Genomic DNA, 118,217 nt, shown 5'->3' on the forward strand with positions numbered 1-118,217 from the left:
CTTGTTCCTGACGCCCCATTCGCTCTCAATGGAACGACCATCTCCGAATGCAACAGCTATGTGTACCTAGGTCGAGAGGTCAACATGACAAATGACCTGGCACCCGAGCTGCGCAGGAGGAAGAGAGCGGCTTGGAACGCCTTCAAGAACGTCGAAGAAATAGCTAAGAGGACGAAGAACCTCCGGCTCCGGGCACATCTCTTTGATTCCACTGTTCTTCCTGCATTAACATATGCCTCAGAGACCTGGGCCCTACGCAAACAAGATGAGAACGCTATTCAGGTCTCCCAAAGAAGAATAGAAAGAGCTATGCTTGGAATATCACGTTTCACTCAAATGAGAGAACGAATCCGGAGTTCTGACATCCGTCGACGATCAAGGATCAGGGACGCTGTCTCATTTGCCAAGTTGTCGAAAATCAGATGGGCTGGTCACGTAATGAGATTTAAAGACGACCGTTGGACTAGAGCTGTTACTGATTGGATTCCACGGGATGTCAAGAGACCGCGTGGCCGCCCACCTACCAGATGGTCAGACTTCTTTGTCAAGATCATGAACGATCGGTTTGAGGCCCTCCATGTTCCCGGAGCGAAGAGATGCCATTGGGCTACACTAGCACGCGACAGGGACAAATGGAGACGTTACTGGCGCCCGCTCGAGCAAATCGACGACTAACGGGAAGTTAAGTGATTAAGTGATTAAGTGAATCACCGTGAGAGCAGTTACAAAGCTTTTGGGTCTACGTCTCAGTCATACAATGAAACACCCGTACCTTCACCAGTGCCCATTCTCCACCACCAAAAACCCCAGTGTACCCCCATCCCACACCCTCCCCCTACCTGTGGGGCAGATGATTTCCACATTACTCTCTCTCTGCTTTGATCACATTCAATATTTCGACACCAGACCCACCATTATTTGAGATTTTACCCCAACACTCAGATCTGCTGAAAAGGCAACAATAGACAATTTGTGTTCTATTGCTGGTTATGAATAACATGATGTCATGTGGCTTCAGTAGGGCCATGTGGTTTTGAAATTCCGAAATTTTAACACTTAAATCTGGAGGGATTTTGGCCAAAAGCCACTGGGTTTCGAGATCTGCTCCTGAGTCTCTGGGATCATGGCCGTTGAGCAGCTTGATGAGGAGCCAGAGAGGCCGTTCGTGGGCGATGACTTGGGGTCTCGTTGGGGTGGGGAGGACAAGCCCGGCTCCACCCCCATCCCGTGAGGCCCTGTGTGTCTCATCACTGGGGGCCCAAATGTGACTATCCAGTGGCCTCAGACGAATGGCGGCCACTAGGCCGCCAGGGGGAGCAGGCTAAGGCACGAAATCTATTCCCACCTGGGTTGGCCCAGCACTGGTAGCCTACTGCAGAGACCAGACGCATTTCTACCTAAAGCCACTGGGTTCTGAGATTCGTTTCTGAGTCTCTGGGATCATGGCCATTAAGCAGTTCCATCAGGAACCAAAGAGGCCTTGCCTCCAATTATATAGCTGAGCCGGAGGTGGTTTGTGGGTGTGTTTCCCACATACCTAACTTTTGGCCGTTTACTTTCTTGGTAAACTTTGCCCCAAGTTTTTGGGGTCTAGCCAAAGGCACAGCAGCAATTTTGAGGTATCTGGAAGTCTGAAGGCGCCATGAGGCTGCTGATGCACTCGCCTCACAGGTATAGATTGACCTGCTGGCGGCACCATACCCCCGCCTTCCTTCCCTTTTTGTTTTTTGACCACACCCAGATGTGCTGCTGGTTTACTCCTGGCTCTACACTCAGGGATCACTTCTGGAGATGCTCAAAGGACCATATGGGGTGCCCGGGATCAAACCTGAGTCAGCCAAATGCAAGTGAAGCACTTAACCCCTGTACTATCACTACTTTATACCACTTGCCCCGGTCTATCCTTTATTTATTTATTTTTTTAAACTTTTATTAGTGAAACACCATGAGGTACAGTTGTAGACTTACAAATTTTTGTGCTTGGGTTTCAATTATACAATGATCTAATACCCATCCCTCCACCAGTGCCCATTTTCCACCACCACGGGTCCCAGTGTCCCTCCCACCCCCATCCCCCCCATCCCACCCTGCCTCTGTGGCAGGGCATTCCCTTTTGTTCTCTCTCTCCTTTTGGATGTTGTGGTTTGCAAAAGAGGCATTGAGTGGCAATCATCTTTGGTCTATAGTCTACTTTCAGCATGCTTCTCCCATCCTGGGAGGATCCTCCCAACACCCTTTATTTGGTGCTCCCTTCTCTATCTGAGCTCCCTTTCCCCCAGCATGTGTGGTTGGCCTCCAAGCCATGGAGCAAACCTCCTGGTACTAATCTCAGCTACTCTTGGGTGTTAGTCTCCTATTTTGTCACTTTATGTTCCCCAGATGAATGCAGTCTTTCTGTGTCTATCCCGCTCTTTCTGACTCATTTCGCTTAACATGATACTTTCCACTAGTACCACTTGTATGTAAATTTCATGACTTTTCTAACAGCTTTTCTAACAGCTACATAGTACTCCATAGTGTAGATGTACCAAAGTTTCTTTAACCAGTCATCTGTTCTCAGGCACTCACTATCCTTCTTTCTTGAGTAAGTTTTGGTAATTTTTCTAGGAATTAGTCTATTTAAATCGGCTAGCATTAATGTTCCCTCTTTGTTTTGGATTTTCATCCTTTACATCATCTCTTCTTTATTCTTAGTTAACCTAGCTAAAGACTTGTCAATTTTGTTGATGTAAAAAAACCATCTTTCATTCATTGTTTTCTCATTTTTCACATTTTATTTACCTTTACTCTAATACTTTTTGTTGTTGTTTCTGTTTGCTTTTTCTACTCTTACAAGGTGGAAAGTTACATTATGTGCAACAGAATCTTTCTGCTTCCTTTGTTTTTGATTTTGGGCCACAGCCGCTGTGTTGGGAGTTACTTCTGGTGCAGTGCACAGGGGAAGCACCCATTGACGCCCAGGTGGTTCTGGGGGTCAAAGCCAGGACTCCCAAATGCAGTGTTGCTCCAGCACTTTGGATATCTCCATGCCTGCTTTCTTCTTTTTTAATGAGTTACTTACTGCTATAAATCTCTATACCCAGCGCTTCTGCTGCATCCCTGAAGTCTTGGTATGTTGTGTTTTAATTTTCATCTCACTCAAAATATTCTCTAATTTCCCTTGTGATTTCTTCTCTAATTGGGTACTTAGGAACTATGGAAATTTTCCAAATTTCATTGCTTTTGACTTGTAGTTTACCCCTATGTGCTCAGAAAACAAATTTTGCATTATTTAACTCATTTTAAATGTATTGAATATTGTTTTATGACCTCTCTTAGAGAATGCCCTACGTCCACCTGAGATGTGTATTTGCTGTTGTTGATAGAATATGCAACAGATGTCTTTGTCTCTTGGTTTTTGTCTCGTCCAGTTGTGCTCGGGGCTTACAGCTGACTCTGGACCATGGGTCACTCCTGGTGGTCCTCAAGGGATCATGTGTGGTGCTGGGGATCAAACTGGGGCCAGCTGTTTACAAGGTTAACACCTTAACCCCTACACTATCTCTCTGGCCCCACATTCTACACATGTCTGTTAGATTATTTGGTTTATAGAACTCTTTTATTTCTGAAATGTTGAGCTATTCTGCTCATTATTGAAAGCAGGATACTAAAGACTATGACTTCTATTGCTGAACTATTCTCCCTTCATATACAATTGTGTCTGTTTTTTTGTTTTGTTTTGTTGCTTTTGGGGTCACACCCAGCGATGCTCAGGGGTTACTTCTAGCTCTGCACTCAGAAATTACTCCTGGTGGTGCTTGGGGGACCATATGGGATGCCAGGATTGAATGCAGGTCGGCCGCCTGCAAGGAAAATACTCTACCCACTGTACTATCTCTCCGGCCCCAATTGTGTCCATTTTGCTTCATATATTTTGAGGCCCTGTTGATAGGTATACTTATGTTGTTCAGTTCATGTATGTTTAGCATTGTTATATCTTTTAGATGGATTGACTCTTTCATTATTATATGATATCCTTCTCTGTCTCCATTGTCAGTGTTGATTTGGGGTCTACTCCCATGACAGTGCTCAGGGGGTGCTCTCTGTGGTGCTTGGGGGAATCAGACATTGAGGGGGCATCAAACCTAAAACAAAAACTGGGAATCAAAAAGTTCCCGTTCTCAGGCCTGTTTCACCCTATTCATACATTTGCTTCCCAGGTCTTGGAGACAAACATATCTGAGGGGGCCATCAGGCCAGGCCATCAGGGCTGGCCACAGGGGAGGTCTGAGCATTCATTAGGCGAGTGACATGGTGCTGCTCTGGCTGACCCATACTTGGTGGCAGGTGGTGCTGGGGGTGCGGGAAATATGGTGCCAGGGATCAGACTCAGGGGCTCATCGTGGCAGATGCTCCAGCACTCTGAGCTATTTTCTGATCCCAGACACACTTAAGCACACACTGTGCACAGATGCCTCTGAGCAGAGGCAAGTGCCTTCAGAAAGGAAGGATGAGTGATGGGTGGACACAGGGATCATTCCTGGCGGGGAGTGAGGCTGGTGGTGGCAGTGCTGTGATGTTTCTGTGATTCATACACTTTGCACAGTATTTCACGGGTTATCACATATTATCACCTTAGACACACACTCCCCAAGGAGAATACAGTTACCTGTCATGTAACTGTGAGGAATCATTCTGCGAAAGGTGTGCTGTGAATGTCCTGGAGGGAAGTTCTTACAGACATGGAGAGGAGGAACAGCAGCGACACACCAGCCCCTGAGGGGCCCCCCACTGTTTGTGACTGACCCAGAAGTCACAAGTGATGCCTGCAGCCGATCTTCAGTTTCATTGGTGACAGGACCCTGATGTGGGTGTTGGGAGTGGACCTTTGCTCGTGATAGGCTTGACTCCCTGAAAGAGGCTGACCCTGAGTCCTGGTCTCCCACCACCCCCAGGCCACAGGGAAAGGGCTTAGTGGGGTGAATGGGGTGCGGTAGGGCTTCCCTGGGACCACCTGTGCTTTCCCCCTGTGCCCGTCCGCCTGCTGATCCCTGCCTCATGCCCAGATCTCTGTCCTCTCCCTCCAGTCCCTGCCATGCCAGATGGGGTGCTCAGCCCACAGGGAGCTCAGCTTCTCCAGAGCCAGACCAGGGCGCAATATGGTGGGGAACACGTGGGATCTTCCTGGCGGGACCCTGCCCACCACCCCTGGCATAGGGACAGCAAAACACAACCAGGGCAGGCAGGGTTGGTCTGGGCATCTGGGCTGAGGCGGGAAAGAGACACACTGAGCCTTTCCGATAGGATACACAGGTGGCTGCAGAGTGAGGCCGGGGTGCCAGGCTGCGAGATGGTGCCCCTGAAGTTCTCAGCTGGGTTTCTAAGCTCCTGTTCTCAGGCCAGGTTTGCCTTACTCATGCATTTACTTCCCAGGTCTTAGAGACGAACAGCTATCAGAGGTGGCCCTCAGGGCAGGTCCTCAGGGGAGGCCTTCAAGGGAGGCATACCCTTGATGTCCCTTGAGGATTGCCCTATCCAGATTTTGTATGTTTTTTTTTTGTTGTTGTTGTTTGCTTTTTGGGTCACACCTGGCAGTGCACAGTGGTTAATCCTGGCTCATGCATTCAGGAATTTCTTCTGGCGGTGCTGGGGGACCATTTGGGATGCTGGGAATTGAACCTGGGTTGGCTGCATACAAGGCAAACTCCCTACCTACTATGCTATCGCTCCAGCCCCTTGTCAGTATGTTTCAACCAAATTATTGTGTGTGCTTGTGTGTGTGTTTGGAGGGTTCTCAGGGGTTAGTCCTGGTTCTGCTCTGAGAATTTACTCTCTGTGGGCTCAGGGGACCAGTGGGATGCTGGGGATGGAACCTGGGTAGGCAGTTTGCAGGGCAAGTGCTCTACCAGCTGCACTCTCTAGGTTTCCCTTTTTTCTTTTTTTAAAGTTTATTTAAATAAATATTTATCTATTTATTTGCTTTTTGGGTCATACCCGGCAATGCACAGGGGTTACTCCTGGCTCTGCACTCAGGAATTATTCCTGGCAGTGCTCAGGGGACCATATGGGATGCTGGGAATCCAACCTGGGTAGACCAGGTGCAAGGCAAATGCCCTACCCACTGTGCTATCACTCCAGCCCCCTCAGTTCCCCTTTTGACCACATTCTGTAGCACCTCTTATGTATTGCCTTTCTCTTCCTCCCCTCTCCCCCACCCCGGCATAAAAAGTAAAGCCTTTCCTTGGGGATGGGGCACAGACAGGGAAGGCTTTCTGATGGGAGCCACATATAAATCCTGGTTCTGAGGGAGCAGGATCAGCCCAGCCCCATGGGACTCTGAGCCCAGGCTTTGCAGAAGGGGGTGGGTGTGGTGTGGGGGCTGGAGAGGTGGGGACGTTGTGGGATGGGACAGCGGGATCCTTCTCAGGCCTGGGCTTAAGAGACTTGCTCTGACCCAGAGCTGGAGAAATAGGCCAGGTGGGGCGACCTGGGCCCAAGGGCAGATGTGGGGGTGGGATGTGCCACTGTCTAGGGTCACAAGGTGACCAGGCCAGTGGTGCCTTAGCAGCATGCGGGGAGATTAGAGAAGAGGAGGAGAGAGAAGCGACAGTGCAGGCCCCCAACCCCTTGATAGGTGTCAGTGCATCATCCCTGAGGTTGTGCAGCAGGACTGAAGCCTGGGTGTCGAAACCCAGCCAGCTGGCAGGAGAAGGGGAGTCCCTGAAGCCTCCGGAAGGGAGGGGGCATGTCTGTCCAAGGTGGCTAACCCCACCTGTCCCTTGTGACCCCCCCCGAGCCCCATGTGGGGTGAGGGAGTGAGCACCCAGGGGCTCAGAGGTCTGTCTCTCTGCCGGGTGCACCCGAAGCAGGGCCAGGCAGGAACCTGGGTCTGACCCCCTGAGAGCCAGGCCAGGCCCCCGGGGCACACGCAGATGCCGGCGGGTGCCACACCTGTCTGGGAGCTGAGAGCTACAGCCTGGACTGGTCAGAACCACCCTGGGCCGGCCATCCTGGGGCTGCTGACGCCAGGCCCAGGCGAGCAAGTTCATTACTAGGTAATGAGCTCATTAGGGCTCCGGCAAGGACCTGGCGGGCTAGCGCACTGCCCCCCGCAGAGCCACCTGGCCCAGGACAGTTCCCAGGGGCCACCTGAGCTGCCCGAACCCCAGGAGGCCAGGACACACTTCCAGGGTGAGCAGGACAGTGGTGTTAAGGAGCAAGGGGTGCCCTGGAAGTCCAGGGGTTTCTGGGTGCTGGTGGAAAGAGCCGGGCTCAGGGGTCTTGGAGACAGCTCTCCCAGTGGAGACAGGCTGTACTCTCTCCGCCAGGCCTGCCGGTCCCTGCTCCTGCCGGCCTTTCTCTCATGGGCAAACCCCATGGTCTTCCAGCCAGCAAGGACACCCTGGTGGGCAGGGAAATGGGCGAGGGAACGAGACGCCCATTGAGGCAGGACAAGGTGGCCCAGGGCAGACCTGCCTGGCACTGCCCATAGAGGCCCACTGTGCAGCCGGAACTTGGGGCGACAGACATGCCCTTCCCCACAGCCCAGCCAAGCTGGCCTGGCTTGCACTCCGGGGCCCGTGCCAGCTCCCCTGGTGGGCAGCGGTGTATGGGTGCTCTGTGGACGTCAGGGCCCACCTGGCTAGGTGCAGCATGCAGAACCCGTGGGCTGTGCAGAGCTCCTGACCCGCCTCAGGCTCCTGCCTGGCTTGTCCCTGCCCCAGATCTTTGGGGATCGCGCCCTGCCCCTCAGCAAAAGCCTCCTTCTCTGGGAACCAGGAAGGACTGGAGGTGATGTGCTAGAGGAGGCAAAGGCCTCTGCGCCCCCATGTCTCCCAAGGGGGCAGGGACTGTCCAGACAGACTCCTCGGAGATGGCGAAGCCAGTCATGCCTGCTGCTCCCTCCACAAGCCCCCAAAGTCCCACGCACAGGCAGCACCTGGCTGTGCTCACCCAGCTCTCCCAGGAGACAGGGCGGACTGAAGGGCAACAGTGAGGGCGCTGGTTGTGAGTTAATGAGGGGGCAGCATGTGCTGGTCTGAGCAGATCGGGCTGGACAGTCCCCAGAGCAGGAGGCTGCCCAGAGACCTCCGCACCCCGACAGCTTGTCCTTGTCCTTGCCCTGTCCCTCGGAGGGGTGCACACCCTCTCTGCTCTTCCCAGTCTCCCTGCAACCTAGTCTTTTTTTTTTTTTTTGCTTTTTTTGGGTCACACCCAGTGATGCTCAGGTTACTCCTGGCACTACACTCAGGAATTACACCTGGCGGTGCTCAGGGGACCATATGGGATGCTGGGAATCGAACCCGGGTCGGCGGTGTGCAAGGCAAATGCTCTACCCCCTATACTATCACTCCTTCCCCCGCAACCTACTGTGGATCCTCATGTGTGGGCTGAGGAGCCCGTTCTCTGTTGCCCGTCTCCAGCACCTCGGTGGCCCTTCTCAGGACCCTTGGAGCCCCACCCTGCACTAGCCTTCACTCTCTCCTTGTCCAGGGCTCCCACGCCCTCTGTGCCCCCACCGACTGTGACCCCCCATATCTACAGTCTCTTAACTGCAGGGACTTTCGCGTGAAGACACCCCTGCCCCCAGTGGCCTTGACAGCAAGACACAAACTTGCCACCTCAATCTCTTCCAGGCCCAGCCCTGCCTCACCCACAGCTGCTGGAAGCAAAAGTGGGCTATCTGCCGCCCACCTGGGCCCCTTCATTTCACCTGCAAACACGGGCAGGGCAGAGCCCCTGGCTCACAGCTCCGGCGGGCGGAAGGAATCCAAGGTTCTCTAGACAGCTTTCTTGCAATTACTGGGAGCGGGTCAGGGGCTAGTTAACGAGGCTCCAGGGATCAGTAGAGCCAGATGCTGGAGGTCCCAGAGGGGTAGGTGACTCAGCAGGAACCGAGGGGTCTGAGGCTTGACAGAGGACCAAGTTCTCACACCTCAGACAGGTGCAATGAATGAATGGAGGGTCTCATGTCTCGACAGTGGCCGGGGCCAGGGATGCAGGGAACTGGGTCAACAGCCACCCCCACCCCCAGCTCTCTCTCTCTCTCACACACACATACACAGACATGCACGCACAGGCGCACACACAGGCACCCACACACATGTGCAAAGGCATGCACACATGTGCTCACATACATGTACACACATGCTAGCAGTGCACGCACGTGCACTAGCATGCACACACCAGGCACACATAGATACACATATGTACACACATACACATGCGCATATGTGTGTACACACAGCTGCATAAGGTGAAGCCCCCAGGGGTCCAGGGGACATGGATCCCAGTGGCTGTCTTACCATCTCCCCTCCTGACCCAGCTTTGTGGGGAGGCCCCAAGGAACCCAGAGTCCTAACTAGCCTCTGGGGCACAGGGAGAACAACACGCTGGGTGAGGGGACACAGCCCTCCTCAAGGACCAGAGCACAGTGCCCCAGGGAAGCACTGAGACAAGATGGGTGGGTGAGGGGCTCCCACAGAAGGGGACAGCACAGACACCGAAGCTTAAACTGAGTCTGGGGGGCAGACTCAGACGGGGACCCCTACTGTGGATCCGGATGGACATAGAACAGAGACCATCTTATTGCCACTGTGGGGTGGGGGGGGGAGGGGGAGGGACCTGAATTCCCTGCTAAGGAGTGGAGTCGGTCAGGAAGTGGGTTTTGTAAAAATGGTGTGAGCGGGACTGGAGCAATAGTACAGCAGGTAAGGTGCTTGCCTTGCGCGCGACCGAGGTTCAATCCCCAGCATCCCACATGGTCCCTCAGTGTTCCTGAGTGCAGAGTCAGAAGTAACCCCTGAGCACCTGCAAAACAAGTGGGGTGAGTGGCAGTACTAGGCAGTGGGTGGGGAAGGTGTATTCTAGGTGGAAGGTATGGATGGCCTATGCCAAGCCCCAGGGCTGGGGGACCGGATTGGAGGTGGCTAAAGGCCTGGTCGGGGCTTCCACTGTCCCAGTCCGGGTCTCAGTAGCGGGCGCGCTGGGCAGTGAGGAAGGGTGGGGTTCATAGGCTGCCCAGTCCCCAGCCGGCGATGCGCAGACAGCTGTGACGGCGGCTCCTGACTGCTTTGAGCCTGGGTTTCTTCACCCCGTGGCCTCGGCCCGGAAGGCGCTCGGAGGCGGCTGCGACCCACTGGCTGCGAGGTCCCCGCGGGCAAGCGCCGTGCACCGAAACGTGTCGACTTCGCCCCCGAGGGCCCCATCCAGTCCCCAGCCCATCCCTGCAGGGCTTCCCCGGGTCCCAGGCCTCGTGCCCGGGAGGCCACGGCCGTTCCCACGGCGCGTCTCCCGGGCCCCCGCGGTCGCTAGGCTGCGGACGGCGGCAGCGGCGGCGGCGGCGGCCCTGCAGGTGGACGCGGCGGCGGCGGAGCGGATGGCGACGGAGCCCGGGCGCCAGTGGGTGCAGGCGCGCGGCGCCTACGGGGCGAGCGAGGCGCTGCGGCGCGCCGCGGGCCGCCGGCGGGAGCCCGGGCCGCAGAGCAACGGGCCGGGCCCGGAGGAGGCGCGCGCCCCGGGCCGCCTGGCTCGCCTGCGGGGCCAGCTGCGCGCCGAGGCGGCGGCGCGGGCCGACGCGCCCAAGCTGCTGCGCGTGGTGGAGCGCGCGGGCCAGGGGCCGGCGGAGCGGGCGGACGCGCGCAGCCGCGACTCGGTGTGCTCGGTGTGCGGGGAGCCGCGCGGCGGGGCCACCTACCCGGCGGGCGTGCTGGAGGTGAGCGAGCGGCGGCTGCAGGAGGGCCTGGCAGCCGTGCGCGCCGAGCTGAGCGCCGGGCTCGAGGCGCTGCGCGCCGAGCTGCGCGCCGAGCTGGACGCCCTGCGCGCGCTGCTGCCCTCGCCGCCCGCCCGCCGGGAGCCCCGCGCCGGCCCGCGCCCCGCGCCCCGCGGCCCCGCGCTGCTGCGGGCGCTCGGCACCGTGAACGCGCTGGCGGCCGCCCCGAGGCCCGCGGACGACGCGCCCGACGGCGCCCCCGACGGCGCCGCCGCCCGGGCTCCGGCGCGGAAGAACTTCAAGAAGACGCCGGTGCCCGCCGCGGCCCCGCAGGCCCAAGGCGGCGGGGACTGAGCTCGCGGCCACCGGCAGCACGGGCTCTCTCACGCTCGGTAAAGGACGAACGCCTTGTTCCGCGGCGGGGGCCTTGCCCTGGGGACTGGACTGGACGGTATGCATGCGCTCAGGGGGCGGGCGAACCGAGCCGCCTCTGGGCCTGGAGCTGGGCAAGGGTGCGAACTGCGCCGGGGAGGCAGCTGCAAGACCCCACGGCCTCCAGGGAGGGGTGGTCTCTAAAAAGGGTCAGCGTGGCCTCCTGCCACTGAAATGATGCACACTCCAGTCACACAGAGCTCGGAGCACATGTCCGCCTGGACACAGCGTCTCCCCAAGGGACAGCCACACTCTGCCCTAATGGACACAGCCCCACACGGCCTGTAGTGCTTGTGCCGGTCAGCCCTGGCCGCCAGGAACTGCACTTCCAGGACATGAACCTCCAGCCAGGGGCGCCTGGACTCACTCGACTTTGCTTTGACTGCAACCAAGGACACTTACCTCAAGGACAGTTAGGCTCACCGCAGTCACCTGCACCCCGTGTCTTTCCAGGATGTGTCACTGTCCACAGGTTCACTTCCCAGGGCCACCTGCTATGCTCCCTCCCTTCAGCTTTTCACCAGCCTGTCCTGTCCCCCACCACCTGCCTTCCCTGAGTCCTTGGGAGAAACTAGCTATAGTTCCTGTTGAATCCTGCGGACTCCTGGCCCTTGGGCACTTGCTTTTTAAATAAAATGTCATCTTTGGTGTTAACTTTTTGTTTTTTATGGGGGTCGGGCTTAGTCCTAGTTCTGTGCTCAGGGATCACTCCTGGCGGGCTTGGGGGACCATGTGGGGTGTCAGGGATGGAACCCCTAAGCTCTGCTAGCTGTTCTCTTCCTTCCGAACTAGGAATTTTCATGTAATATTTAGGGATCTTGACGGGGGTGGGTCGTCTGGAACTGGCTGTAGTGGGGAGGCAGAGGGGGACTCAGGGTCCCTCCCCCACTGGTATGGACGGACGTTGAGGCCCAGCCACGGAAGGCCAAGGTCACTGTACAGTTTATTGTGGGCAGGAAGTCAGTCTGGCCCCAAGGGGCCCTGCCAGAGCCCCAGGCTGAGCCCCAGGCCCAGCAAAGCTCTGCACACAAGGGCCTGGGCGGAGGCAGGGCTGGGCACTGTGGCTGGGATGTGAATTCCTGGGGAGGCAGAGACCCTGCGTCCCCCGAGCGGCTGCTGGGGGCGGAAGTTCTCTGTGAACCGTAAGGGGTGCGAACCCTTGCGGCCAGTCAGGCGCACACTCTGGAACTGGGCCACCTGAGAAGGGGCAAAGGTGGATTATGGGAGGGGCTGGGAGAGAGGGAGGAGGGCGGGGCAGCCCTGGGGTGAGGGGTCAGGCTCCCACCTGCAGGTGCCCAATGGGCACTGCATCCTCAAGCACTGTCCAGAGCACCGTCGGCTGGCAGCCAGGCGTGGTCAGGGACCCTGAGTAGCGGAAGTAACGCAAGTGATGCGAGGCACTAGGCAGCAGCGAGGCCAGCCGGAAGGTGGACACCAGATCCACAGAAGTCCCTGGGAGGGACAAGACAGGACTGACATCTGGGCCCTCCCCACCCCGGTGCCCAGGTGCTCCTGATCCATCTGGTGCCCACCCAGTGCCCTCAGTGGCCACCCTCGGGGGTCCCTCACCAGGCTCGGACACATTCTTCAGCTGGGACACCAGGGCCGAGAAGTTGGCATTGTCTGAAGCCTGCTCCTGGAGAGGGGGCAGCCGGGAAGGAGGGTGTGGAGTTGGGGCGAGGAGCCTAAGGAGGGGGTCTCTAGAGGGAGGCCTGCGAGGTATGCTGGGGCATGGTCATCCCAACCCCTGTAGGCCCATGGCCTCCCATAGAGCCCCTCTTTTTTTGGTTCTGGGGCCACACCTAGCAATTCTCAGGGGTTACTCCTGGCTCTGCCCTCAGGAATGACTCCTGGTGGTGCTCAGGGGACCATGTAGGATGCTGGAGATTGAATCCTGGCCGGCTGCATGCAAGGTAAGCACTTACCCACTGGACTATCTCTCCGTCCCCCCAGAGCCCTGCAAATCCACTAATCCCTATAGACCTCCTAACTGCCCCCAGCCCACTGGCTCACGTGTCCCTCCCACACCCCTATGGTCCCTTTCTAGGAGACACAGGCGTCACAGCCCTTCCCTTACCGCCAGTAGCACTGCCAGCACTGCCAGCCCATCAGGGTGACCCAGGGCCTCCCCCAGGCTCTGGTACCGCGTGTTCATATGCAACACATGCATCTGAGGAGGGACAGACCAAGGCAGGGTCCAGCCATGCCACCCAGGCTCCTTGGGCACCCATGCGGCCCTGGCACTCCACCCCACTGCCCAGCTCACCTCCATAGAGTGGCGCTGCCCGCCTAGGCTGTGTTCGGAGCCTGAGCGCCCGGGGCGCCCCCAGTGGAAGTGCAGCTGCAGAGTGCGGTAGGCTGGCCCTGGCAGCCCAGCGCCCCGCATGCCCAGGAGGCTCTGGGGGCCAGCATCCATGTGGAGAAGCACTGGAGGCGGGGAAGAGTGTGGGATGTGCTCTCGGCTCTGACCCGCCCCAGACCAGAGCAGAGGTTTCCCCCACTCCCATGCCCTTGCCAAACGCTCCCTGCCTGGTCCTCTGGGGTGGGCTTTCTGCGCCTGGGGCAGGCTGTCGGGCTCAGTGTGTGCAGAGGCCCGATCCCCAAGGTGCTGTCTACTGGGGGTTCAATCTCTCTGTTGGAGGTCAATGACTTCTCTCTTTGGAAGTCTCTGGCTCTGAAATGGTCCCATCTCCTGCGGGGGGCCTGACTCTGGGCAGACAGCAGCATCCCCTTCCCCATGAGGATTCCCTGCTTGGGTCTATTGGGGGGTTCCTGACCTGTGTGGCCGTTGTTCTCCAGGGTCCAGGGTCCTGGAGGTGCCGAGTCATAGCCCTGGAAGATGAGGGGCCCCAGGGTTGGGTCCCGCTGCACCAAGTGAAGGTCGATATTGATGGGGGACTGTGCTGGGCCCCCGCAGGCAGGGGCCACCTCCTTCCAGTGGGTGGGACCTGAGGGGACAGGTCTTGGGACATTAGGGGCATGGAGACACCTTGGGGGTGCAGAGGAATGGTTCTTTCCCCCAACAAACACACCCAGAGAAGCACCGGGCCTCAGAAAGCTCCTCCCTGCTGTCTCCACACACACACACGGTCACCCCACCCCCAACCTGGCCTGGCAGTTTTGGAAACATAGGCAGGCACTGCCCGTCCTCAGCACATGGTCACCCCCTTGGCAGACTGTCCCCAAGGAGGGCGGCAGGGTCTCTGGAGATATGGGGACATGCCCTCCCGGGGCCCTGCGACACCTGCTCACACCCAGGCCACCCCCCTCTCCCTGCAATTAGCAGTTGGAAACCACAGCAGACAGTGGCAGAGGGACAGTCACACAGAGTGCCTGGTTCCTCACCACTGCAATGACAGGCACTTATGTGGCAGCCACGGGAGTGACATACAGACACGGGAGGGGCCCCAGACACACGGACCCATGCCACCACCTCTCACCCCCGTCCTCACCACACTTTGGATCCTGGGCATCGTAGCACCAGACACCTGTGGACAGGAGACAGCAGGCAGCGGACTGAGTGAGAGCCACAGGGCTCCATCCCCGCCAGGGGCCGAGAATGCAAAGTGGGAGGCTATGCAGAGCCCACATGACTGTCTCCACAGCCCGCTACCTCCATCCCCCGAAACGACAGGATGTGAGAAGGGGAAGCAGCCAGGCAGGGCAGAGTGGAGATGGGATGGCAGAGCCCGAGCGCTCACCGTTGGAGTCCGTGCACACGGCCAGAGGCACCGTGAGGGCTAGTGCAAGCCCCGCACCCCACATGCTGCCGCCTTGGCCAGCTGCAACCAGCAGGCAAGTGGCAGAGGCCAGTGGCGTGAGGCGGCCGGCAAGGGCGCTTTTATTGGCCGGGGGCAGGGCTATATCCTATGGGCTTCCAGGCTGGCCAAGGGGGTGGCACCCAGGAAAGGCCATCCCGGGGTGGGAAATGAGAGCTGACTGGGGGGGGGGGGGGGCGGTACTGTGTGCCAGCTGCAGCCTTGGGCACTTCCCCCAAGCGCATGTGGAGTCTCCAATTGGTCACAAGGAGGCGGTGTGGAGGAGATCGTGTGTCACTGTGCTCATTTGAGGAGGAAACGGAAGCTGGGGACCCTGAGCAACTGCCAAGGCCACTTTTAAGGATGGAACTGCCAGAGGGGTGTCACCGTGACAGGTGGGGCTGGGGTAACCTTTCCCCTCTGCTGCCCACCTGGCAACCCAGAGAGCACAGCTTACCCTCCTGCCAGTGTGCTCACCACCACCCCCCGACCCAACTAGAGGTCAGGTGGAAGACCCTTCCTCTGTGCACGCTTCCCCCAGAGTGCCCACACAGGACCCTCTGCCCGAGCTGGTCTCTGCAGTAGCTCCAGGGCCTCTGGTGCCCAGTGAACCCAAGCGCTGGCCAGGGCCTTTGTGCCTCCGGAAAATGAACTTTGGTGGCCATTGTCAGGTGTCGGATCTGGAAAGCTCTGAGGTGTGTGTCTTTGGTCTGGCCAGTAGGTGGATTGACGTGGGGGTTCTGCAACTGCACCCCTGCAGTCTTGCCTCACACTGGGAGCAAGTGTGGGTGCTGTCCACGGTGCTGATGGCACCCAAAGGCCCCAAGCAAGTGTGATGCCTTGGATGTGCCTAGAGACTAAGGTGGCTACCCCCTGGAAGCATCTCCCCTGCCAATGGATCGCCAGCCCCTTCTTCATTTTGGGGCCTATCCGGCAATACTGAAGGGTTACTCCTGGCTCTGCACTCAGAGGTCACTCCTGGCAGTGCTCAGGGGGTCATAAGGGATGCCCAGGCTCATATCAGCAGTAAGGGCGAAACTGACGCCATGATAGGGGGCAAAAATCAGCAAACTCGCTAGGCTTCAGGTTCCTTTCCTGGAACTGAAACAGTTTCAGTTTCCCCTTGAATCAAACAATGTGTAACTAGCCAACTTGAACCCACCAGGAAAGTTCCTGGGCCCAGCAAGTGGGCTCAATCAATCACAACATGCCAGAAACCATAGAGAATATACCCAGCAACCACAAGCCTGAGTCCAACACAGACCCTGCTTGCCAAACACACTTATTTGGGAACTAAGTAAGAGTTTCCTGAAACAATAAGCCATGTATTGCTTATGTAATCAAACCCTATATAAGCTGCTTGCTGCTTGAGGTCGGGGTCGCTATTTGTGGGTTGACCCCAGTATACTAGAATAAAACTCCTGCTTTTGCATTATCGTGTTCATGTCTCTGGGCGTCTCGTCACTTGGGAACCCAGATTTCCGGGCCTAACAGCCAAATGCAAAAAAGCACCTTGCCTTCTGTGCTCTCTCCAGCCCCCACCATCCCATCCCCTTAACGGAATCCCTGCCCGGCAGCTGAGCAGCCGTGGGGAGAGCATGGCCAGGAGGCTTCGGTAGGGAGCATGTGGAGGCAGGAGGAGACTGAAAGGTCCACTGCAGAAGAGATTGTGTCCAGTCGTGTCTGCCCTGTATCTCTCCACTGAGCCCCCCAGCCTGGGTCCCACCAAGAACTGAGCACAAATTCCAGAACACAAATTTATTTGGCATTTGGATGAAATGGTTCTCACAGCATCTTAAGAATTAGTGTCAACCCAACCAAAAATAAACCCCAAACTAAAACCCCTCTAAGTGAAGGAAAACAGACAGAAAAGAACAGGCTTCGAGACAATGTACATTATCTGCCCCACCTCCCCGGCAGGGCCTGGGCTCTAGTGTTCCGGAGTCTGCCTCTCCCAGGAGCCAGGGTGGGCTTGGGCAGGGACTTGGCCAGACCATTGGAGTGTCACCACCTCACCAAGGGGGCTGGTGAGGATGGGGGCAAGGACTGGGTGGCAACACGCTCAGGCCCTAGCTCTCCCCTCAAAGCCCAGGCCCCAGGGCACACATGCCTGCAGAAGTCAGCCAGGATGGCAGCAGGCCCTCCTGCCACAGTCCCCTTCCTCGGTGCCTCTTTTGTGGCCCCTGGCCTCACAGTCCTTGGGTCCGGTCCCCAATTTTCCAGCCCCACAAGGCTGCCAGCTGCCTTGCCCTGTAATCACAGTTCTGGGCTGGGCCAGGGCCTCTGGGGCTGGCGCTATGTCAGACTCAGGCCCTCTGGGGCTCCGTGAAGCACACTCCGGGCCCCACCAGGCCCTTACTGCCGACCTAGGACTGCCCTCGCCCGTGTGTTCCGCTTCCTGCCTCATCCGCAGCTGCCTGTGTGACACTCGCACGCCCAGGGACACCATCCTCAAAGCAGTGTCAGCTCTGTGGGCAAGGGCAGTGCTGGTATCCTGGAGCAGACTGACGTCACACAGCAAACTGAAGCTGCCAAAGTCCGGGACACAGCCTGCCGCAGCAGCCCAGGTAAAGCTGGGGGCCTGCGCTCGGGGGATGGGGGGGGGGGCGCAGGCGTAGGTCCTGCCCTGCCATGGTGCTGCCCGGCAGCGGGCGCCTGCTTCAGTGCCGGCGCCTATGTTCCTGTGTACCGCCACCATCTGCAAACACTTGGACACACACACACAGACACACACACACACACACACGCACGCATACACACGCGCGTGTGTACACACACGCACAGGAGGCAGACATTCAACGTAGAAAAGATATGGATGTGCTCAAAATCGCACAGAACCCGCTTCGTCTCCTAACCTCAGAACCGCTCAGAGCCCTGTGTGCTGAGATAGTCCCACCGCCCCGAAGCGGGTGGTTGGGGTGCTCGGGCAAAAGGCCCCAAGCTGCAGAGAACCAGGAGGTGGCACATGGCTGTGGATATGCAAGTGGCCTTTCAGGGGTGGACAGGGCCTGGGATGTGGACCTCTCCATAAAGAATCGACCCTTTATGGCACAAATAAGGTGGGGGTTTGGGGGGGCAGGCCTGGGGACGCATTCAGCAGGAGGCGGGTTCCAAGGCCTCAGAGGGCAGCAGGCGGGAGCAGGCGGGTGCTCCAGGGCGGCCTCCGCGGAGCCATGCACAGCAATGCCGGGGAGGGAGGGGGCAGGCTGGGGCGGGGAGATGGCACAGCACCGGGCCTCAGAGCCCAGGAGGGAGATGACAGCGCATGGCCCCCCTTTCCAAGCGGCCCTTCTCAGGGGAGAGGCAGCGGGGGGACAGCTCAGCCCCCAACCCAGGGCAGGGTCGCCCCCCAGAGCAGCCAACCGAGCAGATCTTACTGCCCAAGACAATACTGACAGGCCCCTCAACCAGCTGGCACCCCCACAGGGCCAGCTCAGCCGCAGGTCTCTTAGGATGGCAAGCTGGCCCTGTCCCGCCCACAGCGCCCACTTTGTTCCCAGCGTCTGAGCGTATGGACAAACTGTCATTCTTCGGCCATTCAAGAAAGAAAAGGGCCGCAACCCAAAGCTGCGTGTGGTCCCCAGGCTCCCGGGGGAAGAGGGCCTGGCCGGGGTTCGCTGGCTGCACGCACACGCCGGGTCCAGGCTCCTGGGGAGCCACAGTCCCCAGACACGCCCGCCACAGCAGGCTGGGGCCAGGGTCCCTACACCACAGTATTGAGGGGGCTGCGGCTATGGCGGCCGCCGGCGGGCAGTGCCTCCACGGCCGAGTCGCTCCCACTGGGGGTGGAGTCAGGTGGCACGAGGAGGGCGCTGCTGCTGTCCACCGAGTCTTCCAGGTCTGTCAGTGATGTCCCCGGGGGCAGGGGCTGCTCCAGGAGCTGGGGCGCAGCCCCGTCCCCACTGCCATCCCCCGCGGGGGGCGGCCTGACCTCAGCTGGCTCGAAGGCATCGTCATCTGCAGGAGGAGGCAGAGGGGCGTCAGCAGAGGTGGGGAGTGCCGGCATGCTGGCCTGCAGAGCTTGCTGGCGGCTCACCACGGGGCTCCACTGCCTGCTGGGGCAGCTGTGAGTGGACACACCTGACACCTGAGTATCCCACCCCAAGAAGAGGGCAGAGGGTGGGGATGGACCCTCTCACACCGGCAGCACCCAGGCTGGGGCAGGGGGGCTGCTGCAACACAGGCCCCAGGCCCTGTGCTACCCGCCTTGGGGAGCATCAGCCCAAGGTCCCTGGAGGTGGCCGCCACCTGTTCCCAGAGACATCCCTAGCAGGATGCTCGAGCTCACTCAGGCTGGAACACCTAAGCCTCCAGGGCGGGGCCAAACCCAAGTCCCTTCTCCCCTCCCCGCCCCCGCGGCCTCCCCCATCCAGGTGTGTGTGACCCAGTGAAAGGGGACAGGTCAGCTGCGCAGCTTCCCTGGGGGCGCCCGCCTGCATCTGTGCTTCAGAGCCAGGCTCCAGTGGCAATACGCAAGCAGGAACCCCGAGTCCCCAGCCGCTGCTGGGCCTGCCCGCAGCAGGGGGTCCCATCCCAGGCTCTGGCACACCACCGCACCTGCGGGGTCGTAGAAGACGCTGTCTGGGTTGATGGAGGCCTCGTAGGGTGGCGGAGGGTCATCAGGCTGACCAAGATCCGGGTACTTGTAGGCGGTGTAGGGAGGCGGAGGATCGTGGAAGTGGAAAGTGCCACCTTCACCATCGTCAGAGAGGTGGAGTGGCGTGAGGCCTGTGCCAAATCCGTCTGGCCCATAGTCAAAGCCGGGGATCCTGCGGCCCAGGTTGAAGTGGTGCACTGCGGGCAGAGAGAGCGGGTCACTCCCAGCTGCTCAGCCCTCAGCTCCCCCGCTCAGCTTGAGCGCACGGCTGAGTGGCCAGCCCACAATGGCCTGGGCCTGCAGTTCTGGGGAGAGGCTTGTGGGTCAGTGAGTGGACGGGGCAGTGACGGGAGCCGAGCAGACCTGCCCCTTCCACCTTCCTGCCACCTTGATCCTGTGCCACATGGTCCTGCATGGACATGGGGTTCCCTACCCGAGCTCGGACAGGGGAGATTTCAGCAACTCGACTGGGGACATGGGCGTGGCAGAGGGGCCTTCTGCTGAGCCTGGGGCTCTGGGGAAGAAGTTAGCTAGGGAAGGGGTGTCCCTATCAGCCACCAGCGCCCGCTGCTCCTTTTCTGGCAGGCGGTCACAGCACCCAGGCAGACGGAAAGGCTGGTCGCCAGGTGCACATGGCCTGGGCTGGCGTGGGGCTGTCAGGCCCTGACAATGGGTGCACGCTCCTCGCCCACACCCGCGTGAAGGCCCCCATGGAGGGGCACAGCTGGCGCCACGGGGGCCACTCACGGTTTGCTCCGATCAGGGACTCAAGGCGCTCCCGGCGCCTCTGGCGAAGCCGGTGGACCATGAAGAGCAGCAGTGACAGGATGAGGAAGGAGGAGATGCAGCTGACAATGAGGCGCATCCCACTGGCCATGGAGTCAAAGAGGCTGTTGCCATCTGTCACAGGAAAACAGGACCCTGAGCCGTGAGCTGCTACCCGAGGCCCGGCCTAAGGGAAGCCCCGGAACCTGAAAGGGCACTCACCGCCAACCTCTCAATGGTGGGAAGCAAAGGGGAAGAGAGGCCACACACACACTCTCACACTCACACACACTTGTAGGATAACACTGGTTTGTCCTTTCTCCCTTGCTACAGGGAGCTTAGGTTTTTAGGGTGACACCTATCACAGTGCTCCTGAAGCACCTCCATTCCTCTGTGTTTACTGGAATGCAGTTCTGAAGTTTTAGGATGACATCGGTATGTCCTGTTTCCCTTGCCACAAGAAGCTCCGGTTTATCACAATGCTCCTGAGGTACTTCTATTCCATTGTGTGTTTTTTTTTGCTTTTTGGGTCACACCTGGGGATGCACAGGGGTTACTCCTGGCTCACGCACTCAGGAATTACTCCTGGCGGTGCTCGGGGGACCATATGGGATGCTGGGAATCGAACCTGTGTTGGCCATGTTGTCTGCGTGCAAGGCAAATGCCCTACCGCTGTGCTATCGCTCCAGCCCCTATTCCATTGTGTTTATCTGTCAACTCTTCCCTATGCTCTCCTCCCCAACCAGTTCATCAACTTTCCCCCCTAATCAGACTCTTAACTTGTAAGGTCAGATTCCTCAGAAACCTATGATTTTATATGTATAAGTGAAATATTGTCTTTCCCCTCTCCTTGTGTCTTTGAATATTTTACTTTAAAGCAATGCCCTTTTTGTATAGACACAGGAAGACAGTTAATATTATGCTTTTGTAACTTGGGATTTAATTGGCTTCGAATATTATTCACTCCTGGGCATCTGCTTTCTTGACTTAAGCCTCAGTTGCCCTTAGTTCCTAGCAACCCAAAAGCAGGGTCCCAACAAGGGACTGAATGGACCCAGGGCAATCTGTGAACAACCCTGGCATCGAAATGGGCCAGGCCAAAGTGCCATGATACTTAAGAGCTTGATCATGGACAAATGTTGTCATGATCCAAAAGTAATGACAAAATTAGGACCCTGCTAGGGATAGGAAAGACTAATCTGGCCTGAGCACTGTAGTCTGAGATCGAGATGACCCCAGGAGAGCGATTCTATGAGCTTAATGTATCTCTTACAAAATGATTAATATTATGAATGTTTATGTTTGTTGGACTAAGGAGAGGAGAAACACACCCATATTTGCCTTTTGGCCAGTTATCTTGCTGGATAAGAATCTGTCCTGGAAGTAACGTCCCCTGAGGGAAGGACCTTACATCTGCTGATGTGTGATGATACCTATGTGTAGTTGTTATCCCAACCCCTTATGCTGGGGGATTTAACTAGACTGTAAGAGTAGGCTGGGGGATCCAGATTCCAGAGCGAGGAGGAGAATGAAGGGGGATCGAGAAGGAGAATGAAGTAGCAGGGGGGAGTAAGAAGCAGGAGGAGAATCAGAGGAGAATGGAGAGCAGAGTGGAAGAAACTGCAACTGACACCAACCAACTTGGCCCTCGTTTCCTTCCTTCACCTGCCCATCACCATCGACCTCTCTGGGGCGGGGGGTGGGGGGAAGCAGCCTGAGACTACCGAACCTGGGCGGCGGGAGAGATAGAGCACCGCTGCAGTTGCTGTCCTTTTGTGTTTACACACACACTTGTACATATTCTCACACACTCACATACTGTCACAAACACATTCACATACACATATCCTCACACACAAATTCTCACACACTCAATATACCCTCACAAACATAAACACTCCCACACTCTCACACTCTTCTACACACACACAATCCCATGCACTCCCACTCCCACACAAAATCCCGTGTACATTCTCCCACACATACACACACACACACTTCTTCGCACACATAAATACACACACACTCTACCCCATTCTCATCTCACACACTTCCACATACTCGTACACACACACACACACACACACACACACACACACACACACACAAGGAGGGTGGGCAGCTCGAGTGGGACCTGGGTGCGCAGCAGCTTCAGCTGAGGTTTGGGGTCTGCCCTGCACTTGAATACTCTGGGTGGAGTCCGGAGGGTCCCAGGAAGGTCCTGTTGGATTCCCGTCCGTGTGTGTGGGATGGTTGTCCCACTCTCTGGCCATGCCCTGACACACACACCCAGGCTGTGTCAGGGGGCTGCTGCGCTGGCCTAGAGGCTCCCCTGGCCTGCCCTGGACACCGGTGAAGGGTACATTCCTGACCTGAACCCACGGTGCTGGAGCAACCCCCAAAGCTGCACTTACTGCTGACAGCGCAGGGGAGGTGGCTGCGTCGAGTGCCCGCCCATCCCTCATGGACTAGGGCGCCCTTCCAATCTCAAGAGAGTTCCTATCTGTGGGAGGTGCCCATTGCCCCAGGGGCTGTAACATGGCTAGCTCAGGATGGGGGCCGGCGGGGGCAGCAGCCCCTCACAGCCACTAACTTGTAATCAGCTCAAGGACATGGTCAAGGTTGTGGACCATCCTGCTGTGGCGCAAGCCTGGAGGAAACATCTCTCAGCACCCAGGGTCCCGCAGGGAATCGACACGGCCCGTCCTCCAGGCCCGTCTCCAGCTGGCTCCGGGCCCTGACAGAGGGCACCCCCTGCTGAGACAGACACAGCAGGAACTGGAAGTACCTTGAAGGCCACCAGGCGTGAAACCTGTCTGAGTCTCCCAGTGGCTGTCCAGCCTGTGCCTGACAGCACCAGTGCCAGGGAAGCGACATTTCAGAGAGCCTGCTTCCAGGCTGAGGGGCCCTGACGGCGGGAGGCATCTGCTGGGCGCCCCACCAACCACCCCAGCTGCTGCCATGTGGTGCAGCCCTTCCTCAAGGAGAGGTACCCATGTGGATTCAACGAGTCTTTCTTCAGGTGCCATCTGAGGGCCAAGTGCAACAAGGCTCTGCCCATTTTCCAACAGGGCAGGTTGTCTTTTTCATGACTGAGTTTTAAGAATTCTTTATGAACTCGAAATACAAGACTCTTCTGAACTGGGTTTTGCAAATATATTTTTCTCACTGGGGTGGCTTGTCTTGCATTTCAAGTATCATTCAAATAGCAGCTTTTGATTTGGAGGAGGCCCACCCTATCAGCTTATATTTTGCGGATCAAGCCTCTCCTGTTGATCTCCAAGTGGTTCACCCAAGGTTACAGAGATTTTTATATTTTTTATTAAAAGGACTTCCTCTGATGTGTGTGTGTGTGTGTATGTGTGTGTGTGTGTGTGTATGTGTGTGTGTGTATGTGTGTGTGTACACACACATATATAGATTCCTTGATTTTTGGGGGGGTGGGGGACTGGTGACCACACCCATGGATCACTCCTGGCAGGCTTGGGGGACCTTATGGGATTCTGGATATTGAACCTAGGTTGGTCACATGCAAGATGAGTGTTCTACCCACTCTACTACCGCTCTGGCTCCTTAAGAAAAAAATCCATGTAAATTTTTATGATCAGTTTACCAATGTCTGGAAAAAAAAGAAAAAAAGACTACTGGAATTCTGGTCAGGACTAACTTGAACTCATAGGTAACATGGGAGAGAATGACCCTCGCAGAGACACTGGGAGCCACTGGGTAGCACTGACCTGTGCTACTTCTCTGGAGTGGGGAGACCTGCCCTGCAGTCACTCAAGCATCAGCTTGTGGTGCAGGGACTGATGGAACGGAAGGTTTCATCTGGAAGCTGATCACTAACCTTTCATTTAAAGACTCTAGCGTAAAAGGAGGTAAAGGGACACACATGATAACCTTTTAGTACCTGTCCTGCAAACAGTAACACCAGAAAGAAAAGAGAGAGAGAAAGTCACGAGGCAGTTGGGGGGGAAGTGGCAGGAGGAAAACTGGGAACACTGGTGGTGAGAAATCTGCAATGGTGAAGAGACAGGTGTTGGAACACCTATAAAGCGTGAAGAAAATTGTAACTGTATCTTTTTTTTTCTTTTTGGGTCACAACCAGCGATGCTCACGTGTTACTCTGGCTTTGCGCTCAGAAATTACTCCTGATGGTGCTCAGGGGACCATATGGGATGCTGGGAATCGAACCCGGGTCGGCCGTGTGCAAGGCAAACGCCCTACTTGCTGTGCTATCACTCCAATCCCCTGTAACTATATCTTATGTTGACTCAACTAAAAAATAAAGAAGAAAAAACGATTCCAGAACCTAGGGCTGGAGTGATAGTACGGTGGGTATGATATAGGCAGATAGACAGGGAAAGGCTCTCAGCAATGAAACTTAGGTCAACAAAATTTCTGGGAAGGAAGTTCAAGGGTTGATCCACCCTGTGGATACTGGATACGGAAAACAAGACCTGATAATACCTTCAGCTGACCTAGGAGACTGGACTCCTCCCCATGAAGGGAATTCCACTAATACCCTGGGATCTCTCTCTTAATCCCTTAAACTTTAGTGATTCAGCCCAAAGAAGAAGACTTCAGAACATTCCAGACCAAGACGGCCTGAGAAGATACTCTATAAAAGCCATCTTGAACAAAGGAGGGGCACGCAAATGCTGCCCGAACCCATGTGATGCTTGCGCCCATGTGGCCGATCACATGTGTCTGAGCACATGCGATGCCCACATCTCCCCTCGAGATATGTACGTTCATGCTTTCCTGTCTGATGCTGGGATGTGTGTAGGGGCTCTCTTTGCCATTGGAGAAGCCCGGGTTCTCTCTTGAGCATGATCCTCTCCCTCTTTTACTTAAAAACCTCCCCAAAAAATCTGTTTTACTTCACTGCTTGTCTACTCCTGAAATTCCTTTCTGCAAGGTGAGACAAGAACCCAGTAACCCTGGGTCCTGGATGGCAGAGGCGGACCAGGAGAAAGTGACTGTCTTTTTCCTCCACGCTTCACATAAGTCACTCATGGGGCCCATCAGGTAAGGCATTTGCCTTGCATGTGGCTGACTTGGGTTCTATCCCCAGCACCCTATGCAACCCCCCAAGTACTACCACGAATAATTCCTAAGTGCAGAGCCAGGAGTAACCTGAGCATCACCAGGTGTGCCCCCCTCCCCTGCCCACCAAAAATGAGTTTCTACCATGTAGTGAGAACTGAGGTCAGCAAGCAATGCAAACAGGCCCTACCCCGCACAGGCCCTCCTGAGGAAGCGGGAGGGCTGGGGCAGGGCTGGGAGCTGGGAAATCATTACTTACAACCAGTCTGTGGGGGAAAGAGCAGAGAAGCTCTTTTGGGGAGTGACACACCTGAGAGCTGAAACAGGTCAGCGGAGGCTGGGCCACGAGAGGACAACACAGGCCACCAGTGCTTGCGGGCCAGGAGGTGCGGGATGGGATGGGGGGGGCCGCGAGCGCCCGACTCACCTGGGTCCAAGCACATGAACTTGCAGCACTCCTTGGGGTCCTTGCGGTACTGCTGGCAGCCCTGCGGCCGCTCGCACAGGGCGGCCACACACATCTCGGGCTCTCCGCCGTGGCACGTGCAGCTCAGGCAGGGGTCGTCTCCTTTGGGGGTGAAGTAGAACCCTTCATCCACCACGTTGTCCTTGATGTCAACACACGTCTGACCTGTGGTGGGCACACCCATGAGCACATGTTTGCGACTCTCCCGCAGGCTGTCCGAGACAGGCCACTCAGCCCACACGGGGTCCTGAACCTGGGACCTGGGTGGGCAGGCGTGTGGGAGAAGAGTGCCAGATCCCGGGCTGTGGTGTGGCTCCGAAAGAGAAAGCTGGCTTTCCCCTGTGTGTGCACGTGTGCACACACATGCATGCACGCACATGTACATGTGCGCCAGGTATCCCCAAAAGCCCGTGGAGAGGTGTTCGCTTTGAAATGGCTCCAGTGATGTGTGATGGCGCTGCTGCATACCTCAGACATTTTAAAATCAGAATGTAGCTCAGACAAAAGTGGCGCAGAGGAGCTGCTGGCTGAGCGTGGGAAGATGGTGGCTGTGCACATGCTGTGAGCGGGCAGGCCAAGGCCACTCAGTGCCAGGGCAGGGGCAACCGGAAGGAGCCGGTTCGGTCTCTAAGTGGGGCCAGAACACCCAGAAATCACTGTCTCAGAGGTTCGGTTCTCTTCTATAGGGGTCAAATCTATGTAATTCAGGGGCACAGGACCCTGCAGGGCATGTGACATGCGGTGAGTCAGTGAGAGGAAGGAGGATGAAGAGATGCATCCGAAGTCCGTGGACAGAGGCTGGACAGCACAAAGGGCTCCAACAAGTGAAGCGGGAGCAGATAAAAACAACTGAAATGAAAGCTGAAAGTTCCTCAAATTCACTTAAGAAATACAAAAAGCCTATTGAGGAAGCTTGACAAACTAACGAGGACCAAGTCAAAGAGGGTCACGGACACATGGCAGTGAAGCAAGTGAACGAACGAACTCTTCCTGAGCGGGGGCTCCTGGGGGCTCGATGGCCGACTTCTCAGCACAAACAAGGCACCACCAGCCAGTGATGCTGGTGTCATTCAGTGTCCAAAGAGAAAGCTGCAAAATTGCCGGTCAATAGCTCTGTAAGGAAATCTTATTTTAAAAAATGAGGACAAAGACAAAGACAGCTGCAGATGAATAGGAATTTGAAGAATTCACTACTTTCAGACTAGTGTACCAGACACCAAGCGATGGCCTGGGAGATAGTGCAGAGGTTAAGGCATGTGCCTTGCATGCAGCCGACCCTGGATTGATCCCTAGCAGAGCCACCCGACAAGTGGATATGGCCCTGGTGGCTCCTGAAACTGTAGGGCTCAAGTAACCCCTTCTGGTCCCCTCATGGAACTGCGGCTAAGGGGTATCCAGAGTGGCTCTCATGCCCCTGAAAACCTCCAGGGAGGCCAAAAAGAGAATAATAAAGGGGAAAAAAATAGTGAGGGACTATGGATGTGGCTGAGTGGTAGACACCTCCAAGCACTAAACTGGGAATAGCTCCTGAGCACTGCAGGGGTGGCCCCAAACCCAAACCAACAACAACAAAAACTACCAACCAGATAGGGGGCTGGGACATAGCCTGAGGGGCCGGGCACAAACGCTGCAATTCTCAGTCCCAAGTTTGCTTCCTAGCACCACATGGCCTGGGGATGGCTGTGTCCAAGCAGCACTGCACTGCTGGACCCTAACATTCTCCTGCCCGGCCCGGATGGCCGAGGATCCCCGAGAGCAGCCCCCAGGCTTCTGAGCACCACGTGGGAGGCCCTCACATCCCCAAACCCGCTGTGTGACAGCGCACTGTACTGACCAGAATGGCTCAGCAGGACGGAGAACAACTGACGCAGGTGCTGGAGTTCTCCCTGGCATGACCCCTTGACCACTAGAGGTCGCTGGGCCTGTAGGGAATGCCCTGGTCTTAACTCTGAAGCCGGGCGGTTGCCAGGGGAACCTGACATCTCTAAGAATAATAGAGATTAATTGGCCTTGATTTGCCGGCCGATGGCTTGAGATGTTGGAAACAAATATCTTTGGGTATCAGCAATACTTCAACCTTGCCTCTGCCTTAGAGCATCAAGGACAGTGCTTTAGCAGTTTTCTCCTAATCATAACAATACCCCGCCTCCTTCCGCCACCTGCTCATTGGTGCACGTAGGCACTGTCCCTCAGCCTCTGTTTAACTATGGCCTTTCTTAATAAAACCTGCCACATGACAAGCCCATGGCCCGTGCGGTGGCTGTGTTTTGGCTATGCTGATGCGCGAGTCTCTGACGGACTGTCTCCTTGTTCCTGGGGTCTCCGTAGTCAGGAGATAACTATGGCAGGGTGTGCAGAAAAGCGGCGGGGTACAAACCACTCTCAGGAAGAAAACTAAACACGCAAGTGCCCGTATGCAGCCCGGCCCCTGTAGTGCTGGGCACTCCTGCCAGAGAGAGGCAAAGACCTGTGTGCAAGCGCTCACAGCAGAACTACCGGCTACAGCCACGCAGCCTTCAGAAGCAGAGTCTACCTGTAAAGCAGCACCATGAACGTCTACTTGACAATAAGAAAAAAACAGATGACTGAGATGCGGACAATTCAAATGGCTTGCCAGGGAATCGTTAAACTGAGTAAAAAGCCAAAACCAATCCCCAAAGGTTACATAATACATCGTTCAATTTACATAACATAATTGAAATGGAAACATTTAGAGGAGTTTGGGCCTTGTGGGACTGTGCAGGGGCTGAGAGCACCGACTCAAGAGTCTCAAGTTCCTGGTGTCCCACATGCATCGAGAAAGACCCACACAGGGATCCAGATCCAACCACATAGGGATCCAAGATCCACCCATAAGGGGATCCAAAGCCCATATGGGGATCCAAGGCCCACAAAGGATCTCAGGTCCATGCAAGGATCACACACGGAACATGACAGCTCTACTGCCATGAGCCCTGGCGCTGGAAGTGATTTCCGGCCACAATGCAGCCGGGTGTCCATAAGGCCGCAGAGAGGGGCGTGACCCACGGTGAGTGCCCAACGAGAGTCCATGAGTGCCTGAGCCAGGAAGTGCGACCCTGGTGGGCACCATGATGGGCCCCAACTCAGGGAGCACAGATCTCAGCGGGCACCAAGACCAAGTGTGCCACTGATCACGGGCATGACATCCACAGCAGCAAAGGGATGGGGGTGAGCCAAATCAGCTAAACACAGAGGTGCTCCCAGCTGTAGGGCAGGGGACAGTAGACAGGATTCCTGGTGCTGAATTGTCCAGCCACAGTGTGGAGGGGGACACAGAAATCCACGGGAGTGATCAAGTTCTGGAAATGAACAAGCACGTGGGGGGGAGGGGCAAGTAGCACAGGACGTGAGGTCACAGGACTTCGTCAAGGCAACACCCAGCAACAGTCGTACACAGTGTTCCCATTTGGGGGACGCCAGAGAAAATGCATTCGGGATTTGCCTTCTTGTAGTGAACCTCAATCTACCCAAACATCTCTGGGAAGCCTCGTCCCTGGATCAATCAACAGAGACGGAGTGATGGTCCAAACAGGGGCTGAGATTCACCACCCCCTCCTGCCTGCACTGCCCCCTCCCCCAACACCCTCACAGAGAGGACAGGCTGCAGGGAGGGAGCTGGAACCCCAAGAAGGAGGGAGAGCAGACCCCAGAGAACAAGGGGCCTTGGAGGAACCCAAGGAGCAAGGTGAGGTGACCCAGGAAGCCAGAGGTTCCCAGACATGGTACACGGGCGGCAGGACAGTGCTCACGCCCTGGGAGAGAGGGAAAGGGTGCAGAGACACCCATCGCTGCCCGGGTCCCAGAGCTCCCAGCCCAGGACCTCTGCTGCACTGCCGTCAGTCAGGGCCCCCTCAGAGCCAAGCTCGACCCCAAGATGGTGCTGGCCAGGCCAGAAGCAAGAGAGGCACCTGCCCCAGGGACTTACTCCTTTTGCACAGGAACGAAGACTTCTCGTAGCAGTTCTCGGCATGCCAGCTGTGCAGGTCGTGGTGGCGGAGCGTGGGGAAGTGGAAGCACTGCAGCTGGGCGCAGAGCACACTGTCACTCTCCGACATGGCTGAGGCGAAGATGGGGTCTGGGGGCAGGAACACCTCCGAGGAGCCTGGACCGGGGAGCCAAGGTAACGGGTCAGCACCAGCACCGAGAGCCCCCTCCCACTGGGGGTGGTGGGGCGGCTGCTGGGCTCTCCAGTGGTCCCCCAAGCATGTGGGAGCTCTCGGGAGGCGGACCCGGCTCCCCAAGACACAGGGCGGCGAGCACAGACCAGGCAGAGTGCCAGAGTGGAGTGTGCTCAGCCAGGGATGTTGATTAGCCAAACAAACAGGAAGGAGGGGGAACAGTCTCCCTTGTAACGAGGTGTATCAAGGCTGGAGAGTGAGGCGGTGAGGATACAGGCCAAGCAGTGTCCAACCTGGGTTCGATTCCCAGCACTCCGAGGTGCAGTCCTAGAGGCCCCCAGTACTTCAGGGTGGCCCAAGTAACCTCCAGCATGAGCAGCACCACATCTTCAGGCCCTTGCACTGACCCTCTGGTGGGGCTGGCTGAGATTCTCCTGCATGGACCCTCCCGTGGGCATCCACTGGGACACATCTCCCTCCTCGTCACCCCTGCCCACCCAGTAAGGCAAATTCAAAATTCAAGATTATCAATCAAGGGGCTGGAGAGACAGTACAATGGCTAGGGCACTTGTTTTGCATGAGCCGACCAGAGTTCAACCCCTGGCATCCCATACAGTTGAAGTGATTCCCGAGTACAGAGCACAGTCAGGTGTGGCCAAAAAAAAAAAAAAAATCAACAGAGCAGGGCAAAAAAAGTTGCCACATACTGTACCTGCCCGGAATATACTGTGAGGTGGAGCTGGGTCTGGCGCCCAAGAGCAGGGACCGCCCTGCCCCCCAAAGGAGCATCAGCTGACCGAGCGTGTGCCACGAATGTGTGCAAGTATGCACTGAGAATGTGTGCCCAACAGCACCAGTGCACGCTCACACTGTGTCTGGGAAGCTGCAGGGACGCTACACCCATCTCTGTGGGCTCCGAGCTTCTCTCAGGACTAATGACAAGACTTAGAACCACTTCTCACTGCCTGAGTAACATCATCTTTGGGACAGCCTCTCAGGGCGGGTTAAGTCCCTGGTTGACAGTGAGCCCAGCGGGTTCCGGGAACAGGCACTACAATCCTCTGGTTGGCTTGCGGTGGTTATTTTTAGCCTTTTCTTCACTCCATGGTTTTTTCAGCAGAAAACCTTTTAAGTGCTTTAAGCACGGAAAATCTCAAAGGCTCAAAAGTAAAAAGGAGACAATAACGAAACCCTGTGTAGCCTTAGCACTGCCCTCCAGGCGCCCGTGACTCACCTCCCCACCCTACCTCACCTCCCCACCCTACCTCGCTGCCTCTGCGGGCGGGCGACCTCCTCCCTGTGCAGTTCCCCACCCCCGCCACACACACTACTGCTGTCTCCCTCAAAGGCACAGCCCCAAAACTACAGTCACACCCAGAAGGGACCTTACACATGCAAGGGCTCGATTGCTGCGCTGGCCCCAACGCAGCAGTATCTTCTCCAAGCTGAGACTCAGCTCCTGTCATGGACCCCAAATACGCACACAAACCCCCTCCCGTCCAGTATTCAAGTGCTTCTTTCGGTTCTGTTCTATGGACAGCGAAGGGATCTTTCTCAGGCACTCAGAGCAAACATCATCATTTCGCTGCCACCCCGGTGGACAGGTTTCATTCCACTGCTGCTGTGGAGGACGCACAATGCTCTTAGAGCACTAACCCTCCTGCAACAGGCCAACTCTGCACAGATGGCAACATTCCGTGCCCACCAAGCTGCTGGACAGCAAGGACACCACCCCCACCCCAGCTAGCAACGGCCACGACTGCCCGTGACTCCCAGAGGGAACCGGAACAGGCATGCACTGTGGGGTGAACTTCACTAGGGGTGTGGACACGCAAGAATTCAGAGACATCCTGGCCAGGAGTGGGTGGCCAGGGTGACCTGCCTCTCCTCAGGAAAGCCGGATGTCCCGGGGGCCCTGACGCCATCTAGCGCAGTGCCCCTCTGTGCAGACCCAGAGCTGCCCACCCCCCACGGCCAGCAGTGGAGGGATGGGGGTTCCAGTAGCCAGTGCTGCCTCACTCCTCCTGGTGGGCCGACAGCAAGACTCCCAGGGTTCCCGGAACCACCATTGTCTGTGCCAGTTCACACACCTACCGCAGGACTGAGAAGTGTTTGCAAAAGCAGGACAGGGCTTAACCTGGAGCTGGACAGGGCACTGAGGAGGGACTGAGAGAGGGTGGGTCGGACAGAGAATTGTTGGGGCCACAACTGGGTTCAGGTGACACCCCCAAGCCAGGGCTTATGGGACAACAGGGGAGGGAGTTAGGGAAGGAATGGCAGGGAGGCTCGTTTCCACGGCAGCCCCTTTCCTTCATATCACATTCACACACGCACATGTAAGTTCACACACACACACACACACACACACACTATCACAAGTAGCCTAGCTGAACTTGACTCTACAGGCTTTCCTTCATCCTTCTGCACTTTCTTTTTTGCTTTTATTGTTTGCATTCGACAGTGCCCAGGGGAGCACTGGGTGCCAGGGATGGAAGTGGGGTCAGCATCTATCTTACCCGCTGTACTTCCTAGCCTTTCCTTACGCCCCACTGCTAGTTGCTGGGCAAGGGAAGATGGATGGTCAGTCCAGAGACTGACATGTGAGCAAAGGCCCCAATCCACACTGGGCCTGGAAAGAGGACACCACCAGGGGACACAGCCCAGGGTGCCCACCCACCATTACAGCCCACCTCTCTCCAGGTTCCTGCCACCAGAAATGAAAGGGAGGAGGGGTGACGCCAGAAATACCCTAACTGCCCCTCAATTTCAAATTTAACAAACCTTCCAAAAACTATAGAGGCTTACCTTTGAATGCCACCTCCCAGCGGCCCTCTAAGGAGTGGTTCCGGCCGGTGATGACATACTGATAGCCAACCCACAACCTGCGGGAGGGCGGAAACACGGTGCTCAGCACAGGCAGAAGGGCAGGGGTGTGTGTGAATGTGCAGGAAAATAGGTAAGGACTTGTGAGAACTTAAAATACTGAACGTCCAAAGCACTGACTTTGGAAAAAAAAAATTGGGGGAGAGGGGCCACACCTGGCAATGCTCAGAGCTTACTCCTGGCTCTGTGCTCAGGGGACCATATAAAGGATGCCAGTGATCGAACTTGAGTCTGCCACATGCAAAGCAACACCTAAACCCCTGTACTGTCTCCAACCCTAATACTTTCAATAACATGTAATAGGGGGGCTGGAGCTATAGTACAGCAGGGAGGGCATTTGCTTTGCATGCAGCTGACCCAGGTTCGATCCCTGGCTTCTCATATGCTTCCCCAAGCACCACCGGGAGTAATTCCTGAGTTCAGAGCCAGGAGTGAGCCGTGAGTAGTGCCAGGTGTGGTTCAAAAACCAAAAATAGGGGCTGGAGCGATAGCACAGCGGGTAGGGTGTTTGCCTTGCATGTGGCCGACCTGGGTTCGATTCCCAGCATCCTATATGGTCCCCCCAAGCACCGCCAGGAGTAATTCCTGAGTGAAGGGCCAGGAGTAACCCCTGTGCATCGCTGGGTGTGACCCAAAAAGCAAAAAAAGAAAAAAAAAACCAAAATAATCAAAATGCAATAACAAAATTATTACATACATTTATATATTAAATAAATATAAAAATGTAAGAAGCAGAAAATGCCACACAATAAGACACATAGAAATAAGAGACAGTGAAATTCCAAACAATAAGCAGAGCCAGCAAACTGTCCCGGGGGCCTAGTCCTGCTCAGACTGTTCTGGGAAGGGCTCTGGGAAGGCTGCTGCCATCTAAGCAGTCCTGTCCCTGTCCCCGGTGTCAGACACACCTGTGGGCACAGCTCTGAGGACAGACCGGACCCGGGGTGGCAGCACCCCTGCACGCACGCAGAGGTGCAGTGGAGCATGTCCTCCTGCGGGGAGAGCGACCGCCCGGGGCCTGAGTGCCCACGTCAGCACTGAGCGGGCCGCAGACCTGGCCCACTGCCACGACCACCCGCTGAGCATGTCTCTCCCCCCCTCCCCCGTTCTTCAGGCATCCCAGGAGCTGCCCATGAGTGAGGCCACCGCAGGGGCCCTGGCGGAATGCCACACTGCCCCCTCGGCTGGGAGCTAAGCACACGCTCGCTGGGAGGGGACAGGGTAAGTCTCCGCCACTGGGTCGTACCCATCACCTCTCCAAGGACCCACAAGCACCATGGGAGGTGGGAGCTGCTCCTCTCGCTCTGTAGCAGGAGGAAACGACCATGTGAACATCGGGCTGCCATCTGCAGAGTCTACACCCAGCTCAGGGCTGGACTGGAGGCGCCTGCCCGCCACCAGCTGCGGGCCACACGTGCCACAGGGCACATGGCGGGGCCGGCTTCATCTCCATCTGGAGATCCCCAGATCACCTGCCCCTCCCCTGGGCAGTGGGGATGGGGCAGGGTGGCACAGGCCTCAGCACAGCCCTAAGCCCCCAAACGCTGGGCCTGGGAAATGTACCTTTTGACCTCTAGGCTGCTAATCCAGGAGGCACCAGCCAGACCCCCTGGGACTGAATCTAGGCATTCTGGCTCGCATGTGAAGGAGACTCTGCCTGTCTCAGGAAGCGACTGGCTGAGCCTCCTTCCTCAGGAGGAGCCCCTTGGCCAGCCCAAGAAGCCAGACCCTCCCTCCCTCACCCCAGCCCCACTGCCTCTCTGGGGCATGCCTCCCCCACTCCTCCACTCAGCAGCTGCAACTGAACTCACGAAGGGGAACCAATTCAACAGCTGCCTGTCCTGTCTCTCCAAAGGGCCGTGGGTCTGTTTCAGTGGCTCCCCCAAACCCGAGTGACGGGGAGAGGATCCGAGAAACGCATGGCTGGGGGGGACGAGCATGCCAGGGTGCCGTGTGCGAACCCGTCCAGCTCAGCCCTACTCGCAGGCACCCCGCCACTGCCCCCACCGGGAACCAAGTGCCGTCGGGACCATATGGGTGTCTGGTGGGCAGGGCATGTGTCACGTGGCAGCTGCCAGCCCCCCTTCCCCAGTGGCTCTCACTTGTGCTGGTCCTGCCAGGCGAAGCTCCGCTCTGGCTGCTCCCACTCTTGGGCCAGGACGAAGCGCAGCTCCTGGTCGGTGGTGAAGGTGGCCAGGGAGCCATTGACGCGCTGGCAGGTCTGTGCTGCGTCCCAGTAGTTCTCGCCACTCTGGTAGACCCGGTAGCAGCTGGCTGTGCCCTCGTAGTGGTGCCACCCTGTCGGGCATTTCCCTAGGAAACATGAAACACAGAAGGGGAGCCGTCCCCCAAATTAGGACCCTGGTTCCCCAAAGCAGCAGGTGCCTGCTCCAAATCAGGGACAGCCCCGCCCCGCCCCGCCCAGGCACTGCCAAGAGAAACAGCGATCGAGCTGGCGGAGATGGGGCTGGGTCTCAGACCAGGCTGTGTGAGAGTCCCAGGGGCCCCTCCCACACGGCCCCCGCCACACAGAGACAGCCAGGGACTTCCCCACCTTTGAGAGGCCTTCTGTTCCCCCACAGCAATGTCTGTAAGGTGAATTTCACTCTGGAAATTGGGTTGGAGTAAAAGCGCAGCAGGCAAGGCATTTGCCCTGCAAGTGGCCAACCTGCTTTCGATCCCCAGCGCCCCCTCTGAGCACTGCGATTCCCTGAGTGCAGAGACAGGAACGAGGCCTGACAACTGTCAAATGTGGGCACTCACCCACCAAAAAAAAAAGTCACTCTCAATTGAGTCTGGCTGACAGCAGCAACACGTCCCCGCAGCCTTGAGGCCCACCAGGCAACAGTGCGCAGCTGTGGGGACGGGTCTCCACACACACAGCCCCTGATGTCCCCATCAAGCCCATCTACTGCCCCATCCCTTCTTTCCTGTCCACAGGGATGCTGGTCAGCATGCCCTGAAATGGCAGCTTCAGAAGGTTGGCACTGAACAGGGCACTGGGGTTGTGAGACCAACCCGGCCTTCCACAGGCAAGACAGACTCAGGCTTCCCAGGGGACGAAGGCCCAGTGGTCAGCTGCAGCCAGTGGCGCCGGGGGGCAGGGAGTGGGGTGGGGATGGATCCAAAGTCTTTTCTCAGGCCACCTGGCCCCTCGGGTCAGGAAGGGCCCCACATCAATGGCCTTGGGTGCATGCTTGGCCATGCCTGACTGATAGGCTCTGTGACCTGCAAACCCTGGGGCCCTCCCATCTCAGAGTACGAGGGGAAAGGCTAATGATTTCTCAGTTTGGGTTTTATTTTATTTTATTTTCTGGTGAGGGGGTCATACCTAGTGATGCTCAGGGCACCATACGGGCCAGGGATCAAACCTGGGTCAGCAGCACGCAAGGCAAGCACCCTACCCTGCTGTACTATTGCTCCAGCCCGTCTAGGTTTTTGATGCCATATTTAGGTGCATCTTCTGGACAAGCAAAACTTAAGGACAGATGCATGTGTTTTGCATAAAGTGATAACTTTGTGCAACCTATGAACAAAAGTACAAAGATCACAGGATGGAAAGTGGCTGCTCCCCCTCCACCTCCCAGCTGCTGACCACCATACAGCATGCACAACAGCACCACCTAGAGGTCTGGAGGGCTCCTAGCATTCAGGGACCATATGGCTGGGAGAGAGGCCTGTGGGCCTCAGTTCACCAGCTGCACTCTACCGAAGCTTACAGCTGCTGCAGGTCAGGGGTGGGGACGCCACAGCTGGAAAAGGCCTCGCCAGCATCCTGGAAGAGATGGGTCTAGAGGTGGCCTTCTGGGGTTGCAAGTAACGAAGGGAAGACTGGCTTTCCTCTGACAGATGCGCTTTCTACTTTTGAAATCTCTGAAGCAGTGAAGTCACTGGGTCGGAGCGACAGTACAGTGGGCAGGGCCTTTGCCTTGCATGTGGCAGAGCAGGGTTTGATCACCGGCATCCCACATGGTCCCCCAGCTCCTGCCAGGAGTAATTCCTGAGCACAGAGTCAGGAGTAAGCCTGGAGCATTGCTGGGTGTGGCCCCAAAACAAAACATACAAGCAAAAACACAAACACTTCAGCTATTACCTAAAAGCATTAGTTGCTTAAAAGAAAACAGAGGCTGGACAGATGGCTCAAAGGGCTAGAGCGCTCCCTTGCATGTAGGAGCTCTGGGTTCGATTCCCAGTACCAAGCCAAGGGTACCCCCAAGCACTGCTGGGAGTGATCCCCAAATAGCAATCAAACATGTAAGAAACAGAGCGCCTTTTCCCCTCTTCAGCTGGACTCATCAGGTCTCAGGGCCAAAGTCTCCACTGAGCCTGGCACTGCGGTGGGAGCCTTAGGTCAGAACAGGGCAGGTCTGCAACTTACTGCTGAAACGGACGGGCTGGGCCATGTTCACCGCGTGGAAGTGTGTGGGGTCGCCACCCCGGGTCCGTGCCTGTCTCGGGTCCATGGCCTCCTTCCCATGGTACGTACGCGTCTCCCCGGTCACTTCTGCAAGCAAGAACAGAGGACGGCCATCAGCTCTGATGTGCTCTCAGGAGCTGACACCCGGGGCACAAGGTGTCACAGAGTCAACCTTCCACTCTCCACTCCAGGCAAGGCACATGCTCTGCCACAGAGCCATGGCCCAGGCCCAGATCAACTCTGGGGGCGGGTAGGAGGGCCGTCCAGAAGATGGCGCTGTGCCCATGACATGGGTTGTTGGCACTGCACCTTCCCAAAACGAAGCTGTGGGCAGTTTGCAGTTGCTGTCTGGAAGCTCTTGCCACTTCTGGTATACCAGGTCACTTCTGGTATATAGCCCAAGCCTGGTTGCCCTAGTCCTACCCCGAACGCCTTCCAGAATCCAGGCCGACCCTGCTCCAACCCTGTCCTAACACTGCCCAGGACTGCTGCGTGTGACTGCCTCTCTCTTGCTGGTTGCCGGGTTAGGGGGCACCATTTGTCCCCTTGAGGGTGAGGAAGCCCCCACCCTCAAGGCCTGTGGTGACTGGCGCCCAGCAGGTGGGATGCAGAGGCCAAGAGCGAGCTGCGGCTCCACGCCAGCGGGCTAACGAGCCTTGCAGCACTCCTGCAGCTCCTCTCTGGACTCTTTCAACCCAGTGAGAAGCACACTCCAGGGTCCTGCGGGCAAGGAGCAAATCCAGAAAAAAAACAATGAGGCGGTCCCAAGGCACAGCAGGGAGGGTCAGGAGGGAGCAGGGTCAGCGGGGACGCCCCTCTGGGGACACCTTTTTGCACAGGGTGTACCTAGGAGCAAGATAAGAGACACCTGGAACAGGGTAAGTGACACCAGAGACAAGTCCGGCTGCCCCCCCAAGGCTGACGGGGCAGGAGTGAAGGGGTGGGACGGGGTCTCCAGCCCTCCCCATTCCTTGCCCAGCATCTCCAGCATCTATTGCTGATTCACTGGCTCTGACATTGTATTGTTTTTGTGTTTAGAAGAGGAATTCTAGGGGCTGGAGACATAGTACAGTGGTAAGGCACTTGTCTTGCATGTGGCTGACCCAGGTTCAATCGATCCTGGGTACCATATGATCTGCCAAACCCCACCAGGAATGATCCTTGAGCACAGAGCCAGGAATAAGCTTTGAGCACAGCCAGGTATGGCCCAAACACCAGGGAAAAAATTAAAAAAGGCTCAGAATTCTAGGGCTGGGGATCTGGCTCAACTAAAGCACATGCAAGAAGTGGGTTTATCCAAGGTACTGTTTAAAAGAAAAACAAAACTGGACTTTTCCCCACTATGTGAAACAGTTGAAAACACACAAAAGTTTGAAATGATAAAACATATAAACCATTACATGGTTAGGGTCCCAGCCTGTCCTTCCAGTATTTTTCTACACAGATCCTTAATAACATTAGGAGCACACTTAACGTTATTTTCTGATCTGCTTCATAAGCTTAGGTGTTTTAAACAGTTTCCACAGTTATCTTTTGGGGGGCAATGAATGTGGTTTTGGGTCACACCTGGCACTGCTCAGGGCTTACTCCTGGCTCTGTGCTCAGGGACCATATGTTGTGCTGGGCATTGAGCTGGGGTCAGCCAGATGAGAGGCAAGTGCTCTACCCACTGTACTACCACTCTGTAGATCTAGTTTTAAATATCTTAAGTCTAGCCTGTGTATGGCCTCTTTTATTTTTTGGGGGGCAGTGCTCCGGACTTACTCTGTGTTCTGTGCTCAGGGACCACTCCCAGTGGTGCTCAGGGAACTATAGGGATACCAACAGGGATCAAACCTGGGCCAGCTGCATGCAAGGCTAGCACCTTCCCCGCTGTCCCACGGCCCCTGTTCTGCCTCTTGAGTTATGTCCCTTCTGAGCAGATCCCCTTTTAACAAGGGGCCTCCCTCGCAGTGCGGGGGGGGGGGGGGGGGCAGGATCACTCTGGGTGGCACTTGGCCCTCCTGGGTGAAGGTGCTCAGTCCAAGCCCGGCAGTGCTGGGGGTTAACAGGGCCATGTCTGGGAGTGCACAGCGGTCCCGTGCAGTGCCAGGGACCGGTTCTGGGGTCACACTGGCCTGTGCTGTGGCCCACCGAGCTGTCTCTGGCCACCCGCACACACTCCTCTGAACAGCTGCCGGTGCTCTGTGACTGGGTTCCCGGGATTCCCTGAGCCCAATGGCTGCATTTCAGCGTCCTAGAGGAGGATGGTGCCGAGCAGCCGGCATAGGGAGTTGTTTCTCACTCAGATCCCAGGAGCTCTGCTTCTGCCTCACAAGATCTCCATTAGTATGGGGTTCCAGTGTGAAAGTCACCCTAAAACTAGTGCCCGAGGGGCTGGAGCGATGGTGCAGCGGGTTGAGCGCTGGCCTTGCACGTGGAATCTGTATGGTCTCCCAAGTCCAGCCAGGAGTGATTCCTGAGTGCAGGGTCAGGAGTAAGCCCGGAGCATCGTGGACGTGGCCCCCCAAACAAACTGAAAATATTTGGAAATGTTGAGAATTCTGTAAATATATTACCTAAAAATTAAAAAACAACAACATGGACCGGAGCAATAGTGCAGCAGGAGTTTGCCTTGCAGATGGCTGACCCGGGCTCAATTTCCATCACCCCACGTGGTCCCTGAGCACCACAAGTAATTCCTGAGCGCAGAGCTAGGAGTAACCCCTGAGCATCGCCATGTGTGACCCAAAAAGGCAAAAAAAAAAACCCAAACCCCATTCCCCACCCAGCCCCCCAACAAAAACCCTCCCAAGTGTCTGAGACAAGCTCTCTCTCTCCACACTTGGCACTAGGGGGCAGGCTGCCTCTGCTCTGGCTCTTGTAGGCTGGACTCCAGGGTGGCGGGTTGGTTTCAGAGGCCAACTGGGAGGCCTTGCAGGCAGAGGGCAGCAGTGTGCGGGCAGTGCCTGCCTGTACACACCCTCCCAGGAGCAGGCCCAGCGTCTGGACTCAACAGAGGGCAATGGCGGGTAGAGGCGGGAGAGGGGAAAAGCCCTCCCGGAGCACATGGCTGGGCTACCTGAATGCCCGTGGCCCTAGACACTCTGCTGGGCCCGGAAGAAGAACCAGGCGCTCGAAGGGAGGATGGGTCTTCTGTGGTGTGGTGGCTACTGTGAGTCCATCTCTCTCCCATCATCTCTCCCAACATCCAACCAGCGCAGCCGCCATGCACACACCCTAATCCTGGAGCCCGTTACCCGGAAGCCACCAGTATAGCATGCACCTTGCCAGGGGGATGGCTCTGATGACAGGCTGAGCCCAGCCAGTGTTGGGGGCTGAGCACAGAGCGGGGTGGCCTAGGGAGGAGGCTGAGTTCAGGAGGACCCCACGGGACTCTCAGGTTCTTTCTGAACACAGTGAAGGGACACCCTGCCAGGCAGTCAGGAGTGGACAGCTCTCATCTGAGTGGATCCTCCGAACACCGGCTTCAGGGTACAGATATCCCAAAGCAATTCTCTGCACCCCCCTCCCCCCACACAATGTTCCAGATACTATCCTCAGCACAGGAAAGACTCTGAACAGAAACCAAGTGACAGGGGTCCTGGCCAGAGTGAGCTCACCCACTCCTTGAGGCTACTTCCCCAGCAATGGCTGACTCAGACAGGGACGAGTCTGAGAGTTGGAGCCAACCCCCAGTTCCCTGACAGATTGAGGAGTCTCCCTGTAGTATGGGCTTCAGAGCAGAAAAGAGCCCAAGGGGAGAGGGATGGCCCACGGGACCCAAACCTCCCACCTCTTCAGTTTCCCCACTTCATGATGGCTTGGGGAAGATGTGCACAGTCAGGTGGAAAACAGGCAGCAGAAAACCTTCCTGACCCCTCCACTCCCCCCGAACCCAGACGTGAAGTGAAAGAAGGGAACAAAAGAACTCATAGATACATGACCCATTTTATTGGTTTTTATTTTTTTTTTCTTTTTGGGTCACACCCAGCGATGCACGGTAGTTTACTCCTGGCTCATGCACTCAGGAATTATCCCCGGTGGTGCTCGGAGGACCAAATGGGATGCTGGGAATCAAACCTGGCTCGGCCACATGCAAGGCAAACGCCCTACCTGCTGTGCTATCACTCCAGCCCCCGGTTTTTAAATTTTTATCTTTTTTGTTTTAGGGGTCACACTCAGTGGGACTCAGGGCTTACTCCTGGCTCTGTGCTCAGAGATCACTCTTGGCGGGGCTAGGGGGACATGGCTAAAACCAGGGCCAGCCATGTGCAAGACAAGCGCATTAACGTCTGTGCGATCTCTCCTGCCCCTGCCAGATTCTTTTATTAGTTTTAAAAGTGCTCAATGCATGTGTGTATATACAGGTGTAATCTTAGGATTTCCTACATACAAATTCTATTACCTGAGGGTCAAAGCAATAGTACGATGGGGAGGGTGTTTGCTTTGCATGTGGAGGATCTGGGTTCGATTCCCAGTTTCCAATATTGTCCCCTGAGCCCACCAGGAGTGATTCCTTGCCCACTGAGCACTGCTGGGTATCACCCAATATAAATAAAATTAAAAGTGTAGACTTGAGCAAGGGTTAATTTTATTTTCTCCTTTTCAATTTTGACAAGTTTTTAAAATTGGTCCACTTGCTCTGAACTTGGGATACTTTGAATAAAACTGATGAAATACACATCTTGTTCCTAAATTTAGAGGAATCTTTTCATTTTTAACCATTGAGTATGTTAGCTATGGAGTTTCACATGTGGCCTTTATTATATCCTAAGGTATAATATTTCGACTCCACGCTTTAGCAAAGATTTTTAGTATGAAAGAATGTTTGATTTGGCTAAGTGCTTTTATGCGATAAACAACGAATACTACATTGTTAGTGTGCTGTCTTCTGGTGACTGGTCTTAGTATGGTGAACCATCTGCTCATTCCAAGAATGAATGTGGTCATAGTATATACACATTTTTACATGCTCTAAATTGTTTGCTAGGTCTTCTTCAGTGACTGCATTGGTGTTCGTGGGGATTCCAGTCCTTTCTTTCCTTAGCAGACCACAGATGTTTAGGAACTTGTGATAACTAGGTGTTGCACATCTGGCTGCATTACTCAGCCACAGTGCTCGCTGGGAATCACACGCTCCCAGTGGCGCTCAGGGGTCTAGATGCAGTGCTGGGCCTCGAAGCCAGGTTGGCCATGTGCAAGGCAAGCACTTTAACCATGTACTACTTCCTCAGCACCCCCTTTTTGTAAACTGAGGCACCAGTTTACAGTACCACTGAAGTCATTTATTTGCGCAGAGCAACCACAGGAATCCCTCCACCAGTGTCTCAGTTCCCAGTTCTACTGATCATGTCTCAGGGTTTGTTTGCATTAGGGACTAATCCCTGTCTGCGTGTTTATACTCTGCATATGAGCCAAATCATCTGGAGTTTGTCTCTTCTGACTCACTTCACTTAGCATGACACTGCAATTCGAGAATTTTGTCTTTGCTCATACCCAAACAGTGTTCCATGTGTCTGTACTGCACCCTCTTTATCCACTCATCTGCTGCTTGGCACCTGGCTATTTATTGTAAGTAGTGCTATAGTCAACAAAGGAAATGACTTTCACCTGCCTGTTGAAGCGCTCCGTCCCCAAGGCTATTTACCTTTGTTCATTCTTTTTGTTCCAAAGACTCTATAACTTCGGTGAGTTTGACAGACTCTACAGTAAGGTAGAGCCGACAGAGGGTTCTGTCCCAGGCACTGCGTATGTTCCCTGAACCTGACCAGGAGTGACCCCTGAGCACTACTGAGCCAGGAGTCAGCTCTGAGCACAGCTAGGTGTGGCCCCCCAAAACCAAACAACACCAACCCAAAAGTGTCCTATTTCAAATTCACTCATTCCTCCGGCTCCTCCTGCTTCCTATCCTACCCTTCCTTTTAGTGAAGTTGCCGGCTGAGCTGCTGTATTTCCATTTTGGTTCCTTTTTAAAATTTCTTTTATTTCATTCAAATACTGTTTTCCCATTTCTTTCAGTTATTTTCCTTTAGCTTTTGGAGCACATTTCAGTACATTTCAGCAAATGCAGAGCCTTTGTGTACCTGCTCTTTGTTGTTTCTTTAGAAATAATTTCTGCGGCTTACACTTTTTTCCCCCCAAACAAAGAGGGACAGAGGTTAAGCTCAGCATGCTCCACAGCCGAGAGTGTGGAGCTGAAGGGGCAGGGATGCGGCACAGGCAAGGGACCTAGGGTGCTGCCCAGAGCAAAGGCCAGAGGGTGCAGATTCCAGGCTTATCCAGCCGCCAGCATCCAAACACTGTTCCCCCTGCACTGTGGCAGCCCGGCACCGACACTGGGCCGGTGCTCCAGGAAATCTTGTAGGCCACGTGGAATGTGGGAAGCTGCTGAAAGGGCTCTCTGGCCTCTTCCTGAAGAAGGGGACAGGTCCGTGCAGCCCATGATTAGACCACAGGCAGCAGCACATCAGAGCTAAGAAGAATGAGACGGATCTCAAGGTTCCGCAGAACTCCCAGTTTTGGCTCTACAACAGCCCTCTCCCTGTCGCTTATAGCTTCCCTGTGCGTTGTGGCAATGAGTGGGGTAGGGGTGCGGGGGCGTGACACGCTAGCTTTGCTGCTTGGTCATGGTGCTTGAACGTGCCAGGTTGCTGTGCTGTGAGAATGCCTGCAGCACTCAGGGTGGGTGCTGGGGACCCAGCCATTACCAGCTAAGCCGTCCCCAGGCTGAGTTCCCACCTCTAACACAGAGATAGTACAGCAGGCAGGGCCGATGCCTCGCACATGGCCAATCAGAGGACCTGGGCTCTATCCTGGCCTCACATACAGTTCCCCAAGACCGCAAGGAGTGGTCCCAAATCAAGATAAATATATATTAAAGGCTAGAGTTGTTTTTTTTTCTTTTTTGGGTCACACCTGGCAATGCACAGGGGTTACTCCTGGCTCTGAACTCAGGAATTATCCCCAGCGGTGCTTACGGGACCATATGGGATGCTGGGAATCGAACCCAGTCGGCTGCGTGCAAGACAAACGCCCTACTGCTGAGCTATCGCTCCAGCACCAAGGCTAAGTTTGGTTACTCTGCATTCCTTGTGCTTTTGTTGTTGAAAATCAGGCACCTGGAAAAACAAGCCACCTCCCACAATCTTTTGCCAAAAGGCTCTACATTGGGGAGACTTTCATTAATGAGTCGACATTGCTCTGCATTTTGGGATGAGCCGGGATTAAATTTTTTCTGCATATCACCCACCTAGTCTATATGTGAACTTTGTTCATTTTGTTTTGAGGCCACACCGGGCTGTGTTCGAGGATCTCTCCTGGCAGGGATAAGGAGACCATATGAGGTCATCAAACAAAGGTCAGGCATGTGCAGGGCAAGCAACCTACCTGCCAAACTATCTTTCTGGCTCCCTTTCTGGATTTCTAAGCAGACACAGCTGCTCTGAATGTCTTGATTTCAGGTTAGAGTGTGACTCAGTGGTAGAGCATTTGCCTTGCAGGTGAGCCACTGGATTTGATCCTCAGCACCAGCAAAGTCTTGATTTTCCAGAGTGTCACATATCAGACATTCTACCTTAGTCCTCCCATCAGAGTGTGGTGCCCTGCCCTGGACATTCACAGGGCAGTCAGCAGGCTTCCCAAAGCTTTCCTGAGCACTCCAGCTGAGCCCAGTTTCACACACACACACACACACACACACACACACACACACACACACACATCAGTCCCGAGCAAGCTGGGCATCACACACACACACACACACACACACACACACACACACACAGATCAGTCCCGAGCAAGCTGGGCATCACACACACACACACACACACACACACACACACACACACACACACACACACAGAGATCAGTCCCGAGCAAGCTGGGCATCACACACACACACACACACAGAGATCAGTCCCGAGCAAGCTGGGCATCACACACACACACACACACACCCTCCCCCCTCCGCCGTGCTCAATCTTTCCGGACCCCCTCTTCCACCCAACCCCCTCGTGCTCAGTCTTTCGGGGGCCTATGATGCCACATCCAGCAATTCGCTGTGGTGAGAACTCAGGGCTTCTTACACACCACACACATGTCTTTGCCCCACACCCTAGATCATGTTTGAAGTTCTCTTTTACTTACCGAACCAACCCTGAATATTAGCAGTTTTGTTCAGCTAATACTCAGAGATATTTTTCCTCTTTTAATGGCTATGCAATTTATTATGCATTTGACAGTAAAAATCATAAACAAAATACTATTTTTAAATGTTTTATTATTTTATTATTATTTTAATATGAACAAGTTATAAATGATATTTTTGGTTCTGGTCTTGGGGTAATACCCTGCAGTACTCAGGAACCAGGTCTGTGCCTAGGAGTGACCTCTGGCAGTACTGAGGGGGCCATTATGTGGTGGTGGGGATTCAAACCAGGGTCACTGCTGTCACAGCCATGAACAAAGTGCTGTACCTCCCATTCTCTCTCCAGCCTTTCCAGCCTTTCCAGTATGACACATTTTAAGGCAGTAAGTCCGACATAAACCTGGCTGTGGACAGCAAGTTTTACAACAGTAAACAGTTTATCTTCTAGTCTTTTTCAACAGACAAGACTATTATTCTCCATTCAGACAATTCATTTATGAAGTGAAGTGAAGCTTTCCATTCAGACAAAGGGCATCTTCTGATATTGGGCCACAGATAGTTGGTGTGGAAAACTTCATACTAGCTGCATACTATAAGCTGCACACTTACTTTTTTTTTTTTTTTTTTTTTTGCTTTTTGGGTCACACCTGGCGATGCACAGGGGTTACTCCTGGCTCTGCACTCAGGAGTTACTCCTGGAGGTGCTCAGGGGACCATATGGGATGCTGGGAATCGAACCCAGGTGGCCGCGTGCAAGGCAAATGCTCTACCCGCTGTGCTATCTCTCCAGCCCCTGCATACTTACTTTTGAAAACATTTAAAGTGTGACACAGGCTTTTCCCCTTATGTCTCGTATATAACTTGTTAAAACATGCATTAGGGGCTGGAGCAACAGCGCAGCGATAGGGAGTTTGCCTTGCACGCGGCCGACCCGGGTTCGATTCCCAGCATCCCATATGGTCCCCTGAGCACCGCCAGGAGTAATTCCTGAGTGCAGAGCCAGAAGTAACCCCTGAGCATCCCTCGGTGTGACCCAAAAAGAAAGAAAAAAAACCACGTATTAACCACATTGTACCTGACAGGCACACACTGAGTAGAGGACAAACTTGGTCAGGGGAAGTAAGAAAGACTTAGAAAGCAAAGGGCTAATAAAATAAGAATAATCATTAAAAAGAGTTCAACAGGCTGGAGCACAAGACCTTCTTTTTCTTTCCAAGCAGAAGGCCTGGGTTCCAATTTTCTATCCTGGTACTATAGAAAGTCTCCCAAACACTGCCAGAAGTTGCCACTGAGCACTGCTGGGTGTGACTCCCAAATAAGTAATCACTAATGCAGACTGAGGGGTTCTTACGTCATGTTCTATCCAAAAACTTTCTATGTCTCATGCTATTAAAGCTTACGAGGTGGCACTGGGCCAGAGCGACAGGATGGCCGGTAGGGCTCTAGCTTTGCACACATCTGACCCGGGTTCAATCCTCAGCACCCCATGTGGTCCTCTGAGCCTGTCAAGAAAATTCCTGAGTGCAGAGCCAGGACTAAGTCCTGAGCACTGCAAGGTGTGACCCTCAAACCTCTGAGTGGGCACTATGAGTGTCCCTAGCAAACAGACAAGGACAGTAAATATGTGGCCCACAGGGCAGGTCTGTGAGGGAGTGGACACGGAGCACTGACCCAGCCACTCACCCTGAACCACAGTTTCACACACAGTCCAGTGACCACCTTGGGCCCCTTGTCCTGCTTCTTTAGTCTCAGAGGCTTTGTCTGGAGTCTGGCTTGTCCTTCCAGAGGCCAGAGGGTGCAGCGGCCTCTCTGGTTAAGAGGTTAACAGGTTGGAAGGGGTTCTGTGAACACCAGCAGACCAGACAGGGGCTAGCAAGGGTTCGGGGACCCACATAATTAGGGAGCACAGTGAGAGAGCTGGCCTTTGGGATGGGAACCCAAGATTCCTCCGGCCCCTGCATGGGGACACAGACATGGCTGCTGGCATTTGGGGACAAGGATATGGCTGAAGGTCTCACCTGTCCCCAAAGAGAATTTCTCTTAGTTCCTCTTTTCAATCTTGCTGGTACCCTTTTGTGTGTCGTACTCTGTAGTCTTACATCTAAGTGCTGCCTAGCAAATACTATTCAAGCCACAATTCAGTAAGGGATAAAAGTAATTTTCAGAATGCATCTTAACATAGAATACTATCATTTTTGGGCCTGAACAATAGCACAGCGGTCAGGGCATTTGCTTTGCATTAGGCAGACTGGGTACAATTCCCAGCATCCTATAAAGTCCTGCTAGGGGTAATTCCAGAATACAGAGCCAGGAGTAACCCTTGAGCACCACCAGGTGTGGCCCCAAAACCAACCAAAACAAACAAACAAAATATACTACCATCAACAGGTTGCCAATATAAGAAATATTACTGGTGTTTTACATTTTGTCAATACTAAGTCTTTGACATTCAATGTATTCTATGTGTGCATCGTATCTCAGCTGGAAGGAAGTATATGCTCAATGGCCACTTATGACTTGTAGCTACCACTCTGGAGAGTGCAGGTCCTGAAAATAAACCTCGTTTCTGTTGGTGGGAGAAAGTCAGTTAGCCAGGCAGAGTGGAAAAAGGAATGGGGCGGTGACAGATAACTATCCTCTGCATTCTGTTCCTCCAAGTGTTTCAGGGGCAACTGCCCGTGTCTTCTCATTCTTGCTTTTCAAGCAGGCGCCTGGGTAGTTTTCTGTGAGGTGAAGTCAGTTTTCTCTCCCTTTCTACTTACTACTCTTACTGGAAAACAAACTGTAGAATAGCTGAAATATTCTAAAGAATATATGTAACATTATATGAGATACAAAGCCAAATAAAATAGTTTTTTCTTGTTTTTGAGCCACACCTGGTGATGCTCAGGGCATACTCCTGGCTCTGCAGTTAGAAATTCCTCCTGGCGGTGCTCAGAGGACCTTATGGGATGCCAGGAATGGAACCCAGGCTGGTCACATGCAAGGCAAACGCCCTACCTGCGGCACCATTGCTCTGGTCCCTAAAATGCAGTCGTGAGCCACGAAGCCCATCCTAATATCAACTGTAGGGCGCAATGCGTTTACTTCTCCTGGTCTCAAGCTTCTGTTTCTGCTCCAGGGAGGAGGCGGCAGATCAACTCCTGGGAATCCCCTTTTTTTCCCTTGAAGTTCATCCTGTACAGCTAAACCAGTATATAAAATAAGGCTTGCTTTGACTTGTCATTGCTGTGTTGATACTTTTTGACTACTCGCCTTTGTCACCTACCTTTTGTTTTTAAGATTCATCCCTGACGCTGCATGAAGCTGACATTCGCTCACTGAATAGGCCCATAACTCTCCATCATGTGAACAGACACTTGGGTTGCTTCCAAGATGTGTATTAGAAGTACTAATGGAATGGAAATCTGTAAGTATGAAAATGTTGAGCTATGTGAGATGACACCTGTTTTCCAAAGTGAGTGGATCAATTCATCCCGCCTCCACCCGAGCAGAAGATGAGATTTTCAAGTCATCTAATCCTCTTAACCCCTGGCAGTATATGGGGTCCACGGTGGTATTCTGAGGGCCACAGTACCAGAACAAAAGTCAGGGTCTCGCCCATGCCAGGCAAGTGCTCTGACACTTGAATCATAACCTAAGTGTCAGACATCTGAATTTTCACCAGCCACATCACGGTGAATGGTATCTCACTGTAGTCTGAGAATACCAATAACGTGGAATCTCTTTTTATGTTTGCCATTCTTGTTCATTTTTGGGTGAAGTCCCTGCTTGTTTCTTTTTGATCGGGTATTTTTTTTTATTTTAACATACGCTGGATCATAGTCCTTACGATGCTGTTAAGTGTCCTAATCTGTGGTTTGTCTGGTTATGATCTCTATGAAAGCTTTCTGATAAAGAGATCTTACTAACTTTGCTTTTGTTTGGAGGCGGCCACTCCCAGTGATACTCAGCTAACCAGGCTGGGGCTTCAGTGCAAGGGCTGAAGGATGTGGTGCTGTTCAGGCCCTGGGGCCACCCCAGGACTGCTGGGGCCACCAGGACTGTACCCAGCAACACTCAAGGGAACATATGATGCCTAGGATCAGACTGCAGTTGCTGCAAGAAGAGATCTTAGTTTTCTATAGGAGTGTGTGTGTGTGTGTGTGTGTGTGTGCGCGCGCGCGCGCATGCACAATATTACATCCAGGGCTTTACTCAGCAAGGCCCTGCCAACGAGCTATATTCCTCAAAGGAGAATTTTATTTCCAATCTGTTAAAACTGGCTACTTTTGTTTCAAAGGGGAAAAGAGTGTCTTTATACTGAGAAGGCCTAGATATAAACACATGTTGATTTTTGGAGAGGGGGTTTGGACCACCCCCGATGGTGCTCAGGACTTACTCTTGGCTCTGCACTCTGGGATCACTCCTGATGGGACAAGGGGGACAATATGGGGTGCTGGGGTTCAAAGTCAGATCGGCCACACGCAAGGCGCACGTTCTACTATCTCTCTGGCCCCCACATGCTGATTCTCCATGGAACACATCTGAAACATATATGTTATAATGCAAAGATACACACACACACACACACACACACACACACACACACATACACACACGACTAACACTTTTATTTTATTTTGAATTTGGGCCACACCCAGTGATACTCAGAATATACTCCTAGTTCTCTGCTCAGGGATCACTCCTGGCAGTGCTCAGAGGACCACATATGTTATCGGGACCAACTCAGATCAGGTGCATGAAGGGCAAGGATCTTGTCCTCTGCAGCATCTCTCCAGTCCCAAGACTGAACACTTTTAGAGTTAACATTTTTGGGGGCTGGAGTGACAGCACACTGGATAAGGCAACTGCCTTACACATAGCTAAACTCGGTTTGATTCCAAGCATCCCATATGGTCCTCCGTGCACTGCCAGGAGTAATTTCTGAGTGCAGCATCAGGAATGGCCCCAAGTCACCACAACTGCCCCCACCCCCCAAAAAAAGTTAGCATATTTTGCTACTTAAAGAAAATAACCCTTGGGCTAGAAACAAAGAGCTCAAAACTGGGCTGGAGGCCTGGGTACTATGTTCTGGACCACATGGTATCCTGAACACTGCCAGAGGGGACCCCCACGCATCAAGTACCATCTTGAGTGGTTAAAAAAGAGAAAGTTCCCTATCAAGGTATAAAAGCATTTCCAGGTACTGTCTTCAGAAGTCTTCTTGATGACCCTGCAACAGACTTCCTATGTGCTGTGATGTGTGGTTGCCTGCCCTGGGTCCACAGAGATAGAATCCAGCTCTGTCACACACCAAGTTTCTCAGGGCCCTCTACCTTCACTCCCCTCTTTCCCCTCCTCCTCCCCATCTCTCCACCCCTCTCTACCCCCTCCCCCATGACACAGTGTATTTCCCTGAGTCGACTGCAGCAGAAGCCATGACACAAGAAGGCACGCGTCTGCTCCTTACACTTCCACTATGGGCTCTAAAAAGATTGCTTTTCTTGCAGTGCCAGGAGATCAATGCAGGGCCTCCTACACACAACACAAGCGTCCTACCACTGAGCCTCGGCCCCAGTCCAGGCCTTAATAACTACAGCACTTTGTCTAAACATTTTAGAAGCGATTCAGCAAAGTCCCCCGTACCGCTCCCCCCCGCCCCCCCGCAGAAAGAACAAATGTGAATGCTTCTACAGGATGCACACTGAATCCATATGTGTAAGATATAAGAATAAGTTTTTACCTTAATGGGTTGTCCCAGGCAAAAATCATCATGTCTCTATTAGTTGAAGTCTTTTCATATCATTTAATAAAACTGCAAATTGCTATAGGTTAGGTGCTGTAGAAAAAATGACTTTTCTAATCAGGATGCCCTTGGAGGGCATCACACAGAAGGTGCCATTTAGATGTGGGGGTTGCTGTAAAGGAAGGAGGGTTTGAGCACAGGAAGCAGACATGGTTTGATTGGGTGATTGTAAAGATGGTTCCCCACAAGGACCCTCTCCGAACCGAATCCTCCCCAGAACTGTCCCTGATTTACTGAGCACAGAGCTAGGAGTAGCCCTGAGTACCACCAAGTATGGTTTGAAAACCAAACCAAACCAAATCAAAACAATCAGTAAATGGACCACAGCATATACTCTGCATGGAACAGATCTGGATTTGATCCCTGGCACAACACAGTTCCCCAAGTACTGCCAGGAACAACCCTGGAGCACAGAGCTGGGAGTAATCACTTAGTTCCACCAGGTATGGTCCAAAAACAAAAACAAAAACAAAAAAACAAAACAAAAAAAATAAAGGAAGAGAGAGAAATAGCCAGAAATAGCCACTATAAAGCAAATTCAGAGCCATTCCTTCTTTGTTCAGAATACCCTCTAGGACAATTCAACCACTGATGCATGGGCTAGTACCAGCCTGCAGACATGTAAAGGCTGGGAGCCATAGGTCTTCTGCTATGGCTGCAGCTGCTGGGTGCAGAGTAAGGCTTCTGAGGGTATAGAGGTGTTGGAGAGCACTTTTCTAGTGGGTTATCCAAGAGGCTGCAGCCGTGAGTCAGAGGAGCAGATCCCAGTCACAGTGCAGTTAGATCCACCGAGTCTCCATATTCTTGCCAACCTTCCCCTCCTTTTAGGTTTGTGCGCAGGTGGGGGGCTATGTTGGGGTTTGAACCCAGTCTCTCACATGCAAGGTTAAGTACTCAACTGCCTGTACAAGCCCAGCTCTTAGGAGCACCCACAGTCCATGCCAGGGAGATGACTCCCAGGGCTGCAGCAGAGACCCAGGTTGCTCCACCACACCAGATAGCCCCAGAAGCACTGTTGGGAGTAACCCTTTAGCAGCACAAAGGCAGCTCCTTCCCAACTCTGCTAAATATACACTCTTGGGCTGGAACCAAAGGCATAACTGAGAGGGCTTCTAGACATCAAGCTGTCAGGTCTGGACCCACCTACCACCATTCACACCCCAAACTGGAGAGCCAGACACCTCCCTGGACATGCACAAGCCAATGACTCAGGGACAGCTCCAGGGAGGGTTCAGAGAGGGCCCCAGTGGGAGTCCATCATTACAGACAATGCACCCAACCATGTCTGCTTCCTGTGCTCCAACCCTCCTTCCTTCACAGCAATCAACCCCACGCAAAAATTCCACCTTCTGTGTGATGCCCTCCTAAGGCATCTGGTTAGAAGAACACAGTTACCAAGCTCCTTTCATTCACTGAGTGCTGAAAAAAAAACCCAGGCCAAGGCTTGCTCTTCTGCCCTCAGAAAGTTCAGAGTCTGGGAGGAGTGATCAGAGTTGCTCATGGACAAAGGAAATCTGAGAGCTGCTCGTTTCCAGATACTGGCCGAGGTGGGATAGGCAAGTGCAAGCATTAGCCAACCTCCAGCCAGGAGGTCCAGAGACACCCTCCGCTACCACTGGAACTATGACTGATGTACAGCTCACACAGACTCAGAACGAGGGGGCCAGGAGAAGAGAAAGGCACCAGTGTAGCAGCGGTCAGGAGCCCAAGCCCCTGTCAGAGCAACACAGCAAATCAGGTCAGCACAGAAAAGCCAAGCTGAACGTGAGGAGATGACTGCCAGGCCAAAGAGCTGGGTGGGGGGTTCTCAAGCAGGAGCAGAAGGCAGAAGGCACATTCTCCTCTGAGGGGCTTCAACACGCACCATGCTCATGTACATACACGAGGGCACGCTTTCTCCTGGGCCCGCGCGAAGCACCAGGAAGGCGGTGACCATCATCATCCACGGGTGCATTCTACACCTGTGGGTTCAGGGGCAGAAATGAGGCGGAGGGGCCTCCGCTGCGCGTCCTGAGGTGCCCACAGATGCTGGGAAGATGAGTGGGGAGCCCAGGCCCACTTCAAATACTAGCATGACAGGCCAACAGATCTCAAAAGGAACTCCTGAGAGTGGGCGGGGCAAGGAAGGGAAAGGCTGAGGAGTGTCCCCTACCGTCATGGCCAGCACTACCTCCCATCGTGGGAAGCAGTGGGCAGCACCTCTGCCCCCACTGCCCTGACACTGCTGTCCCACAGGTTCTGGGAGCCAGCACCGGGTCCATTCGAAATCAGCTCCCGGCATACGGACGCAGCGGATGACAGCCTCACCCCGCCTCACCCTCCCGCCCAGGGGAAGCACACACACAGAACAGCAGGGGCGGTGACCCTGGCGGGGTCCACAATGACCACGCACTCACCTGGACAGTTGGCTTCGTCGCTCTCATCTTCACATGTCACCCAGCCGTCACACTGCCAGGGCAGGGGGATGCACTGGATGGTGCCACTGCGACAGGCAAACTGGCCAGGGTTGCACCGCAGCTCTGTGGAACCAAAGGGTGAGAGGCCATTGAGGGAGCGGCAGGAGCAGTGTGCTATTGCCCTGACGGAGCCGCTGGGTGTGGGGGGCCGCACTAGTGGTCCCAGGAGCCGCTACGTGCGATGTGCAGGACTCATGCTGGCATGCAGGGTCCATCTCTCAGGTCGCCGCGCACACTCCTGGGCCCCTCCCTGCTCTATGCAGCTCTCGACACTGAACGCGGAGTTGGAGCAAGGGGGCCAGGGTGCCCCTCCTGAGTGAGGGGCTAGCGGGCGGCTGCCAGACATCACCCAGACACTCAGATTTCAGGCTCAGAGCAAACTGAAGCAGCTTCTAACACGCGGGAAACAGAAAGCAACTCCCCCTCTCTGGGGCTATAGGATGCTGTTTCGAGAAGGGGGCCGTGAAAGGGGCGCCCAAGGCACCGCCATGCTCTGGAGAGGCATCTGAGGGAGACAGGGAAGAGCATTCCAGAAAAGGCAGGGCCTGAAGAACATCCCGGCAGGTAAGCATGCCAAGTAGCTGTGTCCACTGACAGATGGGGAACCACTGAAGACTGAAAAATGTCAGTCAGATGGGAACCAGAAGAGAGAGAGTACAATGGATAAGGCACTTGCCGTGCACACAGCTGACCCAGGGTCAATCTTCAGGACGCCACTCAAACACCTGAGCAACGCCGAGAGTGATACCTGAGCGCAGAGCCAGGAGTAGGCCTGAAGCACCGCCAGGTATGGCCCCAAAGCAACAACCACAGAAAGATAATTCTGACTTTTATTTGGAATACTGTAGGAAGTCAGAAGTCATACGATCAGTATGGTGAGTGGCTTAAGCAGCACACAGTGGACAAGGTTTCTAAAGGCAATCAAAACAAGAGGAGCAGACAAAATATTCAATAACTCAGTGAAGGAGGGGTTCAACATGAGGCTGTCGCCAGCCCACCACAGCGCCCGAGTGAAATCCCGTCCCTCCCAGTGGTTTAAGTGAAGTTTTGCTGAAACAGACACAAATATGGACTGCCTGTGGATGCTTTCAAGCCACAGCTGTAGAGTGAGTGGATGAGGGGAGAAGAATGCCTGCAAAATGGCAATACTTTGTCTCTATTTCTTCAGGGAAAGTGTGCTGAGAACCGGATGGGCTGGCAGCCAACAAACGGCCACCCTGGAGCCCTGGGGAAACGCCCTGGAGTGAGGCATGAGCCCAGCTCACCAACCCACTGCACGCTTCTCCCTCCCAGCAGGAAGAAAGAGAAAGGGCTGACTACCCATGAGCGATGCTCTGCCTGTCTGCTCGGCAGTGATCACTGTCCAGGGGGAGAGAACCAGTCCTCTCTCTCCGTCCTATTTCACTGAGCTAAAGGAATCTCATCCCACCACCATTCTTTCTTCTTAATTTTTTTTTTGGGGGAAGGGTCTTCCCAAGCAGTGGACCTTGGGAAGGTCCACTGGGAGCCAAGCCCAGCAACATGGTTCAGTGGTTGGGTCACTTACGCAACCACAGTGGTGTTCAGGAAGCTCTGCAGCTACCAGGATAAGGCCCAGGGGCAGAGCATATGCCTTCACCACTAGCAGATGTGGTCCCCAAACCAAAATAATAGTAACAACAATAATAATAAAGGTTATAATAATCCTGATGTTTACGCATGCCTATCAGCATTTCAAAACAAAGGAAAAACTGCTAGACAAATTAGCAGTCAGAGAAATTTAAAATCCCTCTTTCAACCAATAGAACAAGTAGTCAGAAAATCAAAAAGAATAAAAGCAACCTGAACAATTTTCTCTCTCTCTCTCTCTCTCTCTCTCTCTCTCTCTCTCTCCTTTCCTTCCTTCTTTCTTTTTGGCTTCTAAGACCATACATGGTGATGCTCAGGAGTTACTCCTAGCTGTGCTCGGAGGACCATATGGGATGCCAGGGATCGAACCCAGGTCAGTCATGTGGAAGGCAAACACCCTACCCCCTCTGTACTATCACTCTGGTCCCTGAACAATATTTTAACCAGCTGAACCTAACCAACAATCACAGACCTACCTCACTAAGAAGAACACACAAGTATTCTTTTAAGGGGCCACAGAGATAGTACAGCAAGTGCACTGCACACAGCCAACCTGGTTCAATCTCCAGCACCACATATGGTCCCACCGAGCCCTGGCAGGAGTGACCTCTAAGCACAGTCAGCAGTGGCCTCTGAGTGCTGCTAGATGCAATCCAAGCCGCCCCCCCAAAATTCATAAGGAAACGCAAAGTACTTAGACTACCCAAGACAGCACTGAAAAAAGTTAAAGGTACCTTAACTTATGATAAAGATCAGTAATCAGAACTGGCACAAGCTTCAAGAGAAACAAGGATCTTGGTGGTGAAAAATAAGTACTGGTGAAGGGAAATGTGTTTGATGATTGCATGACCGAGACTTAGACCTGAAAGCTTTGTAACTTTTCCCACAGTGATTCAATAAATAAATAAATAAATAAATAAAAGAGAAACAAGGAGCACAATGGAACCAGAACAGAGTTCAAAAATAGTTCCACGCACAGAAAGTTAAAATGGCACAAATGTTTCCCTGGAGAAAGAACAGTCCATTCAACAAATAGTACTGAATACTAAAAGAAAAAAGAACTTTGATCCATTCCTTGTGCCAAAAATAAATCATAAACCTAAGTGTAATATCAAAAAACATAAAAACTTTGAGTGAGGGATTTGGGGTATTTGGGCCATATCCAATCATGCTCAGGGTCTGTGCTCAAGGATCATGCCTGGAGTTTCTCAGGGGACCATAAGGGGTGCCAGGGATCGAACCACTTGGCCACAGGCAAGGCCATGTGCAGTACTCTCTCCAGCCCCAGGATGAAATCGTAGTGACCTTAGATTAGGCAAAGATTCCCTCCCTCCCTCCCCTCTCCTTCCCTCCCTCCCTCCCTCCCTCCCTTCTTTAATACAGCTTAAGAGCGGACTTGTGGGGGCTGGAGAGATAGCACAGCGGGTAAGGAGTTTGCCTTGCATGCGGCTAACCTGGGTTCGATTCCCAGCATCCCATATGGTCCCCTGAGCACCGCCAGGAGTAATTCCTGAGTGCAGAGCCAGGAGTGACCCCTTTGCATTGCTGAGTGTGACCCAAAAAGAATAAAAAAGAGTGGACTTGTGGCTTTATTACACTGATATTATTCCAAGTTTCCAGCCTTGATCTTTTTTCTTTTTTTCTTTTTGGGTCACACCCAGCGATGCACAGGGGCTTTCCTGGCTCTGCACTCAGGAATTACTCCTGTTGGTGCTGGGGGGATGATATGGGATGCCGGGGATTGAACCCAGGTCGGCCACGTGCAAGGCAAACTCTCTACCTGCTGTACTATGGCTCTGGCCCTAGACAAACTTTTTTCTTAAAAGTATGCTCCTGGGGCTGGAGAGATAGCACAGCAGGTAGGGCATTTGCCTTGCACGTGGCCGACCCGGGTTCGATTCCCAGCATCCCATATGGTCCCCTGAGCACCGCCAGGAGTTAACTGAGTGCAGAGCCAGGAGTAACCCCTGTGCATCGCCAGGTATGACCCCGCCAAAAGTATGCTCCAGATAATAAGTTGAACTCCATCAAAATCCAGAACTTCCCTTCAAAAGAATGAAAAGGAAAGTCCATATACTGACAAAAACATCTGTAAAATACATTATCTGATAAAGAACTGGTATCAAGACTATTTAAAGAACTCTCAAATTCCAACAGGAAAATTACACCTAATTACTTTGTTTTCATTTTTGGGCCACACACCCAAGGTGTTCAGGGTATGTTCGTGGTTCTATGCTCAGTGATCACTCACCACAGGGCCCAGGGGACTACGTGTGGAGCCAAGGATCAAACCCAGGTCAGCCACATGCAAAGCAAGTTTGCTTTACCTCCCATACTATCTTTCTGACTCTCAATAAAGCCTAATTAAAATGAGCAAAAGATTTTAATGAGCATTTAAACAAACAAGGTACCTAGATGGCAAACAAGCAGACACACACAGATGGCATATAAGCACATAAAAAGGTGCTCAACATCATTAGTCATGAAGGAAATGCAAATTAAAACCATAATGAGGTATCATTACACACTTACTAGGATGGTTAAAATGAAAAGAACAATGATAGCTAAATGTTGGTAAGTATGTGATGTTAACTGGAAGTCTCCTACAACACTAGTAAGAATGTGAAATGGTCTGTTTTGAAAAACAATTGGGTAGTTTCCAAAAGAGCTGACTACATACCTACAGCACAAGCAGTCTATGCCTGGATATTTACTCAAGAGATAGGAAAGTACAAGTTCATACAAAGACTTCTACAGAGTGATTTTAGCCCCAGAGTAGAAAACCCAAATGTCTGTCACAGAGTAAATGGATAAACAAACTGCAGTGCAGCCATACAGGAGAATATTGTTCAACAATAAAAAAGAACAAACCACAAAGACAGTCACAAGTACAGAGAGAGAGAGTGAGAGAGAGGAGGAGGGAAGGATGGAAGGAAGGGGAGGGAAGGGGAGGGAGAGGAGGAAGGGAGGAAGGAAAGATGGATGGAAAGGAGGGAGGAAGGGAGAAAAGGAGGGAGGGAGGGAGGGATGTTAGTTAGGGAGTTAGTTGCTGGGGCAGGCTGCCAAACACTTCCTGGAGAATAAGTGAAGGGGTCAATTTTTTTTTTTTTTTTGCTTTTTGGGTCACACCTGGTGATGCACAGGGGTTACTCCTGGCTCATGTACTCAGGAATAACCCCTGGCAATGCTTGGGGGACCATATGGGATGCTGGGATTCGAATCGGGGTTGGCCACATGCAAGGCAAACATCCTACCCACCATGCTATCGCTCCAGCCCCTGAAGGGGTCAATCTTTACCCCTTCCCTCTACCTCATTCCCAAATCCCTTTCAGGTAACTGAGTCAATGATGAGCTCAACGACTCCAAGATCTTTCTGCATCTTTTCTTGCTGTGGGGGTGGGAGATCTCTATTGTGAGGGTCACATTGGCAGCACTCAAGGGCCACCAGGCTGCACTGTGTGGAGCTGAGGGTCGGGGCCTTCAGTGCCAGGGACAGATCCTAGGGCCTTGGACATGCCAGCATGTGCTTTACTACTTGAGTCACATCCCCACCCCGTTTCTTTCTACTTTACGTGTATAACAAAAATGTCAGCAGCTCTTTGACAGGGAAAAGCTCTATCCCTGATTCACTTCTATGTCGTCCAGGCAATCAAACCAGCAAACCAACAGGTGAGTCACTGGCTAACACATATGATTCACTCCAAAAATACTTCCCACCTCCCACTTGATCCCAGGCTCCAGTTCAGAAAGCAGGTGATCTGCAACTGGTGTGGCAGGGACCTCGGCATCACGTGAGTGGTATTTCATCAGGTTTGACTCTCTGCATCCAGTTGCCATCATTCTGGTTTCATTCTTAACAGTGCCTTGAGTGCCTTTGTAAAGTGTCCAAAAACTTCTGCCAAATCCGAAGCTGCCTCGGTCAGCCTCTCTCCCACTGCTGTGTCTGCTCAGGCACTGCCCAGGCCTCCTCCTGGCAGAGGCACAGGCAGGACTGTTCTGTTCCAAGCCAGGGGACTGCTGGTGACTTTTCAAACCACTCATGCCCTCCCTATGTCACTGAAAGGCCACAATGCCCAAGGAAGAGTTTCTATCACACTAGCAGATCTCAAATTTTTCATCCTAAGATTCCACGCCCATCCCCGATTTTTTTTTTGGTTTTGCTTTTTTGGAGCACACCCAGCAATGCTTGGGGGTTACTCCTTGCTCCACATTCAGGAATTACTCCTGGCAATGCAGTGTCTGGGGGATTATATTAGATGCCAGGGATCAAATCCAAATCTGCCAAATGAAAAGCAAATTGCTCCCACCCCTAAGATTCTGAGACTTTTTTGCCCTAAACATTTCTGAGAAATTTTATTTATTTTGCTTTTTGGGTCACACCGGTGGTGCATAGGGGTCACCCCTGGCTCTGCACTCAGGAATCACTCCTGGCGTGCTCGGGGATCATATGGGATGCTGGGAATTGAACTCGGATTGGCTTCGTGCAAGGTAAACACCCTACCTGCTGTGCTATCACTCCAGTCCCATAAAGAGCTTTTGTTTGTATGGAATATATCAAGCAGCATTCACTGTATTAAAATTTTTTTTCAGTTTTTTTTTTTAAATTTTATTGAATCACCATGAGATAGTTACATGCTTTCATGTTTGGGTTACAATCACACAATGATCAAACACCCATCCCTCCACCAGTGCACATTCCCCTCCACCAATATCCCCGGTATACCCCCACTTTCCCACCCTCCTCCTGCCTCCATGGCAAACATGATTCCCCATACTTTCTCTCTACTTTTGCGTATCATGGTTTGCAATACAGACCCTGAGAGGTTATCATGTTTGGTCCTTTATCTGCTTTCTGCGCACATCTCCCATCCCGACCATCTTTTTCTTAGTGATCCCTTCTCTATTCCAGCTGCCTTCTCCCCTTTACTCATGAGGTAGGCTTCAAGCTATGGAGCAATCTTCCTGGCCCATGTATCTACTATCCTTAAGAGTCACCCTCATGTTATGTTGTTTTATACTCCACAAATGAGTGCATTCCTTCTATGTCTTCCCCTCTCTTTCTGACTCATTTCACTTAGCATGATACTCTCCATGTCTATCCATTTATAAGCAAAACTCATGACTTCATCTCTCCTGGTGCCGCAAAGTATTCCATTGTGTAGATGGACCAAGGTTTATTTAACAGTCATCTGTTCTAGGGCACTTGGGTTGTTTCCAGATTTTGGCTATCGTGAATAGTGCTGCAATGAACATATAGGTACAGATGTCATTTCTACTGTGCTTTTTTGCATCCTCGGGATATATTCCCAGAAGTGGTAGTATGGGGTCATATGGAAGCTCAATTTCTAGTTTTTGAAGGATTGTCCATATTGTTTTCCAGAAAGGCTGGACTAGTGGGCATTCCCACCAACAGTGAAAGAGTGTCCCTTTTTCCCCATATCCACGCCAGCACTGGTTGCTTTTGTTCTTTTAAATGTGTGCCAGTCTCTGTGGTGTGAGATGATATCTCATTGTTGTTTTGATTTGAATCTCTCTCCTTGATGGCTATCAATGTGGAGCATTTTTTTCATGTGCCTTTTGGTCATTTGTATTTTTTTTTTTTATTAGTGAAGCACCATGGGGTGCAGTTGTAGATTTACAAATCTTTGTGCTTGGGTTTCGGTCATACAATGATCAAATACCCATCCCTCCACCAGTGCCCATTTTCCACCACCATGGATAATATCCTCCCCATCCCTTCAGTTTTTTTTTAAAGCAAATTAGACACTCTACCTCTGAGTCATGCCTAAACCAAACAACAACAACAAAAAAATTTTGTTCTTGTTTTGGCACCACACCCAGTGATGCTCAGGACTTATCCCTTGCTCTGTACTCAGCCATCAGTCCTGGCAGGCTCAGGGGTTCATATGGAGTGTCAGAGATTGAACACGGATTGGCCATGTGCAAGGCAAATGCCCTACCTTCTGTATGATTGCCCTGGTCCCAGAACAGAAAAAATTTTAAACCCAAGATTCTCAAGCAGCTATTCAAAAAGTTAAATGTAGCGCACCCAGGCCAGAGAGATAGGACAGCAGGTATGGCATTTACCTTGCATGCACCTGACCTGGTTCTATCCCCAGCACCAACTGGTCCCTAAACCCTGCCAGGAGTAATCCCTGCACACAGAGTCAGAAGCAAGCACCAAGTACCATTGGTTATGGCCCCAAAGCAAAAATGGTCAATCTTATGTCACGTGCATTTCACCACAATTAAAATACTTAGTGTCAGGACTGGAATGACAGTAAAGTGGGTAGGACATTTGCCCTGCATGTGGCTGACCCAGATTCAATCCCTGGCATCCCATATGGTCCCCTGAATACTGTCAGGAATAATTTCTGAATACAGAGTCAGGAGTAACTCCTGAGCAACACTGGGTGTGGCCAAAACACTCAGTGTGTAAGGCACTGCCTTCCCCCCCCACTCCCGTACTAAGGGTGTCCCTGGGGTCCCCAGCACCATGGGTTCCCGGAAATATTAAGGTTTTGGGATCTGAACACCAGATCATGAGGCTTGTAACATGGAGCAAGTATTTTTTTATAGGGTTCAGCACTGCTGCAGAGGCCCCAGTGGGGGTGGGGGGAACATCTGGGGTTCAAGAAAGAGCTCCAAGGGCTCAGTACACACCTCACATACAGGAGCCTGGGTTTATCCCCTGCAGCACATGGTCCCTAGAACTACCAGGAGCAGCCCAACACTTTAGTCACAGAAGCCCCACACCAGAAAAAAAAAAAGACAGATCCCTGAGAGAAAAGTTCATGCACACATCCCATGACCCATCGGTCTTTCTGAAAATATACTGTGAATTCTGAGATGACAAAGAGGTAAACGAGAACTTGGTTATTAAGAAAATACGTTTGACTGCGTGAAGCCCCAAGAAATGCCCATTCCCATCTGTAGAGCTACTGGTGGAAACCGTGCCATCCTGGGGCCCTAGAAACTTAGTCTCTGCAGCACATTCTCTCCCCGGCTCCCATCTCTTCTTCGTCCGCAAGGCTTGGGCTCCTTTCAAAGCACATAAACTGAGCCTGTCATAAGTCACTGTGAGATGGAGCTGCTGCCTAGACTGTCTGGAACTGGTTTCTCTACAACAAGGGAGAGGGGAAAGCGGGTGCTGTCATGGGGCTTGGGAAAGACGAAGCTCCCAGGGCCGGGGCTGGCCTGGGTGCTCACACATGCCAGTTCCCACACAGTGCTCCCTGCCTACTCAGAGGGCCATCTGCTTCCTGTGATCCCCGACACTGCCACAGCATTTCTGGCCACAGCACAGCCTTGAATGTGTCACCCTGGTCATCTCAACACGATCATCAACAGAGGGAAAGGCGGGGGAGATTTTCCAGGAAAAAAAAAGGCAGCAGGGAATTCTGCCCCTCTCTTCCCACAGCCCAAAGCCAACTCCAGGGTGTTTACCAGCAGACTGAGGGCTGGACAGGCCACCAAGCCCAAGCACGAGGGCCTCACTGCCCAGTGGGCTGACTTTTGGCAGACAGGGGCAGTGAGGACTGTGGATTCACTGAGATACTCCTCAGAAATGGCCAGCAGCGGTTTCCAGCACTTTCCCATGGGTCTTACTTGCCTCTACTCAAGGTAGTACTGGGGCCACAGTCATTAGAAGCAGCAGCAAGTGGAAGAGGCACTGGGAACCTGAGAGCTTGTGAGGCTCAGCACCCCTGAGGGCCCCTAAACATTGCAGAGTCATGGTCACCATCGATTCTCCGGACACCTTGGACAGGTGAGCGACCACTCATCAACACAGATGACCAAAGCATAAAACCGAGGGCCAAACTGGGCACGCTCACAGAGCCCCAAGGTAAGAGGCCAAGAAGAAGGGGCAGAAATGGGGAGAGACTGGGGGCTGCTTTTGTCGCCTGGCCGAAGCCCATGGGCCGGTAAGACCAAAGGGTAGCTCCACATGAGAAGGCTCCCAGAGAAGCCTTGTGCTTGGTCCTGCAGAGGCTTCATTACAGCACCCACAGGCAGGGGACCAGAGAGGTGCCTGGAGGCAGAATTAGGAAAAGCCTCAGCACCATCCAAGCATCCCAGATCTAACTATGGCCTCTCCACAGTGCTCTGAGCCACAGGGCAAAGGGCCTCCTCTGGCCTTCTGTGCCCCCTTCAGATTCAGGCTCTTGGGCTCCTGAGGCCTCTTTCCCAGTGGCTGGGAGGTGTGCCAGCAAGCTCCTGCCCTGCACCCCAGGCACTGAGTCTGAGACTGAGCTCTCAAAGAAGACCAGTTCTGGGACCCCAGTGACACCCCTCCCCCCAGGTCTGACACCTTCCTCTGTGGGAGGTGTAGGGGACCACCTTGTCCTGCTTCCAGGGCAGTCCTGAGGCCTCAAGGAGAAACCAACTCAAACAGTGCCAGGCTGTGCACATTTCCTGCATTCTGTGCCTTGGCACAAGTCCTGAGGCTCTGTGAAGAGGCAGGTGCTGTCAGAGTCCCATGCAGAGAAAGGGAAGCAGCATCCCATAAGGTCCCCAAGCACTGCCAAGAGTGATCCCTGAGCACAGAGCCAGGAGTAAGCCCTGAACATCACCAGTTGTGACCCCAAAACCAGAAAACAAAACAAATTTAAAGGAAACTCTAAACCCCAAAACCAGAAAACAAAACAAATTTAAAGGAAACTCTAAAAGAGGAGGGGAGGCCCAAGGAAAAGGATATGAGTGGAAGGGCTCAAGCAATAAGACAGCGGGTAGGTCACTTTCCTACCTGGGTTCAATCCCCAGCATCCCATATGGTACCCCGAGCCTACCAGGAATGAACCCGGAGTACCTGCAGGTGTGCCTCCCCCCACAAAAAAAATAAACCAACAAACAACAAAGAAGATCCTAGAAGAACAGAATGAAAGTCTAGCCAGGGTGTGGAAAGCCTTACTACCTACGCTACAAAGACAAGATTTGATTTTGGGTCATACCCGGTGATGCTCAGGGCTTACTCCTGACTCTGCGCTCAGGAATTCCTCCTGGTGTTGGTTGGGGAATTATATGGGATGCCGAGGATCGAACCCAGGTCAGCCACATGCAAGGCAAACTACCCTACCTGCAGTACTATTGCTCCTGCCCCAGCAAAGACTTAAGAGAAACGGAGGAAGCACAACTACTAAAGAAAGAAAAGCGGGGCTGGAGCAATAGCACAGCAGGTTGCCTTGCACGCGGCCAAACCAGGTTCGATTCCCAGCATCCCATATGGTCCCCTGAGCACCGCCAGGGGTAATTCTTGAGTGCAGAGCCAGGAGTAACCCCTGTGCATCGCCGGGTGTGACCCAAAAAGTCGAAAGAAAGAAAGAAAGAAAGAAAGAAAGAAAGAAAGAAAGAAAGAAAGAAAAGCAATGGTAGGGTGGAATCTTTCAAAAGTACAAGCCTCCTGGATCCAAAGCTCACTAAATATGTTTGTCACTGAAACACTGAAAGTGTCAGAAATCAGACCCACAACATACACTGGCTTTTACAAAGGTGCAAAGGTAGTTAAAGAGAACAAATGGACATTCCTCTCAGAACTCCAACTCTTCCCTCCAGTGCATATCAAAAGTAATTCAAAACAGACAGTTCAAAAATGACCACTCTGCATTCTGCACAGAAAACAAACTATAGGCAACTAAATATGAACTGTAAAGTGTAAGGAATATGAACCTGGGCTCAGCAAGAAGCACCTGCACACAGGAAGGAGCCTGTGAACAATGTACTTCTGATCCGCAGCCTGGTGTGAGGGAACGCAGGGTCAGGGAGGGGTTAACTACAGGTGACACTGTGGGGTGGTGACGCTGCTCAGTGTCTGGAATGTGCTGTTGGCTCTGTGAGTCCACATGCTGGTCAAAGCTCAAAGAAAGACAGATTACAGCATGAACCTTCCTTGCTTTTTGGGCCACACCAGGTGATGCTCAGGAGTTTCTCCTGGCTTTGCACTCAAAAAGTGCTCCTGCTGGTGTTCAGGGGACCATATGGGATGCTGAGGACTGAACCCGGGTTGACCATGTACAAGGCAAATTCCCTCCCTGCTGTACTAGTGCCCTGGCCCGCCTTCACTGCATTTAAAATGCGTCATGGACAGCCAGTACTCTGAGTATAGACCATGAGTGAAAAAAACAAAGCAAATGATTCAAACTCTCCAGGTGTGTTGCTGGGAAAAGAGCAGTCACAGCACACCTGAAACCAGGCTGTGGACCCTGTGGGATGAAGCAAGTGAAGCAGATGAGCAAACCTACCAATTCTGTACTGTAGAAGCCAGCACTCTCACCTCAGAAGTGAGATAATGAGAAAGTAGAGAAAGCAAGCAAAATCCTTTAACGCTGGGTTGGAACCAAAGAAACAGCATTAACTTACTCAAAAAAGAGACACCACACACACACACAGGCTAGGCTGAGGGACTAGTAGTTGGAGTAACAAAGAAACTGCTTAGCACCTGTCTGTTTCTTAAAGGTCTCTCAAACATTAAAAGGAAATCAGACTGGGGTAGAAAGAATACTAGACATGGGCAGGGGGAGGGGGAATGGACAGGACAGGGCAATAGTAGAGCAGGTAAGGATCTTGCCTTACAGATGGCTGACCTGGGTTCAATCCCCTGCACCCCAATATAGTCACCTGAGCCCACCAGGAGTGATCCGCAAGTGTAGAGTCAGGAGTTAGTCCTGAGCACTGTCGGTGTGGACCTCCCCCCCCAAAAAAAAACAAAGTAACAACAACAACAACAACAACAACAACAACAACAACAACGATGAGCCTGGCAATAAAAGCATTCAAACTGGGCCTGGGAGACAGAACAGCAGTCAGTGTGCACATGTCTGAGTGAGTTCAACCATGGCACCAGACTGGTCCCTTGGCATCGCTGGGATGGCCTGGGTTTCTAGTAACACTGGGCCTGAGTTGCGCCATTTCCTTGGAACCAAGCATCGAACCACTTGCCTAGATGACCGAATCTCTCCAGGGGTGGCCACCAGGGCCCCTTGAGCATCACTTGAGGGTCACCATGTTCAAATGGTCGGAGACATACCAGAAAAATGCAGAAATAAATCTAAAGGGATTTCACTGTCTAAATCCAATATAGGCATCAAAATGACCAATGGGAACAAGAGAGATAGGACAGTTGGTAGGGTGCTTGCTTTGCACATGGCTGACCCAGGTTCAACCTCTGGCACGCCATATGGCACCCCGAACCCTGCCAGGAGTGATCCCTGAACACAAAGCCAGGAGTAACCCCTGAGCACAGTTGGGTGTGCAACTCCCCCAAAAAATACAAAACAAAAACAATTCTTAAAAAGAATAGACATACAGAATAAGACCTCATGAGTGCCTACTTACACTAAAAATTATTTTTTCCCTTTTTTATAATTTTATTTATTGAATCACCATGAGAGCAGTTACAAAGCTTTCAGGTCTAATTCTCGTTCATACAATGAAACATCCATCCCTTCACTAGTGCCCATTTTCCATCACCAAAAACCCCAGTATACCCCCATTCCACACCCTCCCCCTACCTGTGGGGCAGATGATTTCCACATTACTCTATTTTGATTACATTCAATATTTCGACACCAGGTCCACCATTATTATTTGGGACTTTACCCCAATCCTCAGATCTGCCGAAAAGGCAACCGTAGACAATTAGTTTTCTATTGCTGGTTATGAATAATATATGATGTCATGCGGCCACAGTAGTGGCCGTGCAATTTTGGAATTCCAAAATTTTAACAATAAAATCTGGAGGGATTTCTGCCAAAACCTGCTGGATTCTGAGATTTGTTCCTGAGTCTTTTGGATCATGGCCATTGAGCAGCTTAATCAGGCGCAAGAGAAGCTGTTTGTAGGCAGCGACTCGAGGGTCTCCTTGGGGCAGGGAGGAAAGGGCTGGCTCCATCCGCATCCCGCAAGGCCCCATGTGTCTCATCACTGTGGGCCCAATCCTGACTGCCCAATGACCTCTAGAGGATGGCGGCCACCAAGCTGCCAAGGGGGAGCAGGTGAAGGGACAGCACCCTTTCCCCTCTGGGGTGGCCCGGCGCCAGTAAACCACTGCAGGGACCAGACGCATCTGTGCCAAAAGCCGCTGGGTTCCAAGATTTGTTTCTGAGTCTCTTAGATCATGGCCGTTAAGCACGTTGATCAGGAGCCTGAGAGGTTGTTTATGGGTGGCGACTTGCGGTCTTGTTGGGGTGGGGAGGAAAGGGCTGGCTCTACCCCCATCCCATGAGGCCCCGTGTGTCTCGTCACTGCGGGCCCAATCCTGACTGCCCAATGACCTCTAGAGGATGGCGGCCACCAAGCTGCCAAGGGGGAGCAGGTGAAGGGACAGCACCCTTTCCCCTCTGGGGTGGCCCGGCGCCAGTAACTTACTGCAGGGACCGGACGCATTTCTGCCAAAAGCCGCTGGGTTTCAAGATTTGTTTGAGTCTCTGAGATCAGGAGCGAGAGAGACCATTCGTGGGCGGCGACTTGGGGGTCTCATTGGGGTGGGGAGGAAAGGGCCGGCTCCACCCCCATCCCGTGAGACCACACGTGTCTCGTCACTGCGGGCCCAAACCTGACTGTCCAGTGGCCTCTGGAAGATGGCTGCCACGAAGCCAAGGGGGAGCAGGTGGAGGGACAACACCCTTTCCCCCCTGCTGTAGTCCGCCACCGGTAACCTACTGAGGGGACCAGACACACCTCTGCCAAAAGCCACTGGGTTCCAAGATTTGTCTCTGAGTCTCTGGGATCATGGCCATTAAGCAGTTCTATCAGAAACCAGAGAGGTCTTGCCTCCAATTATATAGCTGAGCCGGAGGTGGTTTATGGGTGTGTCTCCCACATACCTAACTTTTGGCCGTTTACTTTCTTGGTAAACTTTGCCCCAAGTTTTTGGGATCTGGCCAAAGGCACAGCAGCAATTTTGGGGTATCTGGACGTCTGAAGGCGCCATCAGGCTGCTGATACACTCGCCTCACTGGTACAGATGACCTGCTGGCGGCACGATACCCCCTTATGCTAAAAATTAAAACAGAAAGATAAAGATCTTTCTGGAGTAGATTATTAATAAAAATATAAAATCAGGGGCTAGAGAGATAGTAGAGTGGGTAGGGCATTTGCCTTATACATGGCCGAGCTGGATTTGATTCCTGGCATTCTTCATGGTCCCTTGAGCACCACTAGGAGTGATTCCTGAGTGCAGAGCCAGGAGTAAGCCTTGAGCATCACTGGATGTGGCCCAGAAACTCAAAAAAAATTTTTTTTTTCTTTTAAATAAAAGAATCAGTCAGCAGCCTCGTAGCAATAACTGGGACAGACATTTGCAGTGATCCCTGGCACTACATATGACCCCAAGTGTCACCAGGAATAAGTCCTGAGCACTTCCAGGTGTGGCCCAGAAACTAATTAAAAAAAAAAAGCAGCAGTAATGGGTGGGGTTTAGTGGTATGGTTGAATAGTACATACAGCACATGCCTGGTATGCAAGAGGCCCTGGGATCCATCTCTACACTTCTACCAAAAAGAGAAAAAAAGCAAAATTATATCCCTGAGAGAAGCGTCTATCTCCCTATCAAGTACGTGTACAGAGAATAAGGCACTTGCCTTGCACGTGACTGAGCTGGGTTTAATCCCCGGCACCCATATGGTACCCTGAGACCACCAGGAGTGATCCCTAAGTGCAGAACCAGTAGTAAGTCCTGAGCACCACCAGGTGTGGCCCAAAAACCAAAACAGCAAATGTAGCTGCGATATTGTTATTTGTAAGTAACACATATACACATTTGGTCACACATACAAGGTATTTCTTATATGTATATGGTCTTTCTTCATCCAGTTCTTGGCTCACAGCTCCCCCAGATTTTAATGTTGAGAGTTATAAAGGTCTCGTGCTAATGAGGTAACTTCAGGGGAATACCTTACAGATGAGAGGTGGAGGAAGTCAGGGGGAGTCAAAATTATATCAGAAGGCTAGAACTTCCAGTCCCAAATCCATCCAATACATGACCTTCAGGACGGGGATGAATTCAATGGCAAAGTTCAAAGAGCTACACCTATCCTGCCTACAGGCTGGAGACACAGTACAGCAGGTAAGGTGCATGCCACCTTCAATCCCCAGCACCCCATATGGTTCCCTGTGCCTCCCCAACCCCAGTGATCCCTGAGCAAAGAGCCAGGAGTAAGCCCTGAACACCTCTGGTTGTGGTCCCAAACCCAAAATAATTAAGTAAATAAATCTATCAAGCTTATGTGATGAAACTTTTACAGAAGATCAACAGCAGGAGCTTCCATGAGCTGGTCTGGTGCACACTGAAGACAGAGAGAAGGGAATATGTCTGGGCAGGGCACAGAAGCCCCAAGCCCGAGCCCGTGCATCTCACCCACCAGGCCATATTCCTTTGTACGTTAACTGAACCTGAGGAACAAGGTGTCCTGGGAGCCTGGTTTACAGACTGCTGGTCAGAAACAGATGATAACCTAGGCCTGGCTACAACTGCTTGAAGTCTGAAGGGGAGCAGGTGGAAAGCTTCAATCAGAAGCCTGTGCTGTGGGGGTCCGAGGTGGAGGGTGGAGGGTGGTTCTGGGAGTCTGAACTCAGCTTGGAATGTGAGTGATCTCCAACAGATAGTGTCAGAACTGGGCTGAAGCCTCCAGAAACCAGACTGGCTGGTTGTCGGTGGGGCGAGGCTCACCCATACCCCAGCTGCAGCTGGGCTCACGTTCTCACCACAAAGCACAGGTCCCAACCCCGGCCACAGGGCCAAGGCTAACCCTGGATGGGGTGAAACTGACCCATAGGGCCTCCTTATGGATGTGCACAGGACCAGATAGCCTAAGGAACACGTAAAGGAGATAACCTGGAGCTATCTATAGTATGACTGTTTGTATACCTGTTCGAAAGTCCACTGCATGTAAAGCCAGAAAGGTATCTCAGTGGGAGAGCACTTACAGTGCAGGGGAGGTCCTGGGTTCAATCCCTGGCACCAGAAAAAAAAACACTGCCTTGCACGTAGCCCACCCAGGTTCTATCCCCAGCATCCCATACGGTCCCCCAAGCACCACCAGGAGTGATTCCTGAGTACGGAGCGAGGGGAAACCGTGGGAATCACCAGGTGTGAATCCAAACCGAATACATGCAAGCAAACAAACAAAAATAAGTGTGGACAGAAATGTATTCAATGTATGGCACAGAGAGAATGAGCAGAGGTGCTGCACACATGCAGTCAAAAGTTAACCGCTGGGGAACTCCAGAGAACCGTTTACAGGCATTCGATCACAGAACATTTCCCAAGTAAGAGAGCTTCTTAGGGTTGGGGATTTGATTCAGTCAGGGGTAGGCACAAGCCTTGCATGTATGAGGCATATAAGGTCTTAGGTTCGATTTGGTTGGTTGTTTTGGGGAGTCACACCCAGCAGTGCTCAGGGAACCATGTGTGGTGTCTCAGACTGAAAAGCACTGCCTTAATCTCTCTACTGACTCTCCCATCCAATGGGAAACATCCTAGAAGGAATTTTCCTGCGTGTGGGGGATACTCTCCCTCTCCTTCCAACAGGCGTTCCCAGTGGTCACGTGTGCAGCCCACACACGGAGGCAGCCAAGGGTCTGAGAGGGTTGTCCTCCTGAAAACAGCCAGCCACTCTCTAGGGGCAGCAGCCACAGTCTGCATTGACTTCAAGGAATTTCAGCCCTGTTGGGTGCTTCCAGGCCTCCTGTTCCGCGCTGGGAGTCCTCTGAACTCTGCGGAACCATCGTGGGTCCATCAACCCAGGACCCCAGGAGATGGAAAAGGCGTCTGGGTGAGACCTGTAGTCAACTGAAACTGGGAAGTCCCCATCTGCCGGCAAGTTCCTACTTTGTCCTCTGTAGTGGCTCAGGTCCTTGTCCGAGGCACCTGCCAGGGGGGGGGTCCTCTCAGTCCTGTCCTCTCCCACACCAAGGGGTCCCAGCTGAGGGCACACAGATGACAAGCTGGTCTAGCCAATGGCTTGCTGCCAGGGCTCCGGAAGCCAGCTGACAGGGCCACCAGTGACAGGCACGGGAAACCCAGGCTGGCTGGAGTGAAGGCTCAAGGAGGCAGAGAAGGCCAAGGGCAGGTGTGTGCAGCCCCAGTCTTGCATCACAATTAAACCAGGCTGGAGCTGGGGGTGGGGGTGGTCAGGCTGCACCCCCAGGCAGGCAGCAGGTGCATGCTCAATCTCTGTGCTGGGCACGGCACGGGGGAGGCAGCCTCTCAGTCTCTCCCCACCCCCTCCTGCGCGCTTAGCGGGGACCCACAGTTGTGAGAGGCCCAACCTCGTGCGTGCCCCTCAGCCCGGCTCACATCCACGGAAGCAAGCTCACCCCAGCGTGAGGCCCCGGCCAGCTGGCTCTGCGGCACCGCCTCTCCGGTCCCCCTCCAAAGGGGTTTTGCAGGCAGCCACAGGCCCTCATCCTGGCTACCCCCACCAGGGGCAGCTGCAAGGCGCGCTGGCTAAGGGAGCTGTTGCTCTTTATGTCAAAATATAAATAGCCATTTGTGCATTTGCTCAGGAACTGATTTCTGAGTGCCCGCACTGTGCCAGACCAGGCCTAAGGGACACAGCATGAACGTGACGACGGGCAAAATATGTCGGTGCGAACAATCCCAGCCCTGTCCAAAGTGCTGCGGCTGTTTTGGGAGTTCTCACACACACCCCTCACACCACGGAACGGCTACTCATTCAGTACTCACTGTGGGTAAGACGCTGCGGAAAGCGCCACGAGCCACGGCCTCCAGGTGGGCCTCTGTGAGAAACGTGCCTTTATGAACCCTCTAACACATGCACAACACACACACACACACACACACACACACACACACACATACACACACACTGACAAGCACCTGGGACCTGCTTCCGCTCTTGTCCATTCAGGTAGAATGCGAACAGTCAATCGCTACGAAGCACACGTTTTACACCCATCACTTCATACATCTACTGCTCTAATTCCCACAACATACCTTCAAAGTCAGTTGCATTGTTACATTCACCTTACAGGTGAGGCAACAAGTCTCACCTGTGAGGTGCAGGGAAGTCTAAGAGCAGGACTGGAGCCAGCAGCAGGGTGAACAGGACTATATTCTGAAACCACCACCCAGACCTCTGCACAATCTACAGACAGCATGTGCAGGGCTGAGCCTGATCTTCACCCCTCCACACCCCTGTCCCTGGCAGCCTAGCAGACTCACACCTGCCACTGCCCCCGAGGCCGCTGGCCCTCCGACTGGGATCAGCCCTGCCAAGCCAAGCTTGGGCTCACAGATCACATGCAGCCCCACACAAAGAAATGCCTGGCTTTCTTACTTAACATCCCAGGCCCATCAAGCCAGACACAAAACGCATGTCACCTGACAACCATACTGCAAGCATCCCCATCTGCCAGAAAAAGGACCCCAACTCTGGGTGCTCAGGACCGCCCACCTGCTCTCTGGAGCATCTCAAAAACAGAAGCACAGCACAGAAGCAGCAACTGAGCAGTGAGCCCAGACAGGACGCGCATTAGCTGCCTGTTCACTCTCAGACTCCCAGTACTGTCACTTACAAAGCAGCGACGGGCTTCCCTATTCCTGGTGACCCCCAGCACCAAGAGAGACAGAGGGAGAGAGGGCAGGCACTACCCATGCGGAGAGGGCAACACCAACACCAACTCCCCCTGCCAGGAGGCCACGAGCACTCAGGACTGCAGGGCCCAGGCAGCGGGGACTCCCTGGGACGAGCCATCTGCACCAGCTCAGCAATAATGGCTCAGCCGAACAGAGGCCCTGGTGCAGGCGCATCTGCCTGCCAGAGCCCCCAGAGCAACACTTTCTTCATTCCAAACCACAAACCGAAACGCCAACCCCAACTGGTGACCGCCTGCGCCATCTGGAGCACCAACCACAGAGCTTCCTTTGCCCTTAAGATTATCCTTTGAGGACTACAGAGACAGACACAACAAGTCCAGCACTTGCCTTGCGTGCGGCCAGCCCAGGTCTGATCCCCAATATTCCATACGGTACCCTGAGCATCACCAGGAGTGATCCCTGAACAGACACCCAGGAGTAAGCCCTGAGCACCTCTGGGTGTGGTCGCAAAACCAAAATAAAGATTAATTAAAATAAGGAAGACAAGGATCATCCCTCAGAGCCAGGAACAAAAGGTGTTAATACTAAGAGTTTACAAGCAAAGTGGTGGAGTGGGAGACATCATCCATTCTTCTTGGAACATGATGTTCCAGGAGCTCCCGCATCTTCTGCACCCAGCCCCCTGAAACTCTTTCTTTCTTTTTTTTTTGCTTTTTGGGACACACCCGGCGATGCTCAGGGGTGGGTTACTCCTGGTTCATGCACTCAGGAACTACTCCTGGCCGTGCTCAGGGGACCATATGGGATGCTGAGGATTGAACCCGGGTCAGGCAAACGACCTACCCACTGTGCTATCACTCCAGCCCCTGAAACTCTCATTCTTTAAGAGAACAAATAGAAAGCACTCCCCAACTGCACCCAAGGCTACTCCAATTCTCCTGGATAGCTGCAGCTCTAATTCGTGTGAGGGGCCCTAGTGGCCCAGGGCTGTGACCAACTGGCCCACAGCAGCACTTTGCCAGCAGGCCCACTGGGGTTCCAAAGGGCAAAGGGTTAAAGGTCCTGCAGAGCGAGGGGCTGGCCAGCCTGGGTCTGGAAACAAGACAGGCTTACCCTCTGCCAGTCAACTCTTCCAACAGGACAAGGAGGACAAATTCCAGCCTGCTACCTCACCCAGCAAACCTGGCAGATCCCCGGGTCTGAAGGAGCCATCAACATATACCAGACTGTCGCTTCCGTATCGCTGCAGGGGACATGGAAAATCAGAGCTGATAGAACGAGAGCTTTCTGAAGGCCAGTGAGCAACAACTCGTTCAAAACTAACTGGGTAATGGACTAAAGGTGCTGCTAGAAATGTTCACCTGTGCTGCATTTCTTGGGCAAAGAGGGAGAAGTTGTGAATGGGTAGAGCTTAAGAAGTCCTAGGCTGGAGGGTCAGAGCGACAGTAAAGCAGGTAGGGCATTTACCTTGCACACAGCCAACCTGGGTTCGATTGCCAGCATCCCATATGGTACCCCGAGCCCCACGAGGAGTGATTCCTGAGTGCAGAGCCAGGATTAAACCCTGAGTATCTCAGAGTATGGCCCAACCCATCCAACCCTGCCAAAAAAAACAAAAGAAGTCCTGAACCAGAAAGCTCTCACTCACGGCAAACATGCTCTCAGCTGTTTATGGCAACTTCCCCCAAGATGGAGCCATAGCAGGAACCTGAACATTCGTAAGACCATTTCTTTCAGAACTCAGAGCTAGAAAGACTGTTCTACATGTTGCATTCCTGCACAGAGGAAGGGTCAAAGATACGCCCTTGTATTCAGTGGCACCCGTCCACGGTTGTCCTTCCTTTCTCATCAACACCAGCAGATGTAGCACATGTCATCAGAGGCCATTGTGAGTGACTAAGCACCAAGTGACCTGGAGGGAGGGTTGGTTCTTGCCATCAGGCCAGAGCTCTCAGAGGGAAAAAGGTTCTGAAGGCCCACCTGCAGACCTGCTGCATGAGTGTGGGGAGTGCGAGCCTGGGCTCCACAGCTGGTGTTGAGGACAGAAGAGCAGGCTGCCCCACAGCACGAGAGTCAGGGGCCTGGGATGACCGGCCCAGCAGCTGTCAGGACTGGAAACTCCATCAGAGTCACACAGTCTGATGAGCTCCCTATATTTCAGTTTCCTCACCTGTGAAATGGAGCCAATGAACAGCATCTCTCTCACTGGGACTACCTGAGAGCTGAACTGACGATTACACTTTAGACTCAACCAAGATTAAACACACATTTGAAAGAAACTCTGGTGGCGCTGGAGAGAGAGTGCAGCGAGTAAGGCACTTGTCTTGCAAATGGCAGACCTGGGCTTGATCCCTGGCACCACACATGGTCCCTTGAGCACAGAGCCAGGAGCACAGAGCACAGATGCCTGAGCACAACTGAATGTATGCCCCACTCCCTACCTCCCCTCAAAAAGAAACTCTGGTAAGAGTCAGAGATAGTCCAAGAGATGGCAGGAGGCCAGGGTTTTATGCCCCATGCTCCATGGTCCCCGAAGCACCATCTTACAAGGTCAATCTCCAAGAACGGAGCTGCAAGTAGTAGCGCCTGAGCACCTCCAGGTGTGCCCCCTCACCAAAAAACAAATTCCTTGCTAGGAAAAGTCAAGTCTGACTCATACTGGCCCCCACTATGTGAAAGGGGCTCAGTGTCTTGGCCTAGGTCTACAGGACTGCAGCAGGCAGATATCAGGACTTCTCTCAAAGTCGGTTCAGGCTGGTATCTTCCTTCTACCCTAGCCATGCCAGGACTTGGAGAGAAAGACAGCAGGCAGAGACCAGAGAACGGAGAAGCACGGGAAAGGCCAATCCCCGTGTAGCACACTCCAAAGGACACAGTACACACCAGAATATGACTCATGGTGAGACCCCTCCCTGCTGCCCAACCAAAATCGGAGTCATGGGGCTGGAGAGAGAGCACAGCAGGCAGGGTGCTTGCCTTCCACACGGCTGGCCTGGGTTCAACCCCCAGGAGCTATCCCTGAGTGCAGAAGCCCTGAACTCTACCGGATGTGGCCCAGAAACAAAAACCAAAAACCAATCAGGGAGCCAGCTGGAGTCACTAGGTTTTGATTTTTTTTTTTTTTTTTTTGTATTCCATGGTGCTCTGGGCTAGAGCAATAGCACAGCGGGTAGGGTGTTTGCCGTGCACGCAGCCGACCCGGGTTCAATTCCTCCGCCCCTCTCGGAGAGCCCGGAAAGCTACTGAGAGTATCCCACCCGCACGGCAAAACCTGGCAAGCTCCCCGTGATGTATTCAATATGCCAAAAACAGTTAACAAGTAGTCTCACAATGAAGATGTTACTGGTGCCCCCTCAAGCAAATTGATGAACAATGGGAGGACAGTGCTACAGTGCTCCATGGTGCTTAAGGGCTGCTCCAGCCCCAGAACCTCCAAATTCTGCAGGATACAACAGGATACTGCTGGTGATTTCTACAAGGTTCAGGGGCTTACAAGATAACTTTTCTCTCTCAGAATCAACCCCTTTAACTGAGAGCTAACTCTGAAGTCCAAAAAACCCTCTCCTGCCTCACGGGTCAAGTGACCTCCGGGTACCAGTCTTGGCTGCAGTGAGTGGAATGATCTAGACCTAACCTGTCTGCTCTCTTCCTTGGAGCACCCCTAGTGATGTGCAGGCAACAAGCTCTTGAAGATACTTGCTACCACGCTGTTAATTAGTCAGCAGAATATGAGGACAGAGTGTAAAGAAAGAGAAATTGGGGATGGGGGGAAAAGGCTCCAAGAACTGGAGCATATGCTCTTCTGGTAGGCCCAGGCCTGATTCCTGGCAGTGCAGGGTCCCGTGAGCACCTCTGGAGTTGGCTTCCAAGCACCTCTTGGTGTGCCCCTCCCACCCCCACATACACAAAAAATAGTAATAAAGGAATTAGGTAATTCCATCAGTTTCATCACTCAAACGGCAGAGGCTGGACCCGAAATCGGTGGCAACCACAGAAGACCGGCAAGACATGTGGTTTCACCCCAGTGACCAGGGACCCAAAGAAAATGGAGACCCAGGAGCGAGCAGAGGATGAAGCCTCACCTCTCTCCAAGTGGAAGACTGGTTTTCTAAACAACCTAACCTCCTGAGCCCGGAAATTCATGAGTGCTGGTCCTCAAGCATCCCTATACCACTTCAGTGACAGGTGTCACATTCCCTGGCTTCTGTTCCTATCAGCCTCCCCCCCCATCCCATCTCTCTGTCCAGAGAGAGCCTGGCAGGAGTGGTGAGCAATCCCAGGTGCTAGTGAGCACGGGGCTCTACACACACTCCAGGAGGAGCATGGCCCAGGCTCCGGACGTGCTGAAAGGAGGCCTGTGTCCTAGCAGATGGCAAAGGTACAGCGCCAAGAGCTCACATCTCCTGGGGTGGGAGCAGACTGAGGCACTGGAAGGCCGCATCACACCGTACCCTCACTGGGCCTGCAGATACCTCCCAGAGGCGACCCTGGATGGTACACACACTCACACACACACATACCCTGAGCTGAAAATACACATACACACACACACACACACCCTGAGCTGCAAACACACACACACACACACACCCTCTGAGCTGAAAATACACATACACACACGCACTGAGCTGGAAACACATACCAAACTGCACACACACACACACACACACACACACACACCCCCCTCTGAGCTGAAAACACACATACACACACGCACCGAGTTGGAAACACACACCGAGCTGGAAACACACACACACACACACACACACACACCCTTGAGCTGCAAACACACACGAGCTGGAAATATAGTACAGGACCCCACATGGTCCACAGAGCCCTGCCAGGAGAGATTCCTGAGCAGAGCTAGGAGTAAGCCCTGAGCACAGTTGGGTGCGACACCTAAGGAAATAAGGAAAACAGAACAAAACACGAGCTTCCGACTTCCCCACTGTGTCCAGATTCTAGGGAGTGTTTTTCATCATCAAGTTTTTCCTCGATCTAAAGGTTAGCTTTTGACTTTTAAAATTTTTTCACAAGCCAACAAAAGGTACTAAAAGTCCCTGGCACCTGGCCTCCTGCCTCCTGTGCCGGGCAGGTAAGTCTGCCCGGTCTGTGGCTGGGTTTTCTTACAACAGCTCAGCATGGAGGTAAAACCACCGGCGGCAGAAAACTGCCTAGGACCTGCCGGCCGCCACGGGTCTGAGTCCCCCGCGCCCCCAAGCTCATTCACAACAACACGAGCTCCGGGAGGAGCTGCCGATCATTTTAATCATCCAAGACCCGGCAGCGACAGGGCCCGGGACGAGCGCGTGGCCTCAGCTCCCCGAGCACGACGCCCGGCCAACTCCTAGCGCTTCCTGCGGCCGCTCCGAGGTGCACCGCGACAAGACGACCGAGTGACAATGGGCTTTCCCGGGCCGCGAGGCTGGGCGCCGGCCCGCCCACTTTGTCCCCGCACGCCCCGGACCCCGAGCGGCGAGGCTCGCGGCTGCTCCGACGCTCCGCGCCCCCAAAGTTCCGTGGAGCCCGCCCGGCTCGGAGCCACGCACGCGGGCGCGAGGCCAACACCACCCCCGGACCACGAAGTTCCACGACGTCCCGGGACACGCGCACGGGCGGCCCCGAGCAGGGGCGCGGCGGGGGGAGCGGTCCGCGGCGACGACCCCGGCCCAACTCAGCTTAGCTCGGCCGGGCCCGGCCCGGCCGGCGCCCCGCGCGCCCCGCCCCGCCCCGCCCCCACACGCCGCCCCGCCCCGCCCCGCGCCCACCGCGCCCACCGCGCCGCGCACCTGGCCGCAGCGGCTCGGTGACGGTGAGCACGAGCAGGAAGAGCAGCAGGAAGGCGCCGCTGTCTGCCTTGGGCACCATTTATCCTCCGTTCATCGTCCCCAGGGCGGCCGCGTGACCCCTCAGGGCGGCCGGAGCGGGCCGGGCGGAGCGCCGGGGGGGCGGCACCGGGCGCGGAGAGGCGGCGGGGAAGCGTCCCGGCTGCGCCGCGGCGGGGCTCGGGCCGCTGGCTCGGGCGCTCTCTCGGCCGCAGCCTCCGGCTCCGCGACTCCGGCTCGGCGCAAGATGGCGGCCGTCGTGCCCGGCTCTGCGCCCCGCCCCCCGCCCGCGACGCTGGCGCCGGCCGGAGAGCGCGGAGGCGAGGGGCAGGGCCTGCGCGCTCCCGGCCGCGCGCGGGCCATTGGCGGAGCAGGGGGCGGGGCCAGCCTGGGGCGGGGCCAGCGGGACTGCCTGCACGCCATTGGCTGGGCGGGGCGGGGGCGGGGCCGGGCCGCGGGACCCGCCGAGGGCCGAGGGTCCGCCTGGCGGGGTTCTGCTGGGGAGGGCGGCGGGCCGGGATGACGGACACAGAAAGGGGCGGAACGCAGAAGGCTCGCCCGCTTGGGCAATGGCGGGAGCGTGAAGAGCAGCAGGGGGAGTGTGCGGTGGGGCACCGAGGTGAGGCAGGGTCTCCTCCAGCCAAGCACACCTGTGGCCCCAGAGCGCGCGGCCAAGTGCAGCAGAAAAGCGACGACGCTGCCTGGAGGGAGCGCCCCGAACTGTTTGGAGGCGGCTCTGCGAGGGGGGGGAGGAGGCCCTGCAGAGGTGGCTTCACTGGCTCACCCAGCCGGAAAACTCCGTGAGGAAGCAGGATGCGCGGGAAACCAAGCCCCAGCCAGGCCCCTGAAGAAGGCGTACCTCATAGCCAGAATGGACAGTGGGCTCAGCTGCTGCCACGGCAGGCAGCGTGGGAGCAGAGCCACCGGGGACAGCAAGTGCTGACCTCGCAGCTTCCAAGAACCAGGTGACCCTGGGAGGGGAGAGAGAGCAAGTGGGGACCCTGGGCAGGACAGAGGAAGGACCACCAGCCAAGCACAAGGCCTGGCGCAAGGTATCAGAGCTGAGGGAGGGGCTGGAGAGAGGTGGAAAGGAGGGCTAAAGGGCCAAGTCATCCGGGCATGACTCAGTTCCAACCCCAGGCTCCCTCACCAGCAGCAGTTGTGCCACCATCCCGGACTCTGGCCGGCGATACTTGGGGTCATCGGAGAGGATATCCAAACCGGCCCAACCCAACCAGACTTGCCTGCCCCTTTCCAACCCTTGGGAAGTGGCTGGAGAAGGCATTAGACGGAGGGTCTGTCAAAGCAGAGGGCTCTTGTGCTAGAAGCTTTGGTCCCTGTCCAGTGCTGCCCTTACCATTTGCACCGTCCTCCAGGAACAGCTGCTGGCACTCAGTGGGTTCCCACCCAGCCTCCTGTGCCTTCACTCCAGCTCCCTGGGCACCAGGCCAGGACTAAGGCCTTATTCAAATCCCTGCCAGTTATTCCACCAGGCCTCCCCCCAAGAATCTGTGAGAAAAGCAGACACACCACCAAGGTTTCTGATGAGGGGAAAGGAGGGAAGTGGACAGCCCAGCCTGCCATGCTGGGAGCTGGCAGAGCCCAGGAGTCTCTCTCTACTTCTGTGCTCTTCCCCCCCCCCCCTTTCTGGTCTCTGTCCTGTGGCCCAAGGATGTCAGCATGCACATAATCAAGGGCAAACAATGCTGGAGGGGCAGGGAGAAGTCATCTATGTTCTTCCCAACACCCCTGGCCCCTGCTGAGGACACTGAGATGGCACTTTGGATGCCTCTTGGGTTCCAGGGATCAGCCCTCCCTTTTTCCTTCTTTTCGAATTTTGACCTATACTCAAAAAGATTGTTGGATTTTTTGTTTGTTGGGTTATACCCAGCAATGCTCAGGGGTTACTCCTGGTTCTGCACTCAGGAATCACTCCTGGCAGTGCTTGGGGGACCATGTGGGATGCAGGGATTGAACCCAGGTTGGCGACATGCAAGGCAAAGGCCTTCCCCACTGTACCATTGCTCCAACTCCAAGGTTGTTGTGGGGTTTCTTTGGATTTTTTTTTTAGGTTTGGAGCACATCCAGCTGTGCTCACAGAGATCACTCATGGTGATGCTTAGGGGACTGTATAGGTTTTCAAACCACGGATTCAAACCAGGGTCGGCCAGATGTCAGGTAGTCTTACCCCTTGTACAGTATCTCTGACCCATTCCTCCCTTCTTCCAGGTGTCAGCTGCTATCCCTGGAGGTCCCTAGACTAGTCTAACCCTTAGCATTAATTAAATCCTCTCTTGTCCTCACTTGAGAATGTATTGTTTTCTGCATCCCCCACAAACTCACCCTCACTACTTCTGGACCCCTTGGGCTACTGTCCATGGCCCACCACTTTCTGTTTGGGGGCCACATTTGACAGTGCAAAGGGGGTTATTCCTGGCTCTGTGCTCAGGAATTGCTCCTGGCAGTGTTTGGGCAACTATATGGAATGTCAGGGATCGAACTGGATCGGCTGCATGTAAAGCAAGTGCCTTATCTGCTGTACTATTAATCACTCCAGCCACTTCTTTTATTGGGGGTTTTGGGCCACATCCAGCTGTGCTCAGGGTTTACTCCTCACTTTGCACTCAAGGCTGGAGGTAAAACCACCGGTGGCAGAAAACTGCCAAGGACCTGCTGGCCGCCACTCTGGAGGTCTCAGAGGACTATAGGGGTGCTGGAGACTGAACCTGGGTTGGCTGCAAGCAAGGCAAATTCTTAACATGCTGTACTGTCTCTTGGACCCTGGCCTACCACTTCTCAAGCTGTCCTGAGTCTGGATTTGGAAGTAAGGGCAGACTAAAGTGTCCCCCTCAGTATGGCTCCCCCCCCCAACTCCTACCTCAGGTCCCAGTCAAGTGTGAAGCTGCTCTCTGCTTATTTTCAGTCTGCTACCTCCCCCTGGCCAGCCTTTGGGGATTCCAAGTTCAAGTGGCTGAAACCAAAGCCTCAATCCCCCAGAACCCTCCTTTGTGACTTCACCCACTGAAGTCACCTGGGAGATAATGCTCAATGTTCCAGCCCAGAGTCTTGGTCTCTGGAAAGCAGGGGCAACAGGCCCAGCCGACCCAGAAGACTCTCTGTCCAGACTGTAAATGGCCCATGTCCCGCAGGGATGTAGAGGGCTGTCTCAGAGGCACTGGGCTCTCCCGGCACCATGGATGACGCTGCCGTCCTCAAGCGACGAGGCTACATCGTGGGGATAAATTTGGGAGAGGGCTCGTACGCAAAAGTCAAATCCGCTTACTCTGAGCGCCTCAAGATCAACGTGGCGATCAAGATCATCGACCGCAAGAAAGCCCCCGCAGACTTCTTGGAGAAATTCCTTCCCCGGGAAATTGAGATTCTGGCCATGCTAAACCACAGCTCCATCATCAAGACCTATGAGATCTTCGAGACGTCTGATGGCAAGGTCTACATCGTCATGGAGCTCGGCGTCCAGGGTGACCTCCTCGAGTTCATCAAGACCCGGGGAGCCCTGCATGAAGATGATGCTCGCAAGAAGTTCCACCAGCTCTCCTCAGCCATCAAGTACTGCCATGACCTGGATGTCGTCCACCGAGACCTCAAGTGTGAGAACCTTCTCCTTGACAAGGACTTCAATATCAAGCTGTCCGACTTCGGCTTCTCCAAGCGCTGCCTGCGGGATGACAGTGGCCGACTGACACTGAGCAAGACCTTCTGCGGGTCGGCGGCCTATGCGGCCCCCGAGGTGCTGCAGGGCATCCCCTACCAGCCCAAGGTGTACGACATCTGGAGCCTGGGCGTGATTCTCTACATCATGGTCTGCGGCTCCATGCCCTACGATGACTCCAACATTAAGAAGATGCTGCGCATCCAGAAGGAGCACCGTGTCAATTTCCCCCGCTCCAAGCACCTGACGGGTGAGTGCAAGGACCTCATTTACCGCATGCTACAGCCCGATGTCAACCGGCGGCTGCAAATCGACGAGATTCTCAGCCACTGCTGGGTGCAGCCAAAGACACAGGGCCTGTCCTCTGCAAACAACAAGGAGGGAGAGACCTCCCGAGGTATTGAATCCTCATGGGCTGCTGAACAACTCAGCTCTAAAAAGGAATCTGCTGCCAAGCTAGAGACCGCGGAAGAGATAAAGCCCGAGGCACTTTCTGAAACCAAAGCCCAAGAGTCTTCGCCGGTGCAATTAGCAAGGCAGACAGATGTCTTAAGTCCTACTACTGCTGACCAGCAGGAGTCAGAGGAAGGGGCCATTCCCGTGCTGCCCTCAGAGACACACTCCTAGTGAGCCTCTCTCGGCCCAGGGGGCCAGCAGGCAATCAAAAAGAGCTCATGGCTTCCAGCTGGAGCTTCAGAGCCGCCATGGGGCCATCCAGAAAAGGCAGGCAGTCTAGGATGAGCCATATTTTCGTCAGTTTTCTCTTCTCCCGGTGAGCTGGGTAACCCACATGGCTAAAGCAGCAATAAATCACTATATTGATGTAGTCTCAAGGTAAATGGCCTTTGCCCTGGCTGGCTGCCTATGCTCCTGCGTCCATGGAAAGGGAACCTTTGCACTGCCAACCCCCGCTCCGCCCCCCCCCCCCAACACACACACCAGAGGGACCCTAGGGATCTGGGATGGAGGGCGTGGACCGGATGAGGCAGGCCCAAAAAGGATGGCTGCCTGCATAAAGAGTGGGGATCCCTCCCTCTGCCTTGGGGCTGCGACGGGCTCAGGGTACCTCCACACCTGCAGCGTCACTGTGATGGGGGGGAGGGTGCAGATCTGCAAAAGGGCACATGAACCCACCTCTCATGCCCCCTCAAGCTCCCACATGGGGAGCAAGTTGTTTACTCGGCTCCACTCAGGACTTGCCCGTGTTCAACCAGCACCCGCTCCATGGCATTCAGCGGGATGATGGTCATTCCCTGGCCTAGAGGACCTGGTACTCCACAGGGTATGGGACTCAGCTCTAGCCTGCATGTGTCCCCATTACTGTATGACCTCGGCCACATCCCATTCCCAGGGAGTCCTGATCTGCGCCTGGGGGTAACATTCCCTGTCGGGGTGGAAGAACTGACCCAGTCGAGTAGAGGTGACCCTTGCAGTGCAGGTCCATTTCACAGGGACACTGGCATGGGGCAAAGAGCTGGCAGCACGGGCCAGTCCTCACCTCTACTGTGGCACCTCTCTGCCTGTTCCATTCTCTGCTGTGCCTCTTGGAGACCTCGGGCTGCACACAGAGGAGAGGACAAGTCTGTAGGGCCCAACTTCCTGCCCAGGGAGCAGAAGACCCCAAACCTCAGCGCCCTGGGAGCAGTGCTGCCCTGTACCCTGCCAGCTCTCCCACCACCACCACGCTGCCTTCTCAGCCCTCCCATCGCCTCCTCCAGAGCCCTGCCCCATACTGTGGCCTCCGAGCTCCTGGGAAGAATCCCAGTGTCTGGCCTTTTGGTTTTGGAGACCAACCCAGTGGTGCTTGTGTGGACAAGGATTGAACCCAAGGTTCCCCCATGCAAAATGTGCACTCCAGACTTCAGAGCCATCTCCCCAGCCTAGTGCCTGGCGTTTCCACCCGTCTGGCTCCTTCTTACCCCAGCTCTGGAGTCTGCTGTGACTCTCGCCTGTGGCTATGTCCCTGCACTTCTGGCCCATCCCTCTAGGTCCAGATGAGGGGCCTTCAGAGAGTCGACGGTGGGCCCCTCATGGCACTTGGTAGTCTGTCGCAAGCACCAAAGTGAGCCTGTGAGTACACAGAACAGGCTCTGCGTCAGTTGGGGACCTACCAACTTCTCCAGTGGGCTGAAGCTCCCGAGGAGTTGAAGACTGACTGACTTCCCCGCCTTGATTCATTCTCACAGGGGCAGGACCACAGGTGTCTAGGAGCTGCTCACTGCTGGCCAGGCCAGGCCGGGGGAGCATGGGGTGTACTTGAAAGGGGGACAGACAACTCAGAGAAGGGGGTGATGCAGGTGATGTCCACCAGATGGTCTGGTGAGCTGGTTATCTTATAAACTGTAACATTTGGGGCAAGACCTTGGCTCCAGTCATTGCTGTTTCCCAGGTGGTATTGGGCTCCAGGCCCTCTGTGGGACCTGCCTGGCCCACAATACTCTGTGTGTGTTTACCCTACCCCCACCCCCACCACATGTGGCTGACTCCTCACCTGACAGCCTGCCCTGCCTCCCAGGGCCTGCCTCACGGTTCTTCCTCCAGTAACACAGGGCACAGCTACCCCTTGGAACCCTAGAGTTTGAGAAGGATGGCAGAAAAATGCAGGGGGCCCATGCTCTGGAGTCCAGCCCCTTTTCAGTAGTGACATCGCAGTCACTTTGACCAAGAGAGCTCCAGGAGCAAGGCCAGTCAGGCTCAAGTATTAACAAGGAGCCTCCAGCTAGAAGCAGGTTTGTGGGGTGCAGCGGCCCCAGGGCCCGCTCTGTGGATGCACCCTGCTGGGCCACCTCCCTCCAGGCCACTGCAGAGACTAAGAGAAGGTATATCCCAGTGTGTCAAGTGACATCTCTGCCATATGACATCTTCCTGGTGTCACTATGGGGGAGCCTGCATACTTCCCTGGCTTCACCTCCCTGGCCATCAACCTGGAACTGGGCCTCCCTCCCTCAGCCTTCACCCCAGAGCACAGCAAGAATCTTTGACCAACAGCAGGTTCCCAGGGAGTTCTGAGCAGACAGAGGCTGCTGAGTCCCCATACAAGGGGCCTGGAATGGAGTTTTCACCTTTCCAAGTACTAAAGAGAATCTAAGAGAGGCCAACAAGGTGTTGGTCCTGGGTTCCAACAGGCTGGTCCAGGCCACAAAGACCCAGAGTAAAAGAACTCCTCCTTCTCACCACCCAGATTCTGCCTGTAATCACAAGGGTTCAGAGTGCAGCCCATCCACCAGGACCCTAGTACCAGGGTTCGGCCTGGGTCCCGGTCTACTTGCTACTCCAGTCACTGTACCCTGTGTCTCCTGCTGCTGCTGGTCCCAGTCCAGTTGCCAGGCCAAATGCACAGGCCACTGCTCACCCTGAAGCCATCAGGCATCAGGCATTAGGCATCGTCCTTTGGGGGGAGGGGGGCAGGGAACCCAGTGATACCAGGGGCTATACCCAACTCAGGGGACTTTGCAGTGTTGGACATCAACCCCAGAGCTCTCTCTGCAGCTTATGCAGCGACCCCATCAAAATGAGCCACTACCTGTGGCTCTGCCCTGGATCCTGCCCTGACTGTCCCCCACTCCCTCCTGACCGGAACAAGGCCATTCTCGGAACCAATCAGGCTGTCCTCCTTGGAACACACATCTGCCCACCTGTCCAGACCCAGGCCCCCCCAACACCCGTAGCATTGCTGGCCCACGTGCCTGGCGACCCAGCTCACTAGTGCCTGGCCTGCCCCCCCACACTCCCAGCCCAGCCTGACTAGACCAGGGCAGTTCCTCTTAGGCCTCACAGGGTCCAAGCCCTAGAGGGAGGGGTGTCATCATGCCTCAAGGAGCTGCAAGACTGGACCTCCTGGAACCAAGACCAATGCAGGGCCAGTCCTCACTGCCAGGGAATGAACCTGGGAAACACTGATGGGAGCTGAGCAAACCCCCGACCACCCCGGGGCTTGCCCTGAGATGGGGAAATCACTGTGAGCAGAAGCAGCGGTGGGGGGAGGGGGAAGTTACCAGAGTCCTGGGCTGCTTCCTTCTTGTGGAGGGGGTGCAGGCACTCCTGCCAGGCCAGCCTGGCTCCCAGGGTTCTAGGGCCCTGTCCCCCCAGCCCAGTCCCCACTCCCAGCAGCCCGGCTTTATGACTTCATATGCTGAAGTCACGCAGGGACAATGCTGAGCGTTCCACCCCTCTGAGCCCGGGCCCAGCCAGGCACACCGCTCCCTACAGTGCACATGAGGACGATGCCCACTGGCACCTGTGGGGAGGGGATGTAGAAGGCGGCGGCGCCGGCCGCTCCTGGCACCATGGACGATGCCGCGGTCTTAAGGAAGAAGGGTTACATCGTGGGCATCAATCTTGGCAAGGGCTCCTATGCAAAAGTCAAATCTGCCTACTCCGAGCGCCTCAAGTTCAATGTGGCCGTCAAGATCATCGACCGCAAGAAAACGCCCACCGACTTTGTGGAGAGATTCCTTCCTCGGGAGATGGACATCCTGGCCACAGTGAACCACCGCTCCATCATCAAGACCTACGAGATCTTTGAGACGTCCGACGGGCGCATCTACATTGTCATGGAGCTGGGCGTCCAGGGTGACCTCCTCGAGTTCATCAAGTGCCGAGGGGCTCTGCATGAGGATGTGGCTCGCAAGATGTTCCGCCAGCTCTCTTCGGCCGTCAAGTACTGCCATGACCTGGATGTCGTCCACCGAGACCTCAAGTGTGAGAACCTTCTCCTTGACAAGGACTTCAATATCAAGCTGTCCGACTTCGGCTTCTCCAAGCGCTGCCTGCGGGACGGTACCGGGCGCATCATCCTCAGCAAGACCTTCTGCGGGTCAGCGGCCTACGCAGCCCCCGAGGTGCTGCAGGGCATCCCCTACCAGCCCAAGGTGTACGACATCTGGAGCCTGGGCGTGATTCTCTACATCATGGTCTGCGGCTCCATGCCCTACGACGACTCCGACATCAAGAAGATGCTGCGCATCCAGAAGGAGCACCGTGTGGACTTCCCCCGCTCCAAGAACCTGACAGGCGAGTGCAAGGACCTCATCTATCGCATCCTGCAGCCTGACGTCAACCGGCGGCTGCACATTGATGAGATCCTCAGTCACTCGTGGCTGCAGCTCCCGAAGCCCAAAGCTATGTCTTCCTCCTCCTTCAAGAGGGAGGGAGAGGGCAAATACCGAGCGGAGTGCAAACTGGATGCCCGGCCGGGTGCCAGGCCCGAGCACAGGCCTGAGCACCGGCCCGAGCACCGGCCTGATCACCGGCCTGAGCACCGGCCCGATCACCGGCCTGAGCACCGACCTGACCACAAGCTGGGGGCCAAAACCCAGCACCGGCTGCTGGTGATGCCCGAGAATGATGACAGGATGGAGGACCGGCTGGCCGAGACCTCCAGAACCAAAGACCATCATCACACCCCTGGAGCTGAGGCGGGGAAAGCGAGCACCTAGCATGTCAAGGGCCCTGGGCGCAGCGCACTGCTGCGCCCACATAAACGAAGTAGGCAAATAGGAGCTGAAGAAGGCACAGGTGCAAGGAACAAGTAAAATCCGTCAATTAAACCGCTATTTTGATTACGTTCTATTAGCTTTCTTCCACTTCGTAGCAAAGACGATCTTACTGACCACCAAATAAACCACAAAGTGAATACAAGCATCGAGAGTGCCCCCTGCGGAGTCTTTTTCTCTAGGACTCAGCCACCTGCCCTCCCTGCGACGTGGGGCCCCAGCCTAGGCTGACTCACAGTGAGGTCAGGTGGGCAACGGAGGACCATGGCTGAGGGCCCCTCACCTCTGGACTTGCCCCAGGCCTAGCACCCCAGGGCCTGCCAGGTGCCCACGGCTCACCTCCAGGGCAGTGCCTCTCCTCGGCCCTCCCACTCAGCAGATGGTCCCTTCTAAGATCCTCTTTGACCTCCATTTCCATAACTGGTACCTGTGTCTTCAACCCGCTCCCGTGAGGCTGCACCCACCAGCCCTTCCTTTCTCTCCGAACAGCAAACCTGCCCCCTTTCTCCTCCTGATCTGTCACTGGGGAACACATCGCCCCTGACTCTCGCCAGTACTGGGCCTTAGGAGGCTTGACCATACCTCATTCACACCCTTCTCAACCTGGCTCCCCACTTCGTGAGGAATTCCCTTGGCCCCCAAGTCCACCTTTCTCTACCAGAGAAAAGCACCTCGAAAGTGACCTCTCCTAACTGGGCAGTCCATCCCTGGGTCCACGTTCACTTGCCAACCCAGAAGTTGGCTGGAACATAGGTCATGGGGCCCAGGCAGGTGGCAGGTGCGATGCAATAGTGCAGGCCCTCAGACCCAGCCAGGAGAGGGCCGCGCTCCGGCCAGGCTGCTCCCAGCTCTGAGGACTGAGCCTCTGAGCAGGCTGGGCAGTGAGTACAAGCTTTGGCGGGACATAGCACAACCCACTGAGGTCTGGAGACCCTTGAGGGAGCCAGCAGCACCCCAAGAATGGGGCCCTTATCTGTGAATCAGATGGCTCAGTGAGCCTGCAAGTGGACACTAGGTTCTCAGCCCCAGACAAGTGCTGGCCGGCTGCTTGATGCCAGCAACAGCTTTCGACATGGTGTCCAGGGAGCTGTCATGTGGGGGCACCTGCTGGTGGAAGTGACATGGGGGAGCGGGTGGGGGTGAGACTCAGCAGCTTAAGGCAGGCTGGGCCTGGGGCAGAGGCAAGTGAGGGGCAGGTCGACACAGTGCTCCCCACCACAGCAGGCAGCAGGGCCTGGAGCAACAGTGGGGCCAGGGGAAGGACTGGTGGGGCCAACTGCCCTGCCACCGGGAGACCTGCAGTCCAGGCTGGTGTGTGGAGCTGCAGCCCAAGCCACCACGGGGCAGAAAGGCAGGGAGAAGCTCGGGCACTCCAGCTGTGTGTGGGAGAGGCTGTGCCTCCAGCTCAGACCTGAGTTTTGGGCCCCAGGGGCGGCCCCATGACTAAGGTGACAGGAAGGGTCCCCCACCCAGCTGTCTCCCTGGGCCCGGTTCTCCTGACCCTGAGGCGCCGTCCAGCGGGCAGCAGGAGAGATGGACAGCCCCACCAGACTGCCCCAGGTGGCCTTTAATGAGGGACTCACAGGAAAGTCTCTGCAAGGCCCGGCGAGGCGCCCGAGGCCTGGTGTGTCGGGTGCCAGACCGCGGCACAGCACCTTCCCAGAGCCCTCGTGAGAGTCAATGCTTTGGGACTGGGCCTGGGTCCCCCGAAGGCCAGAGTCCTCTGCTGGGTGGCTGCCCGCCCCGCAGGCTCCACGCCAATTCCATTTGCCCAGCTTGAGCTGGGTCCTAGAAGAAGTCCGAGGCTTTGCGCCGTGCTGGGAGCTGCAGCAAGTTGTCCGTGATAGAGGCCGGGTCCTGGCTGAGCGGGGTTCGAGCAGCCGAGCCAGGAGCGGGTGTGCTTGTGGGCGTCTGGGGCCCACTGGCTGGGGTCTTGAGGTGGGTGGAGCGAGCTGGAGACGGGGTGTAGCTGGCCCGCAGGGCCCGGTCTGTGTACTTGCTGGCTGTCCTGCTCACGAGGCGCTGCAGAGCTGGGGACATAGCCGGGCTCAGGCCTTTGGGGGTGAGGCTGGTAAGAAATGCAGGAGTAGGTTAGATCAGGGAAGAGGGAGAGGAGACGGTGGCTCTTTGGGGCTCAGGACCCTGCAGAGCACGAGCCCACTGCAGCAAGCCCAACCATGAGGGCGAGTGATGGAGTTGCCCACTATCTCCAGTGGGGGTTGAGGAACCGTGTTCCTAGGGCACGCCAGAGCTGCTGACGGCACAAGGGGCACACGATGAGCCTCCAAGGAATGAGCCCAACAGAAGAGGGAGAAGGAACACAGAATAGCCCTGTGTCCTCACATGGGACATACACCAGGCCCAATGCACTTGAACCCTGGGGCTGGCCGGAATCTGCCCTGCAGATTGGCGAGAGACCCACCTGGCCAGGTTCTCCGTGACTCTCCGAAGAGCCTCCTGCTTCTTAGCCCGGTTCTTGGCAGCAGCCTCGTTGGCCATCTTCAACCCCAGCCGCTCCCTGCGTCCCGGCTCCAGGATCTATAAGGCAGCAGGCATAGGTGGTTGTGACCTGGCCAGCAGCCCCCTTGCTCTTTGAGGTGTCCACCTCTGCCGGCCCCGAGAGTTCCTCAGAGCCCCCAACCTGCATGCTGGGGCTGCACCCCAACACACAAGCTCTATGCCCCCCACTAACCAGTCTCACCAACAAACTGGAGCCTCCAGTGGGGACCCAGCTGCCCACAGGTCACACTACCTCTGGAGAGCACCTGCCACCCAGCTGCCCGGCCTGCCCGACCCTGCCTACAAAGAGGCTGGGCGGAACTGCCCCTGGGGTCCCCAAGCCCTGCTCTGCAGACAGAACACACAGCGCCCTCCACACCCACAGCCAGGCCGAGGGGGCCCTGGCACCTGCCTCGGTGGCCTGCTCACCCCTCTCTAATGCTCCTTGCTGTACTCGGCTCCACTCCCCAACCTGTTGTCCTACCCGGGCCCCAACACATGATGTGCCTGCAGCTCTCCTGCCGGAGACCCTGCAAGGGCTCTGGCTGTGCCTCCCTCTGGCCCCACTGTGCACCGTCACCTCAACCTACCTTGAAGGCCGGCCCTGGTGTCCTGTCCACGTAGGGCGTGTCCGACCCTTCCACCCTCAAGGGGGTGTTCTCCACCTCACCCCAGGTCATCAGTGGGGACTCGCTGACCCCTGCAGAGAGAGAGTGCCCTCCTTAGTCATGCTGAGCGGCCCAGCTAACAAACACCGAGGCAGGCAGGCACAGAGAACTGCAGCTCAGGGCACCTGGCCGAGGGGCAGATGGTTCTTCTGAGGGCTAGGCTGGGGTGCCACTGAGCACACCCCCCCTCAGGGGCCCCAGGACTCCCACACTGCCCAGGACACTAGGCAAATTCGAGGTGCCTCCATATGCCCTGGCCTGTGTCACAGCAAACAGCACCCCAAAGTGCAGTTGCCAGTATGCGGAAGGAGAGGAACCCCGTGAGCACTCACATCTCACACCCCAATCTATGAAGAGCGGCAAGGCTGGGTCCAGACTCCCTTCTGGCAGCACGGGGCCAGAATGGGAGCACGCTAGGACTGACGGGACATCTAGCCCAACCGCAGCTGCAGTCACCTGGAGGAGGACACACGGCCCGAGAACCCCTCAGGACTAGCCCCTCATGGCGCCAGGTGCCTGTGCCCCTGCAAACTGGGTGAGTCTGGTGCATCTCCCACCTGGCAGCCCTCTAGCCCTCACTGCCCTTACCACTCTGCAGGCCCCACCTGCTCCCATGCTTCAGCCCTCAAGGCGGCCAGTCTGTCCAGCAGGAGCCCAGCACCCCTGGTTTGTCTATCCTGCTAGGTTTAGGGTGAGCCCTGGAAACTACCGCATTGCAGAGAGCAGATCCCACACATCAGATCAGGTCTGCTGGAGTCCAGCTGCACAAAGGCTGGAGCCGCCATCCTCTGCTCAGTTGGGAGCACAAGTCCCAGAGTCCCATGAGCAGGAAATAGCAGTGGGGAAGCGTCAGCAGTGGCAGGGCGGAGAGACAGCCCCGTTGGGGGGATGGGCGGTGCTGACTTCACAAGGGTTTGTTTCTCACCAGGAGCTGGAGAAGGGGTGGCAACAAATCCAAATCCACCCACTCGGGGGGATTCCTGAGGGATCAGCTCCTTGCCATCGGGACCCACCTTGCCCTGTTTGTGCTGGAACAAGCAGAGAGAGGTTAGTGTGGGGGAGGAGTGTGCTCTCTGGCCAACAGATGGCTATGGTACTCACACACTTGTGCTCACACACACAAAGACACACGCACGCGCACATATGCGCCCACACAAACACACATACACACATACACACACACCCCACTTCCCTGTGGACAGAGCTGTAGAAACAGCCCACAGGGAAAGAGCAGGGAGGATCTTACCCGCGCAGAGCCCAAAGCACCTGTCAGAACAAGCCTGCTAGCCAGACAAGCACTTCCTGCCATCCAGGGAAGAGCTTCCTGCCCTTCAGGGCAGCGCAGAGGCCCTCAGCTTGGGGCGCACATGGGCTACTTTTGGGTGCTCCTGACTTCAGGTTCTTGAGCGGGACTAAGCTGACCCGGGAGCCAGTGCCTGCCTGCTCCCATCCCTCCACCCCATGAGTGTAGAGCTACCGCCATACAGAACCATCCTCCTGCTCCCCGACTCTCAGTCTCTGCCCTCACGGGTGTGGGAATGGCAAGGTCGGGGCAGGGTGGAAGGGAAAGGAAAGTGCTGGGGATGCAGCCCAGGTCTCGGGCTCTGAGGCCTATGCCCTTCCACTGAGTCACACCCTCAGCCCCAAGGGTGCTGCTGGTATAGATCTGAGCCCCCAGGGTGAGCCTGATCAAGAAGGTGCCCACGAGAGCCACGTGGACTAAGACTTAAGACACTGGCAGTCCCCACAGGTCCCAATGAAGAGGAGCACCCAATAGGACCAAAGCGATACTATAGTGGGCAAGACACCTGCCTTGCACGTGGCTGACTAGGGTTTGCTCCCTGGCACCCTATGCCATCCCGAGCTTCACTAGGACTGAACCCGGAACACAGAGTCAGGAAAAAGTCCTGAGCAAACCAAGGTGTTACCCTCAAAAAAAAAAAAGAAGAAAAGAAAAAAGAGCCAACCCTCGAACAAAGAGGCAGCCAAGACTTCCTGCATCCAGCTTGCCCCTGCCGCCCCTGCCACTCACCTGCGCATTGAGGGCAGCGGCCTGCTGCAGCTGGGACCTGCTCAGGGCTTGGCTGAAGGGGTCCCTGAGGAAGCGGGTGTTTTTATGCACCACTTGTCGAGGCTTCTTGAACAGCTGCTCTTCGTCAGGGACACCTGTGCAACCGTGCAGAGACAGCAGTTGGTATCGGGGTGGGGTGGCAGGGAAATGCAGGACCAAGGGCAGGCATGACAGAACTGGGGACAGCTGAAGGGCTCCACTCCTTTCTGACTCCACACAGAGAACCACCCCACTCCAGAGCCTGAGGGCCTGGCTAGAAAGAAACAACCCACCCCCAGCCCCGGGGTCCCTGCCTCTGGCCCACTCACCCTCTGGGTAGTACATGAGGGAGTTCTTGGCCTTGTACTTCCAGGTCTCCACACCCGCCTGGCTGCTCTCAATGGCCTGGTGCTCTGCTGACGGGAGGGCAAGGTTATCTTTCTGCCTCTGTGTCACAGCGGGGAGAGAGAGGGTCAGAGCAGCGGAACCCAGGGTCCCCCCCCCCCCACAGCGTGGGCTGCGCCCCACCAACAACCAGAGCCCACACCACCACACCCCACAACACCTTCTCAAACTCCTCCTCAGCCTGGTAGAGCCAGGCATGGCGTGCCCGGCTCTTCTCCTTGGCCACTTCCATGATCTCCTGGAAGGAGGCGTTGTCCTCGCTCGTGTAACGGCTCAGGAAGACATCGAGGCTGGGCAGAGGCTCCTTCTCCTCCTCCTCCTCCTCAGCCGTCTCTCCTGCTCAAGGGGCGACACAGACCAGGACCTGAGTCCATACCTCCTTGGAGTCGCAATCCCGACCAGCAGGATGCCCACACTGTTCTCCTGGGCATGTCCTGAGAGCCCACATGGGCACACAACACCCCGCCTGGACAGAACCAACCATCCCAGCTGCCCAGAGAAGCTGGGGGATGCGTGGGGCCAGATTCAGACCAGAAGAGGGGGTGACCACAGTAGGGCTCCCCCACCTTAATAGTGCTGTCCAAGAGTCCCTCCTGCACAGTCTCCACACCGAGGCTTCCCTTCCTGACCTGCCGGCAGAACCACTGCCCAGCCACCACTGAAAGCAGCGCCCTGGGGAGGCGGTGCCATCATAGACACTCATCAAGGACACTAAGACAAGCCCTCTGTGTCCCTCCAGTAACAGTCTCCAAACATACAACCACTCCTGCGTGCAAAGTTCAAGTCCTGGTGTTGGAGGAGTGGGAAAGATGAGGCGTCATGCCTCATTCCGTTGCCACGAGATTACACAAATACGGCTGAAGGGGGAGTTCAGCAGGCAGGGTCCTTGCTTGCCTTGCACATAGCGGACCCAGGTTTAATCCCCAGTATCCCATATGGTCCCTCAAGCACTGCCAGGAACAATTCCTGAGCACAGAGTCAGGAGTAATCCTGAGTCCCACATGGTGTGGCTGCTCCAGAACAAACAAAACCAACCAAAAAACAAGACTGCAAGAAAGACACGTCCCTAGCTCGGTCTCTAGCCTGAGACTATGACTGGCAGTGGTTCCCTGCCACTTAGGCTACTTATCTGTTTTGTTTTGGGGCCACGCTCGGTAGTGCTCTGGGGCCGCATCTGGCAGTGCTCCTGGGACTGTGTGAGATGCTGGGATTTGAACTTGTGTTATGGTCACAGGCAGATGCTAAGCCAACTGCCTTAACTGGATTATTTCTCTAAAGTTACATAAATGAATTTTCTGAATATAGGTAAGGGAGGGCGTATTTCAAGAAAACAACCTGAACGCTGCCTCAGGATTCACTGCAATGGAGAACCAAACTTCACAAACATGACCGTTTGGAGAAGGGTTTTGAAACAGAACATGTCACATTTGTGGGAGCACAACAGCACGCAGCAGACTGGAATGGAACAGAGAGGAGCGCACTGTCCACCTGTTCATGTGTTGACAGAAGTCCTGACTGTGAGGAAATGCTGTGACACGTGGAACACTCATGCACAACAAGATTCATGACTCAAGGCTTCTCCTGGAACCACTCCCTGTAAAGCTGAGAGGTTATCAGGGACTCCTCCCCAATGTGCTGAAGACAATGTTATTCAACTCTCCACATGTTTGCGGAAGACCCACAGCACATCATGTGCTGCTCTAGAAAAGGTCACTGATAGGAACGAAAAAAGAACGTGCACTCAAGGGTTTGGAGCAATAGTACAGTGGGGAGGGCACTTGCCTTGTCTGTGGCCGACCGAGGTTCAACCCCCAGCAGCCCTTATGGTCCCCTGAGCATCACCAAGAGTGATCCCTGAGTGCAGAGTCAGGAGTAACCCCCGATTATCAATAGGTATGACCCAAAAAACAAACAAACGAAAAAAGAACCAGCACTCAGCCTGAGGCAACTGCACGCAGAAATGGTTCTATGAGATCAGTCCTGTAATGAACAAACCAAACCAGGCAGGAGGGGACAGCGTCCTCGAGGGGCTGCGACTTCACCCTGGGAGGCATGGAGAGGGTTCCCTAGCTGGATGATGACTGAGCAGACATGAAGGGAGAGGCATGAGCTGCGTAGTTACCTAGGGAATGGAGCCAACTCAGAAGACACTGGTGTAGAGGCCTGAGCCATCTTAAGGAGGAGACCTTAAGGACAGGAGGACCCACTGAGGCCCAGGAAACTCTGGATGGTGACTGGCAGTGAGCAGTCCGGTGAAAGCCAGCCACACTGATGCTCCATGGGAGGGCTCAGAGGATCACTCCACCTTGAGAAGCCAGACCCAGATCTCTCACTCCCTACACCAGGCCGCTCTGACCCCACAGGCTGCCAATCAAACTAAGAGATTATCTGCTCTGGACCACTCCTCTAGGGTCTCACAGAGGGGACTCACAGGCAATCTAACCTTTAACAGAAAGTGGGCCCTTACCGTCACCATCCTCCAGGCCTCGCCCGCGGGGCCGGGATTTGGCACCCACCACTCCGGGGCCCGTGTGCACCTCTGGGGTTTCGAATGTGGCTGGAGTCACGTCTGGAGGTAGAAGAGGGGATGAAAATGAGCGTGAGCCTAAGACAGGAGCTTAGCAGATGCTCGCTCTTCCTGCAACCCGGAGGAATGGGAGGAGGGGGAGGAGAATTCTCTTACAAGGAGGAGGGGGCTCTCGGGATATCTTGCCCAGCGCAGAGCCAAATTTGATGGCGATCTGGCGCATCCGCTCCAAGTCTCCATTCTCCTCAGCCTCCAGGTACTCCTTCTGTGCCTGCAGCTTCTCCACGTCAGGAAAGAAGTCCCTCTGGATAACAGTCTGGAGGCCCTGCAGAGAGAACAGACAGAGCTGCCACCTGAAGAGTTGATATCTACCGCCACTGACTCACCTACTAAGATGCTTGCCGAACACCTCCCCAAACGACATTCCTGGCTAGCAGCACTTTCTTACAAGGAATCCCAGCAGCCTTGCTGCAACACGGCTTGTGACTACAATCCTCCTGACTCCCAGGAAACTTCTCAGTAACAGGTCATTGACCTTTGCTGACTCTGCTGGCACACCCACAGGACCAATATTGATGTTGACATCTTCTGCCCCCCATGCCCGAACCCATTTCTAGGGCGATTCGGTCTCCACTCACCACCACCAGCACTATTTTAGATCCCCAAGTCTGCCGCTCCAGCTGGACGGGCCTCGCCGCTGAGCAGCGCGTGGAGTGCATCAGCTGCCCACAATGCAGCATCTGCCTGCACGTCCCAGAAGCGTTCCTCCAATTTCCCTGCCAACTCTTTCTTGCCAGTAAATCGAAATCTACCACAAGGGTCCTCGGAGGCCTGCCCGTTTACCCGACGATGCTGCCGCCCTTGTACTGCCGGATATCACTTTCTAGAGAGTTCTCCCTAGCCCACATTCTTCCAGTCGGTCAGAACCTTACTCACTGCTCCCTATCTCGACTTCCTGAGTCCCAACACAGACACACCTGTCCCGTCTCTTCCTGGCGAGGGCTTCCTCCATCAAGGACACTTCCGTCACCACGGGGGTTGTCTGCCTCTCCGACTGGGCCCACTACTGGGGCAGGAACCCCGCGCGATAACGGCACCGCCGCCACCCAGGACGAGGGCGCTGAACGGAGAGGCGGCAGCGGCGGGGGGCGGTAGTGACTGGCGCGTTGCAGCCAGGTCTTACCTCGATGTATTCTTCCTCGTCTAGAACGCGCTGTTTGCCCGTCGTAGCCCCTGCCTCCTCCGCCGCACGCTTCCTCCGCGGCCCCGACGCGGCGGAGAGCAACAACGCCCGGGCCGAAGCGCCGGGCGTCTCCATCACTATCCCAGAACCACGTCGGCGACCCAAACACGTCACAGGGTCGGAGCGGGGCGGGGGCGGGGAAGCGGACTGCGCAGGCGCCTTAAGTAGCCGACCAATAGGGAAGCCGTGCGTTCCTGCGGTCAGCCCGCGCTCAGTGATGACGTCAACAAATCCCGCCCCTTGCGGGGAGTTGGTAGTCTTTGCCCAGCGCAGAGCACGCATACTTGAAGTTATGAACGCCAGGGGGCGATGTGGTGCTGGTGGTGGGCGTGTCGTTAAAGCTAATTGTGAAACATTCCATCACTTAAGAATGGAAAGATCTCAGAATTCCAATTTCTTGGGAATAATCGCTGTATGTTTCCATATTATCAACAAGAACCCATCCTTCACAACATTTTCTGAATACGTATCTTAAAGCACTAAATTTTCTGTATAGGCGTTTTAAAGTGTTTACTCAAATTTTATACAACCCCACGGCAATTCTTTTTTTGATAGTTATAAAATAAAATAACACAGTTCAATACGAAACGTCTGGTTAAAAAGTACTGGGTCCTTGAATGCCAGAATGAGTTTCCCAGAAAGGGTTGTCACTGAAGGGATCAATCGCCTAAGCATTTTCCCCCAGAAAGGATCATTTGTTTCCAAATAAGGGCTGTGAATTCCATTCAAACAAGTATGTTAAACCCCAAATTCTTTGTATTTGTAGTTCATTCCCTGGGGAGTCCCTGGTGGTATCTCTTCTCCCACTATCAGATGGAGAAGGCTGACCTGGATCAGATCACCCACAAACAGGTGTGCAATTGCAGCTGACAGATGCAAGAAAGAGTTTGTCCACGGGGACTCTAACCCAGGAGGCAGTCCAGGGAGGTTTCCCTGATCTGAAGTGGTTGCAAATCCACAGGTGAACAGGCATAAGTGTAGTGCTGTGGCAGAGCATGAAGGAAGGCCCAGCATCAGGATGAACACGACTAAGAAGTTTCAGGAGCATGTGTGGGGGTGACCCCAGAAAGGATCATTTGTTTCCAAATAAAGGCTGTGAATTACACTGCAAGGGCAAGACCAGTCTGCATGCAGGCTGGTGGTCATGATGAGGTAATCTAAGGGCACATAAAGAGCTGAGGGGAGAAGCCTGGGATGGGGATGTTAATGTAGCAGGGAAGGGGCTGAAGCAATAGCACAGCGGATAGGGCATTTGCCTTGCACGCAGCCAACCGGGGTTCGATTCCCAGCATCCCATATGGTCCCCCGAGCACCGCCAGGAGGAATTCCTGAGTGCATGAGCCAGGAGTAACCCCTGTGCATCGCTGGGTATGACCCAAAAAGAAAAATAAATAAATAATGTAGCAGGGAAGACAGAAATCAGAGCCTAATGTGGGAGAAACTGGAGATGAGGGAATGCAGCAGACTCAGCCTTGAAGACACCTGTGTTAACAATCATCTGTCCCGCTCAGCCTGCCAAGAAGCACCAACTAGGAAGAAAGGAGAAAAATAAGGAGGGCAGCAGAGCCACCAGGCCCTCAAAGGTGGAGGCTCTGAAAAATAAAAAAAGGTGAGGCTCTGATGATGGCTTCCCCAACAACAAGTAGCCTCTCATCAGGAGTGGGCAAGGGCTCTTAAAACCAGGGAGTTGAGGATGTCCAGGCTCTGCAGGACAGCTCTGCAGGCCAACTGTGCAGGCTCCAGGGAGACCAGGACTCAGCGAGTTTGGGAAGCCAGAAAGGTGGACCTGGTACCAGGAGCACTGTGCCTGCTGCATGGAGTCCAAGTCCAGCTTTGGGGAGACCCAGAAATGGTAGTCCTGGCTCCTGCTCCTTTTAAAAAAAAAAAAAAAAGGTCACACCTGGTGATGGTCAGGGGTAACTTCTGGCTGTGCTCTCAGGAATTACTCCTGGTGGTGCTCAGGGGACCATATGGGATGCTGAGGATCGAACCCAGGCCAGCCACATGCAAGTGGCCAACTTGCTCTGCTATCTGTTCAGCCCTAATCCTGCACCTCTTATGGATGGGCTGTGCCTCCTTCTAGACATCCATTCCCTCCAGGACCTCTGAGGAGGCAGAACAGAGCTATGAAGGCAAACCAGCAGGCTACTAGGGACTCTGGACCTTCTATACAGGCAGGCCTATTTGTAGAATCAAAGTCATGTTCTCACACCTTCATGCTGGGGCCCGGATGACAGCAAAGATAATGACCCTGCAAGGGCAGAGGTGTCCCTCCCGAGTGGAAGATCGGCTTGTCCACTAGAGGGCAGAGATGGACTGGTGGGAGGAGCACATCACTCAGAATCCCTCAAGGAAGGAAGCCAAGGCCTCTCTCCTTGAAACAGACCAGACAGACTGGCCCAGACCCGGGGATTGAGGCCATATTCCATAGTGCTCTGCTCCATTGCTCCCTGGTCTGAGAACTTCCTGAGCTGTTCCCTAAGACCGGTTGGAGAGTATAGGAGAGGCAGGTGGTGGTGGTTGGGGAACAGGGGCGTTAAGGGTGAGCCAAGGTACTGACTGGCCCTGGACCAGCTTCCAATTGCTTGTAGCAGCTCATTTATTTCTTGGCATGTGCACAAGGTTCAGGATGATGGAGCTGGGGCTGCGGGGAGGCTTCTGAGGATGACCTCCTCTAGCATGATTCTGTGGGTCTTGCAGCTGAATGTGGGCTGGCAGAAGCACGGCCACAACAAAAGGCTTGTAAACTGCCCAACCATCAAAAAGTTACACAATAGCTCATGGTGTTGAGGTATTGCCATTCAGCATTCCACGGGGAAAGGGGATAAGCGAGTGGGAAAAATCTAAGCTGCATTACTCCAGGTGCAACACCCCGGGAGCACGGGCACCACCCATTCTGCTGGGGTGCTGTGTGCATACCTGGAGAGTAGCTGGGCAGCAAGTCCCCTGAGGGAGAGGAGCCTCCACCCCGGAAATCGGGACCCCCGTGGCGAGAAGGCTCCTGTCCTGGGGTGCATTGGTAAGATGAGGAAGCTGACCTGCTCTGTGTCCACTAGCCTCGGCCCCCCTCCTCCCGGGCACCACCCTCTACCCGACTGCCATGAGAAAAGGGAGCACACAGGCGCCAGCCAGGAGCCGCGGGAGGGCTCTTGTCTCTTCTTCCGCGGTTAGGGTAGGTCGGTCGTCTGTCCTGGGACCAGGCTCCTCAGCAGCTCTCCTTGGGGGACTTCTTGACCCCGTGCAGAAGCCTGGCGGACGCGGACGCGCGCTTCTGATGTCGCCACTTGGCCCGACGGTTCTTGAACCAGACCTGGGGAGAAGCACGGCTCAGGCCCCGTCCCAAGCCGCCGGCCGCGGCGGCGGCGGACGAGGAGCGCGGGGCTCGAACCCTGCACCCTCCGTCCCTCCCGCGGCCGCAGAGCGGGACCCCGCTCCGCAGGCGCACCTTCCTACCCATCCACCCCGCGCCTTCCCCTTCCCACCGCCCCCGGTGCCCCATACCCTGCTCCCGCGCCCTCTTGGGCTTCCCGATTCTGCAACGCGGTTGTGCAACTCACTTAGCACAAAGCGGGGTGGGGTGCTTAAAACGAAGGGAACGAAAGCTAGCCTTGCCCCGTGCACTCCCCTGCACGTGCCGTCCCGGCTCGGCCCTCGCCGGGGCTGGCCCTGCGGCCCACGGCGGTCCCGAGGGCGTCCCCGACACCACAAAGGCGCAGAGAGCCCGAGCGCGCCGTCCCGCCCGCCCGGCAGGCCGCAGGGCACCCACCTCCACGCGCTCTTCGCGCAGGCGGATGCGGCCGGCCAGGCGCTCGCGCGTGCCCACGTCGGGGTACTGGTTCTGCACGAAGAGCGCCTCCAGCGCCTGCAGCTGCTCCTCGCTGAAGATGGTGCGGTGGCGCCGCGTGCGCCGCTGCGGGCCGGGCCCCCCGGCGCTGGGCAGCGCCCCGGAGCCGTCCGGCGGCGCCGCCAAGCGCAGGGGCGCGGCGGGTCCCAGCCTCAGCGGCCACGGCAGGCGCGAGCCTGCGGGGCGAGGTCGCGGTGAGGTGCGGGCGGCGCGGCGAGCCGAGCTCCGCACGCCCCGCGCCGCGCCCCGGAGCCCCCCGCGGCCCGCACGCACTCACCCAGCCCGGCGACCGGCTCCGGGGGCCCGCGGGGCGCGGCGCGAGGGCCGCAGCAGCAGCAGCAGGCGCAGGGCGCGGCCTCCGGCGTCCCCGGCTCGCCGGGCTGCGCGGGGCTCGGGCGGCCGGCGGGCTGCGGCGGTCGCGCGGCGCGGGCCGGGGGGCTCCGCTCTGGCCGGCTGGAGAGAATGTGCTCGATGGAAAAGGGGCAGGGCCGCCCGGGGCCCCTGCGGCTCGCTGCGCCCCCCGCCGCCGCCATGCCCTGCCTGGCTCCCCGCCGCCACGGCGGGAACATTATATACGTCGGGGGGCGCGCGCCGTAATCCCCCGGCCGGGCGCCGAGTCCACGCGGGCTAATCCCGCCGTGCCGGCCCGGAGCGCGCTAATCCCCGGCTGCGGCGCCAAATCCGGCTCCGCATCGACACGCGGGGGCCGGCCGGGCAGCGGGGAGGGGGCGCGCGGGAAGCCCCGGGCCCCGCGCGCGTCCTCCCGTCGGAGAAGGCTGCAGAAAGCACCGCTGGGAGACGCCGGGAAGGGACGGAGGGCGCCGCGCACTGCCGGGGTTCTCTGGGACAGCGGCCGGAGGGCGTCGCGACCCCGGAGCGCCCCGGACCAGGCGCCCATAGCCTCATCCTGTAACCTCCTTGGCCTGGACCGGCGGTTCATGCCGCCGTCCCCTCTCCCTGCAGTTGGGTGGGCAAATCTTGAGAAACCCACCCTGGCATCTCCCGAACTCCAACCAGGGCGCGCCATCAGCAAACCTGCGATTGCACCGCACCTGGTCCCCCAACGATTCGGTCAGTTTGGAGACCAGGAATCAATCTCCTGGGAGAAATCAGGCTGCAAACTGATCTCAGCCTGCAACCAGTTGCCCCACGAGGGCTGTTTAGAACCTCTTTGGGCTCCTTTGCCGACTCACTTTGCCATCCCTTTGTTTGTTTGTTTATTTGTCTGTTTGTTTTAGTGCCAAACCTGGACGTGTTCAAGAAGACCGTGTGATTTGGGGCATCAAAACTGGGCCGCCAGGCTAGAGAGATAGTACAGCGTGCAGGGCACTTTCCTTACATGGAATTGCCCCAGGTCCTATTCCCAGTACCCCATATGTCCCAGGAGTCCCACCAAGAGTGATTTCTGAGCACAGAGCCATGAGTGATTCCTTAAAGCAGAGCCAGGAGTCAGCCATGAGCACTGCCAAGTGTAGCCCTGTGACAAACAAAATTAAACAAAAAAGCCCACAACAAAAACCCTGGACTCTCAAACCTCACAGCATGTGCTATCTTGGCACGGCCCAGAGGAGACATTTTGAAGTGTGAGACCTTGTTGTTGCCACCCTCCTTGGCGTCAGATTTGTCAGCTGGAGGTCTGACTGCAGGTTGGCTGCTCTAGCCCTACACTGTGAGCTGTGTTGCTCTCCCAGTCTGTATCCTTCACCTCATGGAACTGCATGCTCATGGTGAGAGCCAAAAGATGTAGTCTGGGTCATGGTTCAAAGGGCTGGAGCATGTGCAGAGCACTGGGTTTCAGTCCCAGCATCCCATGGTCCTTCAGCACTGCCATGAGGAGCCTCCACCACCCCAAAAGAGCCCACCCGAACATTTAGGAGATAGCTCAAAGGGCTGGAGCATAGGTTTTGCACGTAGGAGACCTAAGTTTGATCCCTAGTACTCCATGGTCCCCAAGCAGAGTGCTGGGAGTAGTCCCTGAGCCCCCAAATCAAATAAAAAGTTAAATATCCAGGACTGAAAGATGGTTCATACATTGCATTACATTGTTCCCCAGGTGTACTCCATCTAGTACTGCTGGGCATGACCCCTAAAACAAGAAAACCAAGTCGACCCACACTTGCCACGTGGGTCAGCAGTTACATCTGTGATGCGCCTCGCTTCTGCTCACATAAAGCATCTCCACTCCTTAGCCCATCAGCTGCTTTGTGGCACAGTGACACCACTCAGTGTCCTGGTGGCTCTCAGTGACCTGCTGCGAGGGAAAGGGGACAGTCTCCAAAGCCTGCCTGAGTCAAGAGTCCACTAATCTGGCATTTTCCAATGGCAACCAGGGTGTTAGGAGTCTGGGGAGTGTGTGAGGCGGGAGAGGAGGGAGGCCCTGGGGTGTGGACCCACTTTGAGTGGGGTCAGGGTACCCCGCCCCTCGTGCTAAGGGCAGTTTTCCCAACACTGCCTTATGCAGCCTGCTCACCTTTCACAGCCCTCAGGCCTCTGACGGGACACTATTTCTGTGCCCGTGGAGATGAAAGAGGAAAGTATGCGGGCTGAGGGTGGCTTCTCTACTTAGGGCTGTATCTGGGGGCGAAGGTGGCTCAGCCACAGAACTTCCCTTGCATGTGTGACGTCCTCGGTTCAATCCTGGCACCACATGTACACACACAACTCTAGCCAGTTACTGCCTATTCCTTCTTCTCCCCACCCTTTCAAGATCCACCTCTCCCAAGAACTGCTTGCGCCTCTGAAGGGCTGGTGGGGAAGGTATCAGCCCTCCTCCAGCTGACGTGACTCTAACGTATGATGAATGTGACAGAGGGGTAGAGGGGAACATCAGAATATCCAGTTGCCGCAGTCCCAGGATCTGAGTCAGGGTATGCCTGCTGGCAGTATGGGGACCCGTTTACTCGCTGGCAGGTGATTAGACAGCATTCTAGTGTCCGTTGTGTGTGACTCCTACCATGTCCCTGATGAGGGGCCCCTCTCTGGGAACCAGACCCTAGTCCAGGGTAGGAAGGCAGATTTCCCAGTGCAGTGCAGGGAGTACTGGAGAACATTCCAGACTCGTGTGTTCTACCAACTGGAATTGAATGGTACACTGTGGCACACTGGCTCTCTACCTTTAACCTGCTTCCTTGTCTACAAACATCTGGTGTTTGCTCTACCAGAGTCCCAGAACCAGCCAGCTCGACTGTTTACCGCAGCCCTGGGGTCCTTATGTTGCACATGGATCTGAGGAGCACTGGGTTCTTGAGGACATCAAGTAAGAATATAACATCCACCACCAATTGTCTTCAGCTCTTTATGTGGACATAGGTACACCTCTTCAGGCTGGCTCTAGGAACTGGCAGCAGTTGTAATAGTATTTTCTTCCAAGTACCCACTACAACCACAATAGCCCCCACAAAGAGACCTGAGCCTATAGATTTCTTTTTTCCTTTTTTTTTTTTTTTTGCTTTTTGGGTCACACCCGGTGATGCACAGGGGTTACTTCTGGCTCTGCACTCAGGAATTACACCTGGCAGTGCTCAGGGGACCATATGGGATGCTGGGAATTGAACCCGGGTCAGCTGCATGCAAGGCAAATGCACTACCCACTGTGCTATCTCTCTGCAGCGGGGGGAGGGGGGGCGCTAACCACTCTCCGGCCCACAGAGGTGGCCTGAGGATTGATCCGATGGTGCAAGGAGGGACCAACCGAATGAACACAAGACACCAGAGACAGAGTACAGTTTAGAAACAGAGAGAAAAAGGGACAGACTTTATTGAGGGATACAGGCTGTTTATATAGGGTCTGGGATAGCCCAGTCACAAGCAGAAGCAATATAACCATACATGGTAAGGTTAGCAACAAGAGTTTTACATAGAATTCAAGGATATATAAACATTTGTATATCAAAAGGTGTTATGGTAGTAGATGCATCCTGAGCTTTGCATTTGTATATCTAAGGGTCTTATGGCAGTAGATGCATCCTGGAGGTCACTATAGATAAGGCCAGATAAGATAACTGTCAGCCTGATGTATGTGGCTATAGATCAGGCATTCACTGAGGTCAAGAAGTCCTAGGAGACTGTCACCAATGTCTGTCCTAAGCAGTTCCTAACATGGGAACCAAGGCCAGGGTCTATGAGAGGGCTCTTGGCTTCCCACATCTCTCCAGCCCCCTGAGCCTATAGATTTCAGTGTATCTCTTAGCCATTTCTATCATCTGATTGGCTACACCCTGTGTAAGTTATGGTCTATGGAACTGACCAAGCAGATTATATATATAAATGAGGGACCAACTGGAGATCTTGACTCTGGTGCATCCCTTCCTCCCTCCCTCCCTCCCTCCCTCCCTCCCTCTCTAACACTTGGCCCCTTTTCCTACCCTTCTCTCCCTACACAGCACAGTGTCCCTTAGAAGTCTTCTTCCAGGGGACTGGAGAGATAGCAGAGCGGGTAGAGCATTTGCCTTGCACGTGGCCGACCCGGGTTCGATTCCCAGCATCCCATATGGTTCCCTGAGCACTGCCAGGAGTGATTCCTGAGTGCAGAGCCAGGAGTGGCCCCTGTGCATCGCCAGGTGTGACCCAAAAAGAAAAAAAAAGTCTTCTTCCAGGGGCAGTTCCCTGTGAGCCACCTGAGATATCATAGATCAAGGCCATGTGGGGTGACCATCCCTTCTGTTATTTAATTGTGCCCTCTGGATCTGACAAGACCACTTCCATTCTGTGATAGCACCTTTCAACTTGGTGACAGTTAGCCTAAGGTGAGAACCCAGTTCTTGCCAGAGCTCGGGCACATGCCAGGAACTGTTTTGTAACTCCAGAAACGTTTGCCCTGCAATAATATCACTGTATCTTACCTTAGGTACCCTGGGAAATCTTTCTTGCCATAGGATTTGCTACAAGCTCTGCCAAGCCTTTGGTCCACATGCAGGACTGTTCGTGGCAGTGCCTGGACCTGCCACAAATGCCTTTTATGTTCTGGCATGTTGGAGTGCCCCCTTCAGAGGCTCAAGGCACTCTTTCCAAGGGCAGAACCCTCAGCCTCCCAAATTCTTGAAACCTTCCTAGAGTGCTTTTTGTTTGTCTGTTTGAATAGGGACACAAGATTGACCTCGTGGTGCTTAGGGGCCACCAGCACTACACCCAGTGATGCTGGGGCCGGCAGTGGGGAAGCAGGGCACTGTGAGTGCTTACACCCGTGCGGCTCATGCAGGCGAGGCAGGCATTCCATCACTGAGCCACATCCCCAGGCCTACCTGTTCTTTTTAATTTTTGTGGAAGGCCACACCTAATACCGCTGGGGACCAGGGCAGTTGGGGGAAGTGATCCTGGTGATGCTCAGGGTATCATGCCCGGTTAGGACCGAACCTGAGTCTCCTGCTTACAAGGCATGAGCTCCATGCATTGTGCAAGCTCTCTGACATTACTTGTTCTCTTTTTATTATTGGGTGGTGAGAAGTATTTATTTAAGATACAAGTCTTTATGTATAATTTGCAAGTATTTTCTTCTATTTAATATAAACTTTCTTTTTCTTTTATTCTTTTTTCACTTTTTGCAGGTGGTGGTGGGTGTTTAGGGCAAGCTGTGGGTGCTCAGGGGCTCTTCTTGGCTCTGTGCCCAACAGGGCCCCCTGGCGGTGCTCACAGGCTGTGTTCCTTACACCGACGACAGGAAGAGGATGCACACAGTAAAGCCACCCTGTAGACACCTCGGTTCAGGCCCTTTGCCTGGTCTGTAGTGTGAATGGGCAGATGTGGAAAAAAGAAACTATTACAAAATCCAAGGTTAGGGCTATAGCGATAGTACAGCGGGTAGGGCACCTGCCTTGCATGTGGCCAAACCAGGTTCAATCCCCAGCACCACATCACAGTCCCCCAAGCACTGCCAGGAGAATCCCTGAGTATAGAGCCAGGAGTAAGCCCCGAGAACTGTTAAATGTGGCCCAAAAACTAAAAAAAAAAATCTAAGGTCATTAAGATTTATCATTATGTTTTACAGTTTTATTAACTATAGATTTTATAGCTTCAGTTCTTACATTGGTCCATCTGAGCTCCTGGGCCCGCCAGTGGGAGGCCCAAGTTCGATCCCAGCACCACATGGTGTCCTGAGCATTGTGGGAATCGCTCCTGAGCAGTGTCAGTTACAGCCTTAGGAACAGCACCTGAGCACTACAGAGTGTGACCCAATACCCCCTAAAAAACCCCCAAACCCAGAAGACTGATTCTAATCACTTTTTGTGGGTTCATTAGGATTGTTATGTACACAATCAATTTATTTGTGAACAAAAATTTACCTCTTCCTTTATAATACTGATATTGATATGCCTTGTACTGATATTTTTGGACAAATTGACTTGTTAAGCCCGCCAATAAATAAAATGCTAATCCAAAAAATAGAGTGACATTTTCCTAATATTTCTCATCTTAGAGGGAAATAAAAGATTCTGTGTTGATCACTAAGTATGACAGTAAATATGGATTTTTTGGTTTGGGGGACTACAACCAGCAGTGCTCAGGGCTTACTCCTGGCTCTCTGCCCAGGAGTCACTCCTGGAGGACTTGGGGGACCATATAGGATGCCAGGAATTGAACCCAGGTTGGCCGCATGCAAGGCAAATGCCCTACCCATTGTACTATGTCTCTGGCTCCATTACCTTAAATTTCACTACACTCAGGGGCCAGGAGATGATTCAGAGGGCTGGTGCAACAGACTTCCCAGCACCACAGAGGCATGAACCCCAAGCATAGAGCTGCAAGCACCACCCGTGCACATTTAGGGGTCAGTAAACAGGCAGACTCCAAGTGCATCGCCCTGTTTCTGAGACACACAAACGGTTTACTCAAAGCTATTCCACATGCTAAAAGCAGCAGCCAGCATACTCCAGAGAGCAGTGACACCACTACCCAGACTTCTAGTTGCTATCAGTACAGGAATGGGCAAGCTGGTTAGGGTGGAGGACTGTAGGGTGGAGATTTCCTAGAGTTAAGGAGTAATGCAGATTCATGATAACCTTTCAAAAACGAAAATTCAATACTGAAAACCACAGTGCTGAGAGAGAGAGAGAGAGAGAGAGAGAGAGAGAGAGAGAGAGAGAGAGAGACAGAGACAGAGACAGAGAGACAGAAAGAGAAAGTTGGGGGAGAGAAACTGGGGACACTGCTGATGAGAAACGCACACTGATGAAGGGACAGGTGTTGGAGAAGTGTATAATTGAAACCCAATCATGAAAAACTTTGCAATTGTGTATCTTGTGGCGATTCAATTTTTAAAAAAATGGAAAAAATGAGAATAAAAATACTACTAATAAAAATAATGGATGTACTCATTAGAAAGAAAAAAAAAAGGTAATTAGATTCTGACCAAACTTGGGTGCTCCTAGGGGTTGTCACGGCAACTGAAACCAGCTCAAAGAAATGAGGACTCTACTGCCCGGAGGGGAAAGGGTGTTGCTCCCTTCCACCCTCCTCCCTCTGGAAAGAAAGATGGCGGCCACATGGGAGCCTTGTGGACAGCAGGTATGAGCTGGGGGTGTGGGGGCGACTAAAACCTCATGGGAAGGGGGGCGTTCCAGTCCGTCCTTCACGCCCTACCGAGGTCACCATTTGCCCCCTGCAAGCAGCTCTCCAGCACAGCCACGGCCCCAGAAGCACAAGGACTTAATGCAGAACCCGGCAGTTTGGAGCAGAAAAGTGAAAGGACTATGCGTTAATCCAGGCCATCATGTCTGTCCGGAGGGGAAAGAGTGTTGCCCCATTCATCCTTTCCTCCCTGGAAAGAAAGATGGCAGCCGCATGGGAGCCTTGTGGACAGCAGGTATGAGCCGGGGGGTGTGGGGGCGACTAAAACCTCATGGGAAGGGAGGCGTTTCAGTCTGCCCTTCACGCCCTACTGAGGCCACTAGTTGCCCCCCACGAGCGGCTCTCCAGCACGGCCATGACTCCAGAGCACAGAAACCAATTTCTTAACTATCTGACTTTCAGTAGAAATACTTCCAGGGTCAATAAGTAAAATAGCAGAAATCCAAAACCAACATTTAATTCTTGAACCCAGCTGTAGAAAGCAAATCACTTCACAATGCTTTTTCAGCATGTCTGATTGGGGGGGGGGGTTAACTCTAAATAATAGTGGTGAATCTTTTAATGAAACAATGAATCTAATCAAAGCAGATAGAGTGTTAACTAGAATTCATCTGCCTCACAGGGACTGGGAGGGGTGGGGGTGGGGTCTTATTGGGGTTCTTCATGGTAAAAAATAAGTATTGGTAAAAGGGAAATGTGTTTGATATTTGCATGACTGAGACCTAAACCTGAAAGCTTTGTAACCTTTCCCACAGTGATTCAATAAATAAATTAAAAAAAAAAAAGAAATGAGAACTCTAGACAAAGACACTTGTCCTTGCTTACTCTTTGCTCTACCCCATACCTAAAGATAAGGAAAGTTCCTCCTCTTAGATAAAATGAGGTGTGCCTCCAAGACCAGCTCACAAAGGAATTTACTGACCTGCAGTCCACCCACTCTTTCTTCCATCCTTCCCTATACGTAATCCTTCTTGTGACTGTGGCTTTAAGGCCCTGAGTTCTGTCTTCCATGCTGCTGCTGTGTCGCTGAGAAAGCACTTTCTGGACCCATTACCTTATCTCTGGATTGACTGGCTCTCCAGTGGCAGCAGAACTTCACCCTTACAATGGGTGTGATTTTATTATACAATTTTTTTTTCTTTTTTGGTTCACACCCAGGAATTTTTTAAAAAATTTTATTAGTGAAACACCATGAGGTACAGTTGTAGACTTACACATTTTTGTGCTTGGGTTTCAGTTATACAATGATCAAGTACCCATCCCTCCACCAGTACCCATTCTCCACCACCACTAATCCCAGTAACACCGAGGAATTTTTTGGTTCATACTCAGGAATTGCTCCTGGGGTTCTTTAGGGGACCATATAAAATGCTGGGGATTGAACCAGGTTGGCCGTGGTCAAGGCAAATGCTCTACCCACTGTACTGTCACTCTGGTCCCTGCAAACGTAGTTTAAAAAGTGTGTATGGAAACTGGAAGCTTACTGTTAACCTTGTCCTTCATCCTAAATTCCCATGGCTCCATCTGGCCCCAGACACCTCGTTTTGGTCATTGTTCTCAGCTCTCAGAAAGTTAACATACAAAAATATCATGTGATTTATATACTGAATGGGTGAAAATTCAAAGGAGAGGCAAGCCCTGCTTAAGAAAATACTTTTTAGGGACTGGGGTGATAGCACAGAGGGTAGGGCGTTTGCCTTGCATGTGGCCGACCCAGGTTCGATTCCCAGCATCCCATATGGTCCCCTGAGCACCGCCAGGAGTAATTCCTGAGTGCATGAACCAGGAGTAACACTTGTACATAACCAGGTGGGATCCAAAAAGCAAAAATAATAATAATAATAATAATAATAATAAAGAAAGAAGAAGAAAATACTTTTTAGTGTTTGGGTCACACCCAGAGGTGCTCAGGACTTACACATGGCTCTGCATTCAGGGATCATTGCTGGTGGGGCTTGGGAGATCACACAGGATGTTGGGGATCAAACACGTGTTGACCACAAGCAAGGAAAGCACCCTACCTGCTCTAGTATTGTTCTGGCCTAAGAGAATAGTCTTACTGAGAAAGTGACTTTTTTGTTTGTTTAGGGACCACACTTGGCGTTGCTCCTGGCTCTGTTCTCAGGGATCACTCTTGGCAGTGCTCAAGGGAACTTATGCAGTGCTGGGATTGAATCCAGATAGGCTGTGTGCAAGGCAAATGATTTAACCTCTGTACTCTCCAGTCCTGAAGGAGACTAACCCCTGATATAACTCAGGTCATTAGTAAATCACACTTACTTTGGCCGTTTCCCTAGCTCAGCAGATTGACTTTTTTTTTTGTCAGAACCTTGTCACTGGCTGGTGTAGACAGATCTGGTTTTATCCTGAGCAGCACTCTGCCATGGAGTTGCATCTCTCTTGGAAAAAAAAAAGCACTTTTTCACTTTTCTTCTTGCCCAGATGTTGTTGGCAGGGTGTAATATGTGTACTTGGGGAGATTAGGACAGCAAAAAGCAGTTAGTTCTGGGGCTGGAGAGGTAGTATAGTAGGTAAAGTGCTTGTCTTACATATGTCCAACCTGGGTTTGATCCCCAGCATCCCGTATAAATTCACTGAGCAATGCCTGAGTGCAGAGTCAGGAGTAACCCCTGAGCACTGCCAGTTGTGACCCCCAAACCAAAACTCAATAAAACAAAAAAATCAGTCAGTTCCAATCTTTATCTGGTTCATGCTATTACCTACACATTATAGAAAAATAGTTTCTGGAGATAACAGATGATAAAGTAATGAGTTTTGGGTCTGGAACAATAGTATCATGGGTAGGGTACTTGCCTTACCTTGCATGTGTCCCACTCAGATTTGATCCCTGGCACTACATATGATCCCCACAACCCTGTCAGGAATGATCCCCTGAGCACAGAGCCAGTAGTAAGCCCAGAGCACAGATGGGTGACCTGCCCCCGCCCAAAGGATCTTTCCCTTTGTTTGGGTTCACACCCAGCTGTTCTTGGAGGCTAATCCCACCTCTGTCCTTGCCCTTGGAGGTCACTCTGTCAGTGTTTAAGAGACCCGGCCTGTATTAGGGTGCCTCTGCATCTTGCACCAGGCTGCTGTCCTGCCCCACCCCTTCAGCTGTGCACCTCCCACCTTGATGGCCAAGCATGGGGCTAGAAAGCCTCCCTGTGTCTTGGCCCTTCCTGCTGCCCACATACTCGGTCTTCAGTGCTCCTGGCTACCACCATTTCTGACCCACTGACTGAGGGCACAACTGCTCAGCATCAAAGGAGAGGAATAGCTGGGGTTGGGCGGATCTGGAGGAGCACAAGGGGCCCCTGGATTTGTTGGGTGCGTGAGTCGGAAGAGACCCCTGACTTTACCCAGGACATGGGTTGTCTGGTTGGGCACCGGCAAGCACAGGGCCAGGTTGGACATGGGGAACAAAGGGTGCTCAGGCATCTAGCTGAGCCGCCAGCAGGCTGGAACTGGGAGGCAACCCGGCCCTTCTCAGGGCTGGGAAAGAGAGCCTGGGTGGAGGTGGATGAGCACCCAGGAAGCCCTCCCCGCCAGAGCCCAGAGCCGACCCCCTACCTCTCGCCAGCCTCCCAGGCGGGCCTGCGAGGCCATCAGGATTCCCCTGATTGCTTTCTTTCATCCTGGTGCCTTTCTCGGAGGCAAACGCCCGTTAATGCCTTCTTTATCACGGAATTAGGGGATTTAGGGGCGATCGCACAAAGAGGCCCTCGATAGCCGCCGTAATCAAACGCCAATCGGCCCGATCTCGAGCAGGCCTGCAAGAAAGCGAGCGCGGGGATTAGCGCAGGCCAGCGGCCAGCCGGGCCCAGATAGCATCGGCGCGGCCGCGGGCTGAAGCCGCGGGGAGGGCCCGGCTGTGGCGGGAGAAAGGCTGGCTTAGCCGCTCCCGCAGCCTCGGGGATTCTGAAGCCATTAGGGGGGATTAGCACCCGGGTTAATCTGCTTTGGCCGCTCAATTGTCAGGCCGGAATGCGTTTGGCACAGGCTTCCCGAGGGTCCAGCACAGGACTGGGCTGGGTTGGGGCTGGGGTCTGCTCTCACCTGACCCAGTCCTGTCCCTTCTGAGGACCACAGGGAGGAATGCTCACCTGTCTGGCAGACGATGGGCGCTTTCACAGACATCAGGTATGAGCAGAGCCTGGCCCTTGGGCCCTTCCTCTCCCATGCTTGCCTTTGTTGGGGATCAGGAAGATCGTCTTTGTTGATCTTTGGGGACCCCCTTCCCTCTCCTGGCCAGCTCCTTCCCACCCCATCCCAGGTAGAAAGGACGCTTCCTGCTTGGCACTCACCTGGATGGTCCTGGATGCCAGTCTCCCTTCTGAGTGTGGTGATCCCCCCAATTCCCCCCACCCCACACACCCATCCCTCAAGCCAGAAAGCAGGAGGCAAACCAGCAGGGAGCTGCTGCTTGCTCACCCTCACGGGTTCTCGCGGATCCCTAAGGAGTATGTTGGTGGACGCACCAATCAGGCTGACATGAGACTGCTTGGGTGCACGGGACAGGATGGGGATGGGCACCTTCATAGGTAGATCTGTGTCTCTGCCTGAAACAGGTCTGACCTAGAGGAAGAAAGGTTCCTGCCAGGAGGTCCCTTCCCATGTCCAGAGGTATGGCCTGAGCTCACTGCTGCCCTCTGTGGGGATACGCCCCAGCACCCCCAACCCCGAATGGTTAATGACAGCTTCTAGAGAGGGGGCCTCCAGGAGGTGGCCCTGCACCTCCTCCTTGTGAGTATGACAAGGCCACGATTACCCAAATCCTTACCCAGCTCATGTACTTCTATGCTTGCAGGCAGCTGCACTAAAGCTGGTCAGGCAGACAGGGCAGGAAGAGGAAGAATCAGGGAGACTGGCAGGTGCCTTTTTGGGTTTGTTTTTGTTTTGGGGCCACATCTGGCAATACTCAGGGATTACTCCTGGCTCTGCATTCAGGAATCACTCTTGGCAGTGCTTGGGGGTGATATGAGATGCCAGAGATTGAACCCGGGTAAGTGCAAGACAAGCACCGCACCCATCTCTCCAGCCCCCTGGCCAGTGCCTTTGGTTTTGCACCCTCACGCTATCCCTCTCTCCATGACTGAGACTGGGAGCTTTGGAGAAAAAAGATGAAGAGGGAGGAAAAGACTTTTTTTTTGGGGGGGGGGTTCACACCCAGCGATGCTCGGGTGTTACTCCTGGCTCTGCGCTCAGGAATGACTCCTGGTGGTGCTTGGGGGACCATATGAGATGCTGGGGATCAAACCTGGGTTGGCCGCGTAGAAGGCAAATGCCCTCCCGGCTGTACTATCGCTCCGTCCGAAAAGACAATTTTTGTTGTTGGTTTTATTTGGGCCCACACCTGCTATACTATTTCTCCAGTCTAAGAAACCAATTAAATTTCTATTTATGGAGTCCAGATGGACACGAGCAGTTCATTTGCATTAAGAAAGTAAAATGAGGTGGGGCTGGAGATAATTCAATGCTGGAGCTTATGCTGTGCCTTAGGAGGACACAACATGGTCCTCTGAGCGCTGCCAGGGGTGACTCCTCAAATATTCAAATATGTAAAGTGGAGTCACTTATAAATTAATTCACTGTTAGGCGACTGAAAGAATTAAAAGGCAGCAGCCGTCCGTCTGGGTTGGGACCAGTGAGCTGACTTGCACAGAAGCGCAGGCCTGGGCAACCGCGGCATCTCCGTTTTGGGGAGGCTGTGGTGCTCTTGGCATGAGCATCGGTGGGGACTCAGAGAACCGTCCAGCGCGGGGTGGTCGGTGACTGGGTAGACGTGCAGGGGGAGGAGCCATCAGTGACGGAAGGAAGGATGGACAAATGCTGGGCAGCTGTAGAGCGGCCGCGATGTGGCGGTGACTTCCGCGGACACAGGGGCGTAAGAGGCGATCACGAGGGGCCTTCCACACAGCACTCCCACCGAGCGCGGGCCGAGCGGTCACGGGTGCAGCGGTGCCGCGGGTCCGCCCCGGCCGGGCGCGCGCCGTGACGCCAACAGCGCGCGCCGCCCCCAGTTCCGCACTTGAACTCACCGTCCCCGGCCGCGGCTCCTCCCCGAGCTCAGCGCGTCTGGCGGCCGCGTTTCTTTCCCGCAGGGTCTTGGCCAAGGCCAAGGCCCGGAAAATCCGGTTTCTCCTAGAGAAGCGGGGCTCCTCCAAGGCTGAGAGAAGCCCTGATGGTTTGCGGCACAGCAACTGCCCGGGCCACTGACGAGTGACCGAGAGGGATGACCCTTCGCTTGACCCTGGCAAACTTTCACCTGTGACCTGGCTCCACCCGCCAGATGAGTCCCCTGCTCAGGATCGTGAGCGAATAGTTTATTTACCTACCCCCTGACAGCAGCTGGGGAGTCTTGAGCCGGGGGCTTCGCCAGGTCCAGGGCCTGGGGTGGGGGAAGGGGATGGGGGGAGGAGACTCAGGGTGCTATTAGTTTTGTGGGGCCGCTGGGGATGGGGGGAACAGAAAAGATGAGACCACCCAAGCCCCTCTAAATTCATCAAGCAGCTTTTATGTCTAGAGGCTACACTTGGTGGTGCTCAGGGACTTGCTTTGGGGATTGGGTGCCTGGGATCACGTGCAAGGCAAGTTCTTTGACTCTGTACTGCCTCCCGGCCGGAGAAGCGTTTCAACTAGGTTTGGGGCCAGGGCATTGAGGGCATTTGAGCAGAGAAGGTGGTTTGTCCTTTGAGGCCACCTCAGGAGATGACACCTTTGGCCTACTGGGCCCTCCACAGGTTAGGCACAGCTAGTAGGGGAGTAAGTGGGAGGTAGGTGGGCCAGCCGGGCAGAGACAACGTTCAGGCGTCAGTCAGCCCCAAACCTGAGCACCATGAAGGTTGCTTTCAGGGGTTTTTGCTCTGTGGATAATGGAAGGAGGGGAGTTACAGGGCCACATCAGGGACCACCATGTTCCCTATGCGTCAGCCAATCACCACATTTACCCAAATCCTGAGAAGTTTCTGTGGTCTATTGTCCTTTGTGGTTAGTTCTCCACTGTCTTTGTCTCCATTCTTTCTTGGGGTAGAGGTGGTATTCTGAGCTTACTCCTGGCTTTTTAATCTCCATTCCCTCATCTCCATTCTTCCTAGGGTGCTTGATCCCAGTTTAAAGGCTGTAGTGAGGTAGTAGTTACTCAGACCCCTTGATTCTGTATGTTTATTTTTTCGGGTTTTGGGGCCACACCCAGTGATACTCAGGGTCCACATGGGATGCAGGGGATCGAACCCAGGTCGGCTGTGTGTAAGGCAAGTGCCCTACCCACTGTACTCCAGCCCCTGATTCTGTTTGGTTTTTGGACAACTGTGCTCAGGATCACTCCTGGTGGTGCTCAGGGGACCAAATGGGGTTGGCTGCTTGTGTGCAAAGCAAGCACTTTAACCTGTGTACAACCTCTTTGGTCCCAGATTCCCTGATTAAATAAAAGTGAGGGAAATACTCTGGCATCTTCAACTGAGATCGTATTTGCTGTGAGGGCTAAAGGCACAACGAGGAAAAGAATCCTCTTTGTTAGCTAAAAGGAGACAGACCTGTTTGTACTATTCTGAAACAACTGTGACTGCTTTGTTTTTGCTCTGATTGCCACTCTTCACCCACACAAGGAAAGGGAGAAACCCTGTACTGTGGTGGGGAGGGCTCTGAAGGGACAGAACACTCAGTTCCAGCCTCACAGTAGGGTGGATAGGGCCAAAGATTAGCCAGCTCCTGTCCCAGGCTGCCCACCACCTCACTGCATTCCCTTGTGCTGTCCCAGAGGCCACTGTACCTCAGGCAGGTTCCTGATGAGCCCAGGCTCTAGTGCTGGATGCTTAGACTGCCTGATGCGGAGTCGAGGGTGCTTGGCTTCCAGCGCTACAGTGTCTCTGGCTATGGGCAGGACTTGGCGATCAGGGTCCCTATATTCCTTAGCTCATATTTGCTCTTGGATACTGCCTGTGTGGCTGGTCAGTAGGGAATGGGGGTCAGACTGGATGTAAAGTCTGTATTGCCTATTAGCTGGAAGATGTCTTCACACTTTCAGCAAGGGCAGGCAGTGCACCCTCAGAGGCCTGTGTCTGCACTGTTTCCCTCCTGTGTCCTGTCTGCAGGCTTTGAGGTCCTGGTTAAGTGCAGCCAGACTCCCTCCAGGCCCTGCCTGCTCACTTCCCTCCAGCCTTGTTGGTGCCCCTCAGCCCAGACAGGGGCAAGCTCTTTCCTGCATGCAGGACACCCCTCCCACTCCGCTTCCCTCAGGTTTCAGCTCCAAGAATTGAGGTGCCTTATGATGTGATTGGAGGGGTTCCCACCTCCACCTCCACCCTCTGCCCCAGGGAGTTCAGACATAGATAGGCCAGTCTGCCTGCCTTGGCAGGTCAACTCTGCCCTTTGGCTGAGAAAGGAGTATTCTGGAGCAGGATCCTATAGCAGGATGCCCACCCTTCCTGGGAAGAGGGTGAGGGGAGCTAGACTGCTACTGGGCATGGGTCCCCAAGCCCTCTGGGCCCAGTGGAGTCTCTATCCTTCCTCTGAAGGGGGCAAGGCCAGGACTTGGGCTGGTGTGCAGCGAGGGGCTGCCATTCATGGAGCTCTGTATTCCAGGGTCAGCTGCCTGCCTAGCTTTCCATGCTCCAAGAATTAGTTGGAGCCCTTGAAGACTGCAACTTCTTACAGCCCCCAAAAGAAAAGCTTCCTTATACATGTGAAGCCCTGTTCTTAGCCCCTTCCTGGGATTCTCTCATTTCATTCCTGTAACCCACAGCTGTACGTTTGTTTTAATCAAAGTCACTTAGTGAGTGCATGAGGGTGCTGGTGTTCGGCCTGCTGCTGTAGCCTCTATGGAGGCCCTCAGGAAAGCTGTTGCACCCCTCCAGCCTCAGGAGCCAACGCTTTCCATAACTGCTTTCACTCCCTCACTAAGCTGCTAAGGACCTCACAAAGAGCCAGTGATTTGCATACCTGAGGGGTGTGTGTGTGTGTGTGTGGTGTGTGCACTTGCCCAGCCACTGTCCCTTGAGGGTAGGCAGGATTTGCTGTCTGGGCCCCAGTTTGTCTAAGGGTCAAACTCAGAGCCAAGCCCAGGGTCTCTCCCTGGAGAACCTTAAACCCACATTTCCCTCACACCCCCAAATCCCAGAGATATGATTGCAGTGTGAGGTCACGGGGTCAGGCACTCTCCCCTAAAGTGGCTGCAGGGACAGACCTGCTTATGATAGGCTTCTGCTGGCAAGTTACCACCAGTCTGAGCCAAATCCTGACATGACTTGTACCCACTGAGTCACTTGGACAGGAAGGTGGCATCTGCTCCCACACAGCCTGAGGCACAGGCTGATCCTCCACTTGGCCTGAGGTTGTAGCTTTCGGCCCCTGAGCTGTATGGGAGTGGAGGGTGAGGAAGGACCTTGAAGCCACAAGGACCTTCTGGTTCAGGGCTGTGGCGTCCGTGCCCAGCTGGCTTCCATGCCTGGGATCCCTGAGACTCCAGCCAGACTGATAGCTTACTTGAGGTGCAAGGGCTGTAGCATTAGACACCCCCCACATTCCCTAGATCCTGGTCAGGTAGCACTTGGTGAGGGAGTGATGAAAGCTCCTCTCTGAGGACCAGAACTAGAAAACCCAGTTTTGAGCCCCAAACACTTCCCCTAATGCATAGAGTTACAGTAAGGACATCTGGGGGATCCTGCCACAGCTACAGAGCAGCTCTCTACTCTGCCCAC

General features: G+C 54.4%; 7 protein-coding genes and 1 non-coding gene across 10 annotated transcripts; 4 read left to right on the top strand and 4 right to left on the bottom strand.

Annotated features, from left to right (window-relative positions):
* The first annotated feature begins 10,357 nt into the window (after nt 1–10,357).
* LOC130029692 (protein FAM246A) lies at nt 10,358–11,044 on the top strand. The gene has a single exon (XM_056120714.1). The coding sequence runs from the start codon at nt 10,358–10,360 to the stop codon at nt 11,042–11,044; it is 687 nt and encodes a 228-aa protein (XP_055976689.1).
* Nucleotides 11,045–12,052: 1,008 nt separating this feature from the next.
* On the bottom strand, nt 12,053–14,987 carry LOC130029686 (carbonic anhydrase 15-like). 2 transcript variants are annotated; one of them, XM_056120709.1, is made up of 8 exons: nt 14,824–14,987; nt 14,575–14,610; nt 13,900–14,070; nt 13,389–13,549; nt 13,200–13,292; nt 12,692–12,758; nt 12,408–12,574; nt 12,053–12,319 (listed from the first exon to the last, which is right to left on the bottom strand). In XM_056120709.1, the coding sequence occupies exons 1-8, from the start codon at nt 14,885–14,887 to the stop codon at nt 12,083–12,085; spliced, it is 996 nt and encodes a 331-aa protein (XP_055976684.1). In that variant the 5' UTR covers nt 14,888–14,987; the 3' UTR covers nt 12,053–12,082. The 2 variants fall into 2 exon arrangements, with proteins under 2 accessions (XP_055976684.1, XP_055976683.1); XM_056120708.1 differs by lacking the exon at nt 14,824–14,987 and having other exon boundaries at nt 14,575–14,742.
* A 1,636-nt stretch (nt 14,988–16,623) lies between these two features.
* DGCR2 (DiGeorge syndrome critical region gene 2) lies at nt 16,624–78,856 on the bottom strand. Of its 2 annotated transcripts, XM_056120700.1 has the most exons (10): nt 78,523–78,856; nt 53,509–53,631; nt 37,158–37,283; nt 34,882–35,092; nt 32,702–32,778; nt 29,704–29,880; nt 25,719–25,922; nt 20,225–20,377; nt 19,438–19,674; nt 16,624–18,837 (listed from the first exon to the last, which is right to left on the bottom strand). In XM_056120700.1, the coding sequence occupies exons 1-10, from the start codon at nt 78,599–78,601 to the stop codon at nt 18,584–18,586; spliced, it is 1,641 nt and encodes a 546-aa protein (XP_055976675.1). In that variant the 5' UTR covers nt 78,602–78,856; the 3' UTR covers nt 16,624–18,583. The 2 variants fall into 2 exon arrangements, with proteins under 2 accessions (XP_055976675.1, XP_055976676.1); XM_056120701.1 differs by lacking the exon at nt 37,158–37,283.
* Nucleotides 78,857–81,254: 2,398 nt separating this feature from the next.
* On the top strand, nt 81,255–83,126 carry TSSK1B (testis specific serine kinase 1B). The gene has a single exon (XM_056120707.1). It carries the CDS (start codon nt 81,752–81,754, stop codon nt 82,853–82,855), a length of 1,104 nt encoding a protein of 367 aa, XP_055976682.1. The 5' UTR covers nt 81,255–81,751; the 3' UTR covers nt 82,856–83,126.
* Nucleotides 83,127–86,407: 3,281 nt separating this feature from the next.
* Nucleotides 86,408–87,666, top strand: TSSK2 (testis specific serine kinase 2). The gene is made up of 2 exons (XM_056120720.1): nt 86,408–87,414; nt 87,487–87,666. Exons 1-2 carry the CDS (start codon nt 86,515–86,517, stop codon nt 87,664–87,666), a joined length of 1,080 nt encoding a protein of 359 aa, XP_055976695.1. The 5' UTR covers nt 86,408–86,514.
* A 1,603-nt stretch (nt 87,667–89,269) lies between these two features.
* Nucleotides 89,270–97,205, bottom strand: ESS2 (ess-2 splicing factor homolog). Its single transcript, XM_056120702.1, has 10 exons — nt 97,056–97,205; nt 96,029–96,197; nt 95,813–95,914; nt 93,506–93,681; nt 93,270–93,387; nt 92,923–93,056; nt 91,816–91,918; nt 90,813–90,922; nt 90,146–90,261; nt 89,270–89,791 (listed from the first exon to the last, which is right to left on the bottom strand). The coding sequence occupies exons 1-10, from the start codon at nt 97,188–97,190 to the stop codon at nt 89,512–89,514; spliced, it is 1,443 nt and encodes a 480-aa protein (XP_055976677.1). The 5' UTR covers nt 97,191–97,205; the 3' UTR covers nt 89,270–89,511.
* Nucleotides 97,206–100,276: 3,071 nt separating this feature from the next.
* On the bottom strand, nt 100,277–101,543 carry GSC2 (goosecoid homeobox 2). Its single transcript, XM_056120715.1, has 3 exons — nt 101,237–101,543; nt 100,882–101,135; nt 100,277–100,425 (listed from the first exon to the last, which is right to left on the bottom strand). Exons 1-3 carry the CDS (start codon nt 101,526–101,528, stop codon nt 100,321–100,323), a joined length of 651 nt encoding a protein of 216 aa, XP_055976690.1. The 5' UTR covers nt 101,529–101,543; the 3' UTR covers nt 100,277–100,320.
* Nucleotides 101,544–106,568: 5,025 nt separating this feature from the next.
* LOC130029965 (small nucleolar RNA SNORA51) lies at nt 106,569–106,701 on the top strand. Its single transcript, XR_008793414.1, has one exon. It is a non-coding gene; the product is annotated as a small nucleolar RNA SNORA51 (small nucleolar RNA).
* Nucleotides 106,702–118,217: the final 11,516 nt, after the last annotated feature.

The sequence above is a fragment of the Sorex fumeus genome, unplaced genomic scaffold (genome assembly GCF_029834395.1).
Source record: "Sorex fumeus unplaced genomic scaffold, SorFum_2.1 ptg000043l, whole genome shotgun sequence".
Lineage (NCBI taxonomy): Eukaryota > Metazoa > Chordata > Mammalia > Eulipotyphla > Soricidae > Sorex > Sorex fumeus.

Coding starts and splice junctions, on each gene's coding strand:
- LOC130029686 (XM_056120708.1), bottom strand. CDS start 14,713: ATGTGGGCTCTGCATAGCCTCCCACTTTGCATTCTCGGCCCCTGGCGG. Junction 13,550..13,899: donor GGAGAACAACGGCCACACAG/GTCAGGAACCCC, acceptor CCCCGCCTCCAG/TGCTTCTCCACATGGATGCT. Junction 13,293..13,388: donor GGCAGCGCCACTCTATGGAG/GTGAGCTGGGCA, acceptor GTCCCTCCTCAG/ATGCATGTGTTGCATATGAA.
- DGCR2 (XM_056120700.1), bottom strand. CDS start 78,601: ATGGTGCCCAAGGCAGACAGCGGCGCCTTCCTGCTGCTCTTCCTGCTC. Junction 20,378..25,718: donor GTTCATGTGCTTGGACCCAG/GTGAGTCGGGCG, acceptor TTCCTGTGACAG/ATGGCAACAGCCTCTTTGAC. Junction 18,838..19,437: donor CGTCTTCTACGACCCCGCAG/GTGCGGTGGTGT, acceptor CTCCTCCTGCAG/ATGACGATGCCTTCGAGCCA.
- GSC2 (XM_056120715.1), bottom strand. CDS start 101,528: ATGTTCCCGCCGTGGCGGCGGGGAGCCAGGCAGGGCATGGCGGCGGCG. Junction 101,136..101,236: donor GGAGCCGGTCGCCGGGCTGG/GTGAGTGCGTGC, acceptor CTCGCCCCGCAG/GCTCGCGCCTGCCGTGGCCG. Junction 100,426..100,881: donor TGCGCGAAGAGCGCGTGGAG/GTGGGTGCCCTG, acceptor GCTTCTCCCCAG/GTCTGGTTCAAGAACCGTCG.
- TSSK2 (XM_056120720.1), top strand. CDS start 86,515: ATGGACGATGCCGCGGTCTTAAGGAAGAAGGGTTACATCGTGGGCATC. Junction 87,415..87,486: donor GAGCGGAGTGCAAACTGGAT/GCCCGGCCGGGT, acceptor CACCGGCCTGAG/CACCGGCCCGATCACCGGCC.
- LOC130029692 (XM_056120714.1), top strand. CDS start 10,358: ATGGCGACGGAGCCCGGGCGCCAGTGGGTGCAGGCGCGCGGCGCCTAC.
- TSSK1B (XM_056120707.1), top strand. CDS start 81,752: ATGGATGACGCTGCCGTCCTCAAGCGACGAGGCTACATCGTGGGGATA.
- ESS2 (XM_056120702.1), bottom strand. CDS start 97,190: ATGGAGACGCCCGGCGCTTCGGCCCGGGCGTTGTTGCTCTCCGCCGCG. Junction 96,198..97,055: donor ACGAGGAAGAATACATCGAG/GTAAGACCTGGC, acceptor TTCTCTCTGCAG/GGCCTCCAGACTGTTATCCA. Junction 90,923..91,815: donor CACCCCTTCTCCAGCTCCTG/GTGAGAAACAAA, acceptor CTCTCTCTGCAG/GGGTCAGCGAGTCCCCACTG.